At 42.3% G+C, this 131,656-nt stretch overlaps 3 protein-coding genes across 7 annotated transcripts; all 3 read right to left on the reverse strand.

Annotated features, from left to right (window-relative positions):
* Positions 1-14,099: 14,099 nt before the first annotated feature.
* On the reverse strand, positions 14,100-42,078 carry Ces1a (carboxylesterase 1A). 4 transcript variants are annotated; one of them, NM_001013764.2, is made up of 14 exons: positions 41,943-42,078; positions 38,797-39,001; positions 35,849-35,993; positions 33,335-33,468; positions 29,838-29,991; positions 27,814-27,918; positions 26,493-26,597; positions 24,951-24,989; positions 21,180-21,320; positions 19,453-19,533; positions 19,082-19,229; positions 16,227-16,358; positions 14,774-14,846; positions 14,100-14,481 (listed from the first exon to the last, which is right to left on the reverse strand). In NM_001013764.2, the coding sequence occupies exons 1-14, from the start codon at positions 41,992-41,994 to the stop codon at positions 14,304-14,306; spliced, it is 1,692 nt and encodes a 563-aa protein (NP_001013786.2). In that variant the 5' UTR covers positions 41,995-42,078; the 3' UTR covers positions 14,100-14,303. The 4 variants fall into 4 exon arrangements, with proteins under 4 accessions (NP_001013786.2, XP_030099410.1, XP_017168309.1 ...); XM_030243550.1 differs by lacking the exons at positions 35,849-35,993; positions 38,797-39,001; positions 41,943-42,078 and adding an exon at positions 34,774-35,397 and having other exon boundaries at positions 14,105-14,481; XM_017312820.2 differs by lacking the exons at positions 35,849-35,993; positions 38,797-39,001; positions 41,943-42,078 and adding an exon at positions 34,724-35,395 and having other exon boundaries at positions 14,105-14,481.
* Positions 42,079-50,610: 8,532 nt separating this feature from the next.
* On the reverse strand, positions 50,611-73,903 carry Ces1b (carboxylesterase 1B). Of its 2 annotated transcripts, NM_001081372.1 has the most exons (14): positions 73,751-73,903; positions 73,241-73,445; positions 69,945-70,089; positions 67,097-67,230; positions 65,753-65,906; positions 63,203-63,266; positions 61,950-62,101; positions 60,901-60,939; positions 58,770-58,910; positions 57,879-57,959; positions 56,870-57,017; positions 54,189-54,320; positions 51,242-51,314; positions 50,613-50,956 (listed from the first exon to the last, which is right to left on the reverse strand). In NM_001081372.1, the coding sequence occupies exons 1-14, from the start codon at positions 73,800-73,802 to the stop codon at positions 50,773-50,775; spliced, it is 1,704 nt and encodes a 567-aa protein (NP_001074841.1). In that variant the 5' UTR covers positions 73,803-73,903; the 3' UTR covers positions 50,613-50,772. The 2 variants fall into 2 exon arrangements, with proteins under 2 accessions (NP_001368851.1, NP_001074841.1); NM_001381922.1 differs by lacking the exon at positions 60,901-60,939 and having other exon boundaries at positions 50,611-50,956; positions 61,950-62,054; positions 63,162-63,266; positions 73,751-73,826.
* Positions 73,904-92,900: 18,997 nt separating this feature from the next.
* Ces1c (carboxylesterase 1C) lies at positions 92,901-125,169 on the reverse strand. Its single transcript, NM_007954.4, has 13 exons — positions 125,093-125,169; positions 124,581-124,785; positions 121,390-121,534; positions 118,345-118,478; positions 116,986-117,139; positions 114,154-114,258; positions 112,190-112,300; positions 102,319-102,459; positions 101,419-101,499; positions 100,446-100,593; positions 98,005-98,136; positions 94,540-94,612; positions 92,901-93,234 (listed from the first exon to the last, which is right to left on the reverse strand). The coding sequence occupies exons 1-13, from the start codon at positions 125,142-125,144 to the stop codon at positions 93,051-93,053; spliced, it is 1,665 nt and encodes a 554-aa protein (NP_031980.2). The 5' UTR covers positions 125,145-125,169; the 3' UTR covers positions 92,901-93,050.
* Between the last annotated feature and the right edge of the window lie 6,487 nt (positions 125,170-131,656).

Here is a 131,656-nt window from a genome sequence, read left to right on the forward strand (position 1 = left end):
TGAGATTCTCTCTTCCATCTCTTGTATTCTGTTGGTGATACTCGCATCTATGGTTCTTGATTTCTTTTCTAGGATTTCTACCTCCAGAGTTGTCTCCCTTTGTGATTTCTTTATTGTTTCTACTTCCATTTTTAGATCCTTGATGGTTTTGTTCAATTCCATTACCTGTTTGGTTGCGTTTTCCTGTAATTCTTTAAGGGATTTGTGTATTTCCTCTTCAAGGACTTCTACCTGTTTAGCTGTGCTCTCCTGTGTTTCTTTAAGGGAGTTATTTATGTCCTTAAAATCCTTTACCAGCATCATGAGATATGATTTTAAATCCGAATGTTACTTTTCTGGTGTGTTGGGGGTATCCAGGACTTGCTGTGGTGGGAGTACTGAGTTCTGATGATGCCAAGTAGTCTTGGTTTCTGTTGGTAAGATTCTTGCGTTTGCCTTTCACCATCTGGTAATCTCTGGTGCTAGATGTTCTTGTTGTGTCTGGCTGAAGCTTGTTCCTCCTGTGAGTCTGTAAGCCTGGGAGACCAGCTCTCTCCTGGCAAGTTCAGTGCACAGAGGGTTGTGGAACAGCCCCACCTCCTGGCTACAGATATAGGCCTGTAGAACCCTGTCCCAGCTGTTCTGCTGCTTCTGTGGCCTGTGCTCTCCTGAGTGGACCCGCCTTAGAGAGAAAATTGACTATGATTTTCTTAGGTCACTTCTAGCATTGTCAGAAGAAGCCTGAAGGCATCAGTTGTGTTTCTTAAAATTAATTACATCATCCTCTTTACATACAGGCTTCCACAAACTCTTTGGGCATAGAACAGATATAGACAAGCCCGTTGTAAGAATGCAGCATGAGTGGATTCTACTTCAGTTCCTGACAGCATCTCATTTCCATCTGAAACTCCACAGTCCTTGATGTCTGTGTTCTTGTCAGTGTTCTGGTCCAGCAGCCTCAGCCACCATGCTCTGCTTACTGCTTTTCAAATCTTGTCTAGCTACATTGTCCAATCTCTTCCAAATTCCTTCTACATCTCCAAAAAATCTGTACCACAGTCAGGGCGTCAACTGTAGTCATGGCAACAAGCCCTGTATCTGGTATCAGTTCTGTGGTAGTAAGCATCCTGGCACTATAACAGAATACCCAACAAAAGCAACGCCAAGGAGGAAAGGTCTATTTGCTGTATAGTTTCAGTCAATGGCCATTGTTTTTAGGCCAATGGAAATGCTGGTGTATCATTGAGGTGGGAAGGCATAACAGGGGCAGGGGGACCTGCTTGGTGAGACAGCTATGAAGCAAGGAGAGATAGAAGGGATGTCAGAACAAGAGGCAGCAGGAAGCATCTCCCTAGTGATCCTCATCTTTACACTGGGCTCCACCTCCTAGGCCATTCAGACATGAACTTGGAATAGTCTGTTGATAAGATTAATACTCTTAGGATCTAATCACCTTTTAATAGCACAGCTCTCTGGGGACCAAGTCTTCAACAAGCTAGCGTTTTCTTGGGATATTTTATACCCACACCAGACCCTAGGTCTACACCCCTGTCTCATCATTCCACAGCAGGAAACCTTGTAATTGTGGTGCTTAGGGTCTCTTGTATGGTCTCTGTCTTGTTCTGACTTTGCAGCTCATTTCAAATGTATACCAGCTGGATTGTTGGGTTTCATGTGGCTAGAATAGAGCCTCTTCTCATGTCCCCTTAATTCACCTTTGAGTGGTGTCTTTGGTTTGGGTAATCAAATCACAGTCTTCCTGGATCCACAGGCAAATGACTGTCTAGGCATGAGGTTAACATTCTAGGTATACCTGGGTTTTGCCTCCCTCTGGAACATTCACTACCAGCCCCTGTTAGACTTGGTGGCAAGGGAGACAATCCCTTATGCCAGTGCTGATGACCACTGGGACCAAAAGTGGAGGAGAAAGACCTAGAAACTACTTAAGCATTCAGGTGTGATCTAGGATGCTATTATCAGCTACCAGCTTCATCAGATTCAGGTCTGAGAAAGGGTGGGCTGATCCAGAGCAGCAGAACATCATGGTAAGTAAAGGGAGGAAACCCAGTAAGGTCACCTCTGTCTCCAGAAGAGGTCCCAGTGATGCCTTGACTTGGACAGACCAGGAGTACAGACATATGGAGTCTTCCGCAGAGGCCAGCTAGCTGCTAGATGAGGAACATCCTCTGTGTGCCTCCAGCTCCAGGCTGAGTGGCATGATTGCTTCTTGTCCTGACCTCCCTGGATGATGGACTGCAAGCTGTGTGATGTAAAACCTTTCCACCCCAAGTTGCTTTTGATCATGGTATTTTATCACAGCAATAGAAAATGAACCAAGACATTGGTCTTGGTCAGCCCAGCAACAACTCATTTGCTTTCTGCCCACCCTGAGTTTATTTCTAGGACCTCAGTTAATTTATATTGTACCACAGCTGCTTTTCATTGTAATTGACACTGAATTTAGCCCATCTCTACAGCCACTCAATACTCCAAACCCCTGTGCCCAGGGGAGGACACTTCAGACATGCCCACACAGGGTCTGCAGCTTTGGTATATCAAGTGAGCTGTGGAGTCCGATCAAGGCATAATAGGACACAAGAGACCCACAACTTTCACAACTACAGTGATAAAGCCCTGATCCTTGAGTTTTATAACTGGAAGAGGAGTGTGACCCAGGGATGCCTGCCTTCATTTCAAGCCTCAGTTAAGAGGAGTTAGGTCCCAGTCATACAAGCTGCTGGCTCCCAGGAGGACAGATAGCTCTGGAGCATCAGCACCTGGGACAATGACAAACAGGTGACATAATGTTTACTGATTATTGTTCTGTTCTACAAATTAACTCACCGAGTCAGGACAGGGAGAGGGGCTAGACAGAAGAGGAGGGAGGAGACTGGAGTGGTCAATATTACTTTTCCAATCTTCAAATGGAGAAAATAAATGACCAGAAGTTGTTCCTGGGATTTGAACCCAGGAGACATAGCCCCATTCTTTGTTTTATGTTTCCTGACACCAACAAAAGTATGAACATGTGTTCTCATCTAGTTCCAACAGCATCTTCAATTATGAATATATCCTGTATGCACATGTAAATAAGGTTATTGATTTGTATAAATATATAAGTTGTACACATTATATACAATTTGTAATCTTATATTGTGTGTATATGCATCTCTCTCTCTCTCACACACAGTTTACATTCTTGTATGTAGTGTGCATTCATACATATTAGAAAGGCAAGTGACTGCATATAATAGAAAGGTTGCTATAATATCCAAACAGGAGAGATTTCTCCAACCTCTTGTAATACACAGATAGTGGATCAGAGTGATGGCTGGTGTCAACTTGACAGGATATGAAAAGCTTGCGAGACAAACCTTTAGTCGAATCTGGGAGGGGTTGTGTAACATCTAGTCATGTGTGGGAGGGATTAACTTACTTGGTGAATTGATTTGGGAAGACTAACATAGATCAGTTTTAATTTTTGACCGTTTATCTGTATACAAAGTACTGTGGCCACATCCCCTCCTCCATGGTCTCCTCTTATTCCTCTTCCACACCTATTGATGACCCACTTCTTCCCAGTTCATCCTCCCCCACCCTCACACACAGGTAGCCACAGCAAGCAAGTCCTGTGCAGAGGCAGCAGTCTCTAGTACTCTCTTCTCCTCTACAATGTACCCCTGTCCTGAAGCTCTGGGTCAGATTCAGTGAGTTAATTTGTAGAACAGAACAATAACCAGTGCACTTTGCATTACCTGTTTGTCCTAATACATCACCCCACCTCTTAAGATCAATTACTCCTGAGCTGTGGTGATGGGACTTAGGACTCAAGTCTTGCAGGGTATCTTAGTCAGGGTTTGCATTCCTGCACAAAACATCATGACCAAGAAGCACGTTGGGGAGGAAAGGATATATTCAGCTTACACTTCCACATTGCTGATCATCACCAAGGAAGTCAGGACAGGAACTCACACAGGGCAGGAACTTGGAGGCAGGAGCTGATGCAGAGGCCATGGAAGGGTGCTGCTTACCGGCTTGCTTCCCCTGGCTTGCTCAGCTTGCTTTCTTATAGAACCCAGGACTACCAGCCCAGGGTTGGCACCACCCACAATGGGCTGGGCCCTCCCCTCTTGATCACTAATTAAGAAAACGCCTTACAGCTGCATCTCATGGAGGCATTTCCTCAAGGGAGGCTCCTTTCTCTGTGGTAACTCCAGCTTGTGTCAAGTTGATACACAAAACCAGCCAGTACACAGGGTAAGAGTAGATATATCTGGGGTGCGCTTACAGAGACCCCTCAGACCTGTTTAGTGGCTATATTGGCTAAGCGAAGAAGTTCTCTTCTCTCTAGCTCCCTCCTTCCTTCCTTGGCCTGGCAAGGCTCCTTTGGCAACAAAAGGCGATGGTTCAAATATTATACAGTCACTAGGTGGCGCCAAACACACTCTAGAGCTAAGTGGCAGCTGAAGGGTGTCTAGAGGAGTCTAGAATTTTCCTTTTCTCCGTACTTCTTGGAGTTTATTTGGGAGCAGAACATCAACTATTGTCATATCTAGACACAAAGATAAATTGGTTTCATACTAGTTGTCCTGGGAGGAAACATTCATTAATTCATTCACTCATGAGAATCCCGTGTACTGTATAGGCATTGAAAACATGGACAGATAAACACAGCTTTGAGATCCTCAGCCTGAGAGAGCAGTAGATGTCTTGCTGGCACGAAAGCACTATTGAGCGCCCACTGCATACTTATTTAAGTCCTTTTAGTGTTTCTGATTGCCTTTATGGTGAATGAAAGTTTTCTTTCTCATTTAATTTCATCTCCTGACTCCAATCGCAGTTCTCAGACTCCCTGGGGTCTCTCCATTTCTCCTTCTTTGTTCCGAGTTCTCAATATTTACAATAGAATGTGATAGAAATGTTTAAAGTACCGGGGGGAGGGGGGCGGGGGGGAGCACAGGCCCCAGCAACCTGGGCTGTGTCCCAGTCCCTCTCAGAACAGGATATCCTTTTACAGCTTAGCCCGCTGTGTCCTGCTGCCTTTGCATGTGAAGGCTATTTTCTGGGTCTCTCAGATGGTGGAGGCGGGGACACAGATGAGATTACTTCTGATAGGTATATTCTGGATGCTGTTCACAACACATTCTAGGCTACACATTGGGGTTAACTGTAAGTATGAACCCAGAGAAGAAACATAGTTGACTTTTCCTTATTTGGGATTAACCCGGGCAAAGTCGATCCCCTTTGTTTAAAAAAATAAATCTGATCTTTAGAGTTTCTAGAACACTTCCAAGGTACCCAGAAGTGAATTTGCCCTGTCTTGAGGCCGGGCCGTTGCCGGATCACTGAGATTTGAGAAGTTCTCATCCATATGGCCCGGGCAGGATTAGGACTGCAGAAGCCGATTAAGGTAAGAAAGCATCCTGAAGATCTCTGTGTTTATGTCAGCACTGTCATAATGACATGAACGGGAAAGGAACACTGGTCTCATGTAGCCCAGGGTCCTTCCCAGGATGCTAGTGCCGCTATCTGATAACTGGCCACCAGAGGGCGGCAAAGCGCTATCAGTTGACTGCTTACATTGGCAATGGTCAGAACAGGGCGCGGGTGTGCATATTTACAAGGTAAGAATGCTTTGCTCTCATGGAAACCTCTAGATTCATATCCAAGATCTATTCCCAAGGATGACTCTGTGGTTTCGAGACCTCTATTGTCACAGAGTTGTGCTTTTACAAAGCCTCCACCGTTGTTTTAATACCATGTGATTACTGTCTTAAAATGCATACTTTCAAAGAAAATAATAATAATAATAATAATAATAATAATAATAATAATAATAATAATAATGTTTCAACATCATTAATTGCATGTACCTGGTCCTGTCACTCACTAGGAAACTTTCCTTGGGCCTTGTGTTGCCTTTCACGGGAAGTGGGTAACTACTCCTTTCTCAGCTTTACTCTGAGAGCTAATGTGACTTTATTAATGTGAATTTGAATTAATGTGAAGTTGAATTAATGTGAATTTGAATTGATGTGAACTTGATTTTTAGCACATTAAAAAATTCATGACATTTACTTCCCATTATTACTAGAGGATTCAAAGCAGTAACAGAAGACCGTTAGAGGGTCCGTCTGGCTAGGCATCTCCAATCGACCCCTTTAGTCCAAGCTAAGAACTTGCTAGGAGGTGATGGGGAGCTATGACCTTGACATCTAGACCAAGATACGGTCTAACCGAAAACCCCCTGGATGTAACTGGCTTACCTTTATTCTTGTTCATTATGCTGTCACAAAGAGGAACGAGAACCAGCCCATGACCACAAGGGGGAGCGGCCATGATCACCACCAGGCATTACAAACACTGGCCCATCCATGCCTGCATTTCTGCTATGCAGTAGCTGCACTCCTTCCTCCTGAGGGATGATCAGCCTAACAACCCTAACTGTCCCCACCTCACACCAGTCAGAATGGCTAAGATCAAAAATTCAGGTGACAGCAGATGCTGGCGAGGATGTGAAGAAAGAGGAACACTCCTCCATTGTTGGTGGGATTGCAAGCTTGTACAACCACTCTGGAAATCAGTCTGGCGGTTCCTCAGAAAATTGGACATAGTACTACCAGAGGATCCTGCAATACCTCTCCTGGGCATATATCCAGAAGATGTCCCAACCGATAAGAAGGACACATGCTCCACTATGTTCATAGCAGCCTTATTTATAATAGCCAGAAGCTGGAAAGAACCCAGATGCCCCTCAACAGAGGAATGGATACAGAAAATGTGGTACATTTACACAATGGAGTACTACTCAGCTATTAAAAAGAATGAAGTTATGAAATTCCTATTCAAATGGATGGACCTGGAAGGCATCATCCTGAGAGAGGTAACCCAATCACAAAAGAACTCACATGATATGTACTCACTGATAAGTGGATATTAGCCCACAAACTTAGGATACCCAAGATATAAGATACAATTTGCTAAACACATGAAACTCAGGAAGAACGAAGACCAAAGTGTGGACACTTTGCTCATTCTTAGAATTGGGAACAAAACACCCATTGAAGGAGTTACAGAGACAAAGTTTGGAGCTGAGATGAAAGGATGGACCATCTAGAGACTGCCATATCCGGGGGGATCCAGCCCATAATCAGCTTCCAAACGCTGACACCATTGCACACACTAGCAAGATTTTGCTGAAAGGACCCAGATATAGCTGTCTCTTGTGAGACTATGCCGGGGCCTAGCAAACACATAAGTGGATGCTCACAGTCAGCTATTGGATGGATCACAGGGTCCCCAATGGAGGAGCTAGAGAAAGTATCCAAGGAGCTAAAGGGATCTGCAACCCTATAGGTGGAACAACATTATGAACTAACCAGTACCCCGCAGCTCTTGATTCTAGCTGCATATGTATCAAAAGATGACCTCGTCGGCCATCACTGGAAAGAGAGGCCCATTGGACTTGCAAACTTTATGTGCCCCAGTACAGGGGAATGCCAGAGCCAAAAAGTGGCAGTGGATGGGTAGGGGAGTGTGGGGGGGGAGGGTATGGGGGACTTTTGGGATAGCATTGGAAATGTAAATGAGGAAAATACCTAATAAAAATATTTTAAAAAAGAATCCGGTGATGGAGAGGGGACATTTTTGATTTTCTGCTCAACTTCATGTTCATGGTTCCTGCTCACCAGGATGCTTCTCTCTGTAGGCACCTGGGATGAACATCTGTAATGTCTCATGGGTTAGTGCACAGGGCTACCTGTGAGCAGGACTAGAGGTTGGAGTATAAATGTCCCTCCTCTGAACTCCGCTGAAGGAATAACACTGGGTCTCTTTTTGTGCTACTTCCTATTGGTCCCCAGTGGGACTGACTCGGTTTCCAGTAAGAAGCCCCTACCCACCCCTGCATGAGCTGATTTCCAGCACTGTTTCTTTCCCACTCCTTCCCCAGTTCTTTTGCAACTATTGCCCCATTCACCCCGAAATGACTGCACTCAGGACTTACTCCTGGGGGAAAACAAACCCCCAAACATTAAGCTGGGCCTCTGAGATGCTATTAGCTGTTGTAGATACATTGGGATTGTAATTGTAGTAGCTTCTTGGTGAGTTGACGTGCTGATACCTGTCCCCCTTCCTTTGTAAAACTGATTCAAGGAATATTAATATAACTGCTCAATCTGCCTTTTAATCTTTCTTCCTACTGTAAATATAAGTATAAAAATAAATGTGTATACACACACACACACACACACACACACACACACACACACACACACACACTGTAGAGAGGTTTTGTTTTGTTTTTTACATGCTCAGTTGAGGCGCAAGGAAGGCCTGTCAATCATCACCTCTAACAAGGTCTGAAAGGAAAGTCTTAGTTAAGACTTTGTGGTTGGGACTGGGACTGGTGTGAGCTTGTGAGGCTTAGATCTTACCCTGGCACCAGGACAGGAAGTGCCCAGGCTTTCTAATCAGCTTCTCCAGATAAGGAGCCAGAGAGGAAGATGACCGGCCAGGCTAAAAGCCAGCGGCAGTCAAAGGTCACAAAGTAGAGGCACACTGTGTATTCTGTAAGGTGGAGTTGCGTCTTGCTTTTTAAATCTAGTCTCACAAATCTCTTGATGACTGTGATCAGGCATTCTAATTTCATGCAATCACTGCTATGAGTGGATTAAGATCTCTCTGAATCTTTTTCTCCTTGTTGCTGTTCTGTTTTTCCTGTTTGGCTATTTGCTTTTGGATTGAGAGGTTTTGATTCATTTCATCTCCACTATTGAACTTTTCTTTATACCTCTTTAAGGAGGCTTTAGTGCTAATTATGGGTATACAGCACTCTGGTGGGTTTTACTTTCAGATAATACAATATTATTAGCACCTAAGGGAAGAAGACTTTTTTTCCAGGTAATCGTTTTGGATGAATATTGTGTACACCAAGGGCACTCCTGACTGCTACCTGCATGACTGGGACAGAGGAGACGCCAATGTCTTTCTGTCCACCATGATAATCTTTCAAATATCCGTCCATGACCTTGAAGGAAACATGCTTCAAAATGCACCCACCATTTTTCCTTCTTGAAGCTCCTTTAAACTGAGCATGCTCAGCAATGTGCTTCTTAATTGAGCATGCTCAGTAATGTGCTTCTAATTGAGCATGCTCAGTAATGTGCTTCTAATTGAGCGTACATAATAGTGTGCTTCTTAGTTGAGCATGCTCAGTGATGTGCTTTTCAACTGAATACGTTAAGCAATGTACTTCTTAATTGAGCATGCTCTAAAGTGATTCCTATGTAACTATGTGTGGAGTCCCTGAATAAAGTGCTCACTTTTCCTTTGTTCTGGGAGGACACTGCTTTGGAAATGACTCCCAAGCTCTCCTTGCCTACTGAAGATGACAAACCTTTCTCATCTTTGAGTTCTAGACTAGGCATAGCTTGGCATTGCACTCAGCACATGGACACCCATGGCATTCAAATCTAGTGCCAACTGCACCAAGCATAAGAACCTCATAATAATAATTTATTCCCCTAACTCCCATTGCTATTGTGTTTTCCCTGTGTTGTAGACATTTTTAATCCCAATAGGAGATTTCTACCCTGCCTTGATCATTCAGTTTCCAGATAAAAGGCACACAACCTTTATGCTTACAATAAACCTTAAACAGCACAAGTGCTGGGCAGACATCTACCCTCTATTCTACTACAGTCTATTTCCTATCCACAACCCTGAGTTCTTTCTTACTATGTTTCATTTGAGCTGCTCTTAACTCCAATTGGCTGGCCCCCAGGGCCACATTTTCATGACTCACATAACTCATGGTGGTTTCTCCTTCCTCCTTCTCCTTCTTTTTCCTCCTGGTTCTCCTTCAACCCCAAGCCCAGGAATTCTAAACCCCATCTATGTCTTTTCTGCCCAGTTATTGGCAGTAAGTAACTTTATTTACTAATGAGAAATAACTTGGAGGCAAGGTCATTTGGGTCTATGTGCTGACTCCAGGTCTTGGGGGTCCACACTTAGCATTATAATACAGAGCAAGACCAAACCTTAACATCTCTGCATGCATGTATGTGTACCACATGCATGGCTGGTGCTCATGGTGGTAGAAGAAGTTGGATCTCCTGGAACCAGCATTCTAAACAGTTGTGAACTTCCTTCCATGTGGGTGCAAAGAATTAAACCTGTCCCTCTGCAAGAGCAGCCAGTGCTCTTAACTTCTGATTCAACTTCCTAGGTCCTTTTGTCATATGTTTTGATATGATGTACTCCTTAAGCCCACAGTTCACTGGTATTGTTTTTTCCCCCCCTTTGGATAATCAATGAACTAAATTAAAGGAAAACATTGCATTTACTTTTCTTTAAAAGTTTTTTCTCTTGTTGTTGTTTGTCCCAGAAGTTGAAAGTAAGACCCTATCGCTGAGGACACCACACATGCTGGACATAAGACTTTGGAGTACTGAGTTAGATCTGACCCTGCCTAGTATCACCCTAACTCTCAGAGTACTGAAGGAGCTGTGCAGGCTGCCAAGGGAGAAAACTGATCAATACTCCTGCACAGCTGAAAGTCTGTGAACCACAACAATAACTGGTCCAGTGAGATCTCCCCCCAAAACGCAATAGTAACACTTACATCTTGGGAAGCAACCAACAACATTCTAATTGGATTTATGGCCCACTCAATAGGAGAGAAATCGTGTCTGGTTCTGCAAATGTAGCCAACTACCAGTGGCTAAAGAGGGCATGGACCCTGGAGAAGAACCCACTATTGCTATTTTCTCACTAATATATTTTCTAACTGTACTTTAAATATGTATCCTTATATCTACAGACAAGTAGAAGTTTCTCAAAGAAACTTCTTTTCTACACAGACCCATAAATAGTCAAGATGCAGACAATAAATGATTGTGGGGTGCCAGACACAACTAACTGTTGTGAAGTCAGGTGACATCACAGAAGAAAGGCCAGAAATTGTAGGAGTCAGAGGACCAGGGCAGTTTCTGCTAGGTAGTGTATTCTAGACACGACAGGGAAGCTAAATTCATGAAATCTCAATAATATGCTCATTTAAACAAGACCTGCACAGTGACAACAGCAGTTGACATGCCAAGGTGGATCTTATAGTTCCCATCCCCTAGAAGAAGAGCTACAGGTGAGCAATTGTTGGAGAGACAGAGAGAAAGAGACAGACAGACAGAGAGAGAGAGAGAGAGAAAGAGAGAGAGAGAGAATTAGTTTTCTACAGGGAGAAGGCCCCCAATGGGTTACCTAATATCTAATGATAGTCCCTAAACACAGGCATATAAGAACAACATTAAAAGAGCATAGTAGGTTTTAAGCTATAATTAGAAATATTAATATATACATACATGGTGTCTTAGTTAGGGTTTTTGTTGCTGTGATGAAACACCATGACCAAAAGCAAGTTGTGGAGGAAAGAGTTAATTTTGCTTATGCAGCACAATTCCTCATCAAAGGAAGTCAGGACAGAGGCTCAGACAGGGCAAGAACCTGGAAGCAGGAACTGAAGTGGAAGGTGGCCATGGAGGAGTGCTGCTTACTGACTTGCTCCTTATGGCTTATTCAAGCCATAGACTTTCTTAAAGAATCCAGACCAGGGATGCATAGCACCAACCACGATAGGCGGGCCTCTCCTCTGTCAATCAATGCGTTACAGGTCTGTCTATAGCCTGATGTTAGGGGGTCATTCTCTTCACTGAGGTTCTCTCCTTCAAGTGATTCAAGCCTATTGACACAAAGCAAGTCAGTGCACATATATGTAACAATAGTAAATAAAGAAGAAGACAAAGTGATGACTTTGAGAAGGAGGGGGCATGGGAGGAGATAGAGGGAAACGGGAGTACAATGGAAATGATGCAAATACGTTATTGATGTATAAATTTTTTAAAAATTAAATAAAAATGAGAAATTTCCCATAATCCCTTCTTTGATACTCTGCCTATACTCTTCCTTTCCCAGGGCTGCTTTCAATATCGCTTGTCCATATAAGCTTTCCATTTGATCCTTTGACTCCTCCCACCCATAGTTCTCATAGTGGTAAGGTTCACTCTGCATTTGCCTCTGCTGTTTAATTTGTCTCTTGTTAGTGGTTCTTTCTTGCTTTTCTGAGTTCTCAGCATTGCATTAACTGTTTTGCATCATGAGGAGGACTGTGGAAACAGGATGGAACTGTATGAGTGGAAACAGACATGCCTTCCTTGGGGGAGCACAGAAGTCCTGGGCACTCACAACAGCACTGGAGAAACCAGGTATGTTAACCACACAGGGCTGTCTTTTCAAAGGAAAAGAATGTAGAACCCATTTCTGCTGAAAAGGCTGGGAATGGAGGTGGCTAATAGCCTAGGTAATCCCGGCCCTCTCTGTAAGATTCCCCAAGCTCCCCCAAAACCAGGACCAGAGGTGGCTAACAGTCTAGGTGACCTTTGAGCTATCTGTATGGCCAAAGACTCCTCCAAGCTCCTATAGGCAGGACCGGAGATGCCTAGTAGTCCAGATGACCTATGAGTTATGTGTAGGGTCAGGCCACATCTTGCTTCCCCGGGCTCTCACAAACAGGACCAGAGGTGGTTAATAGCCTAGGTGACATCTATGCTATGTGCATGACTAAGACCATACCAGATTCTCACGTAGGCCCTTAAGATGACACATGTACTCTATCTATACAATTCATATTCATGAAAGAAGTGACATGTTCTTTAAGAAGAGTGTCTACATAATTTGCCTCTTTCCCTCAAACTATACAATATTTGAATATCCCTAAAATAAGCAGCTCAGGATCTGATTCTACAGGTTTGAACCAACACTCAGCTACTGAGTCATATTAAATCAGATTCTCCTCTTATCTCACATAGAGTGTTGGATTGCTATTCTGCAGGCCCTGGTTTGCAGAGACCTCCCCCTCTAAAACTTTTGCTCAGCTTATTCTCTCTCTCTCTCTCTCTCTCTCTCTCTCTCTCTCTCTCTCTCTCTCTCTCTCTCTCTGTGTGTGTGTGTGTGTGTGTGTGTGTGTGCCCACACATTTCCATGTGAGCTTTGTGTATCTCTATTCAGATACCATCCCATGGGTATCTGAAATACACGTTGTCTCACACTTTCTAGTACCACCCAATGCTCTGAGTGTTCTAGTGTGCTTGTGTGAGGGCTGGCTTCTGATCTGAAGGATATGCTTAAGGCCAGCATTTGAAGAGCTTCGAGATGGCTGAATACATGCAGAGTCTTGGGATTGTATGATTCTTAAGATGTCTGGTTGTTCTAGGATTTATAGCCAACCCCTTTTGGCTAGAAAACAACAACATCAACTCACACACAAAATAAAAACCAAACCAAACCAAACCAAACCAAACCAAACCAAACCAAACCAAACCAAACCAAACCAAACCAAACCAAACCAAACAAACCATTTACAAGTTCAAAATTAGATTGTGAAGAACATTCGTGGTAGTGGTCTCTAGCTGGATCAGGGACTCCTCACTAGGACACCGTGGACTGAGCACTGTTACTCTTACCTTAGTAAGCACTAAGTTTCTATAGATGTTCTTCCATCGTATATAGTTACACATAACAGTCTGAATCCTAGTAGAATGTAGTTCCAAGAAGAAAATACCTCCTTCCTGGAAATGGCCATTTTTGAGGAAGCAAGACAGAGGGGAAGTGGGTAGAGGAGAGATCTGAGCTGCATGTCTGCTGGGATTGGGCCATTTCTTCTCAGCTCAGCTCATAATTTTTATGAAGAGTATATTCTTGTTTCCTTGTTTGTTGTGATTAAACTCTTGACTACTTGATCTACCCTTGGGTCCCGCCTGAGTTATTCTTTATGGGGAATACAAGAACAGAGATTGCTCCTGGGGGGTCAAGACTAGAGGAAACAGCTTCCCAGAACACTTACGTATACACTGTTATTCTGTGATGCCCTGGCTTCCCATATTCCATTGTTGAGTATGATTCAGATACACCCAAAGTCCCCATTAGTACCTCCAAGCATGCCAGGATTCAGCATGTATGCAGGCCAAGCCATTCCTACAAGGGGCAGTCTCTTAGCTGATGACTATTTCTCTTTACCTTTCTCTGGGGAGGAAGGGATAATCTGTAGTTCAAAACGCAGACGCTGATTTGGTACCCCTCAAAAACAATGATTTTATTAATTTTGCAAACTCAAACCACAGCTACAAACATTTCTCTTCACTGGCTTCTGCCTACTTTCAACACAGTTCTTCAGACTCTGGGATGAGAAAGCTCTCTGGGCTACAGGACACCTTCTGTGGAACAGCATTGACCAGGCTGCTAATGGCTTCCAGGGTTGTACTGCTTCTACTTCATCTCTGAGTGTCTCCCTTGGTTGCTTCTCCCACCTCCATGGCCCGGAGGCTGGTCCAGAAAGCTACTTCCTTGTCTTTGAGCCTCTGGGCTTGCTGGGTGGTGGCTCCGATCTGAAGGTAACTTTCCTTCTCGCCATACTCTGGCCAGTGTGGCAGTCCTTCCCCATTTGGGTTCCTGAGAACAGAATCAAATAGAGCTTTGCAAGGCTGCTCTGTGGTCCTCAGGTTTCTCTGAGGGTTTTAGGAGATCCTTGGCATGTACATTGCCAAGAGTCTACACAGCCTGAAATGCCTATTCACCTTCTGCAGGGCATTCTTCTGCCTGCCCATTCTTAGAGAATTCTCATTGTTAGAACACTAAAGCCATTGCTTTGATCATTTAGACTTTAGAAACTGCCCCTTCCCATCAGGAGTGTCTCCAGTACCCCCACATCACCCAACAAACTTGTATTTTTCACCAGCCTCACCCATTTCGAGCAAAATTGCCCCAAAACTTCATCATCATGGTGCTGAGGTTGATCTCCTCCTCTGAGGCACCCTCTGTGGGGAAGAAGACAAGAGTCCTTTCCTGCTCATGGTGTGGTTCGTGAGCAGTGTTAGCATCAGTTGGGAGTGTTCAGAAATGCAGTCTTCACTCTTACCATATACCTACTGTATGGGAATCTGCGTTCGCAGAAGAGTTAGGCTGAGTGTTCTGTTTAAGCTTGGACTATTTAGGACTCACAAATGGGCATGTAGTTTGCCCATGAGTGGGCTGCCTTCACTTCTCATGGTCATCTGTTCTTGCCTCTCTACTCAATGCCACAATGCCAAACCTCAGCGTTTCCTCTGCCTCATAAGTTGCTGACTTCTGAATCTTTTCATATTCTTCCATTTTCATAGATTCTGAAATATATCAGAACTATTAGTGTTCTAAGGATTCACCTATGTTGGAGGCACCCGCAGATACTGGTGTGCTATGAATAGCCATGATAGGGGTCACAGGTCACCTACACATGCTGAGAGTGATGATGCTGAAGATATTTTTGAGAACCTTTTAAAATATTATGTTATTATATATTAAATTTATTATATTTAATGTGTTAAATATATTTAATATAGAAAATATATAAATATGATTATATTTAATATATTATAAAAACATATAATATATAACTATATACATATTATATAAAATTTTGATATTTGACATGTAGGCAGAGATATAGGAAGATATATATTAGACCCCACCCAAGCTTAACACCAGCACTAATTGTTTCTTCTCTCACATGCTGTACACTCCTGGGATTATAAATTCAAACAGTGATATTCTTGTCTGAGGCAGAGCCCTGCAGGTTACCCACCACCTGCCTTAGTGACATCACGGGTCAGGATCATGAGGGTGACTACTTTGGCTGGGGTACAGCTTCCTTTATGCCTGTTAGAGGAGGAAGAACAACAGACTGCTTGATGTAGCTCTGTCTTTGTTGTTTGAACGTGAAATATCCTCAGCCTGCTCGTGTGTTGGAACACTAGGTCTCCACCTGGTGGTCCTGATTGGGAAGGCTGTGGAACTTTCAGGAGACAGAAACTCTGAGGGAGCAGTTCAGTGTGGGCAAGCCTTGGAGCTTATACCTTAGATCTACATCCTGGTTCCTCTCCGAATCCTAACCGTGAGTGCAGTGTGACCAGCCAACCTAATGGCCCTGCCACCATGTTTCCCTCACTGTAGAAGGTGGTGACTTTCTGAAACTGTGTGAACAAACCCTTTCTCCTTAAGTTGCCTTGGGCAGGTATTTTGACAGAGAAATGTATAAAATGACTGACATGGTCCTGTTAGGAAACTAGGGTTAGGAGGAGAGACACTTGCTTAAGGTCACCAAACCAGGACTAGACCCCAGGGCTCTTAACTTGAAGTTCAAGCCATCAGTGAGCCATTACCTTTTAAAAATGGTGTCCCCCAAACGGAGTAAACTTCATCTCCATGGTCTGCTATTACCGTCTTGGGTCTCATGTCGGACACAAAGCTTGGGTGATACTTAAACTCATACATGTAGGTGGGGGCTCCAGCATCTGCGGAGACATGGATTCAGGTATGCATGCTATCAGATACACATGGGTGGTATAAAGTCACTGAAAATCCACAGCTAGAAGGGAAACACAGCTTTAGGGGATCCTAGGAACTTGCTTGGTGCTCAGGGCTGCTGTTGGTGGAGCTGGGATTTAAACAAGTTTTATTGTTATTGTTGTTGTTGTTGTTGCTTTGTTTTGTGTTTGTTTTGTTTTTTACTGAACACCCAAGCTGCCTGCCTGAGCATTAACTGCAAGTCTAGGAAGAGCATGAGCAGCCTGTCTCTTAGGCTTTGTGAAACCATGAAACTTGAGGTTCTTATTTGAGTCTTGCTTGGATCAGGCATGAAGGGAGGGTGAGCTTGCCTCTCTTTCCTGTTCTTTGTCTTCCCCTCTCACCACCAAAGATGTCATGTCCAAGCTCACACAGCCCTGTTCCCTCCCACTGGATCATTGTATCAGTTAATACTTCTGCTCCTGTCCTATGTCTTGCATCCCAGAGACCTCAGTACCAGTGGTCAGAAGACAGCATAGACGCCAGAAGAGTGCTTCTGAGTGGAAGGATAAGGTCTCCAATCAGAGTGGTGGAAAAAAAAATCTGACTCTTTTTCCCTGCTTGCTTTCTGTAAGAATCTTGAAAAACATAGAAAAAAAGAAAAATATTCCTCATGATCCCACCACCGAGACAGTCCCTTGATGTTGAAGCATATATCCTTCTCTATATAAACTGGGATAATAGTATCCAAGACATCTTGCAACATACTGTAATCGTTTTTCATGTTATTAAATTTTCATCCATAAAATAGCAGACAATTATGACACCTCAGCCTGAGGACACAGGGTTGGCCTTACTAAATTGCCTTCTCAGCCACCACCATTGTCCTATGGTTGAGCAAGAATTGGTGTTTTGAACAAGTATCCATCCTTTCCTGGCCCTGTGATCCACTTGCTAAGCAATCACTATAAGATCACGAACCATTTGCTGAGAAAAGAGTAACCTAGCCACCTCCGAGAGGGAAATGACTGCAGAAGGAACCGTGAGCCCCAGCCTGGAGAAAAGAACACTTCCTTTCATCAGTGTGACTGGTTTTAAACATCTTACCTAAGGCCACTGAGATGAGATCAGTAAAATTTGTACAACTATAAAACAAGTCATCAATGGGAAGTGCGACATAGGTACTTGGGTAACAAAATTCAGGAACAAGAAAGGGTCCTGGAAGACTCCACAAATGGCACCTGGAAGAACACCTCTCAGTTTTAAGTGGGTCCAGGCTTTATAACATCCCATCTTACCTACACAGTCTTGGGACAACATTAGGAAGTCCCAGAGAAGACCCACTTCAGCCCTCAGAGTACTCACAAATCTATGCACTGAGCTGGACAAAGGCCAGTTATGGACAACAATAGATCCCTGATCCCCCTTCCCTCATGTCCTAGAACCCTCTGCCTCTGGTCCTGTGTAGTCTTTAATCCTGTGTGGCATGTTCCACTTTTCCTCCAGCCCTAATACTGTGCACAAGCTACCTTATAGCACCCTCTGACCCTAGGCAGGTTCTCTGAAAGTTACTTTTAGGCATCATTTTGAGTGGATTAAGGACTACTAGAAAACCATAAAGTATTATTTCTGGGTGTGAGCAGGGTCTTTAGGGGAGACTGGAATATGACGTGGTACACTAAAGGGAGAATGTCCACTCTCAGTATGGACAGGTGTCATCTGACCTGTTGGACATAACAGAGAAGAGACCAGAGAGAACATGATGTCCCCTCCCATGGAGCTTCTTCTCCTGACCTTGAACTCCTGCCCAGGATTCCAGGATGTTCATATCTGGACTTTGAGACTTAAACCAAGGCTCTTCAAGGACCTCTGGCTGCTGGAGTTAGGCTGAAAAGTACCATTTGCTTCTCAGGCCCAAAGGCTACCAATCCTGTAGTCACTTTACCAGAACCCCAGGGTCCCCGAACTGTTTTTGAACCCAGAATTCTTGGCCTTAATAATCCCACAAGTTAATTTCCCCACTATATCCCCCTTATCTGTCTGATTGTCTGTCTGCCTGCCTGCCTATCTGTTACCTATCTCCTACTGCTTAAGACTCTTGGCAGACCCTGCCAAACTTGCCAAGTGTTTGCATTTTATATACACCAGTGTAAATTCAGACCAGGAGCCCCTAGCAGATGCTGCTAGGCCTCATACATACCTCTTGTTTACAGGCAGGTTAGCTCCAGCACCCGAAGCTCTTTGGCTGAGGGTTTGTTTATTGCTACAGATAGCCATGCCCATGTGTGCAACAGGTCAAGAAATCAAAGAACTAACTCACTGAAATAGCGTTCAACCAATGGCAAATGTGTGCTGAAGGGATTGCCTACTTCCTTTGCCACTCAGATGGGATAGCCCTGAGATGTGTCTCCTGCATGACTTCATGACCCCCCCCCCGGCAACTCCCTCCATTCACAGTAGGCAAATTCTTGGTAATAAATCACTGACTTGTCTCTTTCCAATATCATATCCTTATCTCTCTTTGATATTTAATGAGATTGACTCCTAAATGAACAACTTGCATTTGTTCCTAGAAATAAAGATTCATGTAAAAGACAGACGATGTAGAATATACCCCACACCACCCCTGGACTATAGGAAATGAGCCCTTGAGTCCTGACCCCCATCGGTTTCCACATTTGACTAATACTGGGAGCGAGAGTCCCTCTGTTGTCCAGCCTCCAAGACTCACCTCTGTGATAGCGAGCCACAATCACAGATGGCACAGCAAATAACACATCTCCCATCATGTCTAAAAAGAGGTCTTTCTTTTTGTCAGGGCAGTCTGATCCTCCCAAATACTTCTCAGTGGCCACTGGAGTCAGTTCCTTAGAGATGTTCTGAAATAAACCAAAAAAGAGTCCACCCCCATGCAATGAGCAACGTATGTTTTCCAGCCTATTGAGAAGACTCCGATTAACTATGAACATCTTCAGTGCCATACTAATACATACTCTATGGGTTCTAGTTCCCTTTTATGCTACTATTTAATTGACCTGTGACTCAGGGTGAGCCCTCAGCCCTTCCTTGAATCTCAACATTGCAGATTCCATTGATACTTACAGTAAGTGGGTAGGACTTCCACAGGAGAGATGTGGCTGACTTCTGGTCCAGTTTGCCTTCAGAGAGTGGATAGCCCATCATCTGAATTAAAGAATTTGTCAGTTGCTGGGAATTAATGAATAACCAAACCAGCTAACCAATCAAACAAACTGATGCAGAATGGAGGTGTTTACGGGCCTTGATGTGCATGGGTTATAGTGAATTAGACAATAGTAGTTAACTTGATGGATTTATCCAAAAACTGAAAGAATACAAGAGATTTAAAACATGTCTAGCAGAAGCTGACTCTTTGTGTCTGTGTGTACATTTGTGTGCAGTGTGTGGATGTGTATATAAGTGTATTTGTAAGTATGTGTGGGTGTGGGTGTATGTTTGGTTATAAAGCTGGAATACACACAAGATCTTCCAGGCAGAGAGAGAAAAATCAAAAGCAGGTATTTTAGAAGCCATGAACTAGTGGATAGAGGTCACAAGACATCCCACTACCAAATAATGTGACTGAAGAATCCACCAGCAACCGTTATGGTTGTGTCATTTGGTCATATTTGAAAGATTTCTTTATTGAGAGCTGTACAGAGCTTATTGTGCACCAATGTGTGCAACCTTCTGCAGTCGGAGACAATCCAGCATCAGCATGGTTGTAGAAGTATGACTCACCCCCTGCCGTGCGTACTGGGGAAGCTCAATGCTGCCAGGAGAAAACCTGGAGTTGAGCAGACTGCCCCTGACCTCTGTTGAAGCAGCTACTGTAGAATGCTTGCACTTACCAATCTTTAAAACGATCCTTGAACTATTAATGTCTCAATCAAAACAGTTTCATCCTGGGCCAGAGGGCAATTTTCTCTAATTTTTGAAGCTTATTTAAAGTAAAAAAAATTGGGGGACATTGTTCTGGTTTTCTCTTCTGGTCTTTATGGAAGAAAAAATCCCAAATTTTGATATAGGCTCAACGTTAACTTACAGATCTGAATCCTGTGAAGAGAAGGATGTTTCTTCTGTAGATCGGTGTGGACCAACAATTCTGTGTCTGGCTACACAGACTCACCCCTCCTAGCACATTGGCTCTTGAAGAACATCACAGCATTGAAATCTCTCCCACTATTGGTGGCAGAGATCTGGGTTAAATTTTGTAGTCTGTCTTTTCCCTAATGCAGTCTTGCTACTAAATGAACAGCATCATCCTACTTGAGTATGCATTTTTCACTGTTTTTTTTTATCAGCACAAAAACTTCCATTTCCTTCTGTATGACATTTTTCATTTTAGTACCAATCTTCTCTAGCATTTGCAATGAAGCAGCTTAGTGTGCTTGTGGAGATCTATGGGGCATGTGAGTCCAGCTCCAAGGTAGAAACTGCGTTGTCCCAGCCTGACTGCTGGACTCCCAGCTCCCTCTCCTTTCTGGGTGTTCTTAGTTATTTCATCTGAACAATTTCCATCACTTTCTGGCCTTTGGGCTAACAAGAACTGTTGGCAGTTATCATCATTACAGATCTCTCACTTGGAGCTTGTCAGGATTCTTTAGAGAAAGGCAAAGAATGTGGAGGGAGGAGCTCCTGGGACCGCACTTCCCAGGGCAAAACTGGATCATCTTGGAGTCTGTTTCCATGGAGATGTCTACTTGTAACAATGGGAACAGCTTCCATGGATTCAAAGGAAAAGGAAGATGTCCTGGGTGCAGATAAAGATGAGTTCTGGGGTTAGGATTATGAGATCACTATTTTCTCACCATTGGAATAAACCAGCCAAACTCTTGCTTGTTGATGCCCACTATGTAGGGGACAGTGTTGAAACTCTTCTCAGCCAGGATCTCTTCAGGTGCCTTTGGCAGCACCACTCCATCAATCACGGTGGTCAGGAAAGGGTAGCTCTGGGGAATAAAGCAGCATGTGGTTACTTATTCCACAGAACCCCTGTGTCTCCTTTGTTGGCTGTCTGGTGGAGCCTGGGCAGTGACCACAGAAGTTCAAGGTACGTTTCTTGCAGGTACCACTGGTAAGGTGGTGAAAGGGTGGTACATTCTGGAATATTTGTGTGTGTGTGTGTGTGTGTGTGTGTGTGTGTGTGTGTGTGTGTGTGGTGTGTGTGTGTGTGTGTGTGTGTGTGTGTGTGTGTGTGTGTGTGTGTGTGTGTAATAAAGTTCCATAGGGATGGGATCCAAATTGAACCATGAAATTCACTAACACATATTTTTTAAGATTTATTTTGACTTTAATTACATGCATATGTCTGTGTGGGGCATGTGCATGTAAGTGTGTGTGCCCACAGAGGCCAGAGAGGCACTGGATGACCCAGAGATGGAGTTGCAGGTGGTGGTGAGCCAACATTGACCCTAGGAACCAAACTCCAGTCCCTTGCAGCTGTTGCAAGTGCTCTTAATCTCTAAGCCATCCTTTTAGCGCGCTCTCTCTCTCTCTCTCTCTCTCTCTCTCTCTCTCTCTCTCTCTCTCTCTCTCTCGATGATTGGTAAGATCTAACATAACATTTTGTCTATTACTTGCCATAGAATTCCATTTGTGGGGTTTTCTTCAGACTGTGGAGCACTGTGTCATTTAAAAGAAGGGGATTGCTTTGCACTGGGTGCCTTGAGGAAAGGCTTAACATCTTCTCAATGCTGAGGAACATAACTGTAGATTTCTCTGGCTCCCTTTTCGCAGTCAGACTGTCTACTACACATTTTTAATATCCTTCCTCATGTCATGAACGTATAGATTTAGCTTCTTTCTCCTCTTCCTGAAGCCTCATCAGACGTTATAGGTGTGTCATATCAGCACCTTGTGGGATAACCTCACTTACATGAAGACAAGGCTCTTCTTGTGGATCTAATAATATATTGTTGACATTGTCACCGAACCCATACCCAATTGTTCTGTAACTGAAACCTGAACTAATCTCATTGGACACTGTTCTCATAAAGTATAGCACCTGTGTGTTTAGTTGCAGCAGCTCCTCCCCTCCTCCCTGGAGCCCCTTTAAAACAAGAAATCAGTAGAATCATCGGAGTTCGCAAAATAAGGCAGGAAAGCAGAGGAGAAGGAGCACTTCCCTGAGCTGCACTGCTTTGATTCAAGATGGGAATTTGAGTCTCACGTGGCTCAGACATTCAAGGCTCTGCCTTGGAGTGGGCACAAGTGCCTTGAGTTTATCTGAGGACTGAAAAACACATTTTTACAAAGAGCTCAACTGACAAGCACATAATCTGTCACTTATATAGACCAACGTCACCCATCTGTCTCTATATAAATGTGAGCTCTTTCTGAGGATCAGAGCCCCTAACCTACAAGATAACTTGCTGAGAGTCACGGAAACTGGAATCGACTATACCACATTGATAGACATCTTGCCTTTATATCTTACTTTTGATTTAAAAAAAATTACAAAATTAAATGGAGCCTGGTTTACACATCGCCTGCTAGGAAGCTGGTTGTAGGTTTGGTTAAACATCAGATCTAGTACTCTGGTATGTTTGGAACTTGTGTTTTGGAGTCAGGCTACCTGGGTCTGAAACTTGGTTCTACTATTTATTAGCTGTTCACTGGGGACAGTAATATTCCTGCATATGCTATAGTTTTCTCACCAGTGGGCCCATTTGAAGTAAGCAATTGAACCCGGGCAATGTTCAGCACAATATTTGTACTGGGAAAGGCTCAATAATAGTAGATATTATTTTCATTGGCAGAGGTATTTTATCAATTGGGTCACTGTAACACTATTTTTGTGCCATCTTGCTAGCTTCATTTTTCCATGTACAATATATCTCTCTTTGGAGAACAGAGGACTGGAAGATGCCTAAACTGAAGATCAGGGTTTCAAGGACAAAGGTCCTTGAATGAATCATGAATTAATGATTATCTAGCTCTTGCTGTGTGAAGTTCAATAAAACAAAGCAGACTTACCCAAAAGGTCCAGAATGTTAATCCATGCTAGCTAACACTAGAGAGCAAGTTCTGGGTGCCACTATTGCTGCCTTAGAAAAAGTGTAGAGTGCAGAAAGGGCTGATAAAGGAGGCTGCAGGGGAACAGATAATCTGAATGGAGCAGGCACATTTGACCTTGGCAGTGGTCTTTGAGAGTGAAGGATGTTGACCAGTAAAGAAGGGTTGGGATTTCCAAACAGTGGGCAGGGCATGATGAAAAAGATAGAGGTGCTTGCATGCAGGGCTATTTCCAGAAATGCCAAGAAACTTGGGTATGGCCGAGTGAGAACATTAGAGAGAGGATCACAGGGCAGATCACATTTTTCTGCATAATATCTGGCACATAATAAGCATTTAGATATGTTTTGAGTGTAGTTGTTTTTCAATGGTGGCAAGGAGATTTGTGCTATAAATAAGATCTGGGTTTAAGAAAGGAGGTAGCATACTTTGGCTTGTGTTGTGGATGGTAAATTCAATGATTCCGTGGCATGGGGGCAGGAGAGGAAGTAGATATAGAAAATAGAAAAAAAGTCCAGAAGACAGGCAGCGAGGGTCCTCTGAAGATAGCATCTTTAGAGGGGCCATGAGCAACAGTAGGGACTACAGTGACAGCCATGGGCCTCAGCGATGCTGGTGGCTATGTTATGACATATAGGTTCATTGCCACCTCTGGTTAGAGAAGAGGGGCATTTTCCCCCAGCAAACCCTGTCAATTATCCCTACAAATATGTCCAGCTACAAACTACTTTTAGCCACTCTCTTGCTGAGGTCATGGTATAATTTGCCATGATCTCTTTGCTGGAATCCAGTCCCCCCTGGGTGATCTCTGTTCCCGCGAATCCCCTTGCCTACTTTCCATTTTGTAATCAGTTCATCCTGGTAAAAACTAAGTCTACATCATTCTATTTTATTTATTCTATTGGATGCATCCATCCCCTTGGACTAGGAAGGCTCCAGGGAAGTCAGAAGTACCATCTGTTCACTGCTCTATCCCAGTTGCAGACCTAGTTCTTGCCTCATTGTAAAACCGTGATGAATGACTGAAAGAATCCCACAGCATCCTCACAAGATCATCAGTGGATTGCAAGGACACCCAGGGAGAGAGCATAGAACAGGGCTATAAATATTTGACATTTTCACAGCAAATGTCACAGGTCAAAGGGCACTGCCAGGAGGTGGGAAGACAGGGCTGGAACTGGAGAGCCAAGTATATCAGTACTGAGCATCTCAATGGAAGCTCCTAAGATCCTTACCCAAGCACCTTTGCCCCTTCCATGTAAGGTTCAAGTTTATTCTCTTCTTACAGGGCCATACTGTGATCAGGAAATGCAAATGAGAAGGAAATCCCTGAGCCTAGGAGGCTGAGCTACTCATTAGTCACCCTGTACTGTGACGCACACAGCTCTGCCTGTGGTTGTCCTGGCTATGTTGTTCTGGCAAGGGACTTCCTTCTCTGGGCTTCTGTAACATGCGTGCTGAGATTAACTAGTATTTTTTACAAGAATAATTCTTTGCTCCATAGTTAATTGAAGCTTAAAGGTGTTAAGACTTAGCACCTCTATTGGAAAAGCAAAGATCCTTACCTCTCTGGGGTCTCCAAGCAAATCAAGAGCAAAGAATTTCTGTGGAGACAAAAGCAGATGTGATGAGCAAGAGGCCCTGTACAGAGGCTGACCTTTAGCTATACTCCTGAATTGTCAAGTTCTCAGTTCTGGTCCTTCTTTGACTGGGGCCCAGTGTGGGAAAACCTGAGCTCTACTGGGCATGAGAACATGATGGTGGAGTAAGACAAAGATGGATAGGTACAAGCAAAGAGACAGACCCTTGGACCCAGAGTGAGGACTCCTAGCTCTGGAGATGACACAGTTAGTGTGCCCACCTTTCCTTATATGCCTTTTTATTTTTGTGATACAAGAAGAATCACTGAAGTGTTTGTCTCCAAGCTTTAGAAACCGATCATGCTTTCTTCCAATAGTTGGATCATTTTATGGGAACCTAAAATGCCAGGGCAAACAGGCAGTGCCCAGTGCTAATGGGGGATATATGGGGTTCAGAATCATCCTCCAGCAGCTAACACTGAAAATAATGAAAGCCAGTGTAGGAGGTAGGAGGGTTAAAGTTTTAAGTTTCTCTGACCTCACACTCATATCTTCCCAATGAAGGGACTAGGTCGAGTGGCCCCAGATGTGTTTTCTGGGTGTTTGCTCTAACAAGCTTCCTTATGGTAACAGCGTCATGGTTATCTCTTCTAGTGTCGTGTTTCTTTCAAGCATCTTAGCTGGATGTAATGAATGCACAGTCTATCTTCCTACCTCATCTGGGTGGATATCTGAATGGATGGATGGTCCTATAGTATATGGTCATATTGATGAATTGGATGGGCTCATGCATAGAGTGATAATGAACAGGTAATGATAATATATCCTTGTTTGGTTGGAATGATAGTGGGGTGTAAATAAACACTGGCCGGATGATGCATAGGTATTAAAAAAGTCAAAAAATGAAGCAATATAGATGGACTGATGTTGTATTTGTGGAAGTACATTGTGCTTAAATAGGTAGATAAATGGATGACAGGTGGATACATAGATAAAGAAATGGTTGAATGTGTGGTTATCCTAGAATCAGACCACTACTAACTTATAATTGATAGTTTATCATTGTTAAATATGTATCACTATTCTTGCTCCTTCCTGATTCAAAACATACAGAAAGACTGAGGGAAAGATTGAAACTAGGAAAAATATTTGCAAAGTTCTATTCATAAAGTCAATTAGTCTATTGTTAGACAAATTATAGCACTTCTGAAAACCTTCACACTTAGTATTTCCAGCCCTAAAATTTAGGATGGTTGTCACTTCTGTGAATAGAAAATGCTTAACTTATTACAACACATTCACCTATTATAATTGCAAAACCACTGTTTTGGGAACTCTGGGATATTGTTATGCATTTTTTTTCAACATAACGTTTTTGAACACTTTTGACATTTGAATCATTCCACAGCAAAACATCTAACTTGTATCAGAGGGCTGACACTGTCCATGAAAAGTCCCCATGTAGTTGTTCAGGGCATAAGGAACACTGAATTTAGGATGGAAATGTGGGGACTTAGCCATACCTACCATCTTCAGGGTCGTTGCCAAGAGTTCCTCCTCTGTCTTCTCACGTAGACAGTGCACTATGTCGGCTGATGTAGTGGCCACACACCCCGTAGCAATGGCAACTTGCTGCAGTGATCACAGGGAACAGCAGAGATAAAGGACATTGTCTCTCCCCTCCAGGAACACACAGAAAGGGATGCTATCTCAAGCCCAGTTCTGGGATGTGATGGCAGAAAGCGTTCTAGACCAGCAAGTGAAGGCTGTGGGCTGAACAGCGTTGCCCCTGTTACTGGTTGGATTGGGACATGAGTCACTCACACATTTGTATCTTAGTTGCCGTTTCTCTGATAACATGGGTACGCTTATATAAAAGCCCACTGTTTTAAGAACCACAGTGTGAGTCAGTGGCTAGAAGCACGGAATCCCAAAATGAACCTTTTGTTTTCATATTTTGTTCTTAAGGAGAACTGTCAAAGCAAAAAATACTCCTCCACCACCCCATAAATCACAGAACCACGCTTCATTTTTCTTGAGCCTAGAGAAAGTTTGTAACCCCGGGGGCAGGTGTGGTACCCATGTGGGCTGGAATCAACCTGGCTGGAGGAGGAGGCACAGATGATAGAGGTTGATGGTGGGACGCACTGGCTGACTGTTCTCTATTCCTTCTGTCTGCTCTGTCCACACCAGGTTTCCCTCATTATTCCTCACAGGACTCTCCTGTGCATGGGACATTTGCACAGGACATTTGCACAGGACATTTGCACATGCTGTTTCTTCTTGGGATATCCTCTGCTCACCAGGTAAATATGTTGCTTCTTTCTGGTTCTTACTTATGGGACATTTTCTTCCCTAACTGTTCCTTTTGGATGCTTGCGATTTCATTGGATTTGGTTACTCTCTTTCCTTTATGCATTTTCTTATTGTTGAAATCTTAACATTGATTACACAATTAAAAATTAATCTCCTTTACTAGAAATGGATGCTTTCTAGGTTGCAAGGTTACCAGGGTCTCAGGGAGGAATCATCCCAGATCCATAGCCTGCAAGCAAAGCACTGGAACTCAGATTCTGACAAGTATGTAATTAGAGGCCACTGATCTCTGTCCAGCCTAGCCTGCCCTGGTATACTTGGGACAGTGTGCTCACTGTCTTGGGCTTGGGTCTCAGCTTGGCCCTGACCACTTAGTGACCTCAATAAATCGCTTCTGCATTCTGATCCTGTTTCCTAAATAGGCATTGAGAGAGTGAGTGCAGTCTCTAATGCTCTTCCAACACTAGGGGATATCACCTGAATAACTCAATGGGAATTTTCCTTGAAGGTTCTTGCTACCCTGATGACCTACCTCAGCCGCACGCCTTGTAGTCTCCCTGAACAGACATGGCGTGAGGGCCACACCACTCTCAGAAATGGCCCTCTGGAAGAGGTTCTTGGTCAGCGGAGATAAAACCTGGGAAGAAAGAGAGGAGGAGAGTTTATGCTCCAGAGAGTTGGTCCCTGACCTACTCATCTTGTAAGGGTTCCTCCATCTATACCCCTTGCTTGCAGATTCTGATTCTCACTGGATGTGACTGACAGTTCCTTACCTGCTTCTGCTTGCTTCCCAGCTTTCCTCAGTGTCAGGGATAGAGTTGGGAATATTGGCATGCACCCATTATGCTAATCAACAACACTGGAAAGAATGGATTTTTAAGTTCCTAGCTACAAAGTCTTTTTTAGTGTCTCCAATACTTGGAAAGTCAGAAAGTGTCCCAGAGAAAATTACCATGAGCATCTGTAAAATTATTTTAGACATTTCCTTGATGAGGGGTAAGGGTTATATTTATCTGTGGGTATAAGGACCTGTATTTAGAAGTAAAGAGTTTTTCTCCAGTGGAGTAACACTGGGTACATATCAAGTGTATATCAAACACACTCAAGAGCAGGTCCCATGCTCAGGAGTAATTGGCTAACAATACAAGAAGAAACTTATTTTGTATGGGAGTGTTTTCATTGTTTTGTTTGTTTGTTTGTTTGTTTGTTTGTTTGTTTTTCTGTTCTTTGTATTTTTGGCTTTGAGTTTTGTTTGCTTTGGTTTCTTTTGAGACAAAAAACCATAAAGTTGTGTGGGTAGGTGGGGAGATCTGGGAGGAGTTGGGAGACTTCAAAGAACCTGATCAAAATATATTGTAGGAAAAATAATTTATAAAACCCAACAAATACAAACTAAATAAGGTAAAAAGAAATAAAATTCACCATGTATATGATAATAAAAATAAGGGACAACTTAAAAAGTTCAAATACTATAATAGTGGGTAATAAAAAATGTTTTATAATTACCATGGAATACTATGTAATTGTAAAAGCAAGTCCCAAGGAGAGGCACTTAACATTTTAGGGAGTGTTTGCTGTCGTGTGTATTGAGGGAAGTTTTTTCTTAAAACGTTATGTGATAGATAAAAGAGATAAAGAGGTGGTGTAGGGAGATGGTAAACAGAGGCCCAGGATAGAGATAAAGTTGTCAGAGAAAGATAAGAGAAATGGACATTAAGATGCCACAGAGACATCACCTGGGTGCTGGGACTGTGGATGACTTCTTTTTCTTTTGAAATCTTTTTTCCCTCCTTTCAAATCTTTTAAAATATAAAACATTATCCAGTGAGTATTCCACTGTGAATCTGATACATGTTTAAAAGGTAATCAGGCTGATTGACCCAGATCTGAGATGCCTGGACAGCTCCCAGAGGGTCATCTCACTGGACAGCTCCTGGTGGGTTTCTATAGCTTCCCTCAGTATGGCCACGTCTCTACACCATCACATTAACTCACATCATAGGTTGTCTGTGGTCTTGCTCTTCCCTGCCTCTCTCTGTCACACTTCCTGCTCTTCCTTCCTCTCACTGACTTCCCTTAAAGCATAGTGCCTTAGGTGCAGAGACTGTTGCCCACCCTCTTAGGCATGACCAAGCCACATGGCAACCTCAGCTTTCAGTGCTAACAATCTCTACCAGTAAATCAAGTTTCCAGACAAACAGTGACCTTCTAGCTGACTGTTAGCATCTCTTTATTCACCCCAAGTTAGGTGAGTTGCAAAACCTAAATGACTAGGAAGAAGAGAGAATTCAACCAAGAGAGGGGAGTTGGAAAGGTATGGTCACAGGCTCAGCTGGACATTCTTTTGGCTCTAGAACACAAAGCTGCCATCTGAGCTTCTTGGGAGCTCTTGGTATTTAGTTCTACACTGCCTGATACTGAACCACAAATACAGTCAATCTAAATCCAAGTCTTGTTAGCCAATGTGCCTGTGGCAAGACCGAATGGTCTTCAATAGCACCAACAGCCACATCAACATGAACCCTAGACATGGGGCTTGGTGCCAGGAATACTTACAAGGACAGAGACACTTTCACCTCCTGCTGACTCGCCAAAGAGGGTCACAGAGCTTGGGTCCCCTCCAAAGTTAGCAATGTTGTTCTGGACCCACTGCAGTGCAGCCACCTGGTCCAAGTGACCCCAGTTCCCTCGGCTGTGTTCATCTCCTGTGCTGTAAGGGGAAAGGGAGAGTTAGAGCAGGAGACATTATAGCTGGGCTATGATGGGCCAAGAGTTGGCAGTGGCTAGGATATAGATTATCCTTCACTGTTTTGTATGTTAAAAGCTTTGCCTCCAATGTGGGTATTCTGGAGATTGGTATAACCTTCAAAGGGTTCATTGCTAGGTGGCTGAGCTATTGAGGGTACTAGAATGAAAATTGTTCTAGAAGCATTCTTGTTAGTTCTTATGAGAAAGTTATAGAAATCAAGCTTGACCCCTTACTTGCTCGCTGGCTTCCTGATATGCCCCATTGTCACAATAGCATCTGTCACAATGTGACACAGCCCAGAGGTTTCACAGCTGGAATCATGGTGTTTTGAGTTTCAGTATTTGAAGCCCTGTGATAAATGCATCTCATTTACAATTTTACATTTATTTTACTTTTAGTTGTGTGTGTGTGTGTGTGTGTGTGTGTGTGTGTGTGTGTGTGCAGGAATCTGTGTATGTGAGGACACTGATGACAGCAAGAAGCCAGAAGCATGGGATCCCCCTGGAGCTAGAGTCATAGGCATTGTCAGCTGTTCTGTGTGGGTGCTAGGAATTGAACTTGGGTTCTCTCCAAGAGCAATATTTACTCTTAACCACTGAGCTATCTCTGTAGTCCAACTTTATATTTTACAAAATACTGAGCTTTGGATATTTGTTATACCTGTGGAAAATAGCCTAATACAGAAAATTGGTCCCAAAGAATTAATTGGTCCACTGATATAACTGTACTAGAATATGTGATGAAAGTGGTTTTGGGGAAAATGTGAAGGATTTGGAGGAGTGAGCTAGTCATCTTGAAGGGCTGTGTTTGGGGTGCTATAAATGACTCAGGTGACAAGGAGGTTAGGGGAGTAATTGCAAATGAATACAATCTCTGATTATAATAAAGACTATGCTAAACACCTTCACAGAGAACTTGGACGACCTAAACCCATGCCCTTAAGCTTTATGGGAGGCTAACACTAAGGCTGATGGAGCGCTTTTCATGGTAGAAACATTTTCTAAACAGCAAAGCCTTCAGGACATGGTGTGGACATTATTGGCTGCTGGAAATTTTCAGTGGGACTAAAAAACAAAGTTAAGCAGACTAGAAATACTAGGGTATGGTTAGAGAAGGAACAGAGGAAAAAGCATTTAGGGGTAGAGCCAAGAGATCACCTGCTAAAGAGATTGGCAGGAGGCTGATCATCAGGGTAAAAGAAAAAAGGTTTGAGACCACCCATCATCGACACAGATGCCTTCCAAGATGTGATGACTTCAAGGGGTGAATTTTAGACTTTTCCTTGGAATTTCTACCTGACATCATCTCAAGATTTTTCTCCTAACTGGCAGAATCTTCAATCATATGAGCTATAAACACACTTAGAAAGGTGGGGGCCCTCTTTGGAGGGGAACATAGCCCAATATGGAATAGTCACTGCATTAGAAGCAATGAGAAAAACTAAATGGTCACTATAGCAACATAGGTCAGAGACACAGAACTTTGATGTTTGTAGGAGTAAAGAATTGATGAGTAGCTGGCTATGTAGGAGTATGAAATAAAGCAGAATCTAGACTTTTATAAGGACTTTACTATGAGCAATCAAAAGTATAAAACCTAGGACACCTACTTAGGGGCCTTAGGAAAACAGGAAGAGAGATTTTTGTGGTCTAGGTAGTTGTCAAGAGTTCAAACTGTCTCTGTGAAGTAGGGCATCCCAGGAAACCTGAGAAGATAGTTAAAAATGGCATCTTGGCTTCAAAGGAGAAGCGGGTGTCTTAGTTACTGCTCTATTCCTGTGAAGAGATGCCATGACCAAGGCAACTTATAAAAGAATGATATAATTGGTGGAATGTTTACAACTGTTTCAGAGAGCCAGTTCCTACCATGGTGGGAAGGATGATAGCAGGCAGGCAGGCAGGCAGGCAGGACACTGGAGCAGTAGTTGAGAGCTTACATCACATCCACAAGCATCAGACACACACACATACACACAGAGAGAGTGGGGGAGGAGGGAGGGAGAGAGACAAAAGGAAAGGGTGAGGGGAAGGGAGAGGAAGAGGGGGAGGAAGAGGGAGAGGAGGGAGAAGGTGGTGAGGGGGTCATGGATTTTTGTAACCTCAAAACCTATCGCCCAGTGACATGTATCCTCCAACAAGATCAGACCAATTATTCCTTCCCAAAATACTTCCACTGACCGTGGACCAAATATTCAAACATGAGAGCTACTTCTCATTCAAACCACCACAGTGGGGAATGCTGGGAATTACTGGATGGGTGGGAGGAGACATACAGAGGCCTGAGGATGCAGAGGTAAGAAGCAAGGATCATGAGCAGCCACGGAGGTGCAAACAGCCAAAGGTCAGAGAAAAGAAGCCATTAGAAGCATGTGGGCTCACCCAGCTGTTACTGAGGGGTCAAGAGGTTGTTCTGAGGGAGGGTAGAGATCACTGGTGACTTCAGCAAGCACAGCCTGCCAGGCATGGGGGAAGGAGAGATAAGAGAAAGAAGAGATGGAGGGACTACTTTTGGCAGGCTTATTGAAATAGAAGGCAGAGAAACAGAATCTGAGTGAAAGAGACATGGTGCCTTGAGAGGAAGGTGAGTTCCTGCTGAGAGGCAGACCACAGCCATCTTCCAGCTCCAGTCTCTCTACTGGCAGCTAGAGCTCAGCAGGACTACTTAGCAACCTTCTCAGGTCTGTTTGGTTCAGGTCAGGAATATGAAGAAAAAGCTTCTAGACTTTTAATGCAGGGAACCTGGTCCTGACCTTACAGATCTGACAGAGAGATGCTAGCCTGGACTCCCACATTTGCCAGATGCTAAGGAGGAAGTGAGCTGTGTGGACCCTAACACATTCCAGGGAACCTATTTCCCTGGAGTGAGATCCTTTGACAGCGTCCACAAACCCCAGCCACTCAATCCTTAACACAAAAGCATTCTCCAAATTCTTTTGTGCCTCCTGTCCCAGGAGATGTGTGACACTGAATTTCTTTGCTGCACAGTGACTGTTGTCAGGAATTTAGTGTGCTGGGTAGCACTAGTGAGAGGAGATACGTGTTTCAGAGCTGTTTAAATGGCTGTTAGGCTTTGAAAGATGAATGAGTTTAAAAAGCAGGTCTTCCAGGAAGAGAGAACAGTAAGTGCAGAAGCCCAGAGCATCAGTGTGGTTGAGGAGACAGAAGACTGGCAGGGTTCACACTGAAGAAACAGACCATTTAAGAAGCTCATTACAGATCTCTCAGAGGATGAAATGACCAGGGATGAGCCCTAATGTCCTCACAAGGGAATGTTAATGCAATCTGAAAAGGGTCTGCCATCTTACCTGAGGAAACCCCAGATGCCCAGACGGTATTGAATGACTACTATCACTACGTTTTCATGGGTAGACAGGGCCAGTCCATCAAAAGTTGATGCTCCACCAGAGAGTAAACCGCCTCCATGGACCCATACCATCACCTGGACAGGCAGCAAAGGAACCATGCAGGTTATAAGAAGTAGAGAAAGAACATTTGATGACTTAATTATTTCTTGGTTATGATTAAGGTAGCCATAATCTAAAGCTATGAATGCCCATTGTGGTTACAAAAGGTGTGTGTGTGTGTGTGTGTGTGTGTGTGTGTGTGTGTGTGTGTGTGTGTGTGTGTGTGTGTAGTCTTCCTAACTCCCTAAACTTGGTCTCAGATCACAATCCCACCCAAGACAGCCTAGGTACTTAATGCTCTTCCCCTTATCTCAAGACCATGTCTTTCAATAGTTCTTCCAACTGCAAATGTCATCATGTACCAGTAAAAGCCATGGATGTCATTTTCTCAGCAACACAGCACCCCTCTCATGTCTGGACATAATATCTCAGTTCAGTGGTGAGTTAACCTTCCCTGTGACTGAAATATTATCTCAAGAAATACACATGTCCCCAAAATACACAAGTGCCTCTTGCTGAAGTGTTCCCTCAAGCCTCTCCATCTCCCTACCTACCAACTACATTTCCAAGAAGTCTTTATACATTGACTTTACCTGAGAGTCCACGACTCACTAGGCACTTCCATAAAGATTAGGGGTCAAGAGCAAAGGGAGTACAAGTTCTGATTAATGGCTCCTGGGGATCACATTGCACAGAAGAACCAAAAGGATAAACTACTATAATGTTGCTAATAAAAGAACTAACAAACTGTAAACTAATTACTGTTTAAAGTATTTAAAAATAACCTATTCATGTAACAGATAGGCAATCTGCTTGAAGTTCCACAGAGCATGAGAGACAGAAGTGAGACGTGACTCAGAGCCAACACATTGAATTCCTAACTCCTGTTGCCCACAGCTACATCTCAGTGAGTTAGCAGTCAGGCAACTAGGGCAGAAGGCAGATGTTCTTGCTGCCTTGTGTGAGCTCATTCAGGACTGAAGCATGTCTTGAAAGTCACTTCTGTGTGTGCACATGGAACCGTATCAATCTGAAGAAAACAGAGGCTGAGGAAGTAAAAAAAAAATAGCCCAGTCTCTCATCTTCTTAAAAGCACACCCAGGATTAATCCAGACCCTATGCTCTAGGACTTAAGTTCATAGCTGAAGCACCTCCTGCCTTTAGACTACCATATTCCTTGTTTTTCCTTCTCTTAGGTTCCCTGCCACCTTGAGGAAAGGTCTGAAGCAAGATCATCTCAGAATGAAGAGCAGCAAAGGCTGGAGGGCAATGGCATACTGAAGAACCTACTGACTCCATTGTATCTTCTGTCCAAAGGGTCACCTTCTCCAGATGCCCACCTCTATCCTGTGGCCTGCAACTAGCAGCCTGCCCCATCCTCTATCCTGTGACCCGGAACTAGCAGCCTGCCCCATCCTCTATCCTGTGACCCGGAACTAGCAGCCTGCCCCATCCTCTGTCCTGTGACCCGGAACTAGCAGCCTGCCCCATCCTCTGTCCTGTGACCTGGAACTATCAACCTGCCCCATCCTCTGTCCTGTGACCTGGAACTAGCAGCCTGCCCCATCCTCTATCCTGTAACCTGGAACTAGCAGCCTGCCCCATCCTCTATCCTGTGACCCGGAACTAGCAGCCTGCCCCATCCTCTGTCCTGTGACCAGTAACTAGCAGCCTGCCCCATCCTCTATCCTGTGACCTGGAACTAGCAGCCTGCCCATCTTTGGGCCTTTGTTTATATGGAAATGCTGACTCACTGAGCCATCAGTTCTTGCCAAAGGCAACCAAGGAAAGAAACAAATTATAGCCAAGTCCCAGATGTTTGGCAAAGGAAATACTTCTGGGATTGTCCCAGACTGCATCCCACATACCTTCATCATGGGACCATGAAAGTGTTCACAGATGGACCCTGATGTACTTGGAAGAGCACACATTTGTTCCAAGTCCTTATTAAAAAACATGGTTTGAAGATCAGGGGACCCAAGTTCTTGCTCCATCAACCCTAATTTATAGATCCTCTCCATCTTTGCCTTATTTTCTCTATCCATAAAAGTGGGACTAGGTGGATGTTGGGTCATGGATTTTTCCATTTCTGACTTTACTGGAAATTGTCTTAATTCCACAGGGTTCAGATTCTCGAACAACAATTAAGAGAACAAACATTGCTTTCCTAAGGTCCATTGTAAGAGAGCATGCAAGAATTAAGATGTACCTACCAGATATACTGTACTCTCTCACATATGCCTAGCATCACGGGGGATAACTGAAGTACCAAAACCATATTTTTCTGTGGTCAAGAGAAGTAAGAGGCATGCATGGCTAACAATACCTATACTGCTAGAATCCTTTATCCCTTCTAATCTGCCCTGGAAGATCCAGGATGCTGAAGCGTCTGGATGTTCATGCTTGAGTGCTTACCGGCAGCCTGTCTTTGCTTGTCAGGTCTGTAGGGGAGTAAATATTTAGGTAAAGGCAGTCTTCAGAATACTCAAGAGGAACATTTTCTAGTTGGTTAGTAAAGACATCGGAGAGCACTGGCCCCACTCCTGTAATTTGCGAGCACCTGGGAAGGGGAGAAAGAAGAACAAACTTGTTGAGATTCAAACAAACAAATAAACCCAGGGAAGGCCTTCTATCATGTGGTTTAAGCTCACAAACTGAATTTGCATTACTAGGCCTAAGACACTGGTGTGGATAGGAAGCTGTCTGGGGGTTTTAGTAAGAATCCTGAGATTCCATGAGGACCATGCAGAGGCACTGGCACCCACTACAGTCAAACAGCAAACCTAAGGGGGATCTAATGTCAACTCTATGCCTGTGTTTGTCGTGAAACAGCAATCATGTCTGTATGGCTAACTGCTGAGGGATCTATCAGATCCAATGAGACACAATCTCTAGCGTTTGTCTCATACAGGTACTGAGGTAGCCTGATGTCAACTCCAGCTGCTCTTACTGTGGTAGGCATCTGTCTCCTCCACTGAGACATGATTCCAGGCTTAAATCCCTGGGAAGATTGGTCATGCACTCTTGGAATTCTCCTTCTATGTGCTCTGGGGTCATCGAGTCTGGAAAGCCTCAGGATCCTTGTAGCTCCCAGGGACTCTCAGCAAGCCTGGGTCGAAGTGCCCTCTACTGCTGAGATGTGTGCAGTTATCACAGGCTTAAGGAACACAGCACCTAACCTACCTAAATCTCTTGGAGAATTCAGGTACAAAAGTGATTGCAGGGACTACTTGGGCCTTCCATGTGTAGACATTGCACAATGACCACAAGTATCAGCAACACCCACAGCAACATAACCTCAATAAATACACAAAGTAAGGCACCAGAGACTGACCCCCGAATGACAAGGATGTGCCATCTCCCGGAGCTCTGCCTCCGAATAGCTGTTTTCTGTCCTTAAGGAAGAACAACGGACTTCAAGGAGACACAAAGAAGCAGCTCATAAATTCATCATAGACACGTTTTCTTTTGGGGCAGGAGAAGTAAAGTTGTTTATATGGAAATATTTCTAACTGCTTGGTGTTAAGCAGATACAGAGGGTGCCCTCACCATAGAAATTGAACATTGAGATTAAATGTTTAAAAAAAAAAATCAAACAGGAAGGGTGGAAAGTACAAAGAATGAAGTGGAAAAAGAGCCAACAGCAAATGAACCAGAGAGCAGAGCAGTGTGCTTGAGGGCCAGCTAGCTCATGGTGCTTCTCTTTCCTTTTTGGGTCATTTTTTTTTTAAATAGTGCTAAGGGCTTTTGAACTTGCTAAGCAAACAGTTCACTACCAAGCTGTAGCCACTGCCCCAGGCAGTTGATTTGAAAGTACACAGAGTGAGAGGAGAACAGGAATGAAGGAAGACAGCTTACAGACCCCATTAGACACATCAAAAGAGCAAACACGGCAGTTATTAGGGAAGAGTAGACAAAGAACAGGGATTTCTTTATTCAAAGAGGATAACAGAGATTGCTACAGTGGAATGGGAGATGCTAGCATCCAGACAACCATCCAGATAAAAGGTCAAAGCTCACATGTTTGATCAAACCCAAAATTGTCACCTATGACATATTATAAACAAACCCAACCATCAAAGGTAAAAGAAATATAAAACAGTCAGAAAAGCAAGTAACACATAAAGGATTGCTACCAGCTTTGCCGTACAAGAAAGGCTAGATAGAAGTTCCAGAGAGAAGACAGCATGGAACACAAGAAAGGCTAGATAGAAGTGCCAGAGAGAAGACAGCATGGAACATGGTTGTTAACCTTTGCTAGTCGGCCATCACTGGAAAGAGAGGCCCATTGGACACGCAAACTGTATATGCCCCAGTACAGGGGAATGCCAGGGCCAAAAAAAATGGGAATGGGTGGGTAGGGAAGTGGGGGGGGAGGGTATGGGGGACTTTTGGGATAGCATTGGAAATGTAATTGAGGAAAATATGTAATAAAAAATAAATAAATAACCCCCCCCCAAAAAAAGTAAACACAGAAATGGCTACAACTGCCTTAGCACTCCAATCGTGCTGAGTATTCACACCTATCTGTAAACTGGTGAAGCTATTTTATTTTATTAAAAATAATGCTCATTGAATTTTTTAATAATAGGCAGGATAAAGATGTGTTCTGTGGCATCAAAAATTCAAAATGGAAGAAAAAAGTTGACATGTAGAGTGTTGGTTTTCCTCTTGGTTAATGGTGGGTTCTTGTCAATTTAATACTGCAAGTACGGGCTGTTTGTTGTAAGCTCAACAGTGACTACAAAGCAAAAGCTTATCACAGTGGCACTGAAAAAAAGTCAAAGGATCAAAGAACACTACTTGAGAAAACCACCTAACTACCAAGAAAGACAGAGAGAAGGAAGAAAGGAAGGACTGGTCATGGATATGCTGGGTGCCTTTCTTGTGAGGCCATCTGGGTCCTTTGGACTGCACTCAGCTCACCATACTACACCCCCAACATCAGCAGCTTCCTCCATGAAAAGGTCAAGACAGGAGGAGAGACATGATTCCCGTGTCATACTTTCTTATCAGCATTTTATCCAACGAGTGAAACACCTTACCTATCACAATTCATTTTCTTGCTTTGCAATTAGTTATTCTACCCCCTCCCTCCAACATACAAAAAGATAGGGGAACTTTATTCTGCTCACTGATGCATTATCGGAACCTAGAATATATAACAGGTGTCCAATAAATACATGTTTGAGAAAAGACTCTAGGCACTCTGACAGTTATGGAATACCTTTGGGATCTTAGAGTATGTTAGGGATACATAAACAAAGTCTAATCCATTAGAGATCTTGCCTCAACTCGTTCCAACAGCTCTCTGAGGCAGGATATCCTTTGGAAAGAGACCTAGGCCCACCCCAGTAGCTTACATAGGAGGGTAGGAGGTGGTGTTCTTCACGGAGCTCCAGGTCTCGGCAGGCTGTGGTGGAGCAAACCTCAGGGGCCCAAGAGGGGGCTTGGCAAAGGGGACTCCCAGGAAGACGGCTACAGGCTGTGCGGATCCTTCTAAGCTGATGTACTTCCCCATGACTTTGCCTTGCAGGGTGTCTACCACAGGTGGTGAGGACAGGTGCCCTGATGAAAATGGAATCAAAATAAGAACACACCAGAGTAGATGACTTAAAGATGAATCCAAGTGGGGCGTTTACTACTTTTAGGTATATGGTCATGAGTAAACTACCATAGCCATGTAGACATCAATTATTTTTAATATAAAATTATGGTGAGAAAAACCATCCTTCCCAATTCAGAGGGATGTCAGAAGGGGTAAACCAGAACTGGAGGCAGAAAAGCATCTGTGTCATGGAGATTGGGAGATAGCCCATTCAGTGAAGTATTGAATGTTGGTGTTGGATGCTGGGTTAGAGGGTGAAGGAGAGGTGGCCCCTTACCCCTTAGCACTTACTACTTATCCTCCTCACCACTGAAATGACCAGGAAAGGAGCCAAAGTCAATCAGGAGGATGGGCCAGAGGGATTGTGAGAAAGAAGATGGAGTAGGGGAAGAAGAAGATAGTTTACACCATTCTTTGGAGCTCAAGGGCTGTCCTCGCCTGGTGCCTGGTTCTGAGTGACTAAGTTGAATAGGCTGTAGGCTACAAGAACCCCATATTGGAGGTGGTTGGGGTACAGGGTCTGGATTAATTGGACCCTGTGAATGTCGGTATCTCCAAATCGACAAGACTTTGTATTTGAAAGGCTCAAACTCAGGAAAGACAATCCACGCTTATTGCAGGACAGCTTAGGACTTCCATGCCATTTGAAGCAGTTCATTAGCAAGACTTGTTAGAATGGTTATTACCCCAGTGTCCTCTGCCAAACTGTGTCTTATTCATTTCTGCCATCTGAATCCAGAACCAGTGTTTGGCCATCAGAGCCCTGGCAACCCTCGCTATGTCTAGGATTCTGTCTTCTTTCTGTCCCCAAGGCACTGTGGCAGATTTGAAAGGGAATGTAAGGCAAAATGAGAATGGACGAATCTGGAATGGCACATTGTTTTGCTGCTGGTTACCCCAGCAACCTCACCTCAACCCATCTTCAGGAAGTCCATTCAGGATTCTCTCCATCCCTCAGTGTCCTCATCTGTAATGTGGCTATGCTAGTGCCTACTTAGCTAGGCTTCTTTGAGAAGGATTATAAAGTACTTGGAATACACATCTGGTGCACAGTAAATGCCCCATATGAATACCCCCATTTGATAAGTAATCTTTTATTTCTTTTTATATTTTCTCATCTCAATGGTCCACTTTCCACCTTCTGGCTACTCATTTCTACCCACTTCAGGTGGCAGGAAAGCATCACTGAGCTAACATGGACCACAGCTAGTGATCTTGGCTCAGAGGTAGCTCTCACACTCTTCCAGCCCCTTCTCCATGTCTCCCTGGACTTCCATGGTGCTTTGTTTGCCCTTCCTCCTGTGACCACTCTAGTGTGTTGTTCTCAGTTGGGACTGTTTCCAGTGCTTGGAGTAGACCCTGATTTGTTTTGCAATATGGTTTCCTAAAAGACCTTCCAGGGCTATTGGCTGTTCTCTTTGGTAAGACCATTTTTGAATCATTATTTATTTCTGACCACACACTTGAGTGGAGATGTTGACAAAGTGTCTGTACTCAGTGGCAACAGTTGGTGAATGAGAGAATAGAATCACGTTCTGAGAGGGATGCTCTGAGATACTGATGCCCTGAAGCCACACAGGAGAACATATGATCCATGACCATGATCAAGAATGCCAATGCCCTTCAGCATCAGGACAGATGGTCAGTCTGGCTTTGTATAGAGCCAAACAAAGGAGGACCAAGACAGGGACGAAGCTGTAGGGAGTTAGGGAAGAACTGTATGTGCCACAAGAATGGAGCTCGCAGGCTAGCCTGGCTGGGATGACCATGTTAAGAACTGCCAGGAGAATATTCTTGACTCCAGAATGGTCCCTGTTCTTTACTTGACCATTAAGCAAACCTCAGTCCTTTATCTAGGGATTTGAGAGTCTCCACATCATGCACCTGTACATTTCAGACCCCCCCCCAGTTCCCATGGTCTCTACTTAGCAGTATTTGTAGCCCATTTATTCTTCCCAGCCAGAACTTGTACCTTGGTATCTGAATCTCTGAACTCTGCTTTTTCACGTATGCAATTCCTTTCCATCTCCCCTCATTTACTTATTCATTCCCTCAGTACAAGTCCCAGCCCCCCCTGGTGATGTGAAGGCCTTAATCCCTCCTCCAACTCCTTGCAGCTCCTTTCTGTTCCCTCTCTCATCTAGGTGTGTCTGTGGTCCTTCTCCTACAATGACAGGCTCCTGAGTCTAAGGTGTGCCTCTTAATCACCTTCTCATACAACATACAGTTCATACCAATATCTCTTGGGGACTGAGGAACAAATTATCTTCTTAGTAGCATTTGGCTCTTAACATGTTGGCTTGACCATATTTCAAATTTTTATTAATATACCCATTAAAGATATCACCCCTTTACGTCCATCCATATATTGTGCTTCTAGACCAGACACTATGCTAAGAGCTACAAAACAACCACCTATGCCACCCTCAGTACAGCCCAGTAAGGAAGGCTCTATTGCTTTCCATTTTCCAGATTCATCACCCAGACACTGCAAAGTTGAAGTGTCTTTCCCAAAGTCATGGGGATCAGAAGAGCTGAACTAGACTCTAGCCTTGTGCCCTGGCTCCTGACTCAATGCTGTTAAAACTCTGCTGAGCCTCTTTTTATGTCTACCCAGAGATAGAGTAAGATCTGGGAGATAGCTAGGGCCTCTCATGCTAGCTCAATGACTTCTTAGCACCTGCAGCTGCAGTATCACCATGGTTTTCTTTCCCTGGATCTCTGTGATGGGAGGAGCTTGCTGGGTTCCTTTGCTCCAAGCCCATTTTGAAATCATGCTGGTGATCTCTGATACAGAATGGAACCTGGCCTCTCTTCTCTTCATACGCATTTACACTCCCATTTGCCCTGGCTTAGGAGCTTCAAAAGAGCTCCAAGTGTTTGTGTTTTGGAAGAACTTACCCAAAGCCATGCAAGTGTTGAGGGAAGCCAGGGCCAGAGCAAAGAGCCACATGCTGGAAGGCCAGTTGCTTTGGGGCCCTGTGACGAGATCTTGGTGCTCTTCTGAAGGGCTTTGTATAACCTGTCTTAGATGGTGAGGCCTTGTTACCACATCCATCCATGTGTGGTCCAGTGGCCTAATCATGAGATGACAAGGTGCTCTGCCTGCTCCACAGAGCTCCCAGGAGTCTGATGGCAACCCAAGCCATACATAGCCTTAGTTCAAGCTCTTATAATTGGTTCCAGACTCAACTATCAGATTACATATGATCTCAAACAACAACATCTTACATAAGCTCTTTCCCGTGGCACTCTAACCTCCGTCCACCTTGAGCTTCCCAAAGGCATGCACAGCAAATGGCATCTTCAGGCAGGGCTAAGCTTTGGTCTGAGACCCTCAGAAAGGGCTGGAAATTTTAGAGCAATGCTCAGCTCCACAGCTGCTGTCTGGGGAGTTTAGAACATATCTACAACTTCCCTCAGATAGTGGCTCAGAAATTCTGTGTTCTCAAGTCTGCAAGTGAAGTTAAATTGTGAGTAGTTCTCTTTCTGATGCTTAAAGTAGGTTCCCAATGCTCCTACCAAGTGGCCAAGCCATCTGCCATCCACCTCTAGACTCGGAGAGCTCACTACTTTTAAATATGTTTGGGAGAAAAATTTCTGTGCTAAATCAACTCCATCTCTCCACAGTATCCATCATTTATTGGACGTTTGCCAAAATGTATTTTTCTCCACAGTAAAATAAAATGCCAAGATTTGAAATTAGAAACTCGTGGGAGTTGAGTCACTGATGTTTGTGAAACACATCTTCTCACCTTTCCCTACTTCTACATATTCCCGAGAAATCAGGGAACCCACTTGATGATACTGGTTTCTAATTTTTGTTTTAAGGCAGGGTTTCATCCATAGCTGGCCTTGATCTTCTGATTCTCCTGTTTCTACTTCCTAGGTACTGAGATTACAAACTCATACCACCATACTGAGATTACAAACTCATACCACCATACTGAGGTTTTGTTCCTAATCTGTTTTTGTGTTAAGGCCTCTAGTCTTGTCTGGATCTGCACCATCTCAGCCACACCAGCAGCCTCCCTGGATCTGTGAAGAAAAATATGTTCCTTTGTTCCTGTGCTTCCCTCTGCTGGACACTGGGAAATACTAAGGTCAATGGGACTTTATGGTGTTAGTTCTGGTTGATATCATGGAACAAGTGTGTGTGGGGGAGCTTTTTCAGAAAACAAAATTAAATAAAATTCTACTGTGGTGGAAAATAGAACAAGTTGTTGCTTAATGAACTGAAGAAGCCTGTTAGGGACATGTGTCTGCAGGATTTAGGAGTGACTGAAAGGGCCTGGCCTTGGACTCACCTTATCTCCTGAAAATGTGGGGACACCTTAAATCATATTGAAAGATGAAGGTAACATTTTAAAAGTTGTTAGTCCCAGAAGTAACTGGAAACAGCAGGACCCAGGCACCCAGGAAGTCCACCCGACCATTAGCACAGGTTGCTTCTGGTTTTTAGCCAGTGCCCTAAGCAGACCTTGGGCACAAACTCCACAGCCAGTCCCACAACACCCAGAGGAAGCTCTACTCCCAGGTGCTATAACATGTTCAGGAACACAGGATCACAGGATCAGAGGCTCCTAGGAACTTGATTACACCAGGATCTCAGGGTCCCAGAGGCAGCTTGACTCCCAGGAGCTCTGACACACCCAGGATCTCAGGATCCCAGGATCCCAGAATTATAGGATCCCAAAGACAACTGAACTTTGAGGAGTTCTGACACAACCAGGATCACAGGAAGGACAGGCTCCAGTCAGATATAGCCAGGCAGGTAGCACTAGAGATAACCAGATGGCAGGAGGCAAGCATAAGAACATAAGCAACAGAAACCAAGGTTTCTTGGCATCACCAGAACCCAATTCTCCCACCATAGCAAGTCCTGGATACACCATCACAGTGGAAAAGCAAGATTCGGATCTAAAAATCATTTCTCATAATGATGATAGAGGACATTAAGAAGGACATAAATAACTCCCTTAAAGAAATACAGGAGAACACAGGTAAACAGCTAAAAGTCTCTAAAGAGGAAACCCAAAAATTCCTTAAAGAATTACAGGAAATCACAATCAAACAGGTGAAGGAAACAAACAAAACCATCCAAGATCTAAAAATGGAAATAGAAACAATATATAAATCACAAAGAGAGACAACCCTGGAGTTAGAAAACCTAGGAAAGAGATCAGGAGTCATAGATGTCAACATCACCAACAGAATACAAGAGATAGAAGAGAGAATCTCAAGTGCAGAAGATACCATTAAAAAAAAAACCAAACCAAAACAAACAAACAAACAAAAAAAAAAACCATTGACAACAGTCAAAGAAAATACAAAAAGCAAAAAACCCCAACCCAAAACATCCAGAAAATTAAGGGCAAAATGAGAAGACCAAACCTAAGGATAGTAGGTATAAATGAGCACGAAGATTCCCAACTTAAAAGGCAAGTAAATATCTTCAACAAAATTATAGAAGAAAACTTCCCTAATCTAAAGAAAGAGATGCCCATGAATATAAAGGAAGCCTACAGAACTCCAAATAGACTGGACCAGAAAAGAAATTCCTCTTGCCACATAATAATTAAAACACCAAATGCACTAAACAAAGAAAGAATATTAAAAGCAGTATGGGAAAAAGGTCAAGTAACATATAAAGGCAGACATTAGAATTACACCAGACTTCTCACCAGAGACTATGAAAGCTAGAAAATCCTGGGCAGATGTCATACAAACCCTAAGAGAACACAAATGCCAGCCCAGGCTGCTATACCCAGCAAAATGCTCAATTATCATAGGCAGAGAAAACAAGTTATTCCATGACAAAACCAAATTTACACAATATCTTTCCATAAATTCAGCCCTACAAAGGATGACAGATGGAAAACACCAACACAGTGAGGAAAAATTATATCCCCGTGCACATTATTTAAATCACATTTTTATTTTAAAAAACTAGACATAATAATGTCTAGGTCAGGTGAAAAGGATCCACTTATTGGCACATACCATGATCCTGTTCAGATATTTAATATGGGGGAAAGGGGGTAATGCTTCTGTTTTTTCCACAGAATGCTACAAGAGCATGCTAGCTTCCAATGTGACAGGCTGACCTGTGACCTGTGAGTGCACTAACACTGGTGACCAGAAAGCTGTATTGAGTGCACAGAGTAGGAAAAAATCGGAGAGCAGCCACTTGCAAACAGATGAAGAAACTTCCTATCTCCGCCATGGGCTGCAGCAAGGAGTGCCAACCTGGGGCCAACTTAAAATAAAAACAACTAAAAAAGCTGACTCATGAGGCGGAGAGACTGGTACAGAGAATGTACAAGATGCTTTCGTCAGAGAGCATTTTTTTTTTTTGGCCATTCTGGCCAACTCCTTATAGCTATAAAAGCTTGTGTACCTTACCTGTATCCTATATTGTTAGATAATTTTAAGAGTCAAGATCACCAATCTTGGCAAGTCTTTTCATATTCATTGTAATTCTTGTCAATTAATTAATTGTGTAGATCCTAATTTAGATAAGGAATCTACTGTTAAGATTTTGTTATAGAGACATGCTTATGTTTTGCTGCCTATTAGAGTTAAGAAATGATCCTTGGTTTAAAAATCTGAGAATGCAAACTTTAAAAAGGTATTTACCACAGCTTTAGATCAACAGCTACATTAAAGCTAGAAAGACAGAAATTTCAGATATTAGTAAAAGTCATTTGGACACTTGGAACATTAATCGTTGTGTTTCCACTCATCTTTAGAGTGCTCCTGAGGTCTGTAGCTACAACGAGGTGGGACATCCTGGAACTTCGGCTGAAAAATAAAAAAAGAAAGGGAGAAATGCCACGCCCTCCGGTTGGGTCTGCTTGACAGGCTGAAAAAGTCTGTAAGCACTCAATGAGAAAAAGAGTTTCAAGGAAGCTCATCTCCTGGAGTTTTGGCATTCTCATTTACCCATATACTCATACTCTATTCCTGAGTTAGTCTGTTGTATGGATCTACAAGCTCTCTTTTAATATTTTATTATAAATGCCTTTTAAGATTAAATTCTGTTATAGTTAAGCCACCCCATTGTTTCAAGTTCCCAGAAGCCTGCAAGCTTGAAATCTGGCAGGAATGCAGAAAGGAAGTTACCTATTGAGTTACTAACTAAGCATTACAAAAGACGGAGCCAATAAGGGAATCCCACAGAGACAGAGATCTTCTTCTCTACAGCTAGTTATAGCGAGCTTCACATTAGAAGCAAGTTGATATATTCTTCTGTAGACCCAAGAAATAGGGTTTTGGGGTATTGCAGTATTCATGATAAGGTCTGCTAGTGCAGAACCCCTGGTGGTGGGTTTAACAATAGACTAGTTTACACCTGGCTCCATTCTTTTGTGGCAGCAGCCTGGTCCCCACCTTCTTTTGATGTATACATTCCTTTTATATTGCATCACTGTAACTTGGTGGATTCTATTTTTCCTGGTTTCTTATGATTTCTTTGGTATAAAAAGTTTAATGCTCGACCTGACACAATACATTCAGATTCTACACAATCTTGCATGTTGGTCCGTCTGTCACCCGCCGATGCTTTGCCCACCTGCCCCAGAGACCCGTTCCATGCAGACAAAGGGACCCAGAGGGTCTGTGGCAAGAAACTACACCCTAGAAAAAAGCAAGAAAGTAATCTTTCAACAAACCAAAAAGAAGATAGCCGCACAGACATAATTACACCTCTAACAACAAAAATAACAGGAAGTAACAATCACTTTTCCTTAATATCTCTTAACATAAAATGAACTCAATTCCCCAATAAAAAGACATAGACTAACAGACTGGCTACATAAAGAGGACCCAGCACTTTGCTGCATACAGGAAATGCACCTCAGTAACAAAGACAGATACTACCACGAGTAAAAGGTTGGAAAACAATTTTCCAAGCAAATGGTTCCAAGAAACAAGCTAGAGTAGCCATTCTAATATTGAATAAAATCAACTTTCAACCAAAAGGTATCAAGAAAGATAAGGAAAGACGCTTCATACTGGTCAAAGGATAAATCTACCAAGATGAACTCTCAATTCTGAACATCTGTGCTCCAAATGCATGGGCACCCACATTCATAAAAGCCACTTTACTAAAGCTCAAAGCACACACTGCACCACATACAATAATAGTGGGAGACTTCAACATTCCACTCTCAGCAATGGACAGATGATAGAAACAGAAACTAAAGAGAGACTCAGTGAAACTAACAGAAGTTATGAACCAAATGAATCTAACAGATATTTTAGAACATTTTATCCTAAAGCAAAAGAATATACCTTCTTCTCAGGACCTCATGGTACCTTTTCCAAACTAAACATATAATCTGTCACAAAACAGGCCTCAACAGATACAAGAAGATTGAAATAATGCTATGCACCCTATCAGATCACCACGGATTAAGGCTGGTCTTAAATTCCAACAAAAACAACTGAAGATACACATACACATAGAGGAACGCTTCACTCAATGATAACTTGGTCAAGGAAGAAATAAAGAAAGAAATTAAAGGCTTTTTAGAATTTAATGGAAATGAAGACACATCATACCAAAACTTATGGGACACAGTGAAAGCAGTGGTAAGAGGAAAACTCATAGTTCTAAGTGCCTCCAAAAAGAAACTAGAGAGAGCTTACACTAGCAGCTTGACAGCACACCTGAAAACTCAAGAACAAAAAGAAGTAAATACAACCAAGAAGGGTAGACAGCAGGAAATAATCAAACTCAGGGCTGAAATCAACCAAATAGAAACAAAAAGAACTATACAAAGACTCATATAAGGGCTTTTGAATATATTTCTTAATGATCCATTTTTAATATTTTATGCTCTTTTATTATGCTTAATTCCCAAAGAATATTTTGTATATTTTGAAACAATTTAGTACTCAGCATTGATATAGGATCCTCAGTTATGGATAGTATTACATGTTCATTAATGATAATTTTAGGGTATGAAAGGATATGAATATAAAAGTTTAACAAATGTATTATTTGATTCTCAAAATACTCAATGTTATTAATATGTTTGGTGTATACAATACACTTAAATAATAAAAAAAATTTAAGAAAAAATGTTAGGTAAAGTGTACCTTCAATGCCAAGGACATTACACAATGATTTGGAGATCTTTTTAGAAACTTAGGCCATATGCAAATTTCTCTGTGCATACAGTGATCATCAACAAGAAGTTTGGATCAGAATGCCCAAGTGAATAGATGTCCAGGTCCCAGTCATGAAGATTTCAGTCAGCTGGATTGGACTTTGCCCTGGCTATTGGGATTCTGGGAAAGGCTTCTAGCAATCCTTCAACTTTTACCTCATAGAAAAATCTTAAAATAACCAAGGAAACAGAAAATTGGATGGCAAGTGTAATTTATAGCTGGGCACCTAGTAAGACATGCATGAAAAAGAGAGCCACATCCAGGATTCCTAGGGCTGTGACCAGCAGCCACACTACAGCTGTATTCGTGGGCTTCCTGGCTTTCCATCATGTGTTTTGGTGCTCTTCCTAGGGCCATACAGATGGCCTCAATCACGTGTAGATGGGAGCAGGTACACACATAACTTACCCTTTTCTTCTCTGGGGAACTCTGACCATGTTATATTCTTCCACTAGTACCCTGCTGTTGCACACCACCAATGGCTAACCCCTGGCCTATCTGGTCTCCCCTCTTCATGACATCCTGAGTATTTCCCAAAATCACAACAGCACTTAAATTTGTCTTAGGGTTGATGTGTGTGTGTGTGTGTGTGTGTGTGTGTGTGTGTGTATGTGTGTGTGTGTGTGTGTTGGTGGGGGGGGGAAGCAAAGATACCATACAAAGCCTGTGTGACTATGTCTATGAGTACATACACAGATGGCCATCATGCCTTACTGAAAAATGGACCCTATTTTTATTCTATAATAAACAGGTTTCTTGCAGTATCTGTTAACATGGTATTCATGTAGCCACCACATGTTTTTTTTTTTCAGTATCTGTTTAGTATACTTGTCTCTTGCTTTTGGCCTATCTCTCTGTTTTTTTCCAGTGTGTGTCTAATGGGAGTATATACTAACTACATTTCCCCTCCCCCAAAGAAACTGCACAGTCTTCTTACATGCAGAGTGGAGGTCTTAGCCACAGTGTGGGGGACAAGACAAAGCTTTCAATCAGGAAGGAAAGGCTTAGGACTTTTGTAGTTGGGGGTGGAGTCAGGGTGAGCTTGTGAGGCTTGGATCTTACCCTGGCGCCAAGACAGGAAGTGCCCAGGCTTTCTAATCAACTTCTCCAGATAAGGAGCCAGAGGGAAAGGCCAGAGGTGAGCCTTATAAACCACCAGCAATCAGAGGTGGCAAAGTGGAGTCATACTCTGTGTTACTCAGCACATAATTGGGTTTGGGCTTTAAAATCCAGTCTCGAGACCATTGTTAACTAATATGTCTAAGTATTTTATATTTAGCAAAATTATTCACAATGTGAACTCAACTCATTAATTTCCCAAATGTTCAGTTATTCCTTACGCTAATTTCCAAGTCAGTTTTTCCTTGAGTGATAATTTCATTTTATCCCCAACATTAAATTACTATATAAACCTCTTTAAAAACTATACTGCCTGGCATTGCAAAAATAATTTAAGAATTGCTGTTGGTGTACAATATTCACATCTTTCAATATTTTATCTTCAAGCAGAGTTGTATCAATTACACAAAGATGAATAATTGCTCATTACTTTAAGTTATTCTCTCCCATCTTTGCCCTATTTTTCCAGGTCCTCCCAGTCTGTTCACCTGACCCTCACAGAGAGTCTCTTTCCATACTTTCACTTTCCACCACAAGTAGACTTCTAGTAGATGTTGCGTTATATGGGCTGATGAAGTAGCACATTCTGGGAGCTGTCTCTCTAGCTCTGATCTAGTCCTAACTTTAGTGAGACCTCATGTCCTCAGACTTGGAATTGGGATCTTCTCAGTTATTCCACCTCTTCCAGGTACCAAAAGATCCCTAGTACCTTCACCCAGGACTGTGTCCTGCACTCGACTTAGGGAAAGTAGAACATCAAAGCTCTGTTTGCCTGGCCTCAACAGGTCTTCACAAGAGTTCTGAGATGAGAGGTTCCCATGCTATTTTTGTAGAGGTAGTGGGATTTGGTTTCTTCATGTAAAAGAGTTTGTTCAGTATTGTGTGCCTGGACCCTCAGAGACACGCTTTGTCCAGCCTTGCTATCTGCTGTTATTCTTACCAACGAACACCTGGCTGACATCAGTGGAGAAGTCTGTGATGTGTGGAAAGTCCCCTTGGGTTTGTGATTCTCAGGGGATTTATGGTCCCATACTTGCCCACAAGCATTTCCATTAACATGGAAGTGTGACAATGTTGTCTATATGGAGGTGAATCATAATGTAATAATCCTATCTTACCTCTCCTACAATCAGCGATCTTCCCCAAGATTCCAGTAACCATTCCCCAAAATCGTCCCCAGAAAGATGTCTTTCTATGCCAGCATCTCTCTTTATCCTCCTATCCCCACACCCATGAGGATAGATTTATCTTCAGCTCAAGACACAACCCCTGATTTGATTTCTAAAAGGAAATTTACTTTCAAGTTGAGATACAAATATCTCCACTGTACAAGTGTGCAGTTTCCTCTGTAAGATCCATCTTTGGTGAATAGTCATCCTTTGTGGAATAGTTCCATCTTCGCTCCTCTGGTCCTGAGACTGGCAGAGCCTCCCATTCATTTGTGTTCTCTGTGCTCAGTAGGGTCTGTCTCAGGTGGATTCTTAGCCAGGAGCTCAGTCCAGAAAGCCACTTCCTCTGCTTTCAGTCTCTGGGCTTGCTGGGTAGTGGCTCCAATCTGTAGATACCCTTCCTTCTCATCATATTCTGGCCAGTGAGGCAGACCCTCCCCATTAGGGTTCCTGGAAACAGAATCAAATAGAATTCCTCAAGTTTGCTCTGTGGCCCTCCATCCCTCTGAGGTCTGAATGGATCCCTGGCTTATCTCAGTAGTGAGGCTGACAACCTCCATAGAGAGCTTACATCTTTAGGAATGGCCCATCTGACTCTAGAGAAATCGCTATAGAGCAATAAGATTACACAGAATGGTCAGGGCTTTTATCACTCAGATTTCAGAAGTCATCTTTCTTAAAAGATATGCCCAGCCACACCCTTTCCACCCCTTTCATCTTTGCCACAAGCCTCACCCATTTCGAGCAAAGTTGGCCCAGAATTTCATCACCATCTTGCTGAGGTTGGTTTCCTCTTCTGAGGTACCCTCTGTGGGGAAGGGAAAAAATATTTTGCTACTGGAAGTGTGAACCAGATGTAGCTACATCTGGGAGGTTGTAAGAAAGGTAGAAAGAGATGCTCACTCCTTAACCACTCAGTCAAATGCTCCACTGTGAGAAGACCCTGGCTAATCACTGTGCATGTTCAGGGGTCAAGGGGAGAGACTGATCTGTGACTCAGCAGTGGGAATGTGTGCATGCACCATGAGTCTGCTCCTTTGTGATCAATGTTCATCTGCCTTCCCTTCCTTCCTGGGAGTCAAAATATCACATTCTAGAGTGCCCTTTGTTTTGGAGATTTGCTTTTGGGTCTTTTCTGAGTCATTTACATACAATATTCACTAGTATCATTAATAGACTATAAAAGACATCAGAACTACAAAGGACTAATGAGTAGTCCACCTAGGAGATACCTAAAAGGAACCAAGAAGCAGGGTCATGAGCCTATGCAAATGCTGAGAGTTAAGACACTAAATACATCTGTGAAAGTATTTCTTTAAATAGCACAATATTGGGCCAGAGAGATGGCTTAGAGGGTCAAGGCACTTGCCACACTTGCAACATGAGAATTTGAGTTGTACTACTGGGACTCACAGTAAAAGGTAAGAAATTATTCTCACAAGTTTTTCTCTGATATCCACAAGCATGGGTGTGCACATAGTCACACACACACACAAACACTTATGAATAAACATACATATACACAAAAAACATATTACACAATACACACATATATACACACACATACACTCACACATGCACATACAGACATGTACACACACATATATGCATGAACACACATAAAAATTAAATTTAAATGTTGTGTTATTAACTATATCATAGATTCTCCTGTGAAGATGACAACCAATCTCCCTAGGAAATGGAAGTAGAATAGACAGTTATGGAATGATGAGAGTGAGGAGGATGGTGGGAATAGGAAGGTCAAGTGAAGAGAGGGAAGTAAGAAGAGACCGAGGAAGGGAATGTGGGGAGAGACATAAGGGCCACTTTAGGCATAGTATGGAAGCCTAATACAGAAGAAGCTCCCTTAAATGTATGCATATAGAAAGTCAATCTAAATAAAATTGACAAGTAAGGGCAAAGACAAAACCCCAACCGGGTGTCTCTTGTCCCTAAAAGAAGCTTCTACTACTGGGACTGGGTTACATCTAATTGAGATGTTTGCCAAAATGGTTTCATGGGAAACCCAAAGCAACCCAGGTTCTTGTCAAGACTATAGGTTGCTTTCCACTGGCTAACAGGAGGCACCATTGCTGAAGTCAGTACCTATGCAACTCACTGACCATGGAGATGTCGAGATGGTGCCTACAGAGAACCTTCACCCCTACACTCTAGTGTCTTTGGGACAAGAAGGTATTCTGCACACTCCCAAAAGAGCAGCACAAACACCAAGCCAGCACAAACCCTTTGATCTACAGTGGTGTCCTGTCTGCAAGGTGGCACAAAGCTTGTGGGAGAAATCAACCAACATCTGATTTGACTTAAATTCCACTCCATAAGATAAAGGAAACCAGACATGACACTGCTTGAATAATGAAGAACCAAAGGATAGATAGCCCAGGGACCTGGGTAAAGGCAAATACTACTGTTTACTATACTCATAGATCAGTTTCTTGCACAGTCACCATCAAAGAAGCTTCCTTCTGCAGAAGATTGGAATAAATACAGAGACCCACAGCCAGACTTTAGGCAGAGAAAGTTCTGGAATAATCAGCCCTAAATAGGTTGTCTCCATCAAATCCGTCTGCTTAGGATTCAGAGAACACAACTGAGGAGGATGTAGAAAGAATACAAGAGCCAGAGGGTGTGGAGGACACTAAGGAACCAAGGTCCTCTAATTCACAGAATGTAGACACACATGAACTCACAGAGACGGAGACAGCATGCACAGAGCCTCTACAACTCTCCACCAGATGGCAGCCCAGAGCTGAGAAAAAGTGGACACATGTCCAATACCTAACCAACAAGCCATCTTTGATAACCACTTGCAGAGGAAAATTTAATTTTGTCCAAGCAAGTCAGTCTCACAGAGGAAACAAACTACTCTTAAAGGTAAGCTGAATGCCTAGCAGGAGATGGTCAAGAAGAAACAAACTCAATGACATCTCTGGAGGGTCCTTGTCATCTAATACAGTTTAGGGCCCTTCCTCTATTTAAAAATACCTTAATTTAATTTAATTGATACGTATCTTCCCTTTTTTCTTTTGCATAACAGCTCCTTCACATATATATTATGGCTTTTATTTCAAGGTTTTAATGGGATTCCTGAGTGTGCAAATGAGTGGGGTCTCTGTATCTTATTCCTTCTCTTGGGCTCTTTTCCTTCTGCTTGTTTTGCCCTTTTCCAATGTGTTAGTTTTTACTATATTTATTTTATTATTATTCCTTAGAAGACTTTTTGTTTTCTAGTGAGAGACAGAAAGGGGGTGGAGCCACATGGGAATAGAGGAGGGGAGGAACTGGAAGGACTGAGAGAGGGGAAACTGAAATCAGTATATAGTATAGGAGGAAAAAGTCTAAGTTCAATAAAAAGGTAAATATTCATTGTACGTAAGGAAAATTATGTGGGAAATTAAATTGTGGTAATCTAGACCTAGGTTGTTGCCTTGTGGGTGATTCACCACCTCTCTTATTGATGTCCCAGGTCATGATTCTGAGAATGACTGTGGCTGGGGACACATGCACTATCTTTATGTGTGATAGAACATGAGAAAGTTTGAGGACTGCCTAATGAAGTTCAGTTCTGCTAAAGAGTGCCAGAAACTTGCTGAAGGCTCCCAAACTGAGACTAGAGAACCCAGTCCTTCTGTCTCCCAGAGCGCACCCTGACAAGAGCCAATACCTTTTAATAATGGAATCCCAAATACAGAGAAGATTTCATCGCCATGATCTCCCTCAACCGTCTGGGGTCTCTTGTCAGACACGAAGCTTGGGCGATACCGAAACTCATACATATAGGTTGACACTCCAGCATCTGAGGAGACATGGATTTGTGGACAGTTCATGTTAGCAGACACACACCTCGGTGGCATTGAGGTCTCCATCCTTGAAGAAGATAGTTGGTCACTAGTGTAGGACAGAGGCAGCTTTTGGAAAGCCTGATGATCTGGTTGGGTTGCACAGCTGGTTGAGGTTAAACTGAGATCTGAGCCAGGTGTTTATGGGATGCCGCATGAGTGGATGCAATGCAGGCAGTGAGTGCTTGGATGTGTTCAGTGATGATCCCATAGTCCCCTGTCATTCTGAGAAGATGCGCACCTGCTCATCTTCATCCTGTTTTTGAGCATCCCAGTGTTAAGATGTTGAGAAATAAGGGAGAAGTTTCAAAATCCCCAGAGAAAAGCTTGTGGAGCTCATTGTCTCTCCTGCCCACTTATGAGCATTTGCTAGGCTCCTTTAAACTGAAAGATCAATGCACTGATGAATAACAGAGGAGGTCAGTGGTGTCAATGTGTGAAGCCATGTTCAAGCCACCATGGGACTGTAATCTTAATATGTTATAGATTTTCTTCTTACATAGCACACAGGTACAAAATATGGCTAACAATGAATATTAAAATACTCATTCAAAATGATATAAATTATGAAACGAAAAATGTAAAAAAAAAAGAGCAGAAAAGAAAAGAAAAAAAGAAAAGTGGGGTTGGAGAGATGGCTCAGTGATTAGGAGAACTGAATGCTCTTCCAGAGAACCTGGGTCCATTTCTCAGCACACACAGCAACTTACAACAATCTCTTAACTCACGTTCCAGGATCCAATGACCTTTCCTTGCCTTTGTGGGCACCAGGCACAACTTTTGGTGCACAGACATATATAGGTAAATATACCCACACACATAAAATAAAATGAATAAAACTAGATAAAATTGTACAGTCATCATATGAAAACAAATTATATTGTTATCATCTTAAAGTAAGTCCTATGGGTATAGGTCCTCAGGATAGCTATGATTTGAATTTTTTTTTTAGCAAAGCATACAATAAAAACAAATAACTCAAAGCATGTAAGTCATTCAAACCATCAAGTCATCTGGAAGTGACCAACAGAGTGAAGTAGAAAGAGCATATTTACAAAACCAGCGGAAACAGCTGCCGTGACTGGTGTTAGTAAGTCCTTGCTATCATAATTCCCTCCAGTGTAAATTCTCCAATAAAGGGGCATGGAGTAAATGAGTGGGCTTTTTAAACACCGAAGTTTATAGTGTTAAAATAAAGTTTCCTAACTTTTAAAGATATATATATTGCACTTAAAGGGAAATTAGATCTTAAGAACAAACAAGAACCAAAGGAGAAAAGAATTGGGTATGGCTGCCTCAAACCTCAAAGCTTGAGTTTAAATGAAAAGTATGTATTAAAAAAAGTCATTATATACTGATACTGGTAGGAAGTCAGTTCATCAATGGATTATAACAATGTTAAATACAGATCTAATGCAAAGTACATAAACATATAAAGCAAATATTAAAGAACCTGGAGGGGGAGAGATTATATTATCAAAGCAGTAGTGGGTTGCCAAATCCCACTTTCAACAATGATTGGGTCACACAGACAGAAAATTTATAATTAAAAACTGACCCTGAAGAAAGGTTTTAGACCCAGGAGAGAGGATGGGACGGTAAAGCAGGTCTACAGCTTAACCCCAACAGGGTGTATATTCTTCCTGAGTGCTCACTGATCATTCGCTTGAATAAATCTCCCATAGGCACAAGACATTCATGCCTAATTTAGAAAGAGCTATGTGTAGCCTCAGCTCTGTCTCTGCAGGCCTAAGTCAGTGACAGACAGCCCTGTGGGAGATCCAAAGCCAGTTCTCACCTTCTCTAACCAGTGCACACCAAGGTGTATAAAGGCATGCCAAGGAAATTGAAGGTGTCTACACTTCCTCTCCGCATACTTCTTCCTACCTTCTCTTTCTGGACTTTCTCATCAGGAAGACGCTCTTTTGAACCCCAATCCTACTCCTGACCCTGGATTTTTATTCTTTTTGTTTGTTTGTTGTTTTTGTTTTGAGACAGGGTTTTTCTGTATAGCCCTGGCTGTCCTGGAACTCACTTTGTAGACCAGGCTGGCCTTGAACTCAGAAATCCACCTGCCTCTGCCTCCCGAGTGCTGGGATTAAAGGCTTGCGCCACCACATCTGGCTGGATTTTTATTCTTTTTGTTGGTTGGTTTTTGCAAGAAAGTATTACATGTAACACACGCTGGAATTGAACTCCCTGTGTAGCCAAAGATTTGGTCTTCTCTCCCCATCTCCTAAGTGCTGGAAATACAAACACGTACCAGTAGGTCTGACTTATAAGGCTACTCAGGATTGAATGCAGGGTAGCCTACATTCCAGTCAGGCACTCTATCTAACCTCAATATATATATATATATATATATATATATATATATATATATATATATATATATATATATATATATATATAACATGTATATACACTTGTTCTGAGAAGTGAGCAAGAGGCATGTTATTGAGTCCATGTCCTCCCATTTAACACATAAGACTCATGTAAGACTCACCTCTGAGGCTACGGGACAAGAGCACAGCTGGGATACCAAAAAATACATCTGAAAACATGTCCAGGAGAAGGTCTCTCTTTTTGGCAGGGTCATCTGTTCCTCTTAAGTACTTCTCAATGACTGCTGGAATCAGACTCTCAGAGATGTTCTAAAATGGATCAGAAAATGATTATGCCTGCCTAGCTGCAGACAGTTAAGACGAGTTCATGGCTCATGGAGCACCTGGGCTTTGTACCAAACAAGCCTGCTATACTAGGGAAGATTTTTCTAGATCTACCTGCTGTATGTTGTTAAGTTTGGAGGTCAGGTGTCTGAAAATTATGTTCTCTCATTGGCTGTGGTTGGAAAGACCCCTTTGCTTGGTACCATCTGGCAGCTTGAAGACTGTCGTCTAGTGAATACTACCTTCAGTTGTTTCTAGAGGAAGTAAATAGTCAGCATCTTCCCCTGTTTTATAGGGGAAAGATACCTTTTGTGCCCTAGCAAAAACACTTGAGAATAGGCTATATCTAGAGAATGGAATGAAAAAGGCCTGACTCATGAGATTTGCTAGTCAGTAAATATTTTGTTTTAGATGTACAAAGTCCAGAATATCTGTTCAGTCATCTACTGATAACAGAAGCTCACACATCAGAACAGCAGGGAACCTACAATTTGTAACTGTCATAGTGCTCATTTATCTGATATGCCTCCTGATTACTTGGTCTTTGACCTCCAGTGTATAAGCATAATGGTCTTTGTTGGTCACGCAATCAAACTTTTCTCCGTGTGAAGCTCTCCAAATAAATCATTCCCCTTGCAACTTGCCCTGGAACCTTGGGGAGTTTTGATTGGTGAACAACAAATGTGAGTTTGTTACACTGGGATGGAAAGAAGATGGGGTAGTAAAATGGGAGAGGCACCCCAGTCACCACCATTGTTTGCAGTCATTGAATTTGTTTGTCTGTGATTAAAGCAAATCACTGACCTTTGTTTCCCAACCAATTCCCATGACTCCCTAGACTCTTACAAGGTCAGAGTGGAACCTCCTCAAGAGAAGACTGGCCGTTTCCTCATTCATTTTGCCTTCAGAGAGCAGATCTCCCAACATCTGTTAAAGACATACATAATAAAACATTGATGAATCCCAGCAAATTAAGAAGAACCAAACAGAACAAACAAGACAACCAAATAAAGTAAGGGTGCTTAGGGGGTGGTGCTAACACATACGGGAGTTTATGATTCTGAAAAAAATCAGCAAGCAAAACTAATGGACTTATAGGAATAAAGCTAAGCCATACAGAGAAGACAGTCATGTGACTGTATTTCATACACTAGGAGAAACAATGTTCCTCAAGACAGTAGAACATTCAGGCCAGGGTCATGCAGAAGCCAAAGGCTTAGGGACAGAGAACACAGGCCAAAACCAGACTCAGGTGACAGGGGAAAAAAGACCTAGCATCATGTTTGTGTCTATGTTACTGTGATTCCCCGTGGGGTCCTTCTGTAGAACTCTGGGAATGTGCTGAGCCTGTCCATGTTTGCACTCAGAGATCTATCTGCTCTAGTCTCAGTGTGTCTTTTAGCATTGGAAGCCACACCACATGCTGATACCAGGGCCCTAAAATGCCTGCTTGAGAATGCCCAGCATTGCTGAGTTTAAGAAACTGTGATGGGCAGTCAGGGCCCTGAGACCTCTTGAGAAGTTACTTTAGAAAGTTTCTTTATTAATCCTTTTTCTGGCCCAGATATACATTTGCACTCCAAAGGGGTTCATCAAGTTCTCTCAGAAAAAAATTCACATGGAAACTTTTAAGCCTCTTTTAATGGTAGTCATCTGGGTGCATAAACCTTGGTCAGAGCAGGGAGCATGATGGCTGAACCTCTGTGGAGTGAATCTAAGAGGTCTGTACATTCTCACCGTTGGAATGATCCAGCCAAACTCTTGCTTGTTGAAGCCCACTATGTAGGGGACAGTGCTGAAACTCTTCTCAGCCAGGATCTCTTCTGGTGCCTTTGGCAGCACCACACCATCTATCACAGTGGACATGGAGGTATTGTCCTGAGAAAGACAGAAATACAGTACTTATGAATATCATGCCTTACCTTTGATCCACATCCCCTTTTTTCCTGGTCTGAGAGTTTGCCAAGAAGAAAGACTCCTATGACTATGGCCACAGAAACCCAGTATTCTAAAGACAATGGCTGAGCCTAAGAGACTTACGAGTCAGAATTATGGGGTGGAAGCCAGCAGTGTCAACACAATCGTGGTAGCAAATTGGGGAGAGGAAAATTCTCAATTACTAATAAGGGCTATACCACCTGGGTACAACTACTGCCACCTTCAAAAGGTGATTAGTGAAGACAGAATATTTTAAATCTGGCAAGAGGAACTGTTTTCTGCAGGAAGAAGATGCACTGGACACACAAACCTGGTCTTCTTGATATCTGGAGTGGTATCTTTGCAAGAACACCATAGACAGCTGAAGAAAAAAGTGGGCATTTCAAAGAAGTGGGAAGAAAATGTGTCAAGTGAGCAAGGAGTCTATGTTCAGAACTCATTTCAAGAAAGTCACAGCAGCCTGAACTTTGAGAACTCACTCCAGGAAAGTCACATTGGCGTGGACTTAGGGGACTTCTCTGGGAGAGTCTTAGAGAGGGGGCCTCAGTGGAATTAATTTTTACATACAATATATGACACATTTTTTACACTTGTCAAAAATTCCATTGTGTATGCATGACACATTTTCATTATGTCTTCTGTTGATAGACAGACATATGATTCCATTTCTTTTCTATTATGAATAGTGAGGTAAGAAATGTATTGGGAAGGCAGAAAAAAACAAAAACTAATTGTTTGAAAAGTTTCATAATAAAACCTAATTCTTTGATAAATATGCCTAGTTAGCTTTAACAGCATAGGGTCATAGGGAATCACAGTTAGGGAATTTTCAGGATTATATTGGTTTGTGGCCATGTGTATCGAGGAATGTTTTGTTTGCCCACTGTGGGCAGCACCAATCCCTGGAAACCATGTCCTAAGCTATATAAGAAAACTAGCCAAGTATGTGTCTTCCCATGGAGCCAGCAAGCATCCTTCTCTATGGAGAAGTACAGCCTTCTTCATAGATTCTGCTGTACTTGTTTCCTTAGCTGAATGGGCCTGCTTGAGATCCTGCTTCATGTCTTCCCTCAATGATGAACCAGAGTCTAGAGGAGTAACACAAATAAACCCTTTACTCCACCAAACTGCTTTAGATCTCAGGGTTTTAATCACAGCAACAGAAAGGAAAGTAGAGCAGAAATATATGGGGCACCTTCCTGGCAATCAGGTCTGTTTGGGGGTGGGTGGGAGATACTATCTCAATGCAGGGAAGAGACTTAATCCTGTAAGCAAAGCCAGTCTTTTAAGAAGGGAAATGGCATCATCTATCTTTTATTCTCAAGAAGAAAAGAGAGTGAGAAGGGTAAGCAGAGGCAGATCTACAGAAGACAGACAGTAAGGGCCTGCATGAATTAGCACCAGGGAGTTAAAGAAAGACCCTGGCAACAGCAACCATGAGATCCACAGAAGGGACACTACTGTTCAGGAATACTGACAGCTGTATGTTGAGGCCACAGGCTTTGCTCTTTTGAGTCAGGGAAGCCAAAGGCATCTTTTCCTCTTTTGATTATCTCATGCCCCACAACCTGCTTAACAATAAGTCCACTCTGAAATTCCTTCTAAAGTTCCTGCACTCCAGCCACATGCCATCACCCGACTCCTCAGTCCCTGGTATGATGTAGAAGCCCTGCAGTGCAAAGTCTTCCCTTCAATCTCCTTGCACCATCTCAGGACCTAGTTTGTATAGTGCATTTCTACATCACACTTAGTGTTAAGGTTTATACCTGCAATAGAGGCATTTGGGAGGCTGAGGTAGGTGGACCACAAATTTCTGGACTACAGAGTAGGACCCTATCTCAAAATAACAAATAAACACAAGACTTTAAAAAGAAAAAAGACCAGTGTTCAGATCTCACTGATCATGTCTCATGTTGATTTATAGTCCAACCTTCTTAGCTGAAGCAGCTCCTCCCACCTTAGTGACTTCCTTAAGCCAGCTCCTTCCTCATTGTCTTTGAATTGTCATGGAGGAAAGCAAAGTGAGAAATGTAATTATAATATCAAAAATAAAAATATTGTACAATTGGTGATTTGTATGTATATACTGACAAACAGACAAAACCTTTTTTCATAGTTATGTGAAGAATGATCCAGTGTTTGGATGGTTGAAGGAATGAAAGATATGTATTTATCAGATCATTCATAAATGAGGGACATACTGAAAAATGTAGTAAAAACTATGGATACATTTCTAGCAAATTGATGAAAAGTTATGAATGAATGGGATGGCTGGTAGTATGAATGAATGAATGAATCAGTGGGTGAATAGATGAATAGATATTAAAATAGATGGCTATCCTAGGACCATAATTGAGGCAATATCTCATAAATTCTAGAGAAATTGGCTACTACTGTGTGTGTGTGTTGTTATTCTTGTTGTTTTTTTTTTTTCTGGTTTTTTGAGACAGGGTTTCTCTGTATAGCCCTGGCTGTCCTGGAACTCACTCTGTAGACCAGGATGGCCTCAAACTCAGATATCCGCCTGCCTTTGCCTCCCAAGTGCTGGGATTAAAGGCGAGTGCCACAACTGCCTGAGTACTACTGTGTTATATTGTACTTTTATATCAACCAATAGATAATGTGACATTTTTCTGAAAACTCCTAGTTGAATATCCCTGAAATTCAGGATAGTAGGTTTAGATTTTAGGACTACAGAATGTCTTATTCACTAAAATGTTACAAGAATTTTAAAAAAAGCAAGATGTCATAGATTTGAAAGATTTCCATGCAATTCTTCATCATGGGATATATAATTGGACTAATTTTTGCCATTTAAGGTGTTTCATAATAGGAAATGAAATTCCCAGTTGGGGTCAGGAAGTTGACACTCCTCCCAAGATCTGAGAAACTGTCCCCTTAGAGTCTATCCAGGACAGCAAAAGAAACAATGTTGAGAGCCATAGAATAGTGGTGACTAGAAGGGATACACTTATGTACCAGTTTCACTGTGATCTCCAAGAGCTCATTCTCTGTCTTCTGGCGCAAACACTGAACCATGGCAGTTGATGAGGTGTCATTACACCCAGAAACAGTAGCAATCATCTGAGAAAGATCACAGGCAACAAGGTCAAGAGTAATGACTATATTCTCTTTTGATGTCAACAGTAGATTCTAACTCAGTCTCCTCCTCCTCTTCCTCCTCCTCCTGCTCTTACTTCTCTCCCTCTTCCACTTTCCTTACCTCCCCCTCACTCCCTCTCTCTTTTCTTTCATTCCTTCTTATTTATGATGATGATTATGAAGTTTTTATGATAGTATTTTACTAAGTACCCTGGCTCGCCCAGGAAGTACAATGTAGACCAGGATGGCCTCAATCCTTCATCATTTCTTCTCTCTGTCTTTGCTTCCCCATGTATTTGCATTATAGTCATGCATCTCCAGGTTTTGATCTCACATCTTATACTGTAAGGTGATAGAGAGTTTGTAAAGTATCTAAATAGGCACTTTTCAATTTATGGCTTTTGACCCCTTTGGGTCAATTTGTAAAGATAAAAATGTATCCTGCATATTAGATATTTACATTTAATTCATGACATTGGCAAAATTACAGTTATAAAGTGGCACCAAAACTAATCTTGTGGTTGAGCGTTAACACTACATGGGGAACTGTATTAAAGGGTCTCAGCATTAGAAAGGTTGAGAAGCACTGGTCTAAATTAGCAGATGTAGATACTATATCCCACAGAATTTTGCCTCTATTATTAACTGGAATAATGACATGAGCAGGTAATGTTACATGTGTGTGCACATGTAGACACACACACACACACACACCACTGGACACAATGTTCCCCATTTGAATGCCTCTAAAGAGGCTATTTGAAATGAAGGATGAGGTCTCTTTGGTTTCATACACTACCTCTCCCACTCATTAACTACATTGACTCAGATGGGCTACAAAAAATTATCTCCTCATATTTCCTTTCTTGTGCAGAATCACACAGTTTCTATGTAACGTGGTTCAAATGAAAGTACATCAGAACTTACCAAAGGTGTCTTCACTGTGAACCAAAAGGCAGTCCTTCTGCCCAGCTAATTTTACTTTAAGAATTGATTGATTATTTCAGCTGTACCCCACAGCCAGAAAAGCCAGGGAAGACCCAAGGGAAACTCAGACAATGATTCAGGAATGCTCAGGTTGGGACCTACTTCAGTCACAGCCTGGATATTCTTGTTGCGCAGGTTTGTACCAAGGACCACGCTACTCTCAGAAATAGCTCTGTGGAAGAGGTTTTTGGCCAGAGGAGATAAGACCTGGCAAGGGAGAGAAGATTTTATACTCCTAAGATGGATTTTGTGGTTAACATCAAATTGAAAAAAGAAAATCAGGAATCGCCTAAGAGATAAACATGTTACCACAGCTGTGAGGGAATTTCTGTATCAGATTAACTGGGGTTGGAAGATGTCTAATGGCAGCTGCATTCTTGTAACCCTTGACTAGCAGCCTGTCCAATACCGGGGCTTCCTTTACATGGGAATATAGACTTACTGAATCATCAGCCCATGCTAAAGGCAACTACAGAGAAAGTCAAGCTACAGTTAAATCGCAGATGTTTCATCAAAGCTAAGGGGGCTTTCCCCAATCTAAGAATTCCTCGACTGCATCTCATACATCATTTTCATGGTGCAAGTTTCTGGAGATGAATCCTGTTGTACTTGGGAAGTTGCACTTGTTTAATTTCCTGACCCATGTTAGGAGACATGGTTTTGAAGACCCAAGGCCATCAGTGGGATGGGCAGCAGCATTCACTTCTGTTCTGAATCCCCTCTATGGGTCCATGTGACCAATCACCTCAGCTCTGGGTATCATGACCCCCATGCTGTGGTAAACTGCATCCCTACACTATGAGTCAAAACAAATTCCTCCTTAAGTTGTTTTGATGGATATTTCTCCATAGTAAAAAGAAAAGTCAAAGTTACTATGAATCATGGCACACTTGCTGTTTAGGGCTCCTCCTATCAACTGGCCATGCATTTAGAGACCCTGGTGCTTTGTGGATAAGACTGCTTCTCACCCATCCTAGCCCTGATCCCAGACACCTTATTTTTCTGTTTCTCAAGAGTGTCTCAGCAGAATGTGGCATGATTTCAGAGTCAGAAACTGTGAAAACACACTACAAGTGCCTATCAGGGTAAATCCAAACTATTGGAAAGACAATGCCATAAAAGGCTTGGAAACCTACACATACAAATTGTCTGTCTCTCCGCTGTTCAGAATTTATCCTGCCACTAAAGATCACAGAGGTGTGTGAGCATTTCTCAGAGTTCACATGCATTTTTCAAATAATAAAAATTGGATTTAGTCCAATATATTAACATATGATTATGTAATTAGGATTCATTTTTATAATGCAATATTGCTCAATTGTAGAAAGGTAGCAATACAGAATAGGGGTTACTACTAAGGAAAATATTATATGTTACTATGTGACAAGGAGCTTTTCTTGGATAAAGAAACTAAATAAACAACATCACTCTATATATAGGGAAAAAAATGAAAGGGTATGGATGAAAGATAGATGCTTCATGATGAATAGAGAGAAAGATATGATATCTTATATAATTCTGTATATGTACGTAAATGTATACAGAACTTTAGAAGAGACTGAAAAAATAAATGTAACAACACCGAAGCAACAACCCCTGGATAGGTTGTATGTCAGACTTTAGTCTATATTGGGCATTTTATAGATTTTTTTTCTTACTTAAGAACTTTCCTGTTCCCAGGTGGTTGTTATCTGTGGATGTGGATGCTGGAAACCTAACTCAGGTTTTCTGGAAGAACAGCAGGCAGTCGGCCACTGAGCCATCTCTCCAGCCTTTCCACACCTCTTCTTATGTTCTTCCAAATATTGACCATGTTCTCTATTTACTAAATCTATGTCAATATTGCATGAAATAGTTAATCATTTAATGTTGTGTGAAAATGGTCACACTTTAAAAAAATTGCCACGCAAATATAGTAACCGATTAAAATTTTAATTTTTTTCCTCTGAGAATGTAAGTAGGAAGCCAGTGTGTGTTGGTTCAATGGCTGAATGTCTGCTCAATGTCTGCTTACCTTTGAGGACAGTAAGGTTTGTTACAGCTCCCAGAACATCTGTAACTTCCCTCACAGTTCCTATGGCTCAATTCCACACATCAGCAAGACACTTCATATGCCCAGCCTATGATTGCAACCCACATCTTCTGCCCTACCCTTCCACGTTGGATCTTCCATCACTCCTACCCCCTTTCCTCTCATCCCTAAGACAGCCTGATGCTGCTTTCTTAACCTCAGGGGAAGCCCCAGACTGATATTGGATCTTGAATTTCCTTAATGTAAAGATGCAGCTTCAACTCAAACAAGGACATGGTCCAAATTATTGTTGCTCTATTCCCGTTTGTAGTGGTTACCCATCACTGCATCCTAGGACTTGTATAGTGAGACCTAATATTGAAGTGATTAGGAAGGAGAACTAGATCAACCAAGTGAGAAGGGAAGCTGGAGATGTTCATGGCTTCAGGACAAAAACAATAATAATAGTAAGCTTATAAGCAAAAGAGAGCTAATTATACACCTGAAGCTGTCCATCATCTGATGCTGTACAACAAAGAGAGTCAACCTGAATGCGTTGTTCAATGCAAACATGTTGTGCTGGATTGACTGTGTTCTAACAGGTTCCTTCCCATGTCCCCACCCTCATCCCCTGATAGCCATATCAATCCCAAGCGAGGGGTATGGTGACAAGTATACTTACAAGGACAGAGACACTGACACCTCCTGCTGATGACCCAAAGACGGTCACTGAATCTGGGTTCCCTCCAAAGTTCGCAATGTTATCCTGGACCCAGCGTAGTGCAGCCAGCTGGTCCAAGTGAGCCCAGTTCCCTCGGCTGTGTTCATCACCTGTGCTGCAAGGTGACAGGGAATGGGGACAGAGATGTCATGGCAGAGATCTCAAGAGCCCGATGGCCTGGAAAGGTTCAGTAAGCTTTTCAGAATCACATTGGACATCACAGCACTGGAGGGAATTTGCATGTTTATATTCCCGAATATGTTGATTATGTGGGGCTCTACACTCATATTCTAGTACCTGTGTACTGCACCGAGGATCCATAGTACATACAACATTGCCTAAATAGATAAAGAACAAAACAAACAAAATCTCTGATTATGCTTAGCTCACAGTGGAGAGCAGAATCAAGTAGACTAGAAGAAAGTATGTCAGCTAGCAGGAAAATACAACGTGGCCAATAAGGGCCTGTAGGGTGACATTTGCTGGGAAAAATCTATTTGAAGCAGCAATATTGGGAAAGAGAAATAAATGAGCCCATGGGTCTCATCAGTAACTGCAAAGGGGATTTTAGTTAGAAGCACCAGGTCCAAGGGCCATGGGAATAGCTGTGTGAATCTAAGACTGATGAGTTCAGGTAGAACTTCATAGGATCTTCCATATCATTGGAATGGGGACCATTGGGCACAGACATGATAGGACCCAGTCATTGTCTCACACATCACTCAGCCCACTGACTGGAGCAGCTCTGGTATTAAAAGTGCAGGCTTATAAAAACAGGTGACTGTAGAAACTATAACTCTCAGAGGTATAGGACTTTGAGTGTGGTAATAAGGAAGGCTAATATTGGTTGCACAGTTCATAGCTGGGCTTTGGGCTCTACTGTGGAAGTCAGTACTAAGCACTGGAATGGCATGAGGAGATGAGGCTAGGTGCAAGGTTAATGTACCATTGGGTGCATCACTCTCAAGAGGATCTCTGTAGTGCTCATAGGACCTTGTTCAGTTCTCCAGGAGTGTTTTGTTGTAGAAGTAGCAAGACTGCATCCCATTACTCACTTCCTGCCTCTCTCTTTATCTTTTCTACATTTAAAAAATCTAATTTCTGTTCTTCTACTATGTTACTTCCCAGGCTAGAGTTCTCACTCCTAAGTCCTCTACCAAAGATTGGACTTTGAGTCTTCCAAACCTTTCAATCAACCTCTGGTCTTATATCTAGACACTCTTGTGCATTTGTTTTATTAATTGAACAAAGTGAACCAAAGAATGGGCTAATTAATATGCAGAGAGGAAAAATCTAATATCTTACCTAAATAATCCCCAAATACCCAGGCGGTATTGAATGGTTACTACCACCACGTTCTCATGGGCAGAGAGAGCTAGTCCATTATAGAGTGATGCTCCGCCTGTCATCAATCCACCACCATGGATCCACACCATCACCTGGACAATAATAAAGCCACATGGGCAGTAGATTGAAGATTTGGGGCCACTGCTGTGTTCCTATGAATTGGTTGTCTGTATGTAGGCTATGACTGGAGGTCATTGATCAAACCACACCAGTTTCCAGGAAGGTTGCAAAAGGCTGACTCTTCTTGTTTTCAACTCTCCAAGATGAGGTCTAGTATGCCATGCCACTCAATAACCCCACCCTTTCTCCTCATCTCTCACATCCTCCTAAGACACAGAATTGAGATTATTATGGGACCCATAAAGGCAAAGGGTGCTCTCATCACAACAGGAACTTCAGGCAACTGAACATGAATCAGAGACAGACTTTGTAGTTCAGCTTAGTCTCATCTCATTTAACTCCTCAGAGATGAATTAAACTTCTCTATGGTAAGGGATTGTCTGGGGAGACACCCACAGCCCTGATGGCATCCTAGTTCGCCTCTCCTCAAGCCTGAGTCTTCCCACTATGTTAATTCCAGCTCACATCCACTTCATTCAAGATGTCTTTGGTCATTTGGCTTGCATCATCTCAGAATCTACAGTGAGCAAGGCTCTCTGATGAAACTTTAGGAGAAGAAGGAATCTAATAATTCATAGTCCATGTCTTTTATTTAAATATCATGTAGATCAGGAAAGAAATGCGGGTGTGTAACATAATACTGTGATAAAACAATTAATTTGAGAGAAAACCTTGGGGGGTGTATGAAGAACCAAGAATTGATCTATTCACTATAAAATAATAAACTCTCTATATGGTAAAGAGTAATATTGTCCCGTGTGACAGATAAGAAAGAGAGGAGAGGCTTCCTGTTGAGAAACTACAGCCACTAAGAGAATGATTCCGGGCTTGATCCTGATGCTAGTTCCTGTCAGCCAGATGCTGAGCTGACCAACACCTCAAGTCCATGACCAGAGTGCAGAGAGAAGGCTCTTCAGTCATGAGGCAGACCCTCCTGCAGGTCTGGCAAGTGCCTGGCTGTTGGCTTTCAGGCAGAACTATGATTACAGCTTGATACTCCCTAAGCTTTCATATGACAATTCCCATAGGGGCAAAGAGGATGAGAGGTAAGAAAAGGCTCTGCTCTTTCATTTTTTTGAAGGCAGATCCAGGTTTAATACTCAGAACCTGTGGCTCTAGTGCATGTGTCTGAAGCTAGCGGGTCTCCTGTTACCATGATCTCAAGATCCCATTTTCTCCCTCTAGATCTCTGTAGCCTTTAAGAGAAATGAACTGTGGATACTTAAGAGTGAAGGCTGAGTCTGAGGGTGATGGGTAATGATGTCTTGAAGAGGTTATGATGTATCAATGTAGACCAGATGGAATGGTCCCTGAAAGAATGGGTATGTGGGAACAGATTGAACATTTCCTTTCTCTGACCTCAAGTTTGACTGCTTAGGTACCTGAATCTCTGAATCAGGTAGGGTGAGTAGAGCTTCGAAAGGTCTTGTTGCCTGGCCAAGGAAGAAAAGTTCTACCATCTTCCTATTCCAACAATTGCTGTTGGCTTCCTGATAAAGGGTCTCAAGGGCTCCAGTGTTGAGTGAAGCTGATAACAATCATGGAGAATCAGGAACAGATGCAAGTTATTCTTGTGCAGGAAGCCATCTCAGATGCAGAGCAGTCTCAGGCATCTATTATTATTCAGTCTACAAATGAGGGGACTCCCTCCCTAAGGACACATAGCTTGGAAGATCCATGGTAGATAGCACTTATACTTCCAAGTCCATTATAAGCACCATTATGGGTCTTTTTTCAATGAGAAGGTCAGATAAGGATGCCCTCTGGGATGCTTACTTTTCATGTGACTTAAAGAGTGGGTGTCACCAAGGTCCACCTCCTCCCCCCAACTGCATGATTATCTCCCTGTGGATTCTGAACACAGGTAACACCAAATCATAGCATACACATCATCTACTTTGTCCCCCATTTCTGGGTCTCACACAGAGGTCTTCTGGGAAGTTTGTTTGGTGCTGATGTGTTACAAACACAAGATTACCTTCTCTAGAAAGCTCTCTCCTAACCTTGTCATCTGTACCTGGCAGCCCGCCCCTTCTGCACTGTGTTCCCATGCGAAATGCTGAATCATTATGTCATTCGACTGTGCCAAAGGCAGCCAGACATGGAAATGAGCCAGAGTAAAATCCCTGGGTGCTATCTACAGGCAGGCAACATGCTTTTGAGACTGTCCCTCTTCATGGGAGAGTGAAATTGGTCATCATCCAATAAAGCTATCAAAGCAACCTGAGAATAAAGTCATCTCCCTGCCCCAGCGGCCCTGTCTATGAGGACCAATATGAAAACCAAGAGACCTGAGACTTGTTATTTTTCCCCACCAGAACCTCTGTTTCTCTATCTGTATCATGTTGAGTTGTTCAGTTTCCCCCTAAGTCTCCCCCTAGTTGTGACTTTATTGGAAATCACGACTTACCTGCCATGGGAATAGGATTCTCCTAAGTAAGATTAGCCATTCTTTTCCTTTCATCCTGTGAAGACTTGGGAAATTACATGTGAACTATATAGTGCTCTCTACAAAAATCTGACATCATTGGAAAAGAAATTCAAGTGAAAACTGGAAGGAAGCTGTGGTCCCTGGATCACTCCTGACCTATGTGCTCCTGAACCCTGCTGCCTTTATCACCTTCTAAGCCCACAGAAGATCAAGATGCTCAAACTTAAAGTCTGGACAAATGGTTCCTGTACTTACAGGCAATAGACTGCTTTTTGTCAAATCGGCAGGGCTGTAAATATTCAGGTAGAGACAGTCTTCGGAAAACAGGGGAGGTATGCTCTCCTTTTTGGTGCTGAGCATATCTGAGAGTAGCTGTACTGCAACTGCATCTTGAGAGCACCTGGGAAGGGAGAGAACATCTGAGATTCCACCAGACTAACTACACCATCCAGGCCTGGTCATGCACTGAGAGATTAGAAACTTTAAAAGGAGTTTCTATTATTTCATTGGAGTCATTGCCATGGGTGAGAGATGGAAACCATGGAAATTCCTGGGGTCTCCTATGGAGGGAGAAGCAAATTTGTAGCTCTTCTCTTCATGGAATTTTTGGGATGTTCTGGACCAAGGCGAAAGATGATTGTATGGTGACCTGCACTATGAGATGTCACTTTCCACAGTTCCTGGACAGGGCTTTGTCCTTCTGGGCTTTGAATGGTGGTCTGTAGTTGACTATGCTCCTCTACCAGGTAAACATGCTACATAGTTCTCAGAAGACATTCATTAACCAAGACAGTCAGCTACAATGGTAGGAAACCTGTTGTAGGTTGACGCAGGGGGGAGCATCATTGTGGGAGAACCCCAGGAAAACTAAATTCTAGCCTTGTCTCAGACATGATGTTCTGGGTGGACTAAGGTAAATTCCTTTCCCACTCAGGCCCAAAGCTTCCATGTTCAGATGGAGTGAGCAAAGTCTCCAAAGGTCTTGTTGCATGACCTGCTAAGGTCCAACTTCTTCCTGTTCCAACAGCCACTATTGACACCTTGAAAAGGCTCTTAAACAATGTAGCATGGAATTCAGAGCAGTTATTGAATTCTCCCAGAGTATTAGGAACATATTCAGGTTCTCCTTGTATATGAAGCCATTCTTGGGTCAGTTCAGCCTAAGGCATCTATTATTCTTTCTGTTTTACAGTTGAGGAATTGGTGGCACAGAGAGGTTTGACAGAGGGCTGGAGGACACAGAGCTAGGAAGATCATGTTAGGTAGTGCTTATACTCCAAGTAGATTATAGCAACACCCCAGGGCACTTTGCAATGAGAAGGTCTGCTATCACCATCCCTGGGTATAGACATGATGTTGTGTAGGGACAGCATAGCCCAAACCACATCAAACAACAGAGATGCCTAAATCTCTGTCCCGGGTCATTTTTGCTACATCACTGTGAGTAGTGCATTATATTCATAAAAATATAAATTCATATGTTAAATGCGGATAGAAAAGTTCAAGTTCACTAATGTTTAGAAAAAATGAAGTATAGAAACAAAGTTTCTGTTTATTATTGTTATGGTCTCAGTTTGTTTATCCAGTGCACCATTAAAAATTCATCAAGTAAGCCCAGGCATGGGTAAAAGCCAGGGATAGAAGTTTTTAAGTTTTCATAGGAGAATTGTGCAGAGTTTGGTTTTGTATGGAGATAAATGCCAAAGTTCATTTTTTGACTCAGCAATATTACCTTTGTGAATTTGTCCCAAACTGTTTATGGTTGTATGTAATAAATCCATTAGAATTTTGTTTATAGCCAAGGAAACCAAACTACTTTAATCAACCCAAATAGAAGACTGTGTAAATAAATAATACTTTAGGACCCAATTATGCACAGTTAATAAATATTAACAGTATATGTATATGTAAATGTACATATATGTATATATAGTCTTATATTCATCATATTATTTATTATATTAATCATTATATACAATTAATATTATATTATAATATAAAATATATTTTCAATATGGCATGAAAGGATGCTGATGCATATGAATGTGCCAGGCTGCCACCGATACACTCTCTATTTTTCATCTCTGTTTAATGGAGGGTTTACAGAGAAAAATGTCTTGAAAGCATGATCTCAATTGTTAATAGCAGTTCTCTCTGAGCTGTCGAATTGTACATGATTTTAACTCTATTTCACTTCCATGTAAGTGTGTATGTCTGTGTGTGTGTGAGTGTGTGTGTGTGTGTTTAACTTTTTGTGATAGTAAGTGTCTGACTTTGCAAGCAAAATGTAAATGAAGTACATAGCACTTAGCACTTATTAGTTGTAGACAAAAGGCATGAAATGGTGAGAAGATAGCCAAGTATAGAATCCTGGAAACTCCCAGAGGAACCTTGAGGAGGACACAAATGCTCTCTGATCTGACATTTGTATGTTTTTGAGGTTCTCTGAGGTGGCCATGAGGCCATCTGGAATTCTTGGGCTTGTTCACTCAGTTGCCAGGAGTGATGTGATACAACCTTGGTAATTGCTTGTGAATAAGTAGCTAGGTAGATCTGGGCTGAGTAATTGCTGTCATCTTTTCTATTCTACTCACCCACAAGTCCACACCCACCGCACTCCTAAGCAACACTAAAGTTCAAATCACAATGATATAGCATCTTACTTCTCATCTCCCTCACCTGATCAATTACTGTTTTCCAAAGCATTTAGGATGTTCTAGTATATTGCATGATTGATGTACTAATCTACAGACTTCTTATATTCTCTTTCCAGCCAATAGGATAAAAGATTTAGCAACTTGCTTCCCTTCATGTTTCCTAAAAACCCAGAACAGTACTGGTTCACCACAGGTACTCAGTACATTTGTGCTAAATAAAGGGTTTGGAAAACTACGAAAGTTCTTAGTATCTAGACCATATTTAAGGACTCATGATGCTCTCAGGAATGCCAATAATTGCTGTTAATATAGCTAGTCAGAGGATTGCCTTGTCTCCATCTTGGATCACCGTGAGATAGGTATACCTATCTCATATACCCCCTTTTGATCTGCTGTTATAATGCTAAGTACTGGTTCTGGTTAACTCAGGGAAGGGGAAACTCTCATATACACCAATTTATCCTTGATTAGTCAATAGAGCTGCCTACAGCCTATAACTGGGAAGAGGAGAGGTAGAAAAAGTTTCAGCTCTTGGCCTTGGGGTTTGAGGCAGGACCACCAGAGGAAGGAGTGAAGGTAAAGAGAGGATAAGACACCATTGGGTAGGAGAATCATGAAAATGTGGCCATAAGGGCTGGCCAATTGGTATAAGAGCAGCCCAGGTGGAATATGGCAAATTATATCTCATGGTTATTGATAGGGAAGTAGACAAAATAGCTTAGAGATTAGATATCTACCCATTTATAGTGGTTTAAAGTCTTACTATAAATATAAAAGTTTTATGTCTTTTATCTGGGAGCTAAATGATCCAAGGCATGGTAGAAAGCCCCAATTCACTTTACATACTTACCATAACACATGTCCACTGAAACAATCCCCACCCTTGTAACTTACATAGGAGGATAGGAGGTGGCATTCTTCACAAAGCTCCAGGGCTCTGCAGGCTCTGGTGGAGCAAACCTCAGGGATCCAAGAGGGGGCTTGGCAAAGGGGACTCCCAGGAAAACTGCCACAGGGTGTTCAAATCCTTCTAAGCTGGTGTACTTTCCCAGGATTTTGCCTTGGGTGGTGTCCACTACCGGTGATGAGGGTGAGTGTCCTGATATTGGAGAAAACATGAGGAAACATCAGAGATGATGGTCAAACCTGGATTCATGGTTGGTTTAGTGACTTTTAGGCTTGCATCATTGATAGTCACTTGAACTTCTAAGGTCTCTTTTCCTCCCAACATTAAAGAGAGGGCCAACTAAAAAGTAATCTGTTTGGAGGTATAAATGTCGCCCATCTAAGCCCGTACAAGGGTCAGTGAACTGTTTTGTGCTTGCTCTGTATACATTTCACCCACTTCATCAAGGACAGGTTTCCAAATGTACAACCCAATGTTTGTAATCCAGAAGAACTTACCCCATATTGGGCAAAGAGCAAGAGAAGCCCAGACCAGAGCATGGAGCCACATGGTAGAAGGAAGGACAGGAACTCTAGGAGACAGGGAGGTGTCTGCAGCTCAAATAGAGAGCCTCTTTGCTGTGGACCCACCTCTAGACCAATTAGCATAATTACATAAAGCTCCCCCTCTCCAAAGAGCTCCCAAGGTATTTGTTAGGACCTCCAAGCCACACCCACTACGAGTTTACTCTTCTTTTTCTTTAAAGACACTACCCACTCTCTGATATCAAGCCAACCTCTTATGCAAACACTTCTAACTGAAAAGCTCAGTGCACCTTGAACTTCTCAAGGCAGGTACCAGCAAGCAGATGCATGCAGTCAGGAAGAAGTCCCCAGTGTTGCTCGGCTGGGAACATTGCACACTTCCCAGCTGCCATGCATCTATTTCCTAGAAGAGATGGTCTCAAGTTTGGAAGTTTTCTAATCTCACTCTTCAGCCAGTGTTGTTTTCTGATGTTGACTATTCCTGCCAGGTAACCTGAAGCACCAGTGTATACCTCTGTTAATGATCTCACTGCTTTTGGATCAGGGCTGCTTAGCCACAATGTTTGTATTAGTTACTTCTGCTTGCTGTGATGAAACACGAAGAGCAAAGACATCATAAGGAGGAGAAAGTGTCCGGAGGGAGAAGAGTCCATAATGGCAGCGCAAAAGCATGGTGACGTGTAGCAAGCCTGATCATAATACTTAAATGTAAGCTCACAGTAGAGAGTGAACTAGAAATGATGAGAGACTTTAAATTCTCTAAGCCTACCTCCACTGACATACTTCCTCTAAGAAGTCTATATCTTCTAAATATCTCCAAACAGCACCACTAACTGGGGATCAAGTGAAAGCCCAAGACTATGGGAACAGTCCTCATTCAAACACAACATTGTCCTTAAGTCAAATAAACTTTGTGAACCACAATCCTTTGTCTAATCATCCACATATGCATCTATCTATGAATTCTTTCTTTCTTGGAGATTTTATTTACTTTTTGTGCATTTGACTGCGTATATATCTATGCAGCATGTGTATACAATGCCCGCAATGGCCAGAAGAGGGAGGTCTTCAAGACACCAGGAAATGGAGTTATAGATTGTGAACCAATGTATGGGTTCTAGAAACTGAACATATGTCCTCTAGAAAAGCAGCCATTGCTCTTAATGGCTGAGACACATCTATAGCCCTTATCTATGAATTATTTAAAATGTCCAAAATGTTTTGCATTAGCACCACTTGAATGTACCTAGATAAAGCAAAATAAAAGAGAATATGTACTGTTTGATTTCTGATTTCACTATGTGGTGTTGTTCCTGTTTCTTAACCCCAGCAGCCCAGGAGCCTTGGAAAGAAGCATGTGTCTCTAATACAGTGATAAGACATTTGGAAAGTTTGTGGTGAAGGAAGGTGTGACTATAAAGCATTGCTTTGACCTTGTTTAAGAAAGAACCCTGATATAGCTGTCTCTTGTGAGGCTATACCGGGGCCTAGCAAACACAGAAGTGGATGCTCACAGTCAGCAATTGGATGGATCACAGGGCCCCCAATGGAGGAGCTAGAGAAAGTACCCAAGGAGCTAAAGGGGTCTGCAACCCTATAGGTGGAACAACAATATGAACTAACCAGTAGTCCCCAGAGCTCGTGTCTCTAGCTGCATATGTAGCAGAAGATGGCCTAGTCGGCCATCATTGGAAAGAGAGGCCCATTGGACTTGCAAACTTTATATGCCCCAGTACAGGGGAACGCCAGGGCCAAGAAGTGGGAGTGGGTGGGTAGGGGAGTTGGTAGGGAGAATATGGGGGACTATTGGAAATGTAAAAGAAGAAAATACCTAATTTTAAAAAATAAAAGAAATTAAAAAAAAAGAAATCAAGTCAAACACTTTTTGTGGGGGACTGGAAAGGACAGTCTTGGTGGGAGAGTAGTGGTGTCTGGAATGGGAACAGGAGAAGTAAGTAAAATAAGACTTTAAAAAATATTAAATTGCTTGGGAATGGAGAAATTGGCTCAGTTGTTAAGTGCTAGAGCTCTTGCTGCTATTGTATAGGGCCTAAGTTCCATTCCCAGCATCCATTTGAGTAACTCACAACTACATGTTAATCTAGCTCCAGGGAATCCAGCATGCTGTTCTGGCCTCCAGGGGCATTTACAAACACACACACACACACACACACACACACACAGAAATGCATGTGTGTATAAAAAATAAAATCTTTAAATGAAATTCTATTGTTTACAGGAAGAAAATGACAACCGATTTTACATTTTGCAATGACAGCAAAGCAGAGGTGAGTATAAGAGAGGGAATTTGCATACTGATGGGTTTGAGTGACCTGGCTCTTTGGTAAAGTTGATGGAACAAAACAGTGATCGAGATCCTCCATGTGTCTCCCCATGACACATCAAGCAGTTGAGGTGTTCACACACCAAAGTATCCTCATAAAAATTAAGGAAATTTAGGGAGCCCAGGTAGAGTGTTTGATTCTAGTATGTGAAAATAAATACTCTGATGAAGGCAGGTAGGGAATATGATACCTAGTCCAAACACCCAGAGAAGAGAAGTATGTTCCAGCCAGGAAGGAATGGAGATCCAAATCCAGCCCTTAAACTTCAAACAATGTGTTTCTTCAACTCAGAAAATGCAAATGTCTAGGAAGAGAGATGACACAAATCTTATAGACCTGAAGGCAAGAACTGAGACCACACTAATGGGAAGGAAGATGGGCATCCATTTATCTGCAGAAAGACAAAAGTGAGAGATGAAGACTCAACCAAACTTGTGATCTAAAAGCTTCTAAAGGAAAATTTCAAACTGAAATAAAGGTATGTTAAGGAGTAAAAAGAAATAAAAATGTGGACAGAAATAAAACAGATGGCTCAAAAATTACTATACAAACAAACCCAAATGGTCTAATATAAATTTTGTGTATAAATCATTTGTATATTTACTATAAGAACTAATATCAAATTGATTGGAATAAAATATTCATTAATATGGTGGTGTGGTGTGAGGAGCGGGTGTGGCGGCAGTCCCAAAGGCGCCAGGGACTGTAGCTAAGTCGCATGACTTGCACTTGACTTCCTCATATAAGCCACAAACATCTTGAGAGCTGCACAGGTGTACCAGGATACCGGTGAATCCATTTTGATGGAGATATGCCCCTGCTGCTCTGATTAGCTGAAGCTGCGTGCCTGGTGAGGTGGCGTGGCCTGCTGTGAGTGGATGGGAATTGAGAGTATAAAAGAGTGAGAGGCCCAGGGTTCGAGGGAGATATAAACAAGAAGAAACAGGACTGAATAAACGTGTGCAGAAGGATCCTGTTGCAGTGTCGTTCTTCCTGGCCAGTTGGGCGCGCGCAAGAAGTGGTGCCAAAATCCAGGACAAGAAAGACCCCTGTAGCGAAGACCCCCTGCTACAGGGAGGATTCAGAACTGCATCACGGGGAAGGAGCGGTTAATAAAGGTTCCTGTAAAACAGACTGTTGAGAAGGATCCAGCGTGGATTCAGAACTCTTCAGCTGGGGAACGGTACTGGTAAGTCTCCTAAATTGATCCCCAGGTTAAAGGGGGGTATTTTTAAGAGAAAGAAGAAAGATGAAGACTGAATAAACTGCTGTTAGAAGGACTGGTGGTCGTGTCGTTCTTGCTGGTCGAGAGCGGACGCGACAATTGGTGGCCCGTACGGGGAACTGACTCCCCCACCGAGTTCAGAACTTTCAGCAGTCAGTAGTTGCCTGCAGGGTAAGTTCACGGTAAGTGAACTGCTCCCAGGAGTTTGGGAAGGACCTCAAATAAAATAAGAGACAAGCATAAAGTTGCCAGGAAGCAGGCACAAGGTAAAGAAAGGTTCCAGGCTTTGGGACAAGTTAAGGTTCCTGGCTTTGGGACAAGTTAAGGTTCCCGGCTTTGGGACAAGTTAAGGTTCCTGGTTTTGGGACAAGTTAAGGTTCACGGTTTTGGGACAAGTTAAGGAACTATGATAAGCTCAGTGTAGTGATCAATAGATCCTCGCTGTGTAGTTATGCTTTTTTCTCCCATTGACCCTTTGTGGGTAGGTCTGATAGTTTTGGTCTTGTTTGTTCTGATATATGGACTCTGTTACTGTTTGAAACTGTGTGTAGAGGCAGTCAAGACAGGTCAGAAAATCCTTACAGAGCAACAAGAAAGTATGTCAGAAGAGGAGAAGGGCTTAAAAAGAAAAAAGAAAAAGAAAGGAGACACAGTGTTATCAGGTGGACAGAAAAGACGAAATAAAAGAGCCGAGGAGGAGGAGGAAGGCAAATTAGCTTCTGCACCCCCTCCCTATGCCTCCTTGGCAGCCACCTATAGGCGGACCTTCTGTCCGGAGGTTTGGAGAAAGGTTAGATTCTCCTTGCTGGGATGTTCTATTTTCACTGACCAAGCAGGGCAGAGATATCATGAGCCTCTAGATTTCAAAGTAGTCGGGAATTTGGCTGAGTCCATGCGGACATACGGCCTAAGTGCTTCCTATAGTGTGGCTCAAGTAGAGGCCTTGAATAGACACTGCATGACGATGTCCGATTGGGCAGGCTTGGTGAAGGCATGCCTTTCACCTGGGAAGTATTTAGATTGGAAAGCCTTCCTTATTGAATTTACAAATGAACAGGCAGTGGCTAACTCTGCTGCAGGAAATCCAGCATGGGATAGGGATATGCTGCTTAGTCAAGGTCGATTTGCACAACAACAGAAGGGATATACACTGCAGGTGAATCAGATTGCTATAAGGGTGTGGAAATCATTGCCCAACAGAGGGGAAGCTAGTGAAAACTTGACTTCTCGTATTGACTCCCCAGATGGACACACAGGTGATTGAGGTTGTGGTCCATCCCCCCTGGGGATCGACCAGATCAGGTGTTGATGTGGGCAAGAGGGTCTGTTTGTGTGTTTCCACAGGACAGGACGGAACCTCTTTGGGTGCCGGAGAGGTTGGTGAAACGCTGCAAGAATTAGGCTCCTGATCCAGTTGCCCCTGTGGATGTGGTGGAGGGTCCCACAAGCACAAACAATGGAGTAGAGATGGGAGATCCTTTCGGTGTTCCAGAAGCCAATACCAGCTCGAAATGACGTTCAAATTTTTCCATGCCTTTTTGATCCCTGAATTCCCCTTAAAGAGATAGCCCCTCTGGCTATCTATCCCTTGCTTCAGGGAAGATGAGTGGGGATGAGAGCCCTGGGATGTATGCTTGTTATAGTGTGTGTGTGTTGTGTGTTTGACACGTGTTAGGTGCAGAGTGTGCGGGCCCGCACTTTCACCATGGTAGCGTAGGCTTTTGCTGCAGTGGAGGTGGGACAATCTCCTCAGATTCGGTTTGCCGCTCTAAAAGAAATTATGCTGCGTTATGCCGTGGGGTGCGAGGCTAAGCACTGCACAGAGGATAGCTTGCTGTTGGCATCCTGTGGAAGCCACGTCTGATTGCATGAAGGTTCAGTGTCCTAGTTCCCTTCCCCCAGGAAAAACGACACGGGAGCTGGCCAAGACCTCTCTGGGTGATGAGCCCAAGGGATGGTTTTGTGTAGGGCCCCTATGCTTGCACACTGGGGATCAGACCTCTACCTTCACCCATGAGGCTTGCTTGCAGCAATTAAGATCTGGCCATAGATTAATTAACATCCTGGCCTTTTGATTCACCTGCCGCAAGCAAAACACAATCTCCCCAGGTGTGGCTTGGCATGATAGAGAGGTAGTCAGTGATAAGACTCCCTGGGCATGTCACCAACCTAAGACAGGGATCAAACCAATGCTGTTTGTCTCCCAAGGACGGGTAAGGGGCATGGCTGCGGGGGGCTATCTACAGACATTCTCTCTGCCAAAAAAGAAAAAAGGGGGAGATGTGAGGAGCAGGTGTGGCGGCAGTCCCAAAGGCGCCAGGGACTGCAGCTAATTCGTATGACTTGCACCTGACTTCCTCATATAAGCCACAAACATCTTGAGAGCTGCACAGGTGTACCAGGATACCGGTGAATCCATTTTGATGGAGATATGCCCCTGCTGCCCTGATTAGCTGAAGCTGCGTGCCTGGTGAGGTGGCGTGGCCTGCTGTGCGTGGATGGGAACTGAGAGTATAAAAGAGTGAGAGGCCCAGGGTTCGAGGGAGATATAAACAAGAAGAAACAGGACTGAATAAACATGTGCAGAAGGATCCTGTTGCAGTGTCGTTCTTCCTGGCCAGTTGGGCGCGCACAAGAGTGTGGTGGTTTGAATATGCCTAGCTCCGGGAGTGGCACTATTATTAGTAGGTGTGGTCTTGTTGGAGGAAGTATGTCACTGTGGAGGTGGGCTTTGAGACCCTCCTCTTAGATTCCTGGAAGATAGTCTTCTCCAGTTTGTCTTTGGAACAAGATGTATAACTCTCAGCTCCTCCATTGCCATGCCTGCCATGCTTCCTGCCATGATGATGATGATGGACTGAACCTCTGAACCTGTAAGCCACCCCAATTAAATACTGTCTTTTATAAGAGTTGCCTTGGTCATGGTATCTCTTCATAGCAATAAAACCCTAATGAAGACAGTAAGCAAGATACAAGTTGGTACATGAACAATTCAATGTGTGGGGAGGAATAGAATATTTTTATGACTATATTTCTGCTTTCCTTTCATTTGATCTTTACTACCAATGTTATATTATTACAAAATATATGAATATAATAAAAATCTCTGTTAATAATCCTCATAGTAGCCAGAAAAACAGACATCTACAGTGGATGAACCATGGGTAATTAGTAAGGAATCAAAATGTGTCAAGTAAAATATCATACAGTGCAGTCACACCAGCATCGTCTCCCTCTTACTTCCTCAGTTACCCTCTCTGCTCTCTGATAGCACCATCTTCCATGCAAACTGCACTCAAACCCGTGTCAAGATCTGCTTTCTGGGAATCAAACTCAAGATATCCAGTTGAGCATCTGTAACTTTGTTATTAGCTGTCTTCAAATTAAGGATTGTCATGTTTTCCTGGTGAGTTGACCCTTTAGTCATAATTGAGGCTTCCATTTTTCCTCTACTGTATTAATTTATCCAATGTCAATGTTGAGACCTGAATTTCCTTTTGACGATCTATGGGTTATGTCTGGTGCCATATTTTTACTTTTAACTTATCTGGACTTCTGAGTACTTGTATTTACATTGCCTTAGAAAGCATCATTGATCTACATGCAATACAGACACAGATATAGACACACATACACAGACACAGGCACACAGACACACAAACACACACACTCACTTATATGTGCATGTGTGTTACAAAAATACTAGAAGCAGTTTCTTAAATGCACTCTGGAGCTTTATCAGAGGTAGGATGGGCCTCCTAAGCAGATCCATCATGTCTTTGGAAATGACACTTGTCAAAGTGCACTGTGTGGTTAAGGAGAGGGTGTCTGCATATTTTGCTGGCACCAAAATAAGAACCTGTCCTGCTCTTGTTCACTAATTTTCCAGAGAAGCAAGAAAGAAATGAGGGAGCAGGGACACCAAGAGCCACTAGCTTTCAAGAAAAAAAAATATCTAGAATTGGACTCATTACACACTGTTGGACCACAAGAGAGTATTAGAACATCATTTTGGGAAAGCTTTAAAATTTCACCTTCTTAGATAAAAAAATACCCAATTTTATAACCATACTGTTATGATTTTTAAAGTTCAACATCCTGTGGATCTAATTAACTTAGCTGCTTCCCCATCCTGCCAGCAATGTTGTCACACACCAGAAGTAGCACACGGTCATTCTCCAGAATGGCCTCTCTACAGCAAGGGAAATGTTTCTGTCTCTGTCTCTCTCTGTCTCTCTCTCTGTCTGTCTCTCTTTCTCTCTCTCTCTTTCCCTCTCATTCTCTCTCTCCCCCTCTCATTCTCCCTATACACATCTTATATATTTAGACCAAACAAATTTTCTTGCCTTTTCTCGCTGTAATTTCAGAGAAGAGCACCTTGTTACCTTATGAACACGGTCACAGAGATTTTTCATAAGGTAACTTATTAGTTTCTGCTGTGCAAATTGAGACTACCTTTTAAACAAGTTAAACTAAATCAAGGGGTGAACAGCCAGCAGATAAAGTTTTTATCATTTTTTTTTCTTTTGAACATCAAACACAGAACAACAATCATTCAAACAAAGAAACAAAAACAGACATAAATGTCAGACATGGACAGATTGATGGACCAAGTACAGACAATAGACAGAGAAGAAAGAGACCTTGATGTCCCAAAGGGACCAAGATATCCTAACTAAGAGACCCAGAATGAGAACTAAGTATAGGACAAAGCTCCATTAGGATCCAGAGAGGAAGCAGGACATCTCCCCATTTCCTCCTGTCTCTAGGAGAGCTCTGAACTAACTTATATGCGCTTGCAGGATAGCTCAGAGGCTTAGATGCCCACCTGGGGCCAAGTGGAAAGCATCTGGTAGTCCGCTCTTGTTTGCCTGCCCAGAGCATAGGAGGAACTCCGGACATGGGCTATCCTCCCTCCCACCTCTTTCCCCAGCCTCCCTTTTTGTTCCCACAGATGGTAGCAGAGTGATGGTTACGCCATCCACGGGAGACAGAACCAGCTAAAGAAGATGCTTCACACACAGAGAAGTACATCAGACCTCCAAATTTCCCGAGACTGTGAGTGATCGAGTTTTTAAAAACTAGCTCTCTCTCTCTCTCTCTCTCTCTCTCTCTCTCTCTCTCTCTCTCTCTCTCTCTCTCTGTGTGTGTGTGTGTGTGTGTCTGACTCTCTCTGTCTCTGGCTCTCTCTCTCTGTCCCCCCCACCCCCTTTCCCTCCCTACCCCCACCCCCCTCCCTCTCCAGTGTTCCTGGCCAGCTTCCTCCCTGCTCCTTCAGTTGTTAACTCTCACAGGTTTCAGCTGTGGCAGAAGGTTTCAGGTTTCTGTAAACTCTCCTGCCCCTCCTGCCTTGCTCTAGGCTTTGTGTGTGTGTGTGTGTGTGTGTGTGTGTGTGTGTGTGTATGCAAATGACAGCTTACACAGTACTGACTGCCTGCTAAGGCAGTACTTGCTCTAAGCTCTGTTTTCCTCTGCCAGCTGGTGTGAGGTTCCCTGAAGTCGTTTTGCAGGCTGGAGGACAAAATTTGTGCTCTCTTATTGGCTAAAAAGCCTTTCTTAACCCTTTACCTTCTGCTTTCCTAGAAAACACAAAGGGGGAAGAAGACAAAGCAACTGCAGGGTACAATGGACCCCTCCCCCCATCCAGCTAAGCCCGCAAAAACTGCACCGGAAGCTGTGCTCCCCTACAGGAACACCTGAATTGTACTTTTCAACCCAAAATTTTCTTGCTTCTTTAAGTGTTTATTTTGTCTCTAGTATTCATGATATATGTCCAAAAAATTCTCTCAACTTGTTTAAGATTTCCCTTAAGGTTCAAAAATCATCCAATCCTTAATTAGCAAACAGTTTTCTTTTACAGATGAACTGTTAACTCCCTACTCCAGATACACAATTAACATAATATTTTCTTCCTCAGCCATCCAAAGGGACCATGATGTGCTCCTAAGCAAACCATTGCAGGCATAACTTTTGCTATTCACCCTATGCAGACATACTCTGCTGGTGTTCTGTTCCTCTGTTACAATTACTCTACAGGTCTATCTCCACATAATGCCTACTGCCACAGATCCACCTGATACAACAACGCCATCTCCTGAGATCCACAGACAAAAGCTGACTTCCTCCAAAAACTTCATCTGACTGAAGACTCCAAAGACACGCACTGAACCCCTACAAAAGACAGACTTGGGACCTTCCAGCTATAGATGAACTCTCTTGCCAAATCCAAATGGCTGCTGAACTTTGGGGAAAGTTACATGATAGTGAGGAAAACATAGTATCTATCTAGATTAATTAATTGCTGTTCAAAACTGATGTTATTACCCTCAAATTGTACTGCCAATGGAAAAATTAATTGATTGTACAATCTCTTGCCTTCTCAACTCTTACCCTTAACCCTCTTTACTACTCTGGCTTTGTTCTGCTACTTTTCTAGGCTATATATTTTCTTCTGATACTTCCACTCCACACTAAGCTTTCACCACAAATGACACAGTCACACAGTGACTTCCCTTTTTCTTATAAAAAGCAGATGATGGAGATGTGGGGCATTGGGCTATGCACAGATAGCCTGGTTTCCAGTTGAGGCTAGATGGTGAACCCAGGACCCGGTGGTGATAATTCACCTACATGGGATGGAAGGAGTGCTCTCATGTCTCTTGGAACCCTGGATCCTGTAGAAGTTACTGCTCCCCTCAGCCCCCACAGGAGATGTGTGTGGCTAGCACTCACATAGGCAATGTCTCAAACTGACCTTCAGGCTAAACTCCTCCCCAGTTACCTAGCAACAGAAAATATAGCAGCATACTTTAAAAGGGGCTGTTTGGCCCCACCTCGCTTTCTCACTTCTCTCACTCCTCTCTCCTCCTCTCTCTTCCTCTCTCTCCCTCTTATTCTCTAGCCTTTCTTCTCTCTCTCTCCTTTTCCCCCTTTCTCTCCTCTTGGCCATGGCCTGCCTGCCTCTCTCTCTGTCTCTCTCTCTCTCTCTGTCTCTCTCTCTCTCCCTTCTCTCTTTCCCGCTGCCTTTCTATAATAAGGCTCTAAAACCATAGACAGTCTCTGCTCATCAAGGCCCACTGTGCAGACTCTTGCCTGTGTGGGAACCTCTCTCCCATAGCCCCGGGCGACAGGGTGTTGCCCCGGGGCCCTCTGGTCGGGGTCTGCCCCTTGTGCACCCCCGTTGAGTGGGGTCAGTGGCTTAGATGCCCACCTAGGGCCAAGTAGAAAGCATCTGGCATCCCTCCTATCTTCCCTCCCCCTCCTTCCCCTGGCCCCGTTTAGTTCCCATATCTCTTTTGATAAAGCATCCTGTACAGGGGACAACTGCTTTTCTGAAACCTATACTCTCTTTCTGATGTCATTTTTATATTTACCATTCCTACTTCTGGGAACTATGGACAGCATAATTCTACTTGATATAAGATTTTTTTTTTAACATTTGTTTTTTAAACCCTGCTCCTCTCACCTGGAGCAGGTCTTTTTGTTTGCAGACAAATGTCTGTTTAGAATTCCTTTGTCCCATTGTGCTGTCACCCCTAGGTAAAGTTGGCATTGGGTCAACACCTCCTCAGCCTAGCCTGTATCCCCTCAAATGCACCTCCTGCAAGAACAGCCTCCAAAAAATAAAATTTATATCTAGTGTTACCATTACTGTGCAGGATACTATTAGTTTTCTTATATTTTCTGTGGAGCGCCACGCAAGTCAGCATTTCTCAGTGGGTTTCCACCCATACCCGTTTTCAGGCCCCTTGTTCAGGCACCACCTATAGCTATCCAGTGGTCATGGACAAACTGGGTTTACCTGTTTGGGGAGCTGGAAATGAAAAAGAGACAGGGGTGGGGGTGGGTGGCAAGGGAGAGAAGAATGAAGGCAAGACAAGGTTCTGATCAAGGCTCCAAGTTTAATATTCAACACCACATTTATATAGGGAAAACCCATAGACTCATCCTTTGTTTCAGCTGGATTAGTTGCAAAACAAGGTCAGTGGGTCATCTATTATTCTAAGTTCTTGTAGGAAGTTGCATGTACAATTGGGGCAGATGACTCCACCTACCTCATTAAGGTCCGTTGTGACAGTCCATTGTGATGAGCACTCAAGGTCTGTTCAGCCTGCTTATGGCTGGAAAAAAAAAACATGCTTATGGCTGGGAAGGGCACAGTTTTGTTTTGTTTTAATTTAATTTGATTTCTGAGACAGGGTCTACTAGGTGTCTTTGTTATACCTGGGTCTCACTGTATGCATCAATTATACATCAGGCTGCCTTTAATTTTGCCTATGTCTAGCTCCTGAGTTCTGGGATTAAAGTCTCATGACACAACACCAAGCATCTTTTTGTTTGGTTATCATATTTTTCAATCTCTATTCTTTCATAAATATATCTTACTGTTTTTGCTCTAGTTTTATGTTTCTTGTTAGATCTTAAGACCAATCGTTCTAGTTTTACACCCATCCTAATGTTGGCTGTCTACTGTTCTATTTCTTCCCTACCTCACCTCTCTCTTACTCTTTCCCATTCCCCCTTCTTTTTGCCTCTTTGTATGCTTTAATCATCTTTAAGCCCCGAGTATGATAAGAACATCCTAGCTTCATTTTTTATCTACATTCCCACCTCTATATTTTCCTTCACTTGATATAATACCTATATTTCCACAGCCTGTTTCCATTCTGTTCCCAACCTGATCAAATTATAGCTCAGTCCACACTATAATATCCCTGTTCCTCTCAACTCTACCAATTACTAAGCTCCAATGATGAATGTTCTGAAGTGGCTGTTAGGACATTGGCATGGTGGGCCTATCCAGATGTTGGGGTGGCTTCCATAGTCATATATATATATATATGTCATATATGTATATATATAGTGTATGTGTGTTTGTATATTTATTCAACAATTAAATTAAGAAAAAGGATGGAAGTACATGAGAAGTGTTGGAGGGAGAAAAGGAGAGGGGGAAATGATGTAATTATATTTTAATTTTTAAAATGGTTGGACATGGAGAAGGTAAAAAGAATACTTGGGGGATTTTGATAACATAATATATATTGAATTATAAAAACTAAATAATTTAATTTTTAACAAAGCACCCAAACATTTGGATGTAATAAGGAATTCAGTGTGCATATGAAAAAAATTTCATAAGAAATAATGAAAAAAAAAAGAAACTAAAATGTTAAATGTGAAACTAGCCCAAGTCAAATATAATCTTTTTAATACAATGGGTCAAGTAGGAGATAGACTATCAGGAATGGATAACAAGAAACTGAATTAGAACGTGCAGACACTGACAAAGACCTAATGAATCCCTACACACTGGAGAGGAAAATGAATACTTCCAAGAAACCACAGGAAAGAATAAATTATACCAGTATAGTAGTGAACCAAACAAAGAGGAGTGATACCCAACATTACAAAAACAACAAATGGACATGAATAATAATGCTCGAGAGTCTCTAGACAAAAGATGCAGACTAGGAGATCAGATAGAAAAGAAATCGGGATCCACCTGTTTGTTGCCTCCAAGGAGTGAGTGTTACCATGGAAGACAAAGAGAGCCTAGGATCAAATGATGGAGAAGGCTTTTCAAGAAGGTAGAAGCAGAAAGGAAGAAATTCTCTTTGTTCCCCATCTGAAAGACATCAAATTGGTATTTGTCAGGAGTCACAGAGAAGGTTACTTTATATTGATTAAGGGAAAAATTCATCATGAAGATGTGACAATTCTGAACATTTATACACCAAAATATCAGCACTACAAGTTTCTAAATGAAAAAAAAAGTATTTGTTTTAAATAGATTGAACCCAAGGGAATTATAGTGGGTGACATTAGCACTCCACTGTCACCACTATATAGAGTACCTTGACCTAAAACCAGAGAACCATCTGAGGTAAATGACATTAATATAAGTCAAATGGACCTAAGAGACTTCTGCAGGGCATCCCATCCAAATACTCCAGAGCCCAGAATCTTCTCAGCAGCTCATGAGACTTCCTCTATAATAGATAATACGATACCCAGAGCAGACCTTAACAAATGAGAAAAAAAAAAAACTGACGCATTTTTTTTGTTTTATATCTGACAATGAAACGAACCTAGAAATCAACAGCAAAAGAATCTAGAGAAGAGACATAAACTCGTGAATATTGAACAACACACCTTTAGATGACAAGGAATCGTTAACAAAGTTAACATGGAAAGTTGACATTTCTTGAAAACTCAGCACAGCTAAACTTCATGGTCGTGATGAAGGCGGTCCTAATGAGGGTCAAGGGAAGAAAAGGACAATTTCCAGTGCACTTTTATATGGCTGGGAGCTTTCTGAATCTTGAGTAAGAGGAGGAAAGCCCTAGGTTTCCTCATTAGTTTTTTTGTTTGTTTGTTTTGTATTGTTTTGTTTTGGTTTTTTTTTTTCCACACTTGGGGAAGAAGGGAAAAGGAAAAGTTAAGGGCTCCATATAAAACTCTGAGTCAGTCAGAGGAATATCATTCCATCTCCTTCTGGAGCGGCTTCTTTCAGCTTTGGCTTCTTGCCTTTGTGTTCCTCACCAGATCTATCCAGCAACTGGCATCAGGGACCTCAGAAGCCGCTCACACTGCACAGCTCCTCCCCAAGGGTTTGCTTTTTCCTCAAAACACCTTTAACTCTTTCTCCACCCTCGCTTGGCCTGGTCCATCTCAACCATCCCTCCTTAGTCTTAGTGCTCAGTGAGGTTCCACACTGGGATACTGGGGGCAATGGCATGGATCTGATATACAGATAAGTGCTTATCTTTCCAAACAGTTAGGTAAGAGTATCCTAGCATAGCCTTGTCTAGGAATTTTAGTGGCAACAGTGCTCCTGGCCCCAGAAAGGTAAGCTGTTCCCTTCATCCTTTTATACCTCCATATGTCTCATCTTTTTTTAAATTTAAATTTATTGGATGTTTTATGTATTTTATTTCAACTGTTATCCTCCTTCCTGGTTTCCCCTCAAGAACCACCCTATCCCATCCCCCCTGCCCCTGATTCTGTGAGGGTGCACCCCCTCCCCCCTTCCCACTCCTACCCCACTGCCCTGGCATTCCCTTACACCGGGGAACGGAGTTTCACAGAACCAGGGGCCTCTCCTATGATTTTCTGGCCATACCACACCACTCCTTACTTTATTTTTTTCTTCCATCCCTTAACTATCCCAGCAAAATCTTTCAACCAGTATACAATTATAATGTACACTCATAACCAAGCAACTTGTTGTAGATTAACAAAGCTCTCCTCCTACTGATGCCAGACAATGCCATCTTTTGCTACATATGTGACTGGAGCCATGGGTCCCACCATGTGTACTCTTAGGTTGGTGGTTTGGTCCCTGGGAACTCTGGGGAGTCTGGTTGGTTGATATTGTTGTTCTTCCTATGGAGTGGCAAACTCCTTCAGCTCCTTTAGTCCTTCCTCTAACTCTTCCATTGGGAACCCCGTGCTAAGTCCAATGTTTGACTGCTAGCATCCACCTCTGTATTTGTCAGGCTCTAGCAGAGCTTCTAAGGAGCTGGTATATCAGGTTCTTGTCAGCAAGCACTTTTTGGCATCCTCAATAGTGTCTGGAATTGGTGTCTGTATATGGGATGGATTCCCAGGTGGGGCAGTCTCTGGATGGCTGTTCCTTCAGTGTCTCCTCCACACTTTGGGAACAAACGTTTCTATGCTAAGTCCATTTGATCTCTCCACAGTATTCATCATTTATCAGACATTTGCCAAAATGTAGTTTTCTCCATAGTAAAATAAAATGCAAAGATTTGAAATTAGAAACTTGTGGATCTTCAGTCTCAGATGCTTGTGAAGCACATATTCTACATATTCTGGAGAAAACAGCCAACCCATTTGATGATACTGGTTTCTAATATTTGTTTTGAGTCAGGGTTTCAGGCATGGCTGGCCTTGAACTTCTGATTCTCCCATCTCTGCATCCTAGGTGCTGAGATGACAAACATGTACCACCACACTGAGGTTTTGCTTCTAATGTGTCTTTGTGTTAAGGCTTCTAGTCTTGTCTGGATCTATACCATCTCAGCCATATACCAGCAGCCTCTTTGGTGCTGTGAAGGAAACCATGTTCTTTTATTCCTATGCTGCCCTCTGCTGGACACTGGGAAATACTCAGGTCAATAAGACTGGTGTTGGCTCTGGTTGCTGTCATGGAACAAGAGAAAAGGATCAATGCTGGTTGTTGGTAGGGCAAGCTTTCTCAGAAAAAAATAAAATAAAATTCTACTGTGGTGGAAAATAGAACAAGTTGCTGCTTGATAAGCTGAGGAAGCCTGTTAGGGACATATGCTTGCAGGATTTAGGAGTGGTTGAAAGAGCCTGGCCTTGGAAACACCCTATTTTGTGAAAATGTGGGGATGCCCTAATCAACATTGAAAGATGAAGGTATCATGTTAAAAGTTGTTAGTTAAAGTGCATATTCAGTGTCAAGGACATTAACAAAATGATTTGGAGAACTTTTTAGAAAATTAGGCTGTATGTACACTACTCTGCTCATACAGTGATCTTCTACAAGAAGTTTGGATCAGATTGTCAAAGTAAATAGATGTCCAGGTGCCATTCATGTACATACATAACTCACCCTCTTCTGTTCTAGGGATCTCTGACCATGCTATACCACCTCCCATTTGTCCCATGGACTGCCTTATTCTTCCGTTGCTCCACACTGCCAGTGGTTGACCTCTGGCCTCTCTTCTCTCTCCCTTCCATGTCAATCCTGAGAACTTCTGAAAATCACAACAACACTCAACTTTATCTTGGGATGTGTCTGTGTGTGTGTTTATGGGGGAGGTAACAAACATGTCATGCAAAGCCTGTATGATTATGGTTATGTGTACCCACACTGAAGACTTTCATGTTTTATTGGAGAATGGACCCTATTTTTACCCTGTAATGCTGTTTCTTGCAGTATCTGTTAACATGATATTCACATAGCCACCACATGTTCTTTCAGTATCTGTTTGGTATACTTGTCTCCTGCCTTTGGATTATCTCTCTCTCTTTTCCACTGTGTGTGTCTCTACTGGGAATGTATACTAACCACACCTCCCCTCCCTTAAAGAAATTGCACAGTCTTCTTACATGCAGCGTGGCAGTCTTAGCCACAGTGTGGTGGACAGGACAAAACTTTCAATCAGAAAGGAAAGGCCAGTGGCTTAGGACTTTTGTTGTTGGGACTAAAGCCAGGGTGAGCTTGTGAGGCTTGGATCTTACACTGGCACCAGGACAGGAAGTGCCCAGGCTTTCTAATCAGCTTTTCCAGATATGGAGATAGAGGTCGCAAAGTGGAGTCAGGCACTGTGTTACTCAGCACATAATTGGGTTTGGGCTTTAAAATCCAGTCTCGAGACCATTGTTAACTAATATGTTTAAGGCTATTTTATTTAGCAAAGTTATTAACAAGGTGAATTCCATTCACTACTTTCCCAAACGTTCATTTATTTCTTCTGCCATTTTCCAAGTTAGCTTTCTTTGAAAGCGAGAATCATTTATCTCCAGCAATCAATTACTATGAAACCTCTTTTTAAAAAAATTTAATGCCTGGCACTGCAAAAAAAAAAAAAAACGTTTAGGAGTTGTGCTTGGTATGCAATATTCAAATCTTTCCATATTATACATTGCATTTTGAAGCAGAGTTGTATAAATTACAGGAAGCTGAAAAATTGCTCATTACTGTAACTTATTCTCTTCCATCTTTGTCCTTTTTTTCCAGGTCCTTCCACTCTGTTCACCTGACCCTCCCAGAGGGTCTCTTTCCATACTTTTACTTTCCACTACAAGTAGACTTCAGTTAGATGTTACCTTGCATCTGCTGATGAAATGGCAGGTTCTGGGATCTGTCTTTGTAGCTCTGATCTAGTCCTAACCTTAGTGAGACCTCGTGTCCCCAGTCTTGGAATTGGGATCCTCTCAGTAATCCTGCCTCTCTCAGGTACCAAAAGATCCCTAGTGCCTTCACCCAGGACTGGGTCTTGCACTCGACTTAGGGAAACATTAAAGCTCTGCTTGCCTGGCCTCAGTGGGTCTTCAAAAGAGCTCTGGGAAGAGAGGCTCCCATACTATTTTTGCAGAGGTAGTGGGGTTTTGTTTTTTCACATAAATAAGTTTGTGCATTATTGTGTATTTGGACCTTCAGAGACAGGTGCCATGGACTGGTCTCAGTCAGCCCCCCTCAATCTGCTGGAGAAATCAGGGTTCCGGACAGGTGGGCAGGAGTTGTTGAGAAACGACAAACAAATACAGACACAAGGGAGTGTGCTGTATTTGAACGTAATTTGTCAAATTGAGCACCAGAGTTTTAATACAGAAGAAAATAGGGAAGTTAGGTGACACATCAGCAAGGTACAATGAGGTTACCTGATGCTTAATAACTCTTACACAAAACAGAGAAATGCAAACACAAAGACTGGCAGGAACTGGGCAATAAAACATCTGAGACAAAGTCAGCTCTGTTTAAGGTTAGCTATATTCTTAGAAGCCAGGGTGAGATCTTTACACTCCGGGCCAAGGGCTTTCATGCCTAAGTCATGGTTCTAATTAGGGAGTTCTGCTCTAGCTAACCTTCTCAAGAATAATGCAATACTCTAAAACCACAGCCCAATCTACTTCCTAAACCATTGTAAATTCCTGTATATGGGAGCAACTTGGCTTTTATTCTAAGTGATAGTGTGTGTGTGGGGGGGGACTTTCTACTAATAAGTAATGTAGTTTGCCATACATAACTATAATAAGAATTCTAAACTTACTTTGCTAAGCTTGCCCTGAAATTTCTAACTCTATGTAGTAGATAGTAATGCCTGATTTCTTTCACTATCTCCCTTACAATATTAGAGGCAATTCTGAATGTCACTGAATAGGCAACATTCTTACTGAATTCCAAGCCCAGGATTGGAATACCTCAAGGACTTCATAGGGCATTGATGAAGGCCAGGAAGCAAAGTTCAAGTTTGCTTAGGTATGTGGCAAGTCATTGCTTGAAGGCACCTATAATAAAACAATACTGAAAGAAAGCACAGAGATCCATTTGCAAGGACAAAATTGGAGCATATGTGCTATTGGATGCCACAGTTCCAGGAGACTAAGTTTCCGTGAACTTTTTGCCTTGGGACTGTGTCCAGGCTTTTGGCCTGTCATGAGTGACACTACTGGAGTGGATGTAGCAGACAGGCTTTGTCCAGCTTTCCTATATGCTGTCATTCTTACTCATGAACACCTGGATAACATCAGTGGAGAAGTCTGTGATGAGTTCAAAGTCCTCTTTGGGTTTGTAATTCTCAGAAGATTTAGGCTCACACACTTGCCCAGAGTGGAGATTAGCATGGCAGTGTGACAATGTTGTCTATGTGGAGATGAATCATAAGGTAATAATCCTATCCTACCTTTCCTCCAATCAGCTATCTCCCCTCACATTCCAGTAACCATTACCCAGATCTTCACCTGAAAAGGTGTCTTTCTATGTCAGTAGCTCTCTTCATCCTCCCACCCCAACACCCATGAGGATGGATTCATTTTCAGCTCAAGACACAATCCCAGATTTGATTTCTAAAAGGAAATTTATTTTCAAATTGTGATACTGTACTATTGTGCAGTTTCCTCTGTAAGATCCATCTTTGGTGAATAGTCATCCTTTGTGGAATAGCTCCATTTTCGCTCCGCTGGTCCTGAGACTGGCAGAGCCTCCCATTCATTTGTGTTCTGTGTGTTCAGTAGGGTCTGTCTCAGGTGGATTCTTAGCCAGGAGCTCAGTCCAGAAAGCCACTTCCTCTGCTTTCAGTCTCTGGGCTTGCTGGGTAGTGGCTCCAATCTGTAGATACCCTTCCTGCTCATCATATTCTGGCCAGTGAGGCAGCCCCTCCCCATTAGGGTTCCTGGAAACAGAATCAAATAGATACCTCTCCTGGGCATATATCCAGAAGATGCCCCAACGGGTAAGAAGGACACATGCTCCACTATGTTCATAGCAGCCTTATTTATAATAGCCAGAAGCTGGAAAGAACCCAGATGCCCCTCAACAGAGGAATGGATACAGAAAATGTGGTACATCTACACAATGGAGTACTACTCAGCTATTAAAAAGAATGAATTTATGAAATTTCTAGCCAAATGGATGGACCTGGAGGGCATCATCCTGAGTGAGGTAACACATTCACAAAGGAACTCACACAATATGTACTCACTGATAAGTGTATATTAGCCCAAAACCTAGGATACCCAAGATATAAGATACAATTTCCTAAACACATGAAACTCAAGAAAAATGAAGACTGAAGTGTGGACACTATGCCCCTCCTTAGAAGTGGGAACAAAACACCCTGGGAAGGAGTTACAGAGACAAAGTTTGGAGCTGAGATGAAAGGATGGTCCATGTAGAGACTGCCATATCCAGGGATCCACCCCATAATCAGCATCCAAACGCTGACACCATTGCATACACTAGCAAGATTTTATGGAAAGGACCCAGATGTAGCTGTCTCTTGTGAGACTATGCCGGGGCCTAGCAAACACAGAAGTGGATGCTCACAGTCAGCTAATGGATGGATCACAGGGCTCCCAATGGAGGAGCTAGAGAAAGTACCCAAGGAGCTAAAGGGATCTGCAACCCTATAGGCGGAACAACATAATGAACTAACCAGTATCCCGGAGCTCTTGACTCTAGCTGCATATGTATCAAAAGATGGCCTAGTCAGCCATCACTGGAAAGAGAGGCCCATTGGACACTCAAACTTTATATGCCCCAGTACAGGGTAACGCCAGGGCCAAAAAGGGGGAGTGGGTGGGTAGGGGAGTGGGGGTGGGTGGGTATGGGGGACTTTTGGTATAGCATTGGAAATGTAAATGAGCTAAATACCTAATAAAAATGGAAAAAAAATAAAAAAATAAAATAAAATATTAAAAAGGAAAAAAAAATAATTCCTCAAGACTGCTCTGTGGCCCTCCATCCCTCTGAGGTCTGAATGGATCCCTGGCTTATCTCAGCAGTGAGGCTGACAACCTCCATAGAGAGCTTACATCTTTAGGAACGGCCCATCTGACTCTAGAAAAATCGCTATAGAGCAATAAGATTACACAGAATGGTCAGGGCTTTTATCACTCAGATTTCAGAAGTCATCTTTCTTAAAAGATATGCCCAGCCACACCCTTTCCACCCTTTTCATCTTTGCCACAAGCCTCACCCATTTCGAGCAAAGTTGGCCCAGAATTTCATCACCATCTTGCTGAGGTTGGTTTCCTCTTCTGAGGCACCCTCTGTGGGGAAGGGAAAAAATGTTTTGCTACGGGAAGTGTGAACCAGATGTAGTTACTTCTGGGAGGTTGTAAGAAAGGCAGAAAGAGATGCTCACTCCTTAATCATACAGTCAAATGCTCCAGTATGAGAAGAGCCTGACTAGTCACTCTGTACATTCGGGGGGGTCAAGGGGAGAGACAGATCAGTGATCCAGAAGTGGGAATGTGTGAATGCATCATGAATCTGCTCCTTTGTTCATCTGCCTTCCCCTCCTTCCTCAGGGTGAAAATGTCACATTCCAGCATGCTCTTTGTTTTGGAGCTTCTGGGTCTTTTCTGAGTTACTTACACACAGTATTGTTATCAATATACTATTAAAAAAAAGTCAGAACTACAAAGGACTAAGGAGTAGTATGCCCATAAGGAGCCATGTGCTGGGGTCATGAGCCTATGCAAATGCTGAGAGTTAAGACAATAAATACATCTGTGAGAGGATTTCCTTAAATAGCACAATATTGGGCTTGAGAGATGACTGACAGGGTCAAGGCACTTGCCACACTTACACCATTAGCATCTGAGCTGTACTACTGGGACTCATTGTAGAAGGTAAGGAAGTATTAAGTTGTTCTCTAATCTCCACAACATTGTTGTGCACATAGCTACATAGACAAAATACAGAAATACACATATAATATACGCACATACACACACCAATACACATCATATGATATACAAATACATACACACATATACTCACACATCTACATACACACATATACACATTTACACACACACACACACACAGAGAAACACACACACATACACATAAACATAAAAAATTAATATTGTTTTATTAACTATATCAGAGATCTCCTGAGAAGATATAAGCCAATTTCCCTAGGATATGGAAATAGAATAGACAGTAAAGGAAAGGTGAGGTTGAGGAGGATGGTGGGAATAGGAGGATCAAGTGAAGAGAGGGAAGTAAGAGGAGGCTAAGGAAGGGAATGTGGGGAGAGACATAAGGGTGACTTGAGGTATAATATGGAAACCTAATACAGTAGAAGCTCCCTAAAATGTATCCATATAGGAATCCAATCTAAATAAAATTGGTGTCAAGTAAGGGCAGGGACAAACTGTGCATCTCTTGTCATTAAAAGAAGCTTTCAATAGTGGGACTGGTTACATCTAATTGAGATGTTTGCCTAAGGGGTTTCGTGGGAAACACAAAACAACCCAGGCTCTTGTCAAGACTAAAGGTTGCTCTCCACAGGTTAACAGGAGGCACCGTTGCTGAAGACAATACCTATACAACTCATTAACCATGGAGATGTCAAGGTGGTGCATACAGAGAGCCTTCACCACTACACTCTAGTGTCTGATATTCTAGACACTCCCCAAAGAGCAGCACAAACACCAAGGCAGCTACAAAACCTTTGATCTACAGTGGTGTCCTGTCTGCTAGATGGCACAAAGCTTGTGGGAGAAACCAACCAACATCTGATTTGACTTAAGTTCCACTCCATAAGATGAAGGAAACCAGATATGACACTGCTTGAATAATGAAGAACTGGAGGCTAGATAGCTCAGGGGCCCGGATAAAGACAAATACTACTGTGTTTACTATACTCATAGTTCAGTTTCTTGCACAGTCACCATCAAAGAAACTTCCTCCTGCAGAAGATTGAAATAAATACAGAGACCCACAGCCAGACTTTAGGCAGAGAATGTTCTGGAATAATCAGCCCTAAATAGGTTGTCTCCATCAAATCCCTCTGTGAGCCGCCTTCTTAGAATGGGGAACAAAATACCCATAGAAGGAGTTACAGAGACAAAGTTCGGAGCTGAGACAGAAGGAAAGACCATCCAGAGACTTCCTCACCCGGGGATCCATCCCATATACAACCACTAAACCCAGACACTATTGCATATGTCAGAAAGATTTTGCTGACAGGACCCTGACCTAGCTCTCTCTTGTGAGGCTATGATAGTGCCTGGCAAATACAGAAGTGAATGCTCACAGTCATCTATTGGATGAAGGAGCTAGAGAAAGTACCCAAAGAGCTAAAGGGGACTGCAATCATATAGGAGGAACAACAATATGAACTAACCAGTACCCCCCAGAGCTGTGTCTCTAGTTGCATATGTAGCAGAGGATGGCCTAGTCAGCCATCAATGGGAGGAGAGGCCCTTGTTCTTGCAAAGATCATATGCCCCAGTACAAGGGAACGTCAGGGCCAGGAAGCAGGAGTGGGTGGGTTGGGGCCTGGGTGTGGGGAGGTTATAGGGAGCTTTGGGGATAGCATTTGAAATATAAATGAAAAACATTATCTAAGAAAAAAAAAAGAAAAGGAAATGGTAGGCTGAATGCTCATCAGGAGATGGCCAAGAGGAAACAAACACAATGACAGCTCTGGAGGGTCCTTATCTTCTAATGACAGTTTAGGGCTCTTTCTTTATTTAAAAAGCATGTTATTTTTAAGTTAATTTAATTGCATTGATAGGAATCTTTTATATTTTTCTTTTACTCTACAGGTCCTTTGCACATATATTATGGTTTTTCTTTCAATGTTTTAATGGGATTCCTGAGTGTGCAAATGAGCGGGTCTCTGTTTCTTTTTTTTTTTTTTTTTTTTTTTTTTTTTAAAGATTTATTTATTTATTTATTTATTATATGTAAGTACACTGTAGCTGTCTTCAGATGCACCAGAAGAGGGCATCAGATCTCATTACAGATGGTTGTGAGCCACCATGTGGTTGCTGGGATTTGAACTTCGGACCTTCGGAAGAGCAGTCGGGTGCTCTTACCCACTGAGCCATCTCACCAGCCCCGGGGTCTCTGTTTCTTGTTCCTTCTCTTGGGCTTTTTTTCTTCTGCTTGTTTTTTCCTTTTCCAATGGGTTTTTATTATATTTACTTTTTTATTATTCCTTAGAAGCCAGTTTGTTTTCTAATGAGAGAAAGAAAGTGGGTGAAGCCGCATGGCAGAAGAGTTGGGGGAGGAACTGGGAGGGTTAAGAGAGGGGAAACTGAAGTCAGGATATAGTATAGTAGAAAAAAGTCTAAGTTCAAGAAAAAGGTAAATATTCATTGTACATAAGGAAAACTATGTGGGAAATTAAATTGTGGTAATCTAGACCTAGGTTGTTGCCCTGTGGGTGATTCACCACCTCTCTTATTGATGTCCCAGGTCATGATTCTGAGAATGACTGTGGCTGGGGACACATGCACTATCTTTTTGTGTGATAGAACATGAGAAAGTTTGAGGACTGCCTAATGAAGTTCAGTTCTGCTATAGAATGCCAGGAAACAAGCATTAGGAGAAAAGGAGAAACTTGCTGAAGACCCCTAAACAAAGTCTGGAGAACCAACTCCTCCTGACTCCCAGAGCACACCTGACCAGGAGACAATACCTTTTAATAGTGGAGCCCCGAATACAAAGAAGATTTCATCGCCATGATCACCCTCAACCGTCTGGGGTCTCTTGTCAGACACGAAGCTTGGGCGATACCGAAACTCATACATGTAGGTGGACACTCCAGCATCTGAGGAGACATGGATTTGTGGACAGTTCATGTTAGCAGACACACACCTCGGTGGCATTGAGGTCTCCATCCTTGAAGAAGATAGTTGGTCACTAGTGTAGGACAGAGGCAGCTTTGGGAAAGCCTGATGATCTGGTTGGGTTGCACAGCTGGTTGAGGTTAAACTGAGATCTGAGCCAGGTGTTTATGGGATGCCGCATGAGTGGATGCAATGCAGGCAGTGAGCGCTTGGATGTGTTCAGTGATGATCCCTAAGAGAAAAGTTTGTGGAGCACATTGTCCCTGCTGACGACTTATGAGCATTTGCTGGGCTCCTTTAACCTGAAAGATCAATGTACTGATGAATAACATGGACGTCAGTGAAGATAACTTGTAAAGCCATGTTCAGGATACAATGGGACTGTAATCTTAATGTGTTGGGGATTTTATTCTTACATAGTCCATGGGTTCTGAGCAAAATTACTGCTAACAATGAACAATAAAATACTCATTCAAAATTATTTATGTTCTGATGCAAAAAAAAAAAGTGGGGCTGAAGAGATGGCTCAGTGGTTAAGAGGACTCAATGGTCTTCAGAGAACCTGAGTTCAGTTGTTCAGTTCTCAGCACCCACACAGCAACATATAACAATCTCTTACCTCAAGTTCCAGTATCGATGGCCTCTTCTCAGTTTTTGGGGCATCAGGCACAACAAACATACATATACAAATATGCCCATACACATACACATAAAAATAAAAAATTACTTTTAAATGAAGAAAACTACATAAAATTGTTCAGTCATCATATGAAATAAAATTATATTGTTATTTACTTAAAGTGGTTTCTTTGGGTATGGGTCTTCATGATAGCCACAATGTGACCTTTTTAGCAAAGCATACAATAAAAATAAAGGATTCGAAGCATGTAAGTCATTCAAGACATCAAGTCATCTGGAAGTGACCAAGAGGGTGAGGTAGAAAGAGCATATTTACAAAACCAGCGGAAACAGCTGCCGTGACTGGTGTTAGTAAGTCCTTGCTATCATAAATTCCTTCCAGTGTAAATTCTCCAATAAAGGGCATGGAGTAAATGAAAGGGCTTTTTAAAGACCAGAGCTTATACAGTCTTAAAATAAACTTTTTCAACTTTTTAAGACATGCATGGACTGCACTTGAGGGCAAATTAGATCTTATGCACAAAGAGGAACCTAAGGAGAAAAGAAATGAGTATAGCTACATCAAAAGCTGAGTTTAAATTTAAAAAATGTTAAAAGGAAAAAAAAAGCCACTATGTACTGGTGAGAAGTCAGAGCACCAATGTATTGCAACAATGTTAAATACAGATCTAATATAACGCAAAGTACATAAACATATAAAACAAATATTAAATACCTGGAGGGGGAGAGAATATAATATCAAAGCAGTAGTGGACTGGCTTACTCCACGTTCAGCCATGATTGTGTCACATAGACAGAAAATTTAGATGCAGGGGACAGGATGGAACTGTAAAGAAGGTCCACAGCTTAACTCCAGCAGGATGTACATTCTTTCTGAGCACTCACAGATCATTCACTGGAACAGATCACACACAGGCACAAGACATTCATGCCTAATTTAGGAAGAGCTATGTGTAGCCTCATCTCTGTCTGCACAGGCCTAAGACCTTGACAGACAGCCCTGTGGAGATCCAATCCCAGTTCTCACCTTCTCTAACCAGTGCACACCAAGGTGCATAAAGGCATGCCAAGGAAATTGAATGTCTCTACACTTCCTCTCCCTATAATACTTCCTACTCTCTCTGGACTTTCTCATCTGGAAGAAGGTCTTGGGAATCCTAGTTCTATTCCTGACCCTGGATTTTTATTCTTTTTGTTGGTTGTTTTGTTTGTGTTTTTTGTTTGTTTTGTTGTTTTTTTTTGTTGTTTTGGGTTTTTTTGGTTTGTTTGTTTATGTCAGAAAGTATTTCATGTAACAGACTGGTCATGAACTCCCTGTATAGCCAAAGAACATCTAGTCTTCTACCTCCTATGAGCTGGAATTACAAACAAGTACCACTAGGACTGACTTCTAAAGTTACTTAGGATTGAATGCAGGATATCCTACATTCCAGTCAGGCACTCTATCAACTGAGCTACGTCCCTAACCTCACATACTCTATACATATATCTACATATATAAACACACACACACACACACACACACACACACACACACACACACACACACACACACACTTGTATATGCCTGTGCTGAGAAGTGGGCAAATCAGAGACAGGCTATTGGCTCCATTTCCTCCCATTTAACACATAAGATTCACATAAGACTCACCTCTGAGGCTACGGGACAAGAGCACAGCCGGGATACCAAAAAATATATCTCCAAACATGTCCAGGATAAGCTCACTCTTTTTGGCAGGGTCATCTACCCCTCTTAAGTACTGCTCAATGACTGCTGGAATCATACTTTCAGAGATGTTCTAAAATGAATCAGAAAATGACCACTCTTGCTTAGCTGCAGACAGTTAAGATGACTTCATGACTCATGGACAACCTGGGCTTTGTACCAAATCAGCCTGCTATACTAGGGAAGATTTTCTAGATCTACCTGATGTATGTCATTATGTTTAGAGGTCAGGTGTCTGAAAATTATGTTCTCTCATTGTCTGTGGTGGGAAAGACCCCTTTGCCTGGTACCACCTGACAGACTGAATACTGTCATCTCTAGAGGAAGTAAGTATCTAGTATTTTCCCTTGTTCTATAGGGAAAGGTGCCTTTTGTAGCCTAGCAAGTGAAATGGCTATATCTAGAGAATGGAATAAAAAAAAAGACATGACTCATGAGATTTGCTAGTCAATAAATCTTTTGTTTTATGTACAGAGTCCAGAATATCTGTTCAGTGATCTACTGATAACAGAAGCTCATGCATCAGAAAAGCAGGGAACCTACAATTTGTAACTGTCAGAGTGCTCGCCTATCTGATATGCCTCCTGATCACTTCTTCTTAGACCTCCAATGTATAAACCTGATGGTCCTTTTTGGTCATGGAGTCAATCTTTTCTAGGTATAAAGCTCTCCAAATAAATCTTTGCCCTGGCAACTGGCCCTGGACCCTTGGGGAGTTTTGATTGGTGAACAACAAGTGTGAGTTTGTTACACTGGGATGCAAAGAAGATGGAGTGGAAAATTGGGAGAGACACCCCAGTCACCATCATTGTTTGCGGCCATTAAATTTGTCTGTGATCAAAGCAAGTCACTGACCTTTGGTTTTCCAACCAATTCCCACATCTCCCTAGACTCTTACAAGTTCAGAGTGGAACCTCCTCAAGAGAAGACTGGCCGTTTCCTCATTCATTTTGCCTTCAGGGAGTAGATTTTGCAACATCTGTTAAAGACACACATAGTAAGATATTGATGAATTCCAGTAAATTAAGAAGAACCAAACAGAAAAAAACAGGAAAACCAAATGAAGTAAAGGTGCTTAGGGGGTGGTGTTAACAGATATGGGAGTTTATGATTCTCAAAAAAATCAGCAAGCAAAACTAATGGACTTATATTAATAAAGCTAAGCCATAGAGAGAAGACAGTCACGTGACTGTATTTCATACACTAGGAGGATCAACATTCCTCAAGGCAGCAGATCTTTCAGGCCAGTGTCATATGGAAGCCGAATGCTCAGGGACAGAGTACACAGGCCACACACCCTCAGACTCAGGTGACAGGGGAAAGAGGTCCTCGCATTGTGTTTCTCTGTCTATGTTTCTGTGATGCCCCATGAGGTCCTTCTGCAAGAGAGTTGCAGAACACTGGGAATGTGCTGAGCCTGCTCATGTTTGCATTCAGAGATCTGCTCTGGTTTCAGTGTGTCTTTTAGCATTGGAAACCACGCCACAGGCCAAAACCAGGGCCCTAAAATGTCTGCTGGAGAGAGCTCAACATTGCTGAGTTTGGTGGTGGGCAGTCAAGGCCCTGAGCCCCTCTTGAGTAGCTACTTTAGAAAGTTTCTAATTATTAATTCCTTTTCTGGCACAGATATAAATTAACACTGAAGGGGCTTTATCAAGAATTCTCAAAACAAATTTACTTTGTAAAGATATAAGCCTCTTTAAATGGTAGTCATCTGGGTGCATAAACCTCAGTCAGAGCAGGGAGCATGATGGCTGAACCTCTGTGGAGTGTATCTAAGAGGTCTGTACATTCTCACCATTGGAATTATCCAGCCAAACTCTTGCTTGTTGAAGCCCACTATGTAGGGGACAGTGTTGAAACTCTTCTCAGCCAGGATCTCTTCTGGTGCCTTTGGCAGCACCACTCCGTCAATCATGGTGGACAGGGAGATATTGTACTGGGTAAAACAGGAATGCAGTACTTATGAATACCATAGCTTACCTTTGAGCCACATCTCCCCTTTGCTGGTCTGAGAGCTTGCCAAGCATAAAGACTTCTGTAGCTATAGACACAGAAACCCAATGTTCTAAAGACAGTGGCTGAGCTTAGGAGACTTCAAGGTCAGAACTGTGAGGCAGGGACCAGCACAGCAATGTTGGTAGGGAATTGGGGAGAGGAGAATTCTCACTTACTAGTAAGGGCTGATTGCCTCTGTTTATCCATTTGTGAATCTGCTTGCTCTGAGATATGTTGTTGGCTTTGAGAAGACTGAGCTTATAACTGGAGGAGCCTAAACTGCAACCCTGTTTCTATTTACGGAAAGAAAATACTACAGCAAGCACCACATTCTGCCCAATAGAGAGATAGTAGAAAATACCACCTGGGCACAACTACTTCCACCTTGTGAAAGCTGATTAGTGAAGGCAGAATTTTCTAGATCTGCTGAGAGGAACTGCGTTCTAAAGGAAGATGACACACTGGACACACAAAGCTGGTCTTTTTGATATCTGGTATGGTATCTTTGTAAGAATACCATAGACAACTGAAGAGAGTGGGCAGGTCTAAACATCGGGAAGGAATTTAATGAAGTGAGCAAGAAACCAGGAAAGTCAGGACTCATCCCAGGAAAGTCACAGTGGCCTGGACTTGGAGGACTTCTCTGGTAGAGTGTTAGAGAGGTGGCTACAGAGTGGAATTATTTTCTATGTGTAGTATATGGCACATTATTTTTTACCCTTGACTACAATTCCATTTTGTATGCATGACACATTTTCATTACCCATTCTTTTGTTGATAGACAGACATGTAATACAAGTTCTTTTCTCTTATGATTACTGAGGAGGCAAACATAAAAGGGGCAGGCAGAAAACAAAATCAAAATAATTGTTTGAAATGTGTCATAATAAGACCTAATGCTTTGATATATATTCCTGGTTAGCTTTAAGAGCCTAAGATCACCTGAGAAGGGAATCACAATTAGGGATTGTCAGGATCATATTGGTTTGTGACCATGTCTGTGGAGGAATGTTTTGTTTGCCCACTGTGGGCAGCACCATTCCCTGGAAACCATGTCCTAAGATATATAAGATAACTAGCCAAGTACGGGCTTTCCCATGAGGCAGACATCACCCTTCCTCCATAGATTCTGTTGTACTTGTTTCCTTAGCTGAACAAGCCTGCTTGAGATTCTGCTTCATGCCTTCCCTCAATGATGAACCATTACCTAGAGGTGTGACACACATAAACCCTTTACTTCACCAAACTGCTTCAGATCTCAGGGTTTTAATCACAGCGACAGAAAGGAAAGTAGAGCAGAAATATATGTGGCACCTTCCTGTCAGTCATGTCTGTTTGGGGGAGGGTACCATCTCAGTGCAGGGAAGGCTTAATCCTGTAAGCAAAGTCGGGCTTTTAAGAAGGGAAATGGCATGGTCTATTTTTTATTCTCAAGAAGTAAAGAGACTGAGAAGGGAAAGCAGAGGCAGATCTGCAGAAAACAGTCAGTAAGGGCCTGCATGTATTAGCACCTGGGAGGTGAAGGAAGACCCTGGCAACAGCAACCATGAGACCCACAGAAGGGCTACTACTCTTCAGGAATACTGATAGCTGTATGTTGTGGCCACAGGCTTTGCCCTTTTGAGTCAGGGAAGCCAAAGGCATCTTTCCCACTTTTGTTTATCTCATGCCTCACAAACTGCTTAACAATTAGACCACTCTGAAATTCCTTCAAAAGTTCCTGCACTCCAGCCACATGCCATCACCCTACTCCTCAGTCCCTGGTATGATGTAGAAGCCTTGAAGTACAAAGACCTGCACCCCTCCTGCAGTACAAAGTCTTTCCTTCAATCTCCTTGCACATTCCCAGGCCCCTGTTTATATAGTGCATTTCTACTTTGCACTTAGTGTTAAGTTTTATACCTGCAATATAGCCATTTGGGAGCCTGAGGTAGGCAGATCACAAATTTCTAGACTACAGAGTAGGACCCAATCTCAAAATAGCAAATAAACATTAGATGTTAAAAAGAAAAAAGACCAGCGTTCAGAGCTCACTGATCATGTCTCATGTTGATTCATATTCCAACCTTCGTAACTGAAGCAGCCCCTCTCACCTTGGTGACTTTCTTAAGCCTGTTCTTTCCTCATTGCCTTTGAATTAGAAGGGAGGAAAGCAAAGAGACAAATGTAATTGTAATATCAAAACGTAAAAAATAAAAAATAATACAATTGGTGTGTTGTATGTATATATTGACAAACAGACTTTTTTCATAGGAGAATAATTGTCCATTGTTTGGATGGTTGAAGGAATGAAAGATATGTGTTTATCAGATCATTCATGAATGAGGGACATACTGAAAATGTAAGAAAAAATATGGATATATTTCTATGAATTGATGAAAATGTATGAATGAATGGGATGGTTGGTAGCATGAATGAATGAATGAATGAATGAATGAATGAATGAATGAATGAATGAATCAGCATATGATAGATGAAAAGGTAGGGAAATAGATGGCTATCCTAGGAACATAAATGAGTAAATATCTCATAAATCCTAGAGAAGTTGTCTACTACTGTGTTATAATGTAATTTTTTTTCCATTTTTTATTAGGTATTTAACTCATTTACATTTCCAATGCTATACCAAAAGTCCCCCATATCCACCCACCCCCACTCCCCTGCCCACCCACTCCCCCTTTTTGGCCCTGGTATTCCCCTGTACTGGGGCATATAAAGTTTGCAAGTCCAATGGGCCTCTCTTTCCAGTGATGGCCGACTAGGCCATCTTTTGATATATATGCAGCTAGAGTCAAGAGCTCCGGGGTACTGGTTAGCTCATAATGTTGTTCCACCTATAGGGTTGCAGATCCCTTTAGCTCCTTGGCTACTTTCTCTAGCTCCTCCATTGGGAGCCCTATGATCCATCCATTAGCTGACTGTGAGCATCCACTTCTGTGTTTGCTGGGCCCCGGCATAGTCTCACAAGAGACAGCTACATCTGCGTCCTTTCAATAAAATCTTGCTAGTGTATGCAATGGTGTCAGCGTTTGGATGCTGATTATGGGGTGGATCCCTGGCTATGGCAGTCTCTACATGGTCCATCCTTTCATCTCAGCTCCAAACTCCGTCTCTGTAACTCCTTCCATGGGTGTTTTGTTCCCAAATCTAAGGAGGGGCATAGTGTCCACACTTCAGTCTTCATTCTCCTTGAGTTTCATGTGTTTAGCAAATTATATCTTATATCTTGGGTATCCTAGGTTTGGGGCTAATATCCACTTATCAGTGAATACATATTGTGTGAGTTTCTTTGTGAATGTGTTACCTCACTCAGGATGATGCCCTCCAGGTCCATCCATTTGGCTAGGAATTTCATAAATTCATTCTTTTTAATAGCTGAGTAGTACTCCATTGTGTAGATGTACCACATTTTCTGTATCCATTCCTCTGTTGAGGGGCATCTAGGTTCTTTCCAGCTTCTGGCTATTATAAATAAGGCTGCTATGAACATAGTGGAGCATGTGTCCTTCTTACCTGTTGGGGCATCTTCTGGATATATGCCCAGGAGAGGTATTGCTGGATCCTCCGGTAGTACTATGTCCAGTTTTCTGAGGAACCGCCAGACTGATTTCCAGAGTGGTTGTACAAGCCTGCACTCCCACCAACAATGGAGGAGTGTTCCTCTTTCTCCACATCCTCGCCAGCATCTGCTGTCACCTGAATTTTTGATCTTAGCCATTCTGACTGGTGTGAGGTGGAATCTCAGGGTTGTTTTGATTTGCATTTCCCTGATGATTAAGGATGTTGAACATTTTTTCAAGTGCTTCTCTGCCACTCGGTATTCCTCAGGTGAGAATTCTTTGTTCAGTTCTGAGCCCCATTTTTTAATGGGGTTATTTGATTTTCTGAAGTCCACCTTCTTGAGTTCTTTATATATGTTGGATATTAGTCCCCTATCTGATTTAGGATAGGTAAAGATCTTTTCCCAATCTGTTGGTGGTCTTTTTGTCTTATTGACAGTGTCTTTTGCCTTGCAGAAACTTTGGAGTTTCATTAGGTCCCATTTGTCAATTCTCGATCTTACAGCACAAGCCATTGCTGTTCTGTTCAGGAATTTTTCCCCTGTGCCCATATCTTCAAGGCTTTTCCCCACTTTCTCCTCTATAAGTTTCAGTGTCTCTGGTTTTATGTGAAGTTCCTTGATCCACTTAGATTTGACCTTAGTACAAGGAGATAAGTATGGATCGATTCGCATTCTTCTACACGATAACAACCAGTTGTGCCAGCACCAATTGTTGAAAATGCTGTCTTTCTTCCACTGGATGGTTTTAGCTCCCTTGTCGAAGATCAAGTGACCATAGGTGTGTGGGTTCATTTCTGGATCTTCAATTCTATTCCATTGGTCTACTTGTCTGTCTCTATACCAGTACCATGCAGTTTTTATCACAATTGCTCTGTAGTAAAGCTTTAGGTCTGGCATGGTGATTCCGCCAGAAGTTCTTTTATCCTTGAGAAGACTTTTTGCTATCCTAGGTTTTTTGTTATTCCAGACAAATTTGCAAATTGCTCCTTCCAATTCGTTGAAGAATTGAGTTGGAATTTTGATGGGGATTGCATTGAATCTGTAGATTGCTTTTGGCAAGATAGCCATTTTTACAATGTTGATCCTGCCAATCCATGAGCATGGGAGATCTTTCCATCTTCTGAGATCTTCTTTAATTTCTTTCTTCAGAGATTTGAAGTTTTTATCATACAGATCTTTCACCTCCTTAGTTAGAGTCACGCCAAGATATTTTATATTATTTGTGACTATTGAGAAGGGTGTTGTTTCCCTAATTTCTTTCTCAGCCTGTTTATTCTTTGTATAGAGAAAGGCCATTGACTTGTTTGAGTTTATTTTATATCCAGCTACTTCACCGAAGCTGTTTATCAGGTTTAGGAGTTCTCTGGTAGAATTTTTAGGGTCACTTATATATACTATCATATCATCTGCAAAAAGTGATATTTTGACTTCCTCTTTTCCAATTTGTATCCCCTTGATCTCCTTTTGTTGTCGAATTGCTCTGGCTAATACTTCAAGTACTATGTTGAAAAGGTAGGGAGAAAGTGGGCAGCCTTGTCTAGTCCCTGATTTTAGTGGGATTGCTTCCAGCTTCTCTCCATTTACTTTGATGTTGGCTACTGGTTTGCTGTAGATTGCTTTTATCATGTTTAGGTATGGGCCTTGAATTCCTGATCTTTCCAAAACTTTTATCATGAATGGGTGTTGGATCTTGTCAAATGCTTTTTCTGCATCTAACGAGATGATCATGTGGTTTTTGTCTTTGAGTTTGTTTATATAATGGATTACATTGATGGATTTTCGTATATTAAACCATCCCTGCATCCCTGGAATAAAACCTACTTGGTCAGGATGGATGATTGCTTTAATGTGTTCTTGGATTCGGTTAGCGAGAATTTTATTGAGGATTTTTGCATCGATATTCATAAGAGAAATTGGTCTGAAGTTCTCTATCTTTGTTGGATCTTTCTGTGGTTTAGGTATCAGAGTAATAGTGGCTTCATAAAATGAGTTGGGTAGAGTACCTTCTACTTCTATTTTGTGAAATAGTTTGTGCAGAATTGGAATTAGATCTTCTTTGAAGGTCTGATAGAACTCTGCACTAAACCCATCTGGTCCTGGGCTTTTTTTGGTTGGGAGACTATTAATAACTGCTTCTATTTCTTTAGGTGATATGGGACTGTTTAGATGGTCAACTTGATCCTGATTCAACTTTGGTACCTGGTATCTGTCCAGAAATTTGTCCATTTCGTCCAGGTTTTCCAGTTTTGTTGAGTATAGCCTTTTGTAGAAGGATCTGATGGTGTTTTGGATTTCTTCAGGATCTGTTGTTATGTCTCCCTTTTCATTTCTGATTTTGTTAATTAGGATTTTGTCCCTGTGCCCTTTAGTGAGTCTAGCTAAGGGTTTATCTATCTTGTTGATTTTCTCAAAGAACCAACTCCTCGTTTGGTTAATTCTTTGAATAGTTCTTCTTGTTTCCACTTGGTTGATTTCACCCCTGAGTTTGATTATTTCCTGCCGTCTACTCCTCTTGGGTGAATTTGCTTCCTTTTTTTCTAGGGCTTTTAGATGTGTTGTCAAGCTGCTAGTATGTGCTGTCTCCCGTTTCTTCTTGGAGGCACTCAGCGCTATGAGTTTCCCTCTTAGAAATGCTTTCATTGTGTCCCATAGGTTTGGGTACGTTGTGGCTTCATTTTCATTAAACTCTAAAAAGTCTTTAATTTCTTTCTTTATTCCTTCCTTGACCAAGGTATCATTGAGAAGAGTGTTATTCAGTTTCCACGTGAATGTTGGCTTTCCATTATTTATGTTGTTATTGAAGATCAGTCTTAGGCCATGGTGGTCTGATAGGATACATGGGACAATTTCAATATTTTTGTATCTATTGAGGCCTGTTTTGTGACCAATTATATGGTCAATTTTGGAGAAGGTCCCGTGAGGTGCTGAGAAGAAGGTATATCCTTTTGTTTTAGGATAAAATGTTCTGTAGATATCTGTCAGGTCCATTTGTTTCATAACTTCTGTTAGTTTCACTGTGTCCCTGTTTAGTTTCTGTTTCCACGATCTGTCCTTTGAAGAAAGTGGTGTGTTGAAGTCTCCCACTATTATTGTGTGAGGTGCAATGTATGCTTTGAGCTTTACTAAAGTGTCTCTAATGAATGTGGCTGCCCTTGCATTTGGTGCGTAGATATTCAGAATTGAGAGTTCCTCTTGGAGGATTTTACCTTTGATGAGTATGAAGTGTCCCTCCTTGTCTTTTTTGATAACTTTGGGTTGGAAGTCGATTTTATCCGATATTAAAATGGCTACTCCAGCTTGTTTCTTCAGTCCATTTGCTTGGAAAATTGTTTTCCAGCCTTTCACTCTGAGGTAGTGTCTGTCTTTTTCCCTGAGATGGGTTTCCTGTAAGCAGCAGAATGTTGGGTCCTGTTTGTGTAGCCAGTCTGTTAGTCTATGTCTTTTTATTGGGGAATTGAGTCCATTGATATTAAGAGATATTAAGGAAAAGTAATTGTTGCTCCCTTTTATTTTTGTTGTTAGAGTTGGCATTCTGTTCTTGTGGCTGTCTTCTTTTTGGTTTGTTGAATGATTACTTTCTTGGTTGTTCTAGGGCGTGATTTCCGTCCTTGTATTGCTTCTTTTCTGTTATTATCCTTTGAAGGGCTGGATTCGTGGAAAGATATTGTGTGAACTTGGTTTTGTCGTGGAATACTTTGGTTTCTCCATCTATGGTAATTGAGAGTTTGGCCGGGTATAGTAGCCTGGGCTGGCATTTGTGTTCTCTTAGTGTCTGTATAACATCTGTCCAGGCTCTTCTGGCTTTCATAGTCTCTGGTGAAAAGTCTGGTGTAATTCTGATAGGCCTTCCTTTATATGTTACTTGACCTTTCTCCCTTACTGCTTTTAATATTCTATCTTTATTTAGTGCATTTGTTGTTCTGATTATTATGTGTCGGGAGGAATTTCTTTTCTGGTCCAGTCTATTTGGAGTTCTGTATGCTTCTTGTATGATCATGGGCATCTCTTTTTTTATGTTTGGGAAGTTTTCTTCTATTATTTTGTTGAAGATATTAGCTGGCCCTTTAAGTTGAAAATCTTCATTCTCATCAATTCCTATTATCCGTAGGTTTGGTCTTCTCATTGTGTCCTGGATTACCTGGATGTTTTGAGTTAGGATCCTTTTGCATTTTGTATTTTCTTTGACTGTTGTGTCGATGTTCTCTATGGAATCTTCTGCACCTGAGATTCTCTCTTCCATTTCTTGTATTCTGTTGCTGATGCTCGCATCTATGGTTCCAGATCTCTTTCCTAGGGTTTCTATCTCCAGCGTTGCCTCGCTTTGGGTTTTCTTTATTGTGTCTACTTCCCCTTTTAGTTCTAGTATGGTTTTGTTCATTTCCATCACCTGTTTGGCTGTGTTTTCCTGCTTTTCTTTAAGAGCCTGTAACTCTTTAGCAGTGCTCTCCTGTAAATCTTTAAGTGACTTATGAAAGTCCTTCTTGATGTCCTCTATCATCATCATGAGAAATGTTTTTAAATCTGGGTCTAGATTTTCGGTTGTGTTGGGGTGCCCAGGACTAGGTGGGGTGGGAGTGCTGCGTTCTGATGATGGTGAGTGGTCTTGTATTCTGTTAGTAGGATTCTTACGTTTGCCTTTCGCCATCTGGTAATCTCTGAAGCTAGCTGTTTTAGTTGTCACTGTTAAGAGCTTGTTCTTCAGGTGACTCTGTTAGCCTCTATGAGCAGACCTGGAGGGTAGCACTCTCCTTAGTTTCAGTGGGCAGAGTATTCTCTGCAGGCAAGCTCTCTTCTTGCAAGGCAGGTACCCAGATATCTGGTGTTCGAACCAGACTCCTGGCAGAAGTTGTGTTCCACTCACTAGAGGTCTTAGGATCACGTGTGGAATCCTGTGTGGGCCCTTGCGGGTGTCAGGCGACTCAGCTGGCAAGGTAGCCGGGGCTCGAGTGGAGTGGAAGGGGTTTGTGCCCCAGATCAAGCCCGGGTAGCCTGCTTCCCTATGTACCGCAGTCTCAAGTTCCACGCGATTGGATTGGGGTAGGCGCTGTGTTCCACTCACCAGAGGTCTTAGGGTCCCGTGGGGAGTCCTGTGTGGACCCTTGCGGGTGTTGGGCAAGACTCTGCTGGCAAGGTAGCCCGGGGCTCGAGTCTCGAGTCGAGCGGAAGGGACTTGTGCCCCAGATCAGGCCCGGGTAGCCTGCTTCCCTATGTACCGCAGTCTCAAGTTCCGCGCGATTGGATTGGGGCAGGCACTGTGATCCACTCACCAGAGGTCTTAGGGTCCCGTGGGGAGTCCCGTGTGGACCCTTGCGGGTGTTGGGCAAGACTCTGCTGGCAAGGTAGCCCGGGGCTCGAGTCTCGAGTCGAGCGGAAGGGACTTGTGCCCCAGATCAGGCCCGGGTAGCCTGCTTCCCTATGTACCGCAGTCTCAAGTTCCGCGCGATTGGATTGGGGCAGGCACTGTGGTCCACTCACCAGAGGTCTTAGGGTCCCGTGGGGAGTTCCGTGTGGGCCCTTGCGGGTGTTGGGCAAGACTCTGCTGGCAAGGTAGCCCGGGGCTCGAGTCTCGAGTCGAGCGGAAGGGCTAATGTAATTTTTATATCAACCAATAGATAACGTGGCAGAAAAATTCCTAATTAAATATCCCTGTAATTCACGATAGTAGTTTTTGGTTTTAGGACTATGGAATGTCTTATTCACTAAAATGTTACAAGAATGTTCAAAAAGGAGCAGGGCAGTGGTGGTGCACGCCTTTAATCCCAGCACTTGGGAGGCAGAGGCAGGCAGATTTCTGAGTTCGAGGTCAGCCTGGTCTACAGAGTGAGTTCCAGGACAGCCAGGGCTACACAGAGAAACCCTGTCTAAAAAAAAAAAAGGAATTTTCAAAAAGCAAGCAATTCTTCATCATAAAATATATAATTGGACTAATTTATGACATTTAAAGTATTTCATAATAGGAAATGAAATTCCCAGTTGCAGTCAGGAAGTTGACACTCTTTCCAAGAGTTGAGAAATTGTCTCTTTAGAGTCAATCCATAGCAACAACAACAAAAGAAATAAAGTTATGGGCCAAGGACATAGAATAGTGGCAACTAGAAGGGATACATACCTGTACCAGTTTCCCTGAAATCTCCAAGAGCTCACTCTCTGTCTTCTGGCGCAAGCACTGAACCATGGCAGCTGATGAGGTGTCATTACACTGGGAAAGAGTAGCTATTATCTGAAAAAGATCACAGGCAAAGTCAGAGATCAAGAATAATGACTATATTCTCTGTTGATGTCAACAGTAGACAGTTGATGTAGACAGTCTTCTCCTCTTCATCCTCATCCTCCTGCTCTCCTTCTTCCACTCTCCCCACCTCTCCCTTCATTCCCTCTTGACTTTTTTCATTCATTATTATTTATGATGAGGATGATTATGAATTTTTATGATAGGATTTTACTAAGAACCTTGGCTAGCCCAGGACTTACAACATTGATCAGCATATTCTTAATCTTTCACCATTTTTCTTTCTGTCTTTGCTTCCCCACGTATTTTAATTATAGTCATGCATCACCAGGTTTTGCGCTCACATCTTATTTCATAAGGTCATAAAGGGTTTGTAAGGTGTCTAAATGGGCACTTCTCAACTTAGTGCTTTTGACCCCTTTGGATCAATTTGTAAAAATGAAAACGCATCTTGCATATCAGATATTTACATTTCAATTCACAACACTAGCAAGATTACAGTTATGAAGTGGCAACAAACACAATTTTATGGTTGAGGGCCAACACTACATGAGGAACTGTACTAAATGGTTTCAAATGCTGTTATGCCATTATGGAGAGCTTATAGTCTTAAATGCTATTATGGAGAGCTTATAGTCTTAAATGATGCTTTCCAAAATTTGCACGTGATAGATCCTTAATAAACTCCCTCTAAGATTAAAGTTCTTACTGTTCACAAAAGTATCACCATGACAAAGTTAATATTTGAAACTCCTATAGATTTGGAGTAATTATAGTTAACAAACAATGTTTTAATTATCACCGTGTGTGTTATTTGAAGAGTTGTGGGGAGAAGCACAAGGTGTGAATAAGAGTGTGGGCGTTGCCATTCCCTAGGCCTGTGTTGGTGCCTGTGTTGGAGCTCATTGCTCCTCAAAGACATTGTATTCCAGTTTCCTCACCCGTGAAACAGAAGCAGCAGTACCCACCTCAAACAATCTGATGGAGAACTGGCATTATGCAGATAGAGCCTAGCACAGTAACATACATTGTGAGAGCTGTTGTGTTATTAATTGCATTATTATCAAATATTTGAAGTGTTATGTGTTAAAAATGAAAACAGACTTCACTATCTAAAGGCTTGCCTCTTCATTTACGTGTATTAAAGAAATGTTTCTACATTCTTATGTTCTATGTAGTAGTTCTATGGGAACTACTGCTCTAAATTAGCAGATGTAGATACTATATCCCATAGAATATTACCTCTGTTACTAATTGGAATAATGACATGAGCAGTCCATGTCACATACCCATGTGTACATGGGCACATGTGTAAACACATATGCATGCACGCGCACACACACACACACACACACACACACACACAGACAGAGAGAGAGAGAGAGAGAGAGAGAGAGAGGGAGGGAGGGAGGGAGAGAGAGAGAGAGAGAGAGAGAGAGAGAGAGAGAGAGAGAGAGAGAGAGAAAGATCACTGAGTAAAATGCTCTCTAACTTGAATGCCTCTAATTAGGCCATTTGAAATGAAGGATGAGGTCTTTTTGGTTTCATATACTGCCTCTCCCACTCACTAACTACTTTGCTTCAAGTGAGCTACCAAAAGGAATATGCCTTCTCATATTTCAGTTCCTGTGCAGAATCACGGTGTGTCTGAGTAAAATGATTCACATGAAGGAACACCAGAACTTGCAGAATGTGTCTTTGCTGTGAGCCAAAAGATAGTCCTTCTGCCTAGCTGTTTTTAAGAATTAACTGAGTATTTCAGCTGCACCCCACAATCAGCAAAGCCAGGGAAGACCCAACGGAAGCTCAGAAAGTGATGTAGGAATGCCCAGGTTGAGACCTACTTCATTCACAGCCTGTATATTCTTCTTGCCCACGTTTGTATTTATGACCACACCACTCTCAGAAATGGCTCTGTGGAAGAGGTCCTTGCCCAGAGGAGATAAGACCTGGAAGGGGAGAGAAGATTTTATACTTCTAAGATGGGTTTTGTGGTTAACATCAAATTGAAAAAAGAAAGTCAGGAATCACCTAAGAGATAAACAAACCTGTTAGCACAACTGTGGGGGAATTTCTGTATCAGATTAATTGAGGTTGGAAGATGTCTAATGGCAGCTGCATTCTTGTAACCCTTGACTAGCAGCCTGTCCAGTATCTGGGCCTCCTTTACATGGGGATGCAGACTTACTGGGTCATCAGCCCATGATAAAGGCAACTAGGGAGAAAAATAGGCTAAAGTTAAATCACAGATGTTGGATCAAAGCTAAGGGGAATTGAGCAAATCTGGGGTTTCCTACTCTTCATCTCATACGTTGTTTTCATGGCGCAAGTTTCAGGAGTTGAATCCTGTTTCACTTGAAAAATACCACACTTGTTTAATTTCCTAACCCATGTTAGGAGACATGGTTTTGAAGACCTGAGGCCATCAGTGGGATGGGCACCAGCATTTGCTTCTGTTCTGAGTCCCCTCTATAGGTCCATGTGACCAATCACCTCAGCTCTGGGTATCATGACCCCCATGCTGTGGTAAACTGCATCCTTATAGTGTGAGTCAAAACAAACTCCTCCTTAAGTTGTTTTGATGGATATTTCTCCATAGTAAAAAGAAAAGTCAAAGTTATTATGAACCATGGCACAATGGCTGTGTAGGGCTCCTCCTATCTCCTGGCCATGTATTTGGTGACCCTGGGTGCTCCATGGATAAGACTGCTTCTCACCCATCCAAACCCAAATCCCAGACAGCTTATTATTCTGATGTTTCCCAAGAGCATCTCAGCAGAATGTGGCAGAATTTCAGAGTTTTCACAGAGCGAAAACACACTACCAGCACCTATCAGAGCAAATCCAAACTATTGGAAAGACAATACCAATAAAAGGCTTTGTAACACGGACCTGTACAAATTGTCTGTCTCTCTACTGTTCAGATTTACCCTAACACTAAAGATCACAGAGACCTTGTTGCATTGTTCAAATAGTAAAAATTGGATTTAGTACAATTAGGTAATTAGGATTTACTTTTACAATGCTCAACATTACTCAATAATAGAAAGGTAGCAATGCAGTAGAAGGCTTACTAGTAAGGACAAAATTTATATGTTACTATATGACAAGAAGCTTTTTTTGACAAAGGAGCTTAGAAGTCAGCATCACTGCTTAGGTAGAGAAAAAGAAAAAGAAAAAGAAAAAGAAAAAGAAAAAGAAAAAGAAAAAGAAAAAAAAGAAAAAGAAAAAGAAAAAGAAAAAGGAAAGAGAATATGGATGCAGGATAAATGATGCATGATATATATAGAGAAAGATATGATGTCTCATATAGTTATGTTTAAATACATGAATGTATATGGAATTTTTGAAAAGACTGAAAAAATAAATGTAACATTCAAGTGACATGTGTATGTTTTTATTTAAGACTTTATTCTTCATTGGGGGATTTATAGAGTTTTTTTTTTTCTTAAGAAATTTCCTCTGGACTGGAGAGATGGCTCATTGGCTAAGAGCACTGACTGCTCTTCCTGAGTTCAATTGCCAGCAACCATATGATGGCTCATTACTGTCTGTAATGGGATCTTCTTCTGGGGTGTCAGGAGATAGCTACAGTACACTTATATACATAAAGTAAATCTTGTTAAAAAAGAATTATCCTCTGTTTCCAGGTGGTTGTTATCTGTGGATGTGGCTCCTGGAACCCTAACTCAGGTTTTCTGGAAGAACAGCAGGCAGTAGGCCACTGAGCCATCTCTACAGCCTTCCCACCCCTCTTCTTATGTTCTTCCAAATATTGACCATGTTCTCTATTTACTAAATCTTATGTCAATATTGCACAAAATAGTTAATCATTTATTTCAATGTTATGTGCAAATGGTCATGCTTTAAAACATTGAAACTCAAATATAATTACCGATTAATATTCTAAATTTTTTCCTCTGAAAATTTAAGTAGGAAGCCAGTGTGTGTTATGTCCATGGTTGAATGCCTGCTCAACTTTGAGAAAGGTAAGTTTTCTTACAGCTCCCAGACCACCTTACAGCTTCCCTCACTGTTAATAAGGCTCAATTCCACACATCAGTAAGACATTTCATGTGCCCAGCCTATGTCAGTGATCCATATCTTCTTCCCTGCCCTTCCCTACTGGATCTTTCATATCTACTACCCCCATTTCCTCTTATCCCTAAGACAACCTGATGCTGCCTTCTTAACCTTAGGGGAAGCCCCAGTCTGATTTTGTGTCTTGAATTTCCTTAATGTAAAGATGCGGCTTTGACCCAAACAAAGAAACTTGGTCCAACTTATTGCTCCTCTACTTCAATTTGTAGTGGGTTCTCATCACTGCATCCCAGAACTTGTTGAGTGAGACCTAATACTGAAATGATTAAGAAGGAGAATGAGATCAACCAAGTGAGAAGATAAGCTGGAAATGTTCATGTATCCAAGACAGGAAAAAAAAAAAGAACTACAAGTAAGCTTATATAAGCAAAAGAGAGCTGATTATACACATAAAGCTGTCCATCATCTGATGCTATGCAGCAAACAGAGTCAACCTGAACGCAAGTGTTGAATGCAAAGATGTTGTACTGGACTGGATGCTTTCTAACAGGTTCCCTCCCATGTACCCAGCCTGTAGCCCCCTGTAGCTATATCAATCAATCCCCAGCAACAGGTCTGGTGACAAATATACTTACAAGGACAGAGACACTGATACCCCCTGATGACTCTCCAAAGATGGTCACGGAATCCGGGTTCCCTCCAAAGTTTGCAATGTTATCTTGGACCCAGCGTAGTGCAGCCAGTTGGTCCAGGTGAGCCCAGTTTCCTGGGCTGTGTTCATCACCTGTGCTGCAAGGTGACAGGGTGGAATGGGGACAGAGATGTCATGGCAGGTCTCTCAAGGGCTAGATAGCCTGGAAAGGTTCAGTGAGCTTTTCAGAATCAGATTGATATCACTGACAGGCTGCTAAGGGGAATTTACTTGCCTATAATCCTGAATGTGTTGATTTTTGTGGGGCTCTACACTCATATTCTAGCACCTATGTGCTGCACTGAGGATACATAGTACATCCAACATTGCTCAAATAGATAAAGAACAAGGCAAATACATTCTCTGACTATGCTCAGCTCACAGTGGAGAGCAGAATCAAGTAGACTAGAAGAATAAGCCAGCTAGCAGGAAAATACAACGTGGTCAATGTGGGGCGGTAGGGTAGGGTTTCAAGGGGGATGTCACTATAGGAAGCAGCAACATCAGGAAAGAGAAATAAATGAATGGGTTTCATCAGTAATGAAAAAGGGGATTTTAATTAGAAGCATCAGGCACAGAATCCCAGAGCCAGGGGAATCGATGTGTGAATCTAAGACAGATGAGTTCAGATAGAACAGAGACTTCACAGGGTCTCAATATCATTGGAAGTGGGAACCATTGGGCACAGACATGATAGGATCCAGTCATTGTCTCACAGTTCACTCAGCCCACTGGCTGGAGCAGCTATAGTATTCAAAGTGCGGGCTTATAAAAACAGGTGACTGTAGAAACTATAACTCTCAGAGGTATAGGACTTTGAGTATGGTAATAAGGAAGGGTAATATTGGTTGCACAGTTCATAGCTGGGCTCTGGGCTCTACTGTGGAAGTCAGTACTGAGCACTGGAAGGGCATGAGGAGATGAGGCTAGGTGCAAGGTTAATGTGGCCATTGGGTGCATCACTCTCAAGAGGATCTCTGTAGTGCTCATAGGACCTTGTTCAGTTCTCCAGGAGTGTTTTGTTGTAAAAGTAGCAAGACTGCATCCCGTTACTCACTTCCTGCCTCTCTCTTTATCATTTCTACATGTTAAAAAAAATCTAATTTCTGTTCTTCTACTATGTTACTTTCCAGGCAAGAGTACTCACTCCATAGGTCTTTTACACAAACATGAGTCTTCCAAAACTTTCAATAAATCTGTGTTATTATATCTATCCAAGCATGGGTGTTTGTTTCATTAATTGAACAGAATGAACCAAAGCAAAGCTTAATTAATATGAAGTGAAGAAAATGTAGAATCTTACCTAAATAATCCCCAAATACCCAGGCGGTATTGAATGGTTACTACCACCACGTTCTCATGGGCAGAGAGAGCTAGTCCATTATAGGGTGATGCTCCGCCTATCACCAGTCCACCTCCATGGATCCACACCATCACCTGGACAATAATAAAGCCACATGGGCAGTAAATTGAAGATTTGGGGCCACCCCTGTGTTCATATGAATGGATTGTATCTAGGCTGTGACTGGAGGTCATTGACCAAATCACACCAGTTCCCAGGAAGGTTGCAAACTGCTGACTCTTCTTGTTTTCAACTTTCCAAGATAAGGTCCAATATGCCATTTCACGTAATAACCCCACCCATTCTTCTCATCACTCACATCCACCTAAGACACAGAATTATCATGGGATCTGTAATGGTCAAGGTTGCTGTCATCACCCTGCAATCACATCACTTCACAACAGGAACTTCAGGCAACTGAACATGAACAAGAGACAGACTTTGTAGTTCAGCTTAGTCTCATCTCATTTAACTCCTCAGTGATGAATTAAACTTCTCTATGATAAGTGATTATCTGGGGGTGACACCCACTGCCCTGATGGCATTCCTTCCTAGTGTGCCTCTCCTCAAGCCTGAGTCTTCCCACTATGCTACTCCCAGTTCACATCCACTTTGTTCAAGATGTTTTAGTCATTTGGCTACCATCATGTCAGATTCTACAGTGAGCCAGGCTCTTTGATGAAACTTGAGGAGAAGAAAGTATATAATATTCATAATCCATGTTCTTTAATCAAAATAACATGAAGATCAAGAAATAAATGGAGGTGTGTAAAGTAATATTGTTAGAATACAATCAACTTGGGAGAATATTTTTGGAGTACGATGAACCAAGAATTGATCTATGCACTATAAATAATAAACTCTCCATATGGGAAGGAATAGTACTTTCCTGTGTAACAGATAAGAAATGGAGGAGAATCTTCCTGCTCAGAAACTACAGCCAGTAAGAGAATTATTTAAGGTTTGATCCTGACGCTAGTTCCTGTCAGCAACATGATGAGCTGACCAACAACTCCGTTCCATGACCAGAGTGCGTGAGACGGCTCTTGAGCCATGAGGAGACCCTAAGGTGTCAGCATGGCTGTTGGCTCTCAGGCAGGACTGTGATCCAGCTTGATCCTCACTGAGCTTTCATATGACAATTCCCATGTGAGGAAACAGGCTGAGAGGTTAAGAAAGGGCTCTGCTCTCATCTTTTTGAAGGCAGACACAGGTTTAGTGCTCAGAACCTGTGTCTCTGGTGCATGTGTCTGAAGCTAGAGGGTCTCCTGTTACCATAATCTCAAGATCCCCATTTTCACCCTCTGAATCTCTGTAGCTTGCAGAAGATGAACTGTGGATACCTAAGAATAAAGGCTGAGTCTGAGGCTTGTGGGTAATGATGTGTTGAAGAAGTTATGTATTTTCATAGACCTGTCGGAACAATCCATGAAAGCATGGCTCTGTGGGAACAGATTAAATGTTTCCTTTTTTGACCCCATATTTGACTCTCTAGGTACCAGAACCTCTGGTCCAGGTATGAGGAGTAAAGTTTCCAAAGGTATTGTTGCCTGGCCTGCTAAGGTTCTACTATCTTCCTATTCCAACAATAGCTGTTGGCTTCTTGATAAATGGTCTCAAGGGCTCCAATGTTGAGAACAATTATGGGGAATCAGGGACAAATGCAAGTTTTACTTGTGGACAAATCCATCTCAGACACAGAACAGCTATTCACAGTTTACAAATGAGGGACTGGATGCACAGAGAGGATTGACAGCTGTCCTAAGGAGGCTCAGCCAGGAAGGTCCATGGTAGACAGTACCTACACTTCCAAGTCTATTATAAGCAGCATTCTGTGTCCCTTTCCATGGAGAAGGCCAGATAAGGATGCCCTCTGGGATGCTCACTTCTTATATGACTTAAAGAATGGGTGTCACTAAGGTTTTTTTTGTTGTTGTTTTTCTTGCTTATCTTCTTTTGAGTTTTGAACACCAAAATATTAGCATACATTTCCACAACTTGTCTCCCATTCCTGGGTCTCACAGAGAGGTCTTCTGGGAAGTTTGTTGGGTGCTGACATGTTACAAACCTAAGATTAACTTCTCTAGAAAACTCTCCCCCACTCCTGTTTTCTATACCTGGCAGCCTGCCCCTTCTCCTGAACTGTGTTCCCATGTAAAATGCTGAATCATTTGATCATCAGACTCTGACAAAGGCACCCAGATATGGAAATGAGCCAGAGTGAAATCCTGGAGTGCTGCATACAGGCAGGCAACATGCTTTTGAGATTGTTCCAGCATCCTCCATCCTCCCTCCCCTTCATGGGAGAGTGAAATTGTTCATCTGTCAATAAAGCTGTCACAGGCGACCTGAGAATGAAGCCATCTCCCTGCTCCGCTGGCCCTGTCTATGAGGACCCACATGAAAACCAGAAGACCTGAGTTTCTCCTTCCTCATGCTCTTTATTCTTCCCCACTAGAACTTCAGTTTCTCTATCTGTACAATGTTGGGTTGTTCACTTTCCCCCTAAGACTCCTCCCAGTTGTGACTTTATTGGAAATAATGACTAATAATTGCCATCAGGATAGGATTTTCATAAGTAGGATTAGCAGTTCTTTTCCTTCCATCCTGTGAAGAATTGGGAAATTACATGTGAGTTGTATAGTACTCTCTACAAAAGTCTGACATCACTGGAATAAGAACTCAAGTGAAAACTGGAAGGAAGCCGGGCGTGGTGGCCCATGCCTTTAATCCCAGCACTTGGGAGGCAGAGGCAGGCGGATCTCTGAGTTCAAGGCCAGCCTAGTCTACAAAGTAAGTTCCAGAACAGCCAGGGCTACACAGAGAAACCCTGTCTCGAAAAACCAAAAAAAAAAAAAAAAAAAAAAAAACCTAGAAGGAAGCTGTGGTCCCAGAATCACTCCTGACTTATGTGCTCCTGACCCCTGCTGCCTTTATCACCTTCTAAGCCCACAGAATATCGAGATGCTCAAACTTAAAGTCTGGAGTAATGGTTCCCGCACTTACAGGCAATTGGCTGCTTTTTGTCAAATCGGCAGGACTGTAAATATTCAGGTAGAGACAGTCTTCCGAAATCTTGAGAGGCAGGATCTCCTTTTCGGTGCTGAACATATCTGAGAGTATCTTTGCCCAACCTGCATCTTGGGAGCACCTGGGAGGGGAGAGAACATCTGAGAATCCACCAGAGTGAGCACCTTACCTCGTGCTGCACTGAGATATTTGAACCTATATTAGTAGTTACTATTACTTGGCTGGAGTCATTGCCATGGGTGAGGTGGGAAACATGGAAATCTTTAGGGTCTCTAAGTCCTACAGAGGGAGAAGCAATTGGTAGCTCTTCTCTTCATGGAATTTTTGGGATGTTCTGGACCAAGGAGAAAGATGATTGTATGGTGACCTGCACTATGAGATGTCACTTTCCACAGTTCCTGGACTGGGCTTTGAATGGTGGTCTCTAGTTGACTATGCTCCTCTACCAGGTAAATGCTACATAGTTCTCAAAAACATTCATTAACCAAGACAGTCAGTTAAAATGGTAGGCAGCCTGTTGTAGGTCGATACAGGGAAGAGCATCGTAGTGGGAAAACCTCAGGAAAGGTAAAGACTAGCTTTGTCTCAGACATGATGTGCTGGGTAGCCTAGAATGAATTTCTCTCCTGCTCTGACCCCAAGTTTCCATGTTCAGGTGGAGTGAGCAAAGTCTCCAAAGGTCTTGTTGCGTGACCTGCTAAGGTCCAACTTCTTCCTGTTCCAACAGCCACTATTGACTCCTCAAAAGAGGCTCTTAAACAAACAATGTAGCATGGAATTCAGAGCAATTATTGAATTCTCCCAGAGTATTAGGAACATACTCAGGTTCTCCTTGTATATGAAGCCATTCATGGGTCAGTTCAGCCTAAGGCATCTATTATTCTTTCTGTTTTACAGTTGAGGAATTGGTGGCACAGAGAGGTTTGACAGAGGGCTGGAGGACACAGAGCTAGGAAGATCATGTTAGGTAGTGCTTATACTTCAAGTAGATTATAGCAACACCCCAGGGCACTTTGCAGTGAGAAGATCTGCTATAACCGTCACTGGGTATAGAAGTGATGCTGTGTAGAGACAGCATGGCACAAGCCACATCAAATGACAGAGAGACCTGAATGTCTGTCCCAGGTCATTTTTCCTACACCACTGAGAACAGTGCATGATATTCATAAAAATATAAATTTACATGTCACATCTGGATAGAAGAATTCAGGCTCACTAATGCTTAGAAAAAATGTAGTATAGAAACAATGTTTCTGTTTATTATTGTTATGGTCTCATTTTGTTTACCCAGTGTACACAGGAAAAATTCATCAAGTAAGGCAAGGCATGGGTAAAAGCCAGGGACAGAAGTTTGTAAGTTTCCATGGGAGAATTGTGCAGAGTTTGGTTGTTTATGGAGACAAATGAACCCAAAGTTCATGTTTTTCACTCAGCAATGTGACCTTTGAAAACTTATCCCAAACTGTTTATGGTTGTATTTAATGAATCTATCAGAATTTTGTTCATTACCAAAAACCTAAACTATGTATATGTATATGTACATATATGTACATATAATCTTATTATATATTATATTTGTTATTATATACCATTAACATTATATTACACATTATAAGATAAAATATATTTTCATACCACATATATGTGTAACATGTATATTATATACATGGTATGAAAGGATGCTGATGTATATGAATATGCCAGGATGCTACCCACACTCTCTATTTATATTCTCTGTTTAATGGAGGAATTACACAGACAAAGGCCTTGAAAGCATGATCTCAATTGTTAATAGCAGCTAACTCTGGGCTGTTGAATTGTACATGATTTTAACTCTCCTTCTCTTGTGTGTGTGTGTGTGTGTGTGTGTGTGTGTGTGTGTGTGTGTGTGTGTGTGTTAGAGTATTGTCTTACTTTGCAAGCAAAATGAAAACATAGCAAATATTATTTGTAGATGAAAGGCATGGAATGGTAAGAAGACAGCCAGAAACAGAATCCTGGAAACTCCCATAGGAACCTTGAAGAGGATATGAATGCTGTCTGATCCGACATTTGTATGTGTTTGAGGTTCTCCTAGGTGGCCATGAGGCCATCTGGAATTCTCGGGCTTGTTCACTCAGTTGCCAGGGGTGATGTGACACACCCTTAATAGTTGCTTGTTAGTAGGTAGCTAGGTAGATCTGGGTGTGAGAACTTTCAGTCATCTTTACTATTCTCTTCACATACCAGTCCACAGCTACCACACTCCTAAGCAACACTAAAGTTCAAATCAGAGTACTATAGCAGCTCACTTCTCATTGACCTTATCTGATCAATTGCTATTTTCCAAAGTATTTAGGATATTCTAGGTTATTATATACTTGATGTTCTGGTCCACAGATTTCTCATTTTCTCTTTTCATCCAATAGGATAAAAGATTCACAAAGTACAGATTTATTTCCTTAAATAGTTTGTGAAAACCCAGAATATTACTGATTCACCACATGTACTTAGTAAGTTTGTCCTAAATAAAGGGTTTGGAAAACTACGAGTGTACTTAGTAACTAGACCATATTTAACCATGCTCTCAGGGATGCCAGTAGTTACTATTAATATAGCTAATCAGAGGATTGCCTCATCTCCATACTGGATCACTGTTGCTATGTATTGTAATGCTAAGTACTGGCTCTGGTTGCCTCAGGGAAGAGGAGATCCTCAGTTACAGCAAGTGATGCTGTGTAGCCATCACAAGGTATCCTTGATTGGTCAATAGAGATGCCTACAGCCTATAGCTGGGAAGAAGAGAGGTAAACAGAATTTCAATTCCTGGGCTTGGGGTCTGAGATAGGACTATGAGATGGGGCAGAGAAAGTGAAGAGAAGACAGATGGCACTGGGGAGGTGAATCATAAAAACATAGCCACAAAGGCTGGCCAGTTAGTGTAAGAGCAGCCCAGGCGAAACATGGTAAATTATATCTCAGGGTTATTAATAGAGAAATAGACAAAAAAGCTTAGACATTAAATATCTGCCCAACTCCAGTGCTTTAAAGTCTTACTATAAATATAAAGGTTGTATGTTTTTCATTTGGGAACTAAATGATCCAAGGAATGGCAGAAACCTCCAATTAACATTAAATATTTATCTCAACACATACTCACTAAAATAGTCCCCATCCCAGTGGCTTACATAGGAGGGTAGGAGGTGGCATTCTTCACGAAGCTCCAGGGCTCTGCAGGCTGTGGTGGAGCAAACCTCAGAGATCCAAGAGGGGGCTTGGCAAAGGGGACTCCCAGGAAGACGGCCACAGGCTGTTCAAATCCTTCTAAGCTGATATACTTCCCCAGGACTTTGCCTTGTGTGGTGTCCACCACAGGTGGTAAGAGTGAGTGTCCTGATGGTCGAGAAAATGTGAGGACACATCAGAGGGGGTAGATCAAACCTGGATTCATGGTTGGTTTAATCACTTTTAGGCTTGTATCATTGATAGTCATTTGAATCTTCTAAGGCCTCTTTTCCTTCCAACATTAAATACAGGGTCAACTAAAACATAATCTGTTTGGAGGTATAAAAGTCGCCCATCTAAGCCAGCACAAGAGTCAGTGCTCTGCTTTGTGCCTGCCCTGTATACATTTCACCTACTTCATCAAAGACAGATTTCCATATGTGTAACCCAATGTTTGTAATCCAGAAGTACTTACCCAGAATTGGGCAAACAGCAAGAGAAGCCCAGACCAGAGCATGGAGCCACATGTTGGAAGGAAGGAGAGGAGCTCTTAGAGACAGGGAGGTGTCTGCTGCTTAAATAGAAAGCCTTGTTCCTGCCTCTTTGCTGTGGACCCTCCTCTAGACCAATTAGCATAATTACATAAAGCTCCCCCTCCTCCAAAGAGCTCCCTGGGTGTTTGTTAGGACCTCCAAGCCACACCCACTACGAGTTTACTCTTCTTTTTCTTTAAAGATACTACCCACACTCTGATACCAAATGGCCACAAACTCATCCAACCTCTTATGCAAACACTTCTGTTTGAAATAAAAACTCAGTGCACTTTGAACTTCTCAAGGTAGGCACCAGCAAGCAAATGCATGGAGGCAGGCAGAAGCTTTGGGTTAGGATTCCCACACAAGCTGGAGAATTAAGAGCACTTCACATCCCCAGTGTTTCTCTGCTGGGAACATTGCACACTTTCCAGCTGCCATGGGCTGCTATTTCCTAGAAAAGATGCTCTCAAGTTTGGAAGATTTCTAATCTCACTCTTCAGCCAACATTTATTTCATATGCCAACTATCCTTGCCTGGTGGCCTGAAGCGCCAATGCACACCTTCTCTGTTAATGATCTCACTGCTTTTGGAGCAGGGATGTTTAAACAGAATGTTTGTATTAGTTACTCCTGGTTGTTCTGATGAAACGCATAGAGCAAAGGCAACATAAGGAAGAGAGAGTATTCAGAGGTAGAGGAGTCTACAATGGCAGAGCAGAAGCATGGTGACACGTAGCAAACCAGATGGTTGGAACAGAGAGATGAGAGCTCATAATATTTAAATGTAAGCTCACAGCAGAGAGTGAACTAGAAACAAGAAAGCTTTAAATTCTCTAAGCCTACCTTCACTGACATACTTCCTCTAATAAGGCTACATCTTCTAAATATCTCCAAACAACAGCACTGCCTGGTCAAGGAGTGTTTGAATGCCTGAGACTATCGGAACAGTTCTTACTCAAATACTCCATTGTTTTTATGTCAAATAAACTCTGTGAACCACAATCTTTTGGCTAATCATCCACACATGCCTCTTTCTATGAAATCTTTCTTTCTTGGAGATTTTATTTTTATTTTAAGTGTATGAGTATTTGTGTGCATATACGTCTATGCAGTATATGCATGTAATACCCACAGTGGCCAGAAGAGGGAGGGCTTCAGGACTTCAGGGAATGGAGTTATAAATTGAGAACCAATAAATGGGTATTGGAAATTGAACACCTGTCCTCTACAAAAGCAGCCATTGCTCTTGATGACTGATGCACATCTACAGACCTTATCTATAAATTAATTAAAATGCCCCAAATGTTTGGCCTTAAGTCCACTGGAATGTAGGGCAAAATAAACAGAATATGTATTGCTTGATTTCTGCTTTAACTATGTGGTATTATTTCTGTTTCTCAACCCTAGAAACAAAGAAGCATGTGTCTCTCTGCAGAACATTTGGAAACTTTGTGGCAAAGGGTCACTGTATATATATAATTTAGCTTTGCTTTGACCCTGTTTAAGGAATTGAGAGAAACACTTTTTTTGTGTGGGACTGGAAAGGGTAGTCTTTGGAGTTTTTGGTGTCTGGAGTGGGAACAGGGGACATAAGTAAAATAAGACTTTAAAAAAAATTAAATTGCTTGAGAATGGAGAGATTGGCTCAGTTGTAAAGAGACAGAGCCCATGTTGATATTGAATAGTGCCCCACCATCTCCAGTAGGATCTCTGTGATAAGTTCCACAGACTGAGGTGGTAGACTTCAAAACACGGAGGTCTCCTGGAACCAGTTGTGTAATTCTTGCCCAGAGAAAAAATATTGAACCATAGTTCTCATGGCAATTTATCTGTTTTATCTTCTCTTATTCTTTTTCTTACTTATGAGATGTTCCTGATGGCCTAGGCTAATATCTTAAGCAAGAATAATGGGTATAAGACTATCCCTTGAGATGGGGGCACTAGCCATGACCTTATCTCTGGGGAAATCAGGGCTTCACTTCATAAATTATTTACAAGATAGTATTGATAGAGAAAAACTTTTCCAACAATAAAATTTCATATGGCTACCCATGTGTCATCAGAATTGGGCTTTGGTATATTGTTTTAGAAAGTTTTAAATAAAAAAAAATTAAAATAGTTTAAATTTATGTTTTGAAGATTCACAAAAAGAACAGGTACTGGATGTTGTTAAATAATATCTAACCATAAACATTTATTAACCTGCTCTTAGAATTATGCTGATAGCCTTGCATGATTTTTGTGCTTTACTGTGCCAAGTGACTATAATGATATCTGTCATATCCATGACTGCTTCACTGAACACAACCTCTCAGAGTTGTAATAGTTGGGTTTTTTTTTAATGTATAAAAATCCTTGATTGAGAGCTGCAAAATGCACTCAGATTCAAAGTGACTCGGTGTTTGTTTCTGTTTGTCACCACTGAATCTTTACCAACCTAGCTTTCGAGGATTATCATGTCAGAAGACACCCCCCCCCCATACCTGACTTGGGTGGTCTGTGGCACTATAGGGTGTAAGTTCCATTCCAAGCATCCATTTTGGGCAACTCACAGCTACAGTTACTCTAGATCCAGGGAATCTGTCGCCTTCTTCAAGCCTCCAGGAGTAGTTGCAAACACACACACACACACACACACACACACACACACACACACACACACACGTGTGTGTGTGTGTGTGTGTGTGTGTGTGTGTGTGTCTGTCTGTCTGTATGTATGTGTTTGTGTAAAAACTAAAATCATTAACAGAAATCCAGTTGTTTACAAGAAGAAAATGACAACCCATTTTATATTTTGTAATGACAGTGAAGCAGAGGTGACTATAAGAGAGGACATTTGAATACTGATGGATCTGAGATACCTGGACATTTGAATACTGATGGATCTGAGATACCTGGCTCATTGGTAAAGTTGATGGAACAAAACAGCAACCCAGATCCTCCATTTGTCTCTTCCCATGATGCATCAACAGTCCAGATGTTCACACACCAAAGTGTCCTCATAAGAGTTAAGGAAATCTAGGCAGGCCAGGCTGGCTGTTTGATTTTTGTATGTGAAAAAATAGTCTGAAGAAGGCAGGTATGCAACCAAGTCCAAGCACCTGGAATAGAGAGGCACTTTCCACCCTAGAAAAGAGGGACATCTACATCCAGCCCTTAAACTTCAAACAATGTCTCTCTTCAACTTAAATGCAACAATCTAGGAAGAGAGTTGACACAAATCTTATAGACCTGAAGGCAAAAACTGAGACCACCCTAGTGGGAAGGAGGATGGGGATGTGGATATCTGCAGACAGAAATAAGTAAGAGACTATGTCTCCATCAAACTTGTGACCTAAATCCTTCTAAAGGAACCTTTCAAACTGAAATAAATAAAACTGTGTTAAGGAGTAAGAAGAAAATAAAAACATGGACAGAAATAAAAGATATGGCTCAGAGATTACTATACAAACAAACCCACATGGTCTAATATAAATTTGGTGTATAAACCATTCACATGTTTTCTATAAGAACTAGAATCAAATTCATTGGAATAAAACTTCATTAGAATGGTGGTTTGACTATGCTTAGTCCAGGCATTTGTACTATTAAGTGTGGCCTGTTTGGAGGAAGTATGTCACTGGGATGGGCTTTGAGACCCTCCTCCTAGCTTCCTGGAAGATGCCCTTCTCCAGTTTGTCTTTGGAACAAGATGTATAAATTTCAGCTCCTCCAGTGCCCTGCCTGCCTGGATGCTGCCATTCTTCCTGCCATGATGATGATGATGGACTGAACCTCTGAACCTGTAAGCCAGCACCAATTAAATACTGTCTTTTATAAGAGTTGCCTTGGTCACAATATCTCTTCATAGCAATAAAACCCTAATGAATATAGTAAGCAAGATGCAAGTTGGTACATGAACAATTCAGTGTGTGGGGAGGAATAGAATATAGTGAGATATTTTTATGACTACATTTCTGCTCTCCTTTCATTTGATCTTTACTATCAATGTTATATTATTACAAAATATATGAATATATCAAAATCTCTGTTAATAATCCTCATAGTAGCCACAAAAGCAAATATCCAAAAGAACAGGTACTAGATGTTAAATAATACCTGACCAGAAACATTTATTAACCTGCTCTTGGAATTATGCTGATAACCTTGGATGAACCATGGGTAATCATTAAGGAATCAAAATGTGTCAGGTAAAATAGCACACAGTGCAGTCACACCAGCATCCCCTCCCTCTTCCTCAGTTACCCATTGTGCTCTCTGGTAACACCATCCCCCATGCAAACTGCACTCAAACCTGTGTCAAGGCCTGCTTTCTGGGAATCAAACTCAATATATCCTGTTGAGTATATGTGACTTTGTTATTAGCTGTCTATGAATTAAGGATTGTCATGTTTTGCTGGCAAGTTGACCCTTTAGTCATAATTAAAGCTCCTATTTTTTCCTTCTACCTATTAATTTATTCAATATTAATGCTGAGACCTCTATTTCCTTTTGAGTATCTGTAGGTTATGTCTGGTGCCTTCCTTTTACTTTTAACTTATCTAGACCTCTGTGTACTTGTATTTACATTGCCTTATAAGGTATCACTAATCAACATGCAACACAAATACAAGCAAACAGACATAAATATAGACAAACAAATACAGACACACATAGAGACACACAGACACACACAGATGTCCCGGTCTCCACAGTCCTCGCCGCCCGCGAAGACATGAATGACAAGGACACCAAGTCGGGTTCACGCAATGGCTTCTTTACTTGTGGCTTTTTCCTTTACAGCTCTCTTCCCCAGCAGCTTCTTCTACTACCTCCGTCCTTCTCGCAGCAAGGGTTAAACTCGCCCACTGACCTCCTTCTAGCTCCACCCCAACTTATCACATCAGAACTCACACATGCTGGAACCAGCTGCAGGTGACTACATGCAGGATAGGGCATCATCTCCACAATAGCTCTGGGACCTCTCAGCAGGCAGCAGTATCTATTTTTTTTTTAAATTAGGTATTTTCCTCGTTTACATTTTCAATGCTATCCCAAAGGTCCCCCATACCCACGCCCCCAATCCCCTACCCACCCACTCCCCCTTTTTGGCCCTGGTGTTCCCCTGTACTGGGGCATATAAATTTTGCAAGTCCAATGGGCCTCTCTTTGCAGTGATGGCTGACTAGGCCATCTTTTGATACATATGAAGCTAGAGACAAGAGCTCCAGGGTACTGGTTAGTTCATATTGTTGTTCCACCTATAGGGTTGCAGTTCCCTTTAGCTCCTTGGGTAATTTCTCTAGCTCCTCCATTGGGGGCCGTGTGACCCATCCAATAGCTGACTGTGATCATCCACTTCTGTGTTTGCTAGGCCCCGGCATAGTCTCACAAAAGACAGCTATATCTGGGTCCTTTCGATAAAATCTTGCTAGTGTATGCAATGGTGTCAGCATTTGGAAGCTGATTATGGGATGGATCCCTGCATATGGCAATCACTAGATGGTCCATCCTTTTGTCACAGCTCCAAATTTTGTCTCTGTAACTCCTTCCATGGGTGTTTTGTTCCCATTTTTAAGAAAGGGTAACATGTCCACACTTTGGTCTTCGTTCTTGAATTTCATGCGTTTGGCAAGTTGTATCTTATATCTTGGGTATCCTAAGTTTCTGGGCTAATATCCAATTATCAGTGAGTACATATTGTGTGAGTTCCTTTGTGATTGGGTTACCTCACTCAGGATGATACCCTCCAGGTCCATCCATTTGCCTAGGAATTTCATAAATTCATTTTTTTCCATTTTTTATTAGGTATTATCTCATTTACATTTCCAGTGCTATACCAAAAGTCCCCCATACCCACCCACCCCCACTCCCCTGCCCACCCACTCCTCCTTTTTGGTCCTGGCGTTCCCCTGTACTGGGGCATATAAAGTTTGCGTGTCCAATGGGCCTCTCTTTCCAGTGATGGCCGACTAGGCCATCTTTTGATACATATGCAGCTAGAGTCAAGAGCTCCGAGGTACTGGTTAGTTCATAATGTTGTTCTACCTATAGGGTTGCAGATCCCTTTAGCTCCTTGGGTACTTTCTCTACCTCCTCCATTGGGAGCGCTGTGATCCATCCATTAGCTGACTGTGAGCATCCACTTCTGTGTTTGCTAGGCCCCGGCATAGTCTCACAAGAGACAGCTACATCTGGGTCCTTTCGATAAAATCTTGCTAGTGTATGCAATGGTGTCAGCGTTTGGGTGCTGATTATGGGGTGGATCCCTGGATATGGCAGTCTCTACATGGTCCATCCTTTCGTCTCAGCTCCAAACTCCGTCTCTGTAACTCCTTCCATGGGTGTTTTGTTCCCACTTCTAAGGAGGGGCATAGTGTCCACACTTCAGTCTTCATTTTTCTTGAGTTTCATGTGTTTAGCAAATTGTATCTTTTATCTTGGGTATCCTAGGTTTTGGGCTAATATCCACTTATCAATGAGTACATATTGTGTGAGTTCCTTTGTGAATGTGTTACCTCACTC

Source organism: Mus musculus, chromosome 8, assembly GCF_000001635.26.
Source record: "Mus musculus strain C57BL/6J chromosome 8, GRCm38.p6 C57BL/6J".
In the NCBI taxonomy this organism is placed as follows: domain Eukaryota; kingdom Metazoa; phylum Chordata; class Mammalia; order Rodentia; family Muridae; genus Mus; species Mus musculus.

Coding starts and splice junctions, on each gene's coding strand:
- Ces1b (NM_001081372.1), bottom strand. CDS start 73,802: ATGTGGCTCCATGCTCTGGTCTGGGCTTCTCTTGCTCTTTGCCCAATA. Junction 63,267..65,752: donor GTGTCAGTGTCTCTGTCCTT/GTAAGTATACTT, acceptor CTCCCTTGCCAG/GTCTTATCTCCTCTGGCCAA. Junction 60,940..61,949: donor TGGAGATCACAGTGAAACTG/GTACATAAGTGT, acceptor AGCTGGCTTAAG/GAAGTCACTAAGGTGGGAGG.
- Ces1c (NM_007954.4), bottom strand. CDS start 125,144: ATGTGGCTCCATGCTCTGGTCTGGGCTTCTCTTGCTGTTTGCCCAATT. Junction 101,500..102,318: donor TTGGCTGGATAATTCCAATG/GTGAGAATGTAC, acceptor TGTCTTTAACAG/ATGTTGCAAAATCTACTCCC. Junction 94,613..98,004: donor CGGGGCTCCACTATTAAAAG/GTATTGTCTCCT, acceptor CCTTCCCCACAG/AGGGTGCCTCAGAAGAGGAA.
- Ces1a (NM_001013764.2), bottom strand. CDS start 41,994: ATGTGGCTCTTTGCTCTGGCCCTGGCTTCCCTCAACACTTGCATGGCT. Junction 39,002..41,942: donor CAACACTTGCATGGCTTTGG/GTAAGTTCTTCC, acceptor CATTTTCATCAG/GGCACCTGTCCTCACCACCT. Junction 33,469..35,848: donor CAAGCAAAGACAGGCTGCCG/GTAAGCACTCAA, acceptor CTGCCTGTCCAG/GTGATGGTATGGGTCCATGG.